The 144,179-nt window shown below is 42.4% G+C and overlaps 5 protein-coding genes and 1 pseudogene across 8 annotated transcripts; 3 read left to right on the top strand and 3 right to left on the bottom strand.

Moving 5' to 3' along the window:
* The first annotated feature begins 7,958 nt into the window (after window positions 1–7,958).
* Window positions 7,959–9,414, top strand: LOC311026673 (claudin-20 pseudogene; annotated as a pseudogene). Its single transcript, XR_014599343.1, has 2 exons — window positions 7,959–8,095; window positions 8,428–9,414. The product of XR_014599343.1 is annotated as a claudin-20 pseudogene (transcript).
* A 15,488-nt stretch (window positions 9,415–24,902) lies between these two features.
* gjd2b (gap junction protein delta 2b) lies at window positions 24,903–28,280 on the top strand. The gene is made up of 2 exons (XM_084030225.1): window positions 24,903–25,040; window positions 27,332–28,280. The coding sequence occupies exons 1-2, from the start codon at window positions 24,970–24,972 to the stop codon at window positions 28,155–28,157; spliced, it is 897 nt and encodes a 298-aa protein (XP_083886351.1). The 5' UTR covers window positions 24,903–24,969; the 3' UTR covers window positions 28,158–28,280.
* Window positions 28,281–62,153: 33,873 nt separating this feature from the next.
* stxbp6l (syntaxin binding protein 6 (amisyn), like) lies at window positions 62,154–72,738 on the bottom strand. 3 transcript variants are annotated; one of them, XM_084031109.1, is made up of 7 exons: window positions 72,598–72,738; window positions 71,928–72,095; window positions 65,523–65,653; window positions 65,156–65,450; window positions 64,993–65,085; window positions 62,511–62,668; window positions 62,154–62,394 (listed from the first exon to the last, which is right to left on the bottom strand). In XM_084031109.1, exons 1-7 carry the CDS (start codon window positions 72,683–72,685, stop codon window positions 62,371–62,373), a joined length of 957 nt encoding a protein of 318 aa, XP_083887235.1. In that variant the 5' UTR covers window positions 72,686–72,738; the 3' UTR covers window positions 62,154–62,370. The 3 variants fall into 3 exon arrangements, with proteins under 3 accessions (XP_083887235.1, XP_083887236.1, XP_083887237.1); XM_084031110.1 differs by having other exon boundaries at window positions 71,928–72,058; window positions 72,598–72,709; XM_084031111.1 differs by lacking the exon at window positions 71,928–72,095 and having other exon boundaries at window positions 72,598–72,733.
* A 3,699-nt stretch (window positions 72,739–76,437) lies between these two features.
* Window positions 76,438–104,392, bottom strand: ddhd1b (DDHD domain containing 1b). The gene is made up of 13 exons (XM_084031061.1): window positions 103,466–104,392; window positions 100,721–100,897; window positions 100,496–100,624; window positions 99,578–99,725; window positions 99,392–99,501; window positions 97,547–97,653; window positions 97,012–97,268; window positions 96,720–96,792; window positions 96,271–96,420; window positions 94,557–94,621; window positions 94,109–94,287; window positions 89,100–89,357; window positions 76,438–80,236 (listed from the first exon to the last, which is right to left on the bottom strand). The coding sequence occupies exons 1-13, from the start codon at window positions 104,124–104,126 to the stop codon at window positions 80,055–80,057; spliced, it is 2,496 nt and encodes an 831-aa protein (XP_083887187.1). The 5' UTR covers window positions 104,127–104,392; the 3' UTR covers window positions 76,438–80,054.
* Window positions 104,393–104,875: 483 nt separating this feature from the next.
* cgrrf1 (cell growth regulator with ring finger domain 1) lies at window positions 104,876–113,782 on the top strand. Its single transcript, XM_084030781.1, has 7 exons — window positions 104,876–105,051; window positions 106,764–106,900; window positions 107,876–108,053; window positions 110,405–110,552; window positions 110,701–110,808; window positions 112,528–113,243; window positions 113,456–113,782. The coding sequence occupies exons 1-6, from the start codon at window positions 104,948–104,950 to the stop codon at window positions 112,789–112,791; spliced, it is 939 nt and encodes a 312-aa protein (XP_083886907.1). The 5' UTR covers window positions 104,876–104,947; the 3' UTR covers window positions 112,792–113,243; window positions 113,456–113,782.
* A 3,625-nt stretch (window positions 113,783–117,407) lies between these two features.
* Window positions 117,408–140,180, bottom strand: psmc6 (proteasome 26S subunit, ATPase 6). The gene is made up of 14 exons (XM_084031097.1): window positions 140,059–140,180; window positions 139,417–139,496; window positions 136,637–136,676; window positions 132,146–132,198; window positions 131,028–131,095; window positions 127,500–127,614; window positions 127,276–127,363; window positions 126,140–126,201; window positions 125,919–126,042; window positions 119,283–119,344; window positions 118,417–118,537; window positions 118,258–118,338; window positions 117,840–117,911; window positions 117,408–117,758 (listed from the first exon to the last, which is right to left on the bottom strand). Exons 1-14 carry the CDS (start codon window positions 140,141–140,143, stop codon window positions 117,640–117,642), a joined length of 1,170 nt encoding a protein of 389 aa, XP_083887223.1. The 5' UTR covers window positions 140,144–140,180; the 3' UTR covers window positions 117,408–117,639.
* Window positions 140,181–144,179: the final 3,999 nt, after the last annotated feature.

The following is a 144,179-nucleotide window of genomic DNA, read 5'->3' as shown; positions in this document are numbered from 1 at the left end:
GTGACAACAGGACATAGTTGACAACAGGACGTAGGTGACAACAGGAAGTAGTTGACAACAGGACGTAGGTGACAACAGAACTAGGTGACAACAGGACGTAGTTGACAACAGGACGTAGGTGACAACAGGACGTAGGTGACAACAGGACGTAGTAGACAACAGGACGCAGGTGACAACAGGACTAGGTGACAACAGCATTAGGTGACAACAGGATTAGGTGACAACAGGACTGTAGACAACAGGACGTAGGTGACAACAGGACGTTGGTGACAACAGGACTAGGTGACAACGGGACGTAATTGACAACAGGACGTACGTGACAACAGGACTAGGTGAAAACAGGACATAGTCGACAACAGGACATAGGTGACAACAGGACTACAGGACATACATGGAGATAGGACGTAGGTAACTACAGGACATAGATGAAGATAGGACATAGGTAACGACAGGACAGAGATGAAGCTACAGGACATAGATGAAGATAGTACATACGTAACTACAGGACTTAAATGGAGATAAGACATAGGTAACTACAGGACATAGATGAAGATAGGACATAGGTAACTACAGGACATAGATGAAGATAAGACATAGGTAACTACAGGACATAGATTGAGATAGGACATAGGTAACTACAGGACATAGATGAAAATAGGATGTAGGTGACGAAAAGACAGATGAAGATAGGACGTAGGAAACTACAGGACAAAGATGAAGATAGGACGTAGGGAACAACAGGACAAAGATGAAGATAGGACGTAGGTGACAACAGGACGTAGTTGACAACAGTAAGTATAGACAACAGGACTAGGTGACAACAGGACGTATAGACAACAGGATGTAGGTGACAACAGGACATAGCTGACAACAGGATGTAGGTGACAACAGGACATAGTTGACAACAGGACGTATAGACAACAGGACTAGGTGACAACAGGACGTAGTTGACAACAGGACGTATAGACAACAGGACGTAGTTGACAACAGGACGTAGGTGACAACAGGACGTAATATAGAACAGGACTAGGTGACAACAGGACGTAGTTGACAACAGGATGTAGGTGACAACAGGACTAGGTGACAACAGGACGTAGTTGACAACAGGACGTATAGACAACAGGACGTAGGTGACAACAGGACGTATAGACAACAGGATGTAGGTAACAACAGGATGTAGGTAACAACAGGACGTAGGTGACAACAGGACGTAGTTGAAAACAGGACGTATGTGACAACAGGACGTAGTTGACAACAGGACGTAGGTGACAACAGGACTAGGTGACAACAGGACGTAGGTAACAACAGGACGTATAGACAACAGGATGTAGGTAACAACAGGACGTAGGTGACAACAGGACGTATGTGACAACAGGACGTAGGTTACAACAGGACGTAGTTGACAACAGGATGTAGGTGACAACAGGACGTAGTTGACAACAGGACGTAGGTGACAACAGGAAGTAGTTGACAACAGGACGTAGGTGACAACAAATTATCTTTTAAATTGACAAACATTATACGTTATTCATGGCACACTTCAAACAGGATTCACAAATATTTTTTCATTTTCATACCACATAATATCCTGTAGCCAGTTAATGTGATTGGCTGATGTGTCAATGTTTGACAATGACTGAATGATTATAAAACCAGAACATTCCAGTTACTTAATTCTTGCTCTCTTTAAAGATGGGGTATGTAATCCTGTTCAGAAGCACTTTTTGTTATACTGGGTGAAATGGCCCGTCTAATTTCAGAGGGATCAGAACATTATGTCATCAGGAAAAGGAACGGAATTAAACAGAGCTCTGTGGCCGCCGTGGGACTGAGAAAACAAACAACCAATCTGCGCCCCTCGCACCGAAGGCCGCGGATTGGTCGGAGTAAAAAAACAATCAGATGCCTTCATGTTCATCTTCACGTCTCGCTGATGCCGGAAGAATCAGCTTGGACGGACTCACTGACGGGAGGGGGGGAGGGGACTTAGAGGAGGCAGGAGGAGGTGCTATTTTCTTGCTAGCTCTCTTGCTAGCTTTCCAACATTACATACCCCAGCTTTAATGGTTATCAATACAGTTATTGGTTGGTGTAGTTCATTCAGTCATTGGGAACAATACATTTATGAAGTTCATAAGATTTCAGTTTTACAGTAAAACCATCTTTTATATGACTTTGCACTTAATAAATTACTGTTATTCTCAATTGTTTACACACAAATACTGGTACTTGAGACACAATGACCACAACATGTAACTCATGCACGAACCCCCTGAACTAACTCTAACTAACTAAACTGCAAGCACAATTCCTGCTTAACACTCAAATTGCAGTTCTAAAACACACTTTTTTCTAAACACTACACACAATTCTCTCCATTTGATACACATTTCCTTGAGGAAAATCTCTTGTTTTCACAAGGAACACACTGCCATTCAAAATTCTAAAGTTAATTTCCCTACTATGCACACTGACTCATCACATGGGCAAACACCTGCAACACAGTTTTACAATTTGCAATCAGAGCATTAGCATAAAAGGGCAACAGGTGAGCTCTTCTGTTTTGGAGCAATGGATGCCAACAATGGATGCCGTACAGTAAATTATTCTGGTTTTGTATGTAGACCACTGTATATGCAACTTTGTGTTGGTTAAGATGTACACTGTGTACATTACAGTATTCTTGTGGGAAAAATAAAATATATTTGTTACTGTTTATTTGTGTGTTTTGAGTATAGAAACAATATTCTAAAATATTTAAGAACACATTTATGTATGTACTGTCTGTAGTGAATGTAACACTGAACATAAAAAGGCCTAAGTCTTTATGATAAATGGAGAAGAAGTGTTTTCCATTCATCGTGTTTTACATTGAGCACATCAGTGTTCAACTGGTTCTTATAAATGTCTATTCATATGATGGTTTGTGTGTGTCATTTGAAAACAAAATACCATTTTGAGAAGAAATAAAATTGTTTTGAATGTAAAGTTTCATTTTGCAGGAGAATTGAGGGGTTTTGCCCATTGTGTGTGTGTTTGTTGATTTGTGTATAGAGTTCTGAGAGTACGATAACCCTAACCCTAACCCTAACCCATGCTTATACAATACTATTATCATTAATAATAATGTTAACAATACATAAATGTATTATGATTCTTATTACAATATTCATAATACATTTTTTATAATAATGATTATTATTCTAATTGTGATTTTGTGTGTGTGTGTGTGTGTGTGTGTGTGCATGTGTTCAGCTGAGATAAAGCAGTTCATTTATATTCCTGTCTGTGTGCTGATTGATGGTTGATGGCGTATTGGGGGTAGGTGGTGTGTGTGTGTGTGTGTGTGTGTGCGCGCGCGTGTGTGTGTGTGTGTGCGCGTGTGTGTGTGTGTGTGCGCGCGCGTGTGTGTGTGCGCGCGCGTGTGTGTGTGCGTGTGTTCCTACCAGATGGTTTGATTTGGCTCCAAACTATTATCACTGTGAATGTGGGGGTCAAAGGTTAAACTGTGCTTTAATGTGAAGCTAATTTCAGCCATATTGAATTAAAGGTGAAAGGAGAATGCCGACGACTGACTTCATAAATTTGTAAATTAAAACAAATTTCTTCTTCTTCTTCTTTAACATTTAATCTAAAATGACTAGAAATCCCTCGCATGTACACGTTTTTTGTTTTGTTTTTTGCCTAATTTTCAGATGTCAAACAGCTTCATTAAAAATGTATTTATAATTTTATTTTTCAATTATTAAATATGAATTAATATGAATTATTTAAATTATTTATAGATCACATTTAAAAACAACAGTTGATCAAAGTGCTGTGCCGATCATCTCAATGGACAAAGACATAAAAACTAAAAGCACAGTAAAATAACATAAGACCATAAATGCAAAAAATACAACAATACAACTATAAAAACATAAAAGCAAAGCCTTAATAGTTAAAAAATAAATGCGTTTTAAGAATGGATTTAATAGTAGGCAGTGTACGTGATGTGATTATTAACAATACAAAAAACAACAAACCCAAAATAAAAAAAAATAAAAAAATATTTCACAAAACAAACACAATTGGATATATCAAAAAATAAATGAAAGATTAAACAAACCGAAAAAATGACACAAATAAATTTAACACAGAATGAATGATTAAGCAAACCAAAAAGAAAGAATAAAAAAGTAAAAGCAAAATTAAACCAAAATAACATCAAAAGCATCAAAACAAACCTCCTTTCCACCAAATGTCATTAAATAAATACAAAAAATCAAACAGAAACCAAACATAAAAATAAACAGAATGCACCTCTGAGCCACATGGTGATACAGATATAAATGTTCTCCGTTTGTCCTCTGCAGCAGCGGACGCCTGCAGGCGTCGAATCAAACCTCCAGAGTCGGCTTGTAATAGACGTTTCACATCAGCAGCTGGATGTTAATACAAAGTGCTCAGTATGTGGAACAAACGTCTGACCAACATGAGTTATAATACACAAGACATAAAACACGCCACTGCTTTACAGTTTTTCTCAATTGTTTACACACAAATACTGGTACTTGAGACACAATGACCACAACATGTAACTCATGCACCAACACCCTGAACTAACTCTGCTAAACTGCAAGCACAATTCCTGCTTTACACTCAAATTGCAGTTTTAAAACACACTTTTTTCAAAACACTACACACAATTCTCTGCATTTGGCACAATTTTCATGAAGAAAATCTCTTGTTTTCACAAGGAACACACTGCTATTCAAAATTCTAAAGTTAATTTCCCTACTATGCACACTGACTCATCACATGGGAAAACACCTGCAACACAGTTCTACAATTTGCAATTAGAGCATTAGCATAAAAGTGCAACAGGTGAGCTCTTCTGTTTTGGAGCAATGGATGCCAACATTGTCAACAGAGGCAGAGCCAGAGGAGTGAGAGTACGAGGAGGAGCCTAGCATGGATTTGCCATGCTAGGCGATATTTCCCCCGCTGCTCGGCCATCGCTTGCATTGCCTGTGATGTGGATGAGGTGCTGTGGCCAGACCGAAACAGAAGAGAGGATGCGGGATAGTTGTTGTTGTTTTTTTGTTTTTTTTGTAACTATATACAGTAAATTCTTCTGGTTTTGTATGTAGACCACTGTATATGCAACTTTGTGTTGGTTTGGATGAACACTGTGTACATTACAGTATTCTTGTGGGAAAAATAAAATATATAAAAACAATATTCAAAAATATTTTACAACACATTTATGTATGTACTGTCTGTAGTGAGTGTAACACTGAACAAAAAAAGGCCTAAGTCATTATGGTAAATGGAGAAGAAGTGTTCATCGTGTTTTACATTGAGCACATCAGTGTTCAACTGGTTCTTATAAATGTCTATTCATATGATGGTTTGTGTGTGTCATTTGACAACAAAATACCATTTTGAGAAGGAATAACATTGATTTGAATGTAAAGTTTCATTTTGCAGGAGAATTGAGGGGTTTTGCCCATTGTGTGTGTGTTTTTTTTATTTGTGTGTAGATTTCTGAGAGTATGAGGCATGCTTTCAGAAAATGTGTGTAAACGATCGAGAAAAACTGTAATATACACCTGTCCCTGCAGATTAGAACTGGAATGATTACAGATTCTATAGGTGATTGTTGTTTCCAATCAGCTATCAAGCAACAAACAGCTTCTCTAATATCAGTTTTTCTATTTTCTGAAAATGTATAGACCAAAACTTCATCAAAAATGTATCAACAGAATAGATTAAATATAATTCTCAGAGCTGAGGATTTCCAAATCCATCAGACTTTACGTTGATTACTTCTAAGTAGCCGTCGTTTACTTAATAAAAATCAACCTCCATCCCAGAGCAGATTAATTCTTCTTTCAAAGGGACATTTGTTATTATTGTCATGATGCAGTAAAGAGCAGTGAGGGCTGCTGGGAAAACTCTCCCTGTTGGTGCATTCAAGGACACTCTGACATTTGAGGTTTAAGGAAGGGGTTTCTGAAACAAGGTATTAAATGGGCTTGTAGAAGTCAGGATAGGGCTGTAACAGATTAATAGTGATTTCTGCAATCATATCGTAATTTTAGCTGCCCTCATTTAGTGTTGTGAATTATTTTTCCTATTTTTTCTTAAATGGGTGAAGTATGTTTAAATATGAGGATTTTTTTTGTTTAGTTTTTATGTTGAGTATCTTTTAAAACTGAAAGTGTGCATTTTATTTAAAAATCATAACAAGCTTCAAAACAGAAAATCAATGAAAGATTAAACAAAAATGAAAGAAAAGACAAACAAATAAATAAAGAATGATATTTTCCATAAAATGACACAAAGCCTGAACAAAATTTTTTAAATTAAGCAAATCAAAAATAAAGCTTTTACAAAAGAAAACCAAAAATAGATTTTATTTGAAACATATTTTTACGTGGGAGATTTCAAACGACTGTAACATTAAGAAAAGAAAGTACTGCTTACTATCAATAATTGTCTTACAGAAAAATCTCACCAATCAGTTCAAAACATTTTGAAGTATATTGACCTTTTTATTTGTATCAATGTGCCACCAGAATAATTACTTTAACAATGAGCAATTGAAAAACAGATGCAAAATCATATCGTTTTTTAAAGATAGCATCCATCCCATCTGAGCTCTTGCTGCTGCTTGTGGGCTGAATGAAGCTGCTTTTAAATGCTAATTACATTAATTATTTTACAATTGTTTCTTTCAGAGTCAATCAAATTATTTATTAATTGAAAAGGTCTGTCATTTATTCTGGTAGCATTCTCCATACTTAATGTGTGATTTCTGTAATTTTAGGAAGTGAAGCATTTCATTCTTCATCTAAATATAAGACCTTTAATATCCTGGAAATCTGTTTGTTTTCATTTGTCATGTCCACACTAAAGTATACTATACATACTAACTATCCTGCTTCTCTTTAAGGGTCCACAAGCAGGAACAAAAAGTGTTGTTTTGACCACAGTACAGAACTCCACTAGAAATCTGCCAGATTAACGCTCCAGTTCCAACTCAGTGCTGTGCGTCTCTGGTGGGAAAACCCAGTCGTCTTCACTGTGCTCTTATTTGTTCTGAGTTACTGCATCAATACGACAACGTTAATTAAGCATTGTTGATGGCTGACATGATTCTCACAGGGACTTTAATGTGGTATTTTCCCACAGGGTGGCTGGTTGAGAAAACCTGTTTTTTGTTGTTTGCAGTGTGGTGGAAGCGGCTGGTGTGTGAGGCTGATAACACTGGAGGATTATGGTAATAACAGGCTGCCACTGACTGACTGCTGGGTCCCATCGCAGCCCAAACGGGTGGGCGGGCTGCTTATCACCACGATGCAGTGGGCGATCCTTCACACAGTCACATGATGGGTGACACCTTGATTCACACTGCAGCTGGACAAAGAACAGCTCAGCGGTTTTTATCACTAAACCAAGATGAAAATGACGACCGGATGGTGCATGTTGATTGTTTTAAAACCACAATCGTATGAACCGTGAGCGTTTTTCTAACTGAAGGACTCTAACCGGCAGATATTATCAGTAATGAGCTTTTACCTTCATTTTTAGGAGGTGGTACCGCATTTGCCAAGCGTTCGTAAAACTCTTTCTGTGACATCTCTCAAAAAAGAGAGAGGACAAAAAAAAATCTAACTGGTATCATCCAAAGAAAACCATCAAAAACAGGGTTTTGTGTAGTCAACGGCGACAAAGAGAACCATTTGTGCGGCGTTGCGTGGCTCTGTTGTACCCCGCCATCAACTCATCAGATAAGAACGCTGCTCTGCGGCTCCTTCAGAAGAGCCAGTGACCTTCAGGTAAGGAACAAAAACCTGGTTCCTGAAGCAGACTTTGTTCGTACGAAGGTTTCTTCCATTCAGAGTGAGCTTGCAGGGGGAAAAAACAAAAGAACGGACGCTTGGTGCATCTTTTCCACGATGCAGGATGAAATTGTATGTACAGTTGCCAAGGAGACAGCGGGCTGAGGGGTAGTTAGAGGCTGTTAACCCACACACCCTGTGCTTTCATTCACTCTGCTTCGTCCTCAGAAATCACTTGAGGAAACGCTACCAAAGACACAAGACAGGTAAGACCCCGGCTCTCAGAATCTTCACTCGAAAAGATAATTTCTCTCTCGTTGAAATGGAGAGATCACGGTTGAATAAATAACTTCACTCTGACAGCCTTTAGTTTTTCCTGCAGCTCAGAAAGAGTATGCCCAAGAGACTGCAGCTTTAAATGGACATAATTGAGTGTCAATGATCACCACATCAGCTGCAGAGTAACTAATGCAGGCAATCAGCGAGCTCACTCATGCTCGCCCCCCTAAACAAGAAACACATTCCCATCAGCAGCCTCAGCTGTGCGTCCGTCACACTCCCACGCTCACTTCAATTCTCATTTCTCTCCTGGTTGCAGCTCAACCCGTGCTGAGGAAATTATCTGCTGCCCCAGGACGCCATCGGGGACTGGCGCTGGACCATGCTGTCCGCTGCCATTCAGATCCTGGCGTTCGCCCTTGCGCTCCTGGGCGTCCTTGGCACCACCGTGGCCACCCTGCTACCCAACTGGAAGGTTAGCGACAATGTCTGGTCCAGCATCATGACCCCCATCTCACAGATGCAGGGCTTGTGGATGGACTGCGTCTGGTACAGCTCCGGCGTCTTCAGCTGCACCATGAAGAACTCGATGCTGTCGCTGCCGGCGTATCTGCAGACCACGCGGGCTGCCATGGTTCTGTCCTGCATGGTGGCATTGTTAGGACTCTGCCTCGCCTCCCTGGGGCTTAAATGTACCCGCTGGGGGGGCAGTCCCCGAGCGAAGGGGCACACAGCCATCGCTGCAGGGGGTTGCTTCATACTGGCCAGCTTCCTCTGCCTGGTCCCCGCGTCCTGGTTCACCCACGAAGTCATCACCGCCTTCCTGACCACAGACGTGCCAGACAACAGTAAATATCAGCCCGGAGGAGCTCTGTGCGTGACGTTTATCTCGGCTGGCTTCCTCCTGGCTGGAGGGGTCATTTTTTGTTTGTCCTGTCCGGGAAGAAGAACCGGACGCTCGGACTTTGTTTCCTCTGCTGACCCCGACAGACTAGAGCCATACCGAGGTGATCAGTGGAGACGAGAGCTGCACAGTGAGCCAAAAAACAGGCAAAGCAAGACAGTTCAGCTGCAGTTGAACAAAGTGAACCAGCACAAAACTCAGGAGAAACTGAAGCAGGATCAGGTCTACACGTCTCCCTCCAAACTCCCTCCAAAAGACATCAAGGACAGCTACAGCCTCCAGGAGTATGTTTAATCCTCACAGCTGAGCGGTGAAATGTGGAGTTTGCAGTCGAGGCATTCTGGTTGATAGTGAGGGGGAGGTGTGTTCGAAGGGCGAATAATTACCGAATGTTGGAAATGATAGATTGTGAATTCAGCCGAATGAAAGGCGGAGAGCAGGAGGAAAAGAGCTTAAAAAACTGCACAGGCACCAAACACTGTAAATCCTTTAAAAACTGCTGTAGCATTCCCATACCAAAGGTCTAGAAAAAAAAAGAGGTGCACCTGCTGATAATTTTTTTTTTATAAGTCTGAGATTTGCCTGAAATTGCAAAGCATCATTTCTGCCATCTCAAACAGGGCCGGTCCAAAGCTTTCTGAGGCCATGAGAAGGATTTAACCACCCAAATCAAATAAAAAACAAAACTTTGCCAAATTTAAACCTGTGAAAAAAATACCTGTATTGAAGAGATTTGTTATTTTATTATATATATTATATTTATTAAAAAAATACACGTTGGAAGTACAAAAAGTAAATAGACCTTCTGATATGTTTGTCGTTTTAGGGCTCTGGAAACTGAAACATTTTCAAAAACTCCAAAAATAGTTTTGAGCATGGAGGGAGCATTTGAGTTCATGCACTAACTGGTGCCATTACTGTAAACTGTTAATTCCATTTAATGAAAAGGCGACAGGATTTACAGTAGAAAAATATTCACCAGCTAGGATATTTAAATCTTCATTTGCCAGGTGTGTAAATGTTATGTACCCAACTACACTGACAAAAGTAATGTTAGCTTGCATAAAAGAGGCGGACAATACATCGAAAGTTACACTTGATCAAAGTGTAATGTAAAATTATGCTTTTTTCATTTGTACAACAATAAAATATACCTAAAATAACCAAAACCGCAGCTAATGTCATACCAAATGATTTTCTTTATAGAGCTATTTTCTGTTAGTAAACGTGAGATATTGTTGAGGGTGGAGCATGTGTGGAGGCAGAATAGTACTCTCCACCCTTTAGTTCACACTGGCTATCAAGTTTTGTTAGCTTCTTTTTTTATAATAGCTTTTATACACACTGCTTCTTGAGAAAGTTAAAGGTTGAGGAGGTGATTCTATTCAGAAACACTTTCTGTTATATTACTTGAAATCCTCATAAACTACCGATAGCAATGAAGAAATGAAATGCTCTGACATAAAATAATTGGACTGTCTGACAAGTAGTGTAGACCCAGTACTGCTGCTGGCCCCCTGCTAGGCTCATTTTCTTTAGCCACTGTAATGTTAGCATGGAAGCATGGTGAAATAAACAAGGTAGCTAGGAAAACACTTAAGTTTCATTTTAAATTCATATAAAAGCACATTTCTAAAGCCAGACAAGTGACAACGTTGTTCTGATTGTTTTCTTTAGCATTAAAGTACGGCAGAATAATGCCTTCTCATGTTTGCCTCCAGTGTTCAAATGTGACTTTCTTGATCGTATGCGTCATTCATGGCACAATTCAAATAGGATCAAAACATATTTGTCTTTCGCCGTTGACTACTGCACATATTTATTCTAAAATTAGGTCCCACGAAAAACACACGAAACACCATGACTTCGCCTCTGCAAAGCTGTCACAAGGATGTATGTAGATGTGTAAAAATGAAAAAAACATTATGAAACAGAAAAGTTTCTTCCTTTCTAAAAATGCTCTGCAAGACTTCTGTACAGTGCTGCTGAGCAGTGCAACAACAGTGTTAACAAAAAACAGAGAAGCCCAAGAACAGATGATGTTTGGTTTATGGCTGCTCGATATCTTGTTTCAGCATCGGCATTGCGATGTGCAAATGTGCAGTAGTCTATTGAGTGAGGAAAACTCCCCTGATTTCCACGTACATGACTAGTGATTCATGAGCTACAGTCTAGGTCAGCCTCCCAGTTTCATGATGAACTCCATATATTTTTACATATATTTTGACATATATTTTGTGTGGGAAGTGCAATGTCAGTTTTATCGTTATCGTGCAGCCCTCGTTGCCCTTGACCGCTGCTGCCTGAAGCAATGAAATATTTTTCACATAGGAGTCGAACATTAAAATGAGTCCAGATCCAAAGCGTCAAAGCGATGGCTCCACTCCGTCTTTTCTCAGCAGTTTGGGGTGCAGAGACGCATGGAGAGAGGTAATGATGCTCTTTGGTTTTTCCCATTATCTTCTCGCTACGGTTGGATGCACACACACCCCCCTCCACCACCCTCCTCCAGCTGTATGAAGAGGACATCCAGTCATCTGCAGGTTGTAACAGAAAGCCTGACGGAGAGCTGACAGTCCACAGTGGAGGTGGGCGGTTGTCCTCTAACCTGAGGTGATTTGTCATTCAAACTTGCTTCTTGGGAGAAAAAAGGAACAAAACCGCTGAGGTGAACGCCCACACTGCCTCTCAGGAAAAGCTTCCAACCTGCTTTAAAATTGCAAACCTGCAGCAACATTTTACTGTCAAACCAGATAGTGATGCATTCATGAAAATAACATTTTTGAAATCAAAGAATGACATGAGCCAAAAAAAAAAAAAAAAAATGCAATTTAAAAAAACATTTTTTTGGTTCTGTCGTTGCAGCTGAAATAACAGTTTAGTCTAGTGCAGGTGAGAGTTGGCAATGAAATACCAGTAGACATAATATCCAAATCTGAAGATCTTTTAATGCTGCAGGATGAGCCATTCCCCAGTGCGACGCAGGAATGACTGAAGAGTCACTGTTTCTGTTGGCACTTATAATGCAGTTGAATCTACATATAGGTCTGACATCCTGCAGCCCCCGTTCCAGGTGTCCCCAGATGTTGTGTTTGATCAAAGGGTCATTGTCTTATCCTGCATCAATGGGCTTGTCTGGCGACGCCCCTGGTGACAAATGGTCCTGCAATACGCATTGAGGACAGACAGCCATTTGCCCACAGAAATACATGATTAAATAGGAATTTCCCTCACATTCCTCCCTTTTGATTAATTTGTAAATCAAACAATTAAATCAACAATCAATAGGTACTGTCATAAAAGGATCACATTGGGGTTACAGGAATCTAAATCGTTACTAATATAAGATTTGTATTACGTGTTATACAATTTTATTTCTTTCGGTCAGGTGATACGATTGTTCAATGATCGGGATCCTGTTTTCTTCCTCTTCAAGAGTGTTCCTTCTTATCCCAAGCCGTGGTGCAGAGCTGAACGTACTGCTCAACTATCCTTCCTGCTTCGTCGGTGTTGTTATGCACATTGGAGCACAAATGCCGGTCTGCAGAAGTGTACAGAGCACCATCAAGACGGGTGGAAAACTGGACCACCACTGTTCCCCACGGACCAAATTGGTCACACAGCCATTGTTGTCCGTCGGCATCACAGCAGTCGCTCCTGTGGTTTTTTGCTGGGTCTTCTTCTTCTCGTCCTCGTAGGGTTGCAGGTCTGTTCCCCCCGTCCAGATCTCTACCTTGAGTGGTGGCTCCTTCCTGCAGTGGCTGGTGTGGACCCACGTGGCTCTCTCTGCTATCTTCACAGCCGTGTTGGTTATCAGGAGTACCAGAAATGGTCCTGTCCAGCGGGGTCTTCTCCAATGACGTCTCTTGCAGTCATTTATCACCACCCAGTCTCCAGGCTGTGGTGAATGCAATGGTCCTTGCAATGGGGTTGGTAGAGCTGCTCTGACCTGTGTGTGGATAGACTTTAACGAGTTGGAGAGCTTAATGCAGTAATCCAGCATAGCATAAATTGGCTGGATTCCTTGTCTTCTCCCGACATGGGTCGGAGGCACACTAAGCACTTTGGGAAGAGAAAACTTTAGAGCAAAATGTTTGTGAGTGGTTAGAGAAGTCCCGTGTACACTAGGAACTGTCAGCTGTTTCTATCTAGCCAGGCACTGATACAAACATATTTGCAAACCCAGGTTGCCCTTTGGAGGAGAGAGGAGGTGTTATTTGGGAAGAAAGGTTAGGCCTTTTCACATTTTACATTGTTATCTGAATGGGGTCGTGGTGAGCAGGTTTCCACAATTGCCACCATGCAGTCGTGTGGCTCACCACCCACTGCTGTAGACAAAAGGCTTGCTGGTTAAGTACAATGCATCAGGTTATAGTGACATTAGGGAGTGAGAGCAAAATATTATGGTAATGCATCATCTGTGCTGGAGTGAGGTGGCTCATTCTCCACTCCAGGAGGATGGATGCAACTACCTGAGGAACAAAAAAGATTAAGCGATGACATTCATTTTTTCTTTTTACAAACAGTCTGTGTCAAAAGGTTGGTCTGAGTCGGGTCAGCCCAAGGTCGGGGCGGCAGTCAGGGTTTGTAAAAGCTAAACAAAGCTGGCATGTCCGTCGTTGTCCAAGTCCGTGTGTTTGTCGGTCGATGTCCATGATCATGTGTCATGCTCTGCAGAGGCTGTGCCATCTCAGCATAATTTTAAAGATGGCTTGGATCCGATTATCGGTTAGTTTTTTTTAAAACCTTATGGGAAATAATGTGGCCTAGGAAGGTTACTTACTGTTTTACCCACTACAATTTTGAGAGGCTGACTTTGTGGCCTTGTGCTGCTAAAAACTTTAGCAGTGCCACTGTGTCAGCCTGGCATGCCTGTTCACTTTCTGAAAACCAAAGTGAATTGTTGACCTACTGGATAATTTTACTCTTGCAAGGATGTTTTAAGACCGTTTGTCTCAGTAGCCCATTGCGGCTCTGGTGTGTGTCCAAGAACGACCTGTGACATGATTGTGTGTGGATCAGAAACCAATGGAGCTCTGGCGTTGTTCTCTGCTCTCATATCCCAAACAAATTGCTAGACCGCTGGTTGTTTTTCTTGAGGTGCCTTTTTACTGGAAAGATAGGTGTGCAACAAGGTGAATCTGGACATGCGACAACTCCATGCTCCATAAGCAATCCAAATACTGGAGCTAACCCAAAATAAATGATCACCAGTTAACAAATCTGACTCATATCCTCTAAGCCATTGTTGGCCCTTTTCCACCGAGGCATTTTGACAAATACCAATGTGACTTAACATCTGTGTTCACAGCATCGTGGACACGTTTGTGATTAAACCGCTGTTCTCTGGTTTGTGTTTGTAGAGCTGTCGGACATCGGCGATATTGAACGGTCCAACCTGCAGATGACTAAACATCAAACACTCTGATCTATTGATCACACACTGTTCTACACTTTAAAAAATATTGTGATTTTAGTATTTTGTGTATTTTATTGTTATTGTATTATTTGCCAAAATAAACACTTTTTCTGAAGAGACATGTCTGCTATGCTTGAAATTAGCGCTGCGGGGAAACCTCAGACGTATACAGTGACGTAATGACGTGGCTCTCTGGGCTCTCTAGCCGGTGGAAACGCAAACAGGTTCTCAGAATGGGCACCGGCCCGGTTCCTGAACTAGGTTTGCATTGGTGGAAAAGGGGTATGGGTCTCAAAATCTTCATCAGCTGTGAGTGTGATGCATTCAGTGCAATGTTAATCTTCAATGTATTTGTGTGTAACCTCCCCCCCCCCCCTTTATGATTTGCATTGCAAAGGTTGTTAGCCCTTGAACAACAGAGTGAGGATGATCACACTTCAAATCCCATGTGTATTCATACAAAAGGAGGAGTCGGGTCAAAAATCACACCCTGAAAATGCCTATTTTCTCCGGTGTGTGTTTGTATGTGTGTTTTGCTCACCCTTGTCCAGTCCCTGTTCCGTCTCTCTGCCTAGTCACCAACCTCCTCTCCCATGTGTCCTTCTCCCTCTTGTTCCTGGATTTGTTACTATAACTCCTGTCCTCTGGTCGGAATTGCCATTCTTCTGAGTTTTTTTTTTTTTTTTTACAGCACTAATTGCTGCCTTAATTTATCTATCTGATTTAGACTGGAACTACCATTCGATGAAAAAACATATTTCTCCCAAACCTCCAGATAGTCACATGTTCCGTCTCCATGCTTGTCACACATGGTCTTTGCACACAGAAACAGAAAGTTCCTTCATATTAAAATGATATTGGTCCTTATTTTTACAGGCATTTCTTGGAGTGAGTCTCGATTCATGTCTCAGATAAAGAATGATCACTGTGTTTTTACCTGTCAACAAATAAAAACGGGTCCAAACTGAAACCTTTACTGGGCTCCTTCTTTATTACTTTTTTAAAAAGATGAACAGAATGTATCTTGTCCAAAAGAAATGATCAACCAAAATTATTGTTTGAGCAGTTGTTTGATACTCACATTTTGTTGCTTTGTACTGTGTTTTTTAAGATGAATACGATTTTGAAAGTATGATTTTTATATTTCACAATCATGAGTTTACATAGTATCAGTATTACTGCAAGTAGCTACACATAGCATTTTGCACGCACGTGGAAAGTCTACTTGTTTGGTTCATTCACCATCTCTGGTGGTTATTGTTCTTCCATAGCTTGACAGGCTCTCACACTCTAACATACGTCATCATTGCTGACAGACTGTAAAAGGGTCCTTTAACTCCAATGGGTGAACATGAACACAGATTATGACAGATTATATCACGCCGTAATCACCGAAAATATTTTTTCATAATCCACATCCAATCCAAACATTCGGGTACTAAAATGGGATTTTTCTGTAAAACCTTTGTGACCTTTCCTCCATGAGATCTGGCAACTAACATTGGCGAATGCCCTAGCTAACAAATTTTCTTCATGCTAAAAATGTCTGTTAGCTGTGATAATATCTAGGGGGGATCCCACCGAGATGCGTCACTAGAAACTCCTGACCTGATTCTGCTCCAGAACGCACCCGTGTCTTCTCTCATCGATAAACGGCATGGAGTACACAATACACAGAGGTAGGCTGGCTAACTTACTCATAGATAACTGCTAACGTCATTTAGCATATGCCTAGCTTGAGCCGTGTGCCTGTGATATTGTAACATGCGTGAGGGGGGAGGTGGGATCTGTGGCGTGTGCACGAACTGTGAATTGTGAACTGTGCTGAGACGGCAGGATGATACAGGCGCGGTGGATTTTTGCAAAACAAACCAGCTCTAGGTGCACGTACACTGTTAGAAACAAGGGTTCCAATAGGGTTCTTCTACAAGGGCTGAGGTTCTACCTGGAACCATTTGCTTCTGAAAAACCCTTTCCCGAAGAAAGGGTTTTTCAAGGGTTCTTGGTAACACTAACGGTTCGAGTAAGAACTATTTTGATCCAGAGAACCGTTTTTGGAAGAAAGAGTTCTTCAGAAAGCATGGGTATAAGGTAGGGCTGTAACGATACACCAAATTCACGATTCGGTTTGTATCACGATTTTTGACCCACGGTTCGATACAAATTTCGATATTATTTATTTTTTTTAATTAAACATTTGATTTATGTAAGATGCAGATTTGGCGTGGAGGGCGTGTCTATCTGATGGTCTGTTAACTGCACAGGTCCCTCACTCAACTTACTACAGAGAAATGTCCCACAAAGCAACGTTGCAGAACCAAACTAAGGTAACATAGTAACTGTAACTGTCTTTGGCAACGGGGAAACAAATACCGCAGCTGTACGTGGAGAAGCGTCCTTCCTCCCGCCCGTCCTACCGACTCCTCCTCACATTTCTGCCCGATAAACAGCGTCTGTCACCGGCAAAAAAAACTTTAACTCACCGAGTGTTTATGATGAAAACAAATCTCCGCGACGGTCAGCCCTCCGGTCCGAGACTTCAGTGAACTTTAGCCTCCGTCGGGTTTTGAGTGACAGGGAGACTCCAGGGAAACCCCTTGAAAACGCACACACGTCATCATCATGACGTGAACCGGGACGTCTCTTTGCGCTGCTTTCTGTGTGAATTACACAGCGGTTCGTCTTTACTCCAGCGGTGCTTCGCTCCGTGTGAACGAACAACGGCGGAGAATTAGCGAACGACCGCTGCGGTGTTAATGTGGTGTTACTTACAGCTCATAGTGCTGATCTGGACCGGAAGTTGTGTCGCGATTCTGCCTTCTCGTGGAGCCAGACAGGTTCGTGGATCTGAGTGTCGCGATTTCAGCTTTGATACGTGTATCGTTACAGCCCTAGTATAAGGTCTTGTGTCACCAGGGACATACTTCCTGATAACACTTACCAATAATGGTGCAAAATACAAATCATTGTGACTACTGATACAAATACTTTTCATATTCTTTTTTTGTTTATTTGTTTTTTTAAACCAAGCTCTTCTTCTCCAGGGGCCTCATTTATAAAGCTTGCATACGCACAAAACGGGGCTGGAAACGTGCGTACGCCACTTTCCACGCAAATGTTGTGATCTATAAAAACCAAACTTGACGGGAAAGTGTGCTACCCGTAAGCAAACTCTGAGGCATGCGTACCGGTACGCACATTCTGGAGACTGGAAGGGAATCAGCAGTAAACGTGAGAAGAACTATTTATTTTTGATGACTGGCACACATTTAATTATACTCCATATCATACGTTAGATCTGCGTTATCATGATGAACTCCAGCAATGTTTTTGAAGCTTTTAATGAGTGATAGTTTTTTTCATATTAACACCTTCTTTTAAAATCTGACTTGTATCTTAAATCAAAATAATTTTGAAATATTGAAACAGCGCTGTCACCGCAGGAGGAGACGGCCCAAATGCATGTAATACAGTATACAATAAATACCTTCCATTAGATCACTGTAGAACACAGCGGGAATAACTAAATATTCTCCTTATTTATGTGCATATATCATCAACTCACATACATACAGCCATTAAGCCATCGTATAATTGTTACACTTATCCTCGTTTTTAAACCAGGGCGCAGAGGAAATGCGCTATAATGAGTGGCACGCTCGTGCACGCTCAGTCGTGGAGCGTGGAGAGCGCAAATTTATCGATGACCCCGAGCCACGGCCCCCTGCCCGACTGGAGGGGTATCAACAGGGCGCAAGAATCCGTGAGGATGTTATGCGTTTGTAATATAAGGAAGACAACAATCAATGTTCATTGTAAATGTATTATTTTATTAATCACATTGCGCGTTTGCCGTAGCTCATCTGCAACGTTGTTGATGGCGGTGATTGTGTCTCGCTGAAGTTGCAGGACGGCATCAGTGAGCACCCGACCGCTTGATGTGCCATGCGTCCGGGGTGCGCTGCTGCTTTGCGCCGGACCCGGACGCTGTGCCGAGGGCCCGTCACGTCACCCTCCTCACATCACCCTCCTCATCGTCACCCTCCTCTACGCCACACGCTGCAGACTCTGGAAGGACAAAAACGATTTAACGTTTTGTTTTATATACAATAAAAGTTTAAAATCTGTTAAAATCCCTTATACCTCTGGTCTCAGTCGCGTCTGTGTCTCCCTCCTTTTCGGACACAATCCCCGTCAAAGTCACATCAAAATCAAACTTCCTCAAATACTCTAGCAATACATTAAATCCATGTTAGGAGCGGAAAGATGTCATTTACCTTCAGATCACCGTCCGCTCCGTCCCACTGACGCCGTTGACAGCAGCAGCAATGTGTTGCCACTCACACTGCGTCTTTTTATTCGTGATCGGAAATGATTGCATGCCGGCTCATTAATATAGTAAAATGTGGGCGTGTACAGGGCGGGATTCAGGTACGCACACTTGTAGGTGATCCTGTGATTTATAAAGGGAACATTGCGTACAGCTTCATTTTGGGCGTACATACACTTTTAGTAAGGATCCTACGCACAGTTTTATAAATGAGGCACCAGATCCTGTTGATCAAACTGTAACATAATTGCCCATTTTGGGATTTGAACACCTGCCACCCAGTCTGAAGTCACTAGCAGTAGTGACTGAGCTAACCAGCTAGCTATGTTGAGTCATCAGGTCGACTATACAAGTCTATTACCTTACACCTTCTGATCAGACATACAAATAATGGTAGTCCTATAACTGAAATGATCTGTTACCAATTTATTTTCACAACCATTAATTATAAGAAAGCAAGACCTTCATCAGCAAATCTTGTTGACCCAGGCAAAGATTAGCTGTGACTGGGATTTTAACCCCCACCCTCCAAATCTAAGTCTGTACCATTACCCACTGAACTATCCAGCAGAATGTTTAGATCAGGGACTCCTCTGACTAGCCACACTCACTCACACAGGTTGACAGCTCCTTGTCAGTGGTCAGACAGAGGGAGCTGCTCATGTGTCTGTTCAGCTTAGTCTGTACAATGTGTGACTTCTGCTTTTAGGTCACAGGTTCAATTCCCATGTTGACAGATATCATACCTTGCTTGCACTTCCAGACAATTAGCTCAGTTGGCTACCTCAAAAACTGTTTTTTTGTTGTTGTTTTGTTTTACAGGGGTTTCAAATCTGCCTGCACGACAGTGAATGGCTTACTCAATTTGTGAAGCCACAGTTGAGTTGCCACTTGCCAATTAGCTCAGTGCGATAGACAATGGTCTTTGGTTCTAAAAATTGTGGATTTCAGCCTCAACTGGTGCAAAATGAACAATGCAATGTCAACTGTCTTGCCTTCCTATTCTCCTGTTTGTTGCTCAGAATTGCCCAAATTTGCCAAAAATAGCCCGGACCCGACCCATCGCTGCGCAGCAGCTATAATTGTGTTTATTGTTTAAAAGTTTAGTTACACTACTCCCTTCTACAGGATGAAATGACACAAAGTAGCTGGGGGAATTGAACCCTGGGTCCCTGCAGCAAGGATATAACCCCTCATAACTGATGCAAAAATCATATTGTAATGCTGACTTTGGGGCTACCGCATCAGGGTTTGTTGATGCCGGGAATTGAACCTTTTTCTCCCAGGGGAAAGGCCGAGGTGTGTTGGGCCTAGGAGCTGGCCCCATGGTGGCTGTCATGTGTGAGTTAAGAGCTGGTTGCCCGATGGATTGCACCATATGGTCTGGTCTTCCCCCTCTACAAACCAGGTGTGACATACCAATAGTGATTACTGTCAACAGAACAAAGAAGAACAGAAGAGAGAGAGAACAGAAGAAACTTCAGAGAATCAAGGTGAGCTAAATATAATATTTAGCCAGAGTCTCAGCAGCCTGCAGTCCCTGCCCGGCCTCCCGAGCAACCCGGCCGGCTTGGTAGGCATCCTGCCTAGTCTCACTCTCCTGCCCAGACCCCCGAGTGGCCCAGCCCAATGGGGCGCCCTCCTGCCCGGTCTCGCCCTCCTGCCCAGCCCACTTGGTTGACCTCCTGCCCAGCATCCCGAGCAGCCCCGCCCACCTGATCGCCCTCCTGCCCGGCCTCCTGAGCGAACCCATCCGCCTGGTCGCCCTCCTGCCCGGCCTCCCGAGCGGTCCCATCCGCCTGGTCGGCCTCTCGAGCGGTCCCATACACTTGGTCGCCCTCCTGCCTGGCCTCCCGAGTTCCTCCTCCAGGTCCCCTTTTTCTGTCAGGACTGTGGGTTTTTGTAGTGTTGGTTTTCTGTTTTATTTTGTGGCTCCTTGGTTTCCCTCCTTTTTTAGTCTCCCAGCTGCGTCTAATTGTCTCATCAGCCTTGCCTCTCATTCTCCCCAATCCCCATAGCCTGCCCTTGTGTTTCCACACCTGTCTCATTGAACCTAATCAGCCCTGTGTATTTAGTCTGTGTGTTTCGTTTCTGTCTTTGCTCGGTCGTCTGTTGTATCCTTATATACCCACCACCTGATCTGTCCAGCCTGTGTCCAGAGGGGTATTCCACCAAACTCGCTAATTAAGGCTGCGCTTACCTGGTTAAGCCTGGTTAGAACTAATGCCAACTTCCACTTGCGGCTAAACCCATTCCATTAACGCATTTCAGCCGCGCCTTGTTAAGGCTAATTCAAGCCAGGTTAACGTTATCGTGTGTTACGCGCGTTCACTGGGTATAAAGCCAGCCCAGAACTGTGAATGTTGAATCATCGAGAAAATGGCCAAAAGCAATGCCTTTGTCATCGGGATCTATAACATGCTATTAATAATAACATCTTTATGCCTATCATGTTTTTGCAAGTTATATTTGGGTTCTGGGGAAATTGTATGACATATTTATCATAGTTATAGTAAAATGTTGGTCTAATTCTCTGATCTAAAGACAATAATGCAAGCAACAAAAAAAATACATGAGACGTCCTCGCCGGGTTGTGAACCCAGGCCGCCCGCGTTTGGGGGTAGGTGCATCACCACTCACCCAAGTGGGGGATGGACAACATCCATCCATTGTCTACCGCTTATCCTGTATTCAGGGTCGCGGGGGGGCTGGAGCCGATCCCAGCTGTCATTGGGCGAAGGCAGGGTACACCCTGGACAGGACGCCAGTCTATCACAGGGCCGACATGTAGAGACAAACAACCATTCACGCTCACATTCACACCTATGGGCAATTTAGAGTCATCAATGAACCTATCCCCATCCTGCATGTCTTTGGACTGTGGGAGGAAGCCAGAGAACCCGGAGAGAACCCACGGGGAGAACACGGGGAGAACATGCAAACTCCACACAGAAGGAACCCGGGCCGACCCGGGAATCGAACCCGGGATCCTCTCGCTGTGAGGCGACAGTGCTACCCACTACACCACCGTGCAGCGGGATGGACAACATGCGGAATACATATTTAGATAATAATATGGCCAGTCGGTGTTCAGGAAATAAACGATTCATTCATATATTTTTTAATTGCAAGCATGTATTCTTAGACCCTTGATAAAAATATAGTCTGTTTGTACTTCATATATGTAATCTTGGTCATTTTTGGTCTTTCACGTGACAAAATCACGAGGACTAGGCTTGGCGGAACCTTCTGCTGGTACAGTTGTTTCCAACAGATGGACTTCTCTGAAACCCCGCTCAAGTGATGGTTAGGGTGCAGTCGAATAGTCTTTTTTGCTTAGGAAGGTTCCTAACTGAAGAAGTGACCCGGAAGTAAACAAGTGGCCGCCATGATAAGAGCTGTTTGAATTCTCTAAATGCAAAGGAAAGGAGCTCCAATGCTTCCTTTCAGAGCTCCTTTAGCATAGGATGCAACGGACCTTCCTATGCGAAAGGAAAGGAGATTATGCCGACCCACAATTCTTTGCGAGAGCAACATTTAAAGTGCCGCACACCTCGGCCGTTCATGAAAACAAACGATATGCCTATTTGCATATTTAACAATTACTTTCATGCAGACATAGTAATTGGAATTGTGTTGATAAATGTGTGTGGACAGTGATAATAATTGAATGGTATTTTTTTATTTATTTCAATCATGTTACAAACTTGACAAAAACGAAACTAAAACCACAAATGAAACGTAAATACAGCAAACGGTGAAACAGGAAGGAGGAGCTGCTGGACTGAAGCCGGTCAGTGAACCAGCTGTTTATAAAACCAACATGGAGAGAAGTGGACGACGCGTTTTTTGTAGTCCATTATTGTAGTTTCTCCAGCGCAGATGCACGTCAATCGCCGGTGCCGATCATCAGCTGTCAATCATCCGCGGCCGCGTTATAATGATGTAGCTTAGTGAAAGTCCGGTCGGATTCTCTGAGCACCTCGGTCGACCTTTCCTAAATCCTTTTGAGTTCTCCTATCTCCTTTCCTTAACCCTGTGACGTTTTCCCCAGAGGTCAAGGAATAGGAGTTAGGAATAGGAGTTAGGACCTTATTTTTTGACTATTCGACTGCACCCTTAGCCTGCCCCGGAGCAGTTGAAGTCACGTTGAAGGAACGCAACTCTCACTAAAGGTAGCAAGGCTTATCGTAATTAGCCCGGCTTTGCGCTTAGCGAGTTTGATGGAATACCCCTGTTCTGGATTACTATTTGTGAGTTCTGTTGGATTATCTGCTTCTTTATTTTTTATAGTGTTTTTGCTATTGTGGCCTCCCTGAGTTTTTGCACTTTGTTTTTTGGTAGTTTATTATTTAAATAAAATGTTTTAACTGCATTTGGGTCCATACCTCCTTCATTCTTAGTATGCTTGTGACATATTATTGCCTCCCACCTGACCATCTCAGAATGTCCTGAAAAAAATCCAAGTACAAAGACACACTTGTTAATAGGACAAATCCAAAATATTAGGTATCTACTGTCAACAGTTTTCTCATGAAACATCATTGAATGAAGGGTAGTTTAGACGGTTTTTGGCATCATACTCTGAAAAGCCATTTTAAACAGCAATATCTGGAAAACTATCTCACCTGTGGCCTTCAAAATTTCTACAGTGTATGTTACTAATAGCCTCCAGACATGGAATATCAGGGGTGTAGCTCAATGATAACATAGTATGGTGTAATGTTTACTAGTAGGCTGTTAGAACATGCAGTACCAAAAACCAGCCACAAAACCCCACCAATATCAGGATTTTAAAAAAATCACTTCGACAAATTGAGGCAAAACACCCTCCCGGTTTTTTAATATGATTTTAACAAGAATATGATCTTTCAAAAAAAGTAAGTTTGGACCTGATACTAGTTTTTTGGAATATGACTCTGAAGTTGGGCAAAAATGTGTTTACTTCCATTTTTTAGCCTGTGAAACTAATCATCTGAGAGAAACCATATTTTGTAGAATGTTTAAGCTAACACCAGAGATAGAGGCAGAAGTATTTTATCTGCAAAAATGGGAGCTCAGCCACTCTTCAAATGTACTACTTTATTTCAACAAGCCACATTTTAAGTACCTACCATACTAGGTTATCATTGAGCTACACCACTGATATTTCATGTCTGGACATGAAATATCAAAACAGGAATATAGTAACAGATATACACTGTAGAAATTTTGAAGGCCACAGGTGAGATAGTTTTCCAGATATTGCTGTTTAAAAATGGCTTTTCAGAGCAGGATGCCAAAAACCGTCTAAACTACCCTTCATTCAATGATGTTTCATGAGAAGACTGTTGAGAGTAGAGACCTAATATTTTGGATTTGTCCTATTAACAAGTGTGTCTTTGTACTTGAATTTTTTCAGGACATTCTGAGATGGTCAGGTGGGAGGCATGTGAAATGACACGGAATGACCCATATTGATCTGCCTCAACGGACCAGCTGCTCATCACTAGAGTGAACTGTTGACAGACCAATACTACAGAATGACCTCTTAAATGGTTCTATACATGGAAACGAATTGAGGCAGTTCTGCTCTACAGAGAATTTCTTGGTTGCGTCACCTTTGCCACTCCCGTCACCTAGCAACCAGCTGACAACTAAGAGTATACGAGAGGTCACTAACGGTATACAATGGAGTTAAAGCGATTAGCATTAGAAATTAGCAGTGATTCACATGCTAACCGAAAGGGTCAGAACTACTCTTCACTATACTCCTCTCCACAGTCTGCAGGGACAGAGGTGGTGGTTTTAGAGGTAGAGTGAGGTTAGATGGTGACTCAAGCTGCCTCCATATAATCACCTGGCTCCAGATCAGCCCAATAACAAAGTAATTGCAATAGCCAGGTTTCAACCAGTAGAGGGCAGTCACTATGTATATTTATAACACAATATGTGTTTTAAAGTAGACTACTTAACGTAGTCTGCTTTAAGCTGGATTAGTGTTCAGCTGTGCTCCACTCAGTCACACTAACCCTGCCTCCATGTACAAAGGGCTCTCTACTAATCAGTGGCTGGTGAACAGAGAGAACAGGAGCTGCCCACAGAGGACAGCAGCATAGCAGGAGACACCCAAACACACGCATGCATGCATTCACAGGAGACGTTCGGAGCACTTGGAGACACAGCAGGGGAATAATAAGAGGCAGTTATCTTCTCCGAATGAGCAATCATGGGGCAGTGGACCATATTAGAGCGTCTCTTGGAGGCAGCTCTCCAGCAACACTCTACCATGATCGGAAGGTAAGAACTGGTCAAGGTTTTACAGTTGAGTTGAGGTCACAGTGTCAGTTGAGTACAGAGAGTTGGGTACAGCTGGAGGAATCAAGAAGACATTGACAAAAAGCTATGTTGGTTATTCAAACAAAATATAGCAAAACATGTCCAAGGTGTGGTGTTTTCATCTCTGAGGATGATGTTACTAGTGACAGTAGTTACAGTAGAGGTGCAATGCTGACCCCTATTTATTGGAGCTGCACATTGCACAAATGCATCCATTTTCTACTGCTTATCCTGTATTCAGGGTCGCGGGGGGCTGGAGCCGATCCCAGCTGTCATTGGGCGAAGGCAGGGTACACCCTGGACAGGTCGCCAGTCTATCACAGGGTCTATCACAATGGTTGTCTGTAGAGACAGACAACCATTCACGCTCACATTCACACCTACGTGCAATTTAGAGTCATCATTGAACCTATCCCCCTCCTGCATGTCTTTGACTGTGGGAGGAAGCCAGAGAACCCACACTTACACGGGGAGAACATGCAAACTCCATACAGAAGGAACCCGGGCCCGGGAATTGAACCAGGGACCCTCTCGCTGTGAGGCGACAATGCTACCCACTACACCACCATGCAGCCCACACATTGCACCTTTAACCTCAAAACAACCCATGACATAGTTCAGAAATATCACTATTTAATAATCGTTTATTTATAACATGAGTTTAAAACATTGTGTTCAAAGATCCTGGATCATTTTCTCACCAATCTACAATATTGCTGGAAAGTAGAAATCCTGAGCTTTCAAATGCACCTTAATGCAACTCACCTCGAAACACACACTGGCCACTGTCAATGGGAAATGATCATATTTAACCATTTTACCAGCACAGACATAAATATATTTTCATGTCAAATTATTTATTTCACAGAGAACTGTTATTTTGGCCACTTTTGCTGGAAGTAGTTTCACTTATGGTTCGTCATGCTTCAATACAGTCACCAGATGGAGACAGTCAGCATCGAATGTAGGCAAGGCAAGGCAAGGCAACTTTATTTTTTAGCACATTTCATACACAAGACAGACTCAAAGTGCTTCACATCATAACATGTCATACAATAAAGTGAAAAAAATAGAAGAATTAAAAGAAAATAAAAGCAAAATTAAAATGCATTACAGAAAGACAAGGAGAATAAACCTATTTACAATAATAATAATAATAATAATAATAATAATAATAATAAAAAGAGAGACCTGCAGATCAGGATCAAACTCAATCATACGCCGATGGTGCAGCATTAGTGGCAATTGGGGGTTCAGTATCTTGCCCAAGGTTACTTTGGCACAGACTGGAGGAGCTGGGGCTGCGGTGGAATAGTCTATTTTGCTTAGGAAGGTTCCTAACTGAAGAAGTGACCCGGAAGTAAACAAGTGGCCGCCATGATAAGAGCCGTTTGAATTCTCTAAATGCAAAGGAAAGGAGCTCCAATGCTTCCTTTCAGAGCTCCTTAAGCATAGGATACAACGGGCCTTCCTATACCAAAGGAAAGGAGATCACGCCGACCCACAATTCCTTGCGAGAGCAACATTTAAAGTTCCGTACACCTCAGCCGTTCATGAAAACGATATGCTTATTTGCATATTTAACAATTACTTTCATGAGGACATATAGTAAATTGGAATTGTGTTGATAAATGTGTGTGGACAGTGATAATAATTGAATGGTACATGTTACAAATGTTTAAAAAACAAAACTAATGTAAATAAATGTAAATAGTAAATTTATTGTAGTTTCTCCAGCGCAGACACACATCAATCGCCGGTGTGGATCATCAGCTGTCAATCATCATCAGCATTATAATGACGTAGCTTAGTGAAAGTCCGGTCAGATTCTCTGAGCAACACGGTCAACTTTCCTAAATCCTTTAGAGTTCTCCTTCCAACTTTCCTTAACCCTGTGACGTTTCACCCCGAGGTCAAGAAATAGGAGTTAAGGCCTAATAATTTATACTTTTCCACTACAGCCTGGGATTCGAACTGCCAATCTTCCAATTGGAAGAAGACTCGTTGTACCTCTGAGCCAGTAGCCGGTTACAGTTGAAGACAAAGCCGTGTTTTCTCTCAACTATGTTGTGCTGTAATGCTTGCTCCTTGGTAATGTTGGGACTGAAAATCATGATAATTTGGTCCTGCTCTATGTGGTCCTGTGATAACCTCTGTTATGATATGACACTATAAATAAAATTGAATTAAACTGAATTGGAGCTATAACACCTCTAACTTTGAATATATTTCTGTGGCTGATTTTCCCTCAGGATCCTACTGACTGTCGTGGTGATCTTCCGGATTCTGGTCATGGCCATAGTTGGAGAGACTGTGTACAACGACGAGCAGTCCATGTTTGTGTGTAACACCTTACAGCCGGGCTGCAACCAGGCCTGCTACGACAAGGCTTTCCCAGTCTCCCACATCAGGTACTGGGTGTTCCAGATCATTGTGGTGTGCTGCCCTAGTCTCTGCTTCATCACATACTCTGTGCACCAGTCCACCAAGCAGAGGGAGCAGCGCGATTCCACGGCGTACCTCTACTTGGACAAAGACATGGACTTAAAGAAGAGAGACAACAAGAAGATGAATGGAGTGCTGCAGAACACAGACGACACTAACAAGGAGGTAGAGCCTGACTGCTTCGAGGTCAAGGATGTCCCCCACTCAGCCCTGCCAACTATCAAGTCAAAAATGAGGAGGCAGGAAGGCATATCCAGATTCTACGTTATCCAGGTGGTGTTCAGAAATGGACTCGAGATAGGGTTTCTGGTGGGTCAATACTTCCTGTATGGATTCAGTGTCCCTGCGGTGTATGAGTGTGACCGATACCCTTGCATAAAAGATGTAGAGTGCTATATTTCAAGGCCAACAGAGAAGACAGTGTTTCTTGTCTTCATGTTTGCCGTCAGTGGAGTTTGTGTGGTGCTGAACTTAGCAGAGCTCAACCATCTTGGCTGGAGGAAGATCAAAACTGCTGTGAGAGGAGTGCAGGCTAGGAGGAAGTCCATTTATGAGATCCGGAACAAAGACTTGCCGAGGATGAGTATGCCTGGATTTGGGCATACTCAGTCCAGTGACTCTGCATATGTGTAACTGCCTGTGAGACCTACACGGGGAGGCTGCCGGACAGCTGTGTAGGAACATATTATTACGAACAATCATTGGTATTTCATTTTCAAATTAAATGAGAGAAACACTGAAACTCAGGGGTTTTCATTGAGACCAACATGTTTTAGAGATTTTCTGTATCGAGAAAATCTCTGAAACAACGAAAATGTTATAAGAGATTAATGTAGTTTTTCTCAACCTTTGCTTTGTTTTCCAAGAAATCTTATGTTACTGTAAGTGACTCATTCCTTAAAACTGGCAATTTGTATGAACCAGCTAACATCATGTTGTATTTGAAGGGTAACAATGTGATTTGTCTTTGATGCAGAGGATCTGATGTACCACACATTTGTTCATCTAAATAATGATGAAAAATTGTATTTGTGTTTCCTAAAAAGGCCATATTTGATAGTCAACACATTCTCATGGCTTTTTCTGTAACAGTCACAAAATTATGCTTTTGGTTTCATACTGAGTGAAACAAATGTAATTTTTTTGTTTTGTGTCACTATTGACAGCATGACTTTCAAACTAATGTAGGCACATTGTCATTGGAAGTATCATTGCTGCCTGCACCACATTTTTTTCTGTCAGTTGGGACGACGTTACCATACAAAACCAACGTTAGGTTTAGACAACAAAACCAGCATTAGGTTCAGACAACAAAACCAATGTTAGGTTTAGACAACAAAACCAACGTTAGGTTCAGACAACAAAACCAACATTAGGTTCAGACAACAAAACCAACGTTATGTTCAGACAACAAAACCAACGTTATGTTCAGAAAACAAAACCAACGTTAGGTTTAGACAACAAAACCAACGTTAGGTTTAGAACTTAAAACCAATGTTAGGTTTAGACAACAAAACCAATGTTAGGTTCAGACAACACAACCAAAGTTAGGTTCAGACAACAAAACCAACATTAGGTTTAGGAAACAAAACCAACGTTAGGTTCAGACAACAAAACCAACATTAAAACTGCGAGCAGTGTCATGACGGGCCCTCGCTCTTATGCGGTCGTGGACTGCCTGCGGTCACAGGGCAGTGTCGTGGACGCTGCCCTTGGCGCGGCCGCCTCTCGTGGCGCAAGTCGAGACACAAGCGATGGACACCGAAAGGCATCCGTCTCTCACGTGCGGTCGTGGAGTGCCTGCATTCACACGCGTGGCAGCTGCCTACTTGTGCAGCGGCCACCTCCTCGTGGCGCAAGTTTAGACACAAGCGATTGACATTCAAAGCCATCTGTCTGTCACATACACACATGTTCATGCCTTCCTGACATCTCTCCTCCTCCCCCTAGTGTGACCTCTCCTCCTCCCCCTGTGTCCTCCTTGCAAGCTGAAATGAGAGGAATTAGTTATAAAAAGAAAATCAGGTGTGGCTTTAACTGGGAAAAAGTCACAAAATCAATGACATTTCCTGTGGCCAGTAGGTGGCGCTCTGACTGTGAGTGAATATCAAAGTGCAGATGTGTTTAGGAAGGAACTCTTATCAAGTGTGGAAAGTTTGGAGCAGATCAGAGAACAAACACTGAAGTTATAATAGTTTGGATGTTTATGGCAGAGTTCAACTGACAGCTGTGTGAGTTGTATCTGAAGTTTGCCATCTCTCCTCCTCCTTCTGTGCCCAGGCTGAAATGACAGGAATTAGTTATAAAAAAAATCAGGTGTGGCTTTAACTTGGAAAAAGTGACTAAATCAATGACATTTCCTGTCACCAGTAGGTGGCGCTCTGACTGTGAGTGAATATCAAAGTGCAGATGTGTTCAGGAAGGAACTCTTATCAAGCGTGGAAAGTTTGGAGCAGATCAGAGAAGAAACACTGAAGTTATAATGTTTATGGCAGAGTTCAACTGACAGCTGTGTGACGTGCTTGTGAAGTGTGCCATCTCTCCTCCTCCCTTTGTGTCCAGGCTGAAATGAGAGGAATTTAAAAAAAGGAATTAAAAGTGGCGTGACTGTTGATCTGGTGTGAGGCAGACTGCAGCTGCATGTGAGATTCACAGTTCTCCATGTGTCACTGATAGATCTCTGACTCCATCTGGTGGTTGCTGTGCGCCTGTGTCTCTCCCCCCTATGTGTCCTGAGTGAGGATTGAGTGAAAACCTGGCTGATTTACACACTTGGCTAAAAACATTTTTTTGGGCTATCTAGGAAAAAATATTTCTTGCGTCTACGCTATCTAGGAAAAAATATTTCTTGCGTCTACGCCCTACCTAGAGGGGGGGCTGTTGCTCAGAAGATGGGCATAAAATCGGTCACATTTCATTTTGCCATTAGGTGGCGCTCTACCTGTCAGTTAAAATTGCAGTGCAGTTGTGTTCAGGACGTGACTCTTAACAAGCATGAATATTTTGGAGCAGATCGGAGAAGAAACGGTGAAGTTATAACATGTTTGTATGCTGCCTTCTTGGCCAGGACTCTCTTGAAAAAGAGATTTTGAATCTCAATGAGAATATTCCTGGAAAAATAAAGGTTAATAAAATAAAATAACAGCTTTAATGACAATGGCGAAGGTTGAAAATAGTAGCGCAGTCATGGCGTCGGCGTGGCCACGCCCCTAGACTTTTGGAGCGTCTTTGAGCAACTTTTTGTCCTTAAGGCCTTTCCAACCACATATCCAATTTTGGTATCAATCGGATCAACGGTATAGGACAAGTTCGATTTAGTACGACCCCTGTGAATGGCCAAAAACAGGCAAAAACGGCCAAAAATGGCACTTTTTGGAAATTTGTGGCAGCGCCAAACATTACCCAATTTTGATGAAACTTGACATGCATGTTCTTTGAAGCTATTGCAACATAGGTTTCGAGTTTCGTAGTTTTGGGGGCAAAGGTTATAGAGTTATGCTAATTGCATTTTGGTAGCCCCACCCTCTAATGTTCGTTGGCTGATATCTTCTGATAAAATGCATATTTTCGAAACGTTTTCGGACTATACCCTCAGCTAGGTCTAACGAGTATGCGTACCAAAGAAATTAAAATCCAAGATGGCGGAAAATTTCGGTAGGCGGACTTTGGTACTCCAAGAGGATTTTTTGTAGAGGACACTTGTTTGCACATGTGTGCAAAGTTTCATGTCAATTGGAGTTACGGTGCGGCGGGGCTGGCGATTCTCCACTCTAGGTGGCGCTAGCGAGCAACTTTTTTGTGGTTGAATGCGAAGACGCCAAATTCTCTAATTTTCGCCAGACCCTATAGACACTCCAATTTTCGTTAGTTTTTTTTCACGCTCAGGCCCCCAAAACGCAGGTCGAAGTGGTGAAAGAAATAATAAACATTCGAATAACAATAGGGCTTCGCAGCCCGACGTTGTCGGCGAGGTTTAGGAAACAAAAAAACAACGTTAGGTTTAGACAACAAAACCAACGTTAAGTTTAGAACTCAAAACCAACGTTAGGTTTAGACAACAAAACCAATGTTAGGTTTAGGAAACAAAACGAACGTTTGTTTCAGACAACAAAACCAACATTAGGTTTAGGAAACAAAACCAACGTTAGGTTCAGACAACAAAACCAACATTAGGTTCAGACAACAAAACCAATGTTAGGTTTAGACAACAAAACCAACATTATGTTCAGACAACAAAACCAACGTTAGGTTTAGAACTTAAAACCAATGTTAGGTTTAGACAACAAAACCAATGTTAGTTTCAAAACCAACATTAGGTTTAGGAAACAAAACCAACGTTAGGTTCAGACAACAAAACCAACATTAGGTTTAGGAAACAAAACCAACGTTAGGTTCAGACAACAAAACCAACATTAGGTTTAGGAAACAAAACCAACGTTAAGTTTAGAACTCAAAAGCAACGTTAGGTTTAGAACTCAAAAGCAACGTTAGGTTTAGAACTTAAAACCAACGTTAGGTTCAGACAACAAAACCAACATTAGGTTTAGGAAACAAAAAACCAACGCTAGGTTTAGACAACAAAACCAACGTTAAGTTTAGAACTCAAAACCAACATTAGGTTCAGACAACAAAACCAACATTAGGTTCAGACAACAAAACCAACGTTATGTTCAGACAACAAAACCAAAGTTATGTTCAGAAAACAAAACCAACGTTAGGGTTAGACAACAAAACCAACTTTAGGTTTAGACAACAAAACCAATGTTAAGTTTAGAACTCAAAAGCAACTCTAGGTTTAGAACTCAAAACCAACGCTAGGTTTAGACAACAAAACCAATGTTAGGTTTAGGAAACAAAACGAAAGTTTGGTTCAGACAACAAAACCAACATTAGGTTTAGGAAACAAAACCAACGTTAGGTTTAGACAACAAAACCAATGTTAAGTTTAGAACTCAAAACCAACGTTAAGTTTAGAACTTAAAAACAACGTTAGGTTGAGGAAAACCGTCACTAAGCCGTCACGTCACAAACACAAACACTTTGGGACACTTTGATGGACCCATACACCTCCCTACCTCCCACTATAAATATCCTTTCTCAATATTTAATAATGCATCACTAGCTGGACGTTGCATAGTTACATATGTGCAAATGTGTTTAATTCATGTGTCCATCATGAAAAAGGATCCTATCCTAATTAACTTCTCAATAGCATGATGCCTAACTGAATGTTGGGGTTTTTATTGCATTTTTTAATCACAATATCTGAAAACTGTGTAAAAGTACAAGCCACAGAAAAGCTTGCTGGTTTCATTCAGGATTGCCTCCATCGAGGTAGCCAGGAATGATTGAAATTCTATATTTTTTATAATACAAAGTTGTCACTCTCTGTTGTTATCTCTCTCTCACTCTCTCTCTCTCTCTATCTCTCTCTCATTAAATGGAAAATACATTTTCTAGACAGTTTGTGCCAAAATCACATTGCCGTAGAAAGATATAATTGATTATTCAGCATGTTTTATTATTATATTAGTTTATTATTCATGCAGAGGTCAAAAACACGTTGTGGAGGGAGTCAAATCTTGTGCTCTTGTCAATTGAAGAGATTGAACCTGATTGAAGGAACAATGTGGATTCCATCCTGGCCATGGAACAACGGACCAGCTCTTCACTCTCACAAGGATCCTGGAGGGAGCGCGGGCATTTTCCCATCTAGTCTGCATGTGTAGAAATACTGCGGGAGGTGCTGCGGGAGTATGGGGTGAGGGGGTCAATTCTTATGGCCATCCAATCTCTGCACTCCCAAAGCTGTGTTTGGGTACTTGGCAGTTAGTCGAATTTGGTGGGGGCTGGCCTCCGCATGGGCTGTGCTTTGTCACCAATCCTCTGTGATATTCATGGACAGGATATCGATGCATAGTCGGGGGGAGGAGGGTTTGCACTTCAGTGTGCTGAGGATCTCATTGCTGCTTTTTGCACATGATGTGGTCCTGCCAAGTGTGAAGCGGTCAAGATGAGCATCAGCACCTCTAAATCTGAGGGCATGGTGCTCAGCAGGAATCTGGTGGATTGCCTGCTTCGGGTAGGGAATGAGTCCTTACCTTCTTAAGTAAAGGAGTTCAAGTACCTCTGGGTCTTGTTTGCGAGTGAGGGGACAATGGAACGTGAAATTGGCCCAAGCGGGGATGGTAATGCTTTCGCTTACCGCACCGTTGTGATGAAAAGAGAGCTGCTTAAAGCATAGAGAGGCAGTGCATGTGTCTCTAGTGAGTACAGTGATGGAGAGAGATGAGTTGAGGCCTGAGGTGCCAAAATCCACCAATCCCGACAAACTCATTTTTGTGACCATCCCTCACCGTCCCAGAGAGCAGATGTAGCCGTGATGCAACAGTGTTTTGCTGATATGTTCTCCCTCCTGACTGGGCGCACAACTATCATACACCACCACATTGAAACTCACCCAGGCATGACAGCGCGTTCACAGCCCTTTAGATTAACTGAACATAAAAGAAAAGTGGTTCAGGAGGAATTGTAGTCTATGCTGGAGTTGGGGGCAATAGAAGAATCCAACAGTGCCTGGAGTAGCTCCGTAGTTCTTGTGCCAAAGAAGGATGGGTCTATTCGGTTCTGTGTGGATTATCTCTAGGGGCATGATTTTTCACAGTTTAATGCCTACCCAATCGCCTGGATTTAACCAAGGGCTACTGGCAGATTCCCTAGAGTCTAAGGAAAAATGGCCTTCTCCACTCCTTACGGTTTGTATCAATTGGTCACACTTCCATTCGGGTTGTTCGGTGCCCCAGCCATCTTTCAACGCCTCATGGACCGGGTGCTGCGTCCTCAAGCTGCATATGCTTCCACCTATCTGGATGATGTCATTACCCACAGCAAGAGTTGGGCGGAGCATATGCAGTGGATGGCCGTGGTGCTCTAGCCACTAAGACAGGCAGGGCTCATGACCAACCCAAAGAAAGAAATGTGCAGTTGGACAGAGGGAGGTGCGGTATCTGCAGACTGCCTGAGACCCAAGACCAAAAAGCAGGTGAGGCAGTTTCTGGGACTGGCCGGGTATTATCAATGGTTCATTCCAAACTTCACGGACCTGACCAGTCCCCTGACTGACCTCACTCGGAAAGGTGCCTCAGATCCGGTCCAGTGGATGGAGCGGTGCGAGCTGGCGTTTGAGAGGGTGAAACAAACCCTCTGTGGGGAGCCACTTCTGCATACATCTAACTTCTCTCTCCCTTTTGCAGACTGATGCATCGGACAGGGGTCTGGGGGCCATTTTGTCCTAGCAGGTACAGGGGGTCATTGCCCCGTCCTCTACATCACATCACGATACAGCACCATCGTGAAAGAGTGCTTGACTATCTGATGGGTGGTCGACACCCTGAGATATTCACCCTCTGTTCGGACCACACTCCTCCCCAGTGGCACCACCGCATGGATGCTCATGACAGATCACCTGTTGCTATCTGGCTTTACAGCTGTTAAAATTCAAGGTGATCCCTGCCCTACAAAGCCTAACTGCAGTAACTGCAAAAACGGAGAAAAACTGCTTTAAAAATGTTTTACGTTTTTTTAACAAGCCAGCCAAATGGGTTATAGGTAGGTCCCGTAAATCCTCTAATATAGGCAAGGCAAGGCAACTTTATTTGTATAGCACATTTCATACACAAGGCAGACTCAAAGTGCTTCACATCATAAAACAAAGTGAGAAGAAAAAAAAAGAAAAAAAAATAGAAGAATTAAAAGAAAATAATAAAAAATTTAAAAATGCATTACAGAAAGAAAATAGAATAAAAACATATTTGCAATAATTAAAAACAGTGCAGACATTAAAGGATTTAGCAGAAAGCTATGGTGAACATAAAAGTTTTCAGTCTAGTTTTAAAAGTGGTCAGAGTTGGGGCAAGTCTTACATCTTCAGGAAGTTTATTCCAGCCATTTGTTGCATAGTGACTAAATGATGCTCTCCCGTGATTGTTGTTTACTCTGGGAATCACTAACAGATTGGTCTCAGAAGATCTTAGTGGTCTAAAAGGCTTATGTAGTGGGAGCATATCAGTGATATACTTCGGTCCTAGACCATGTAGTGATTTATATGTGAGCAGGAGGATTTTGAAATCAATCCTCTGACATACAGGGAGCCAATGTAAGGATTTAAGAATTGGTGTAATGTGCTCACATTTTTTGGACTTTGTAAGAACTCTAGCAGCAGCGTTCTGAACAAGCTGTAGCTGCCTGACAGTTTTTTTCGGAAGACCTGCAAGGAGACCATTACAGTAGTCTAGCCTACTAGTAATAAAGGCATGTACAAGTTTTTCTAAGTCTTGAGCTGACATGAGCCCTTTAAGTCTTGCTACATTTTTTAGGTGATAGTAGGCTGATTTTGTTACTGATTTAACGTGACTGTCGAAATGTAAATCAGAATCCATAATAACCCCAAGATTTCTGGCTTTGTTTGAGGTTTTCAGGGACAGAGAGTGAAGGTGTTGAATTACTTTAAACCTTTCTTTTTTAGCACCAAAAACAATTATCTCAGTTTTGTCCTCATTTAGTTGTAGGAAGTTTTGGCACATCCAGTCTTTGACTTGCTCAATGCACTGGCACAGAAGATCTATGGGGCGATAGTCGTTTGGTGATAGTGCTACATAGATTTGGGTGTCATCGGCATAGCAATGGTGGTCAATGTTATTATTTTGCATGATTTGTCCTAGTGGGAGCATGTAGATGTTGAATAAAGTTGGCCCCAAGATTGAACCTTGGGGGACTCCACACGTTACATTGGTAGGTTCTGATACAAAGTCGCCAATGTAAACAAAATAGTTCCTATCTTGTAGATATGACTTGAACCAGTTTAAGACTGTGCCTGAGAGCCCCACCCAGTTTTCCAACCTGTCCAAGAGTATTGAGTGGTCGACAGTGTCAAATGCAGCACTGAGGTCTAATAGCATTAATATTGAAGTTTTGCCAGAGTCTGTGTTAAGACGGATGTCATTTACAACTTTAATAAGGGCCGTCTCGGTGCTATGAAAAGGTCGAAATCCTGACTGGAAGTTGTTGTGGCAGCCAGTTGAAGCCAGGAAGTGATTTAGTTGTTGGAGGACAACTTTCTCAATTATTTTACTTATGAAGGGTAGATTTGAAATTGGTCTGTAGTTGTTGATAATAGAGGCATCTAGGCTCCGCTTTTTTAGAAGAGGTTTAATGACTGCAGTTTTGAAGGCCTTTGGGAAATTGCCTGATTGAATGGAGTTATTAACTATTTGCAATACGTCTATTGATAGGCAGTCAAAAACATTCTTAAAAAAGTTGGTAGGTAAAGCATCAAGGCAGCAGGTGGATGATTTTAGATTTGTCACCGTTTCCACTAGAGTTTTAGAGTCTATGGCATTAAAGCTTGCCATCATTGCTGTGTTACTTTTGCCTGAACAGGGTGGTGATCCAACTTTTTTGTTTGAGATATTGATGGCGCGTCTGATGCCTTCAATTTTATTAGTATAAAAGAATGCAAACTCATTGCATTTCTGCGTGGAATGGAGTTTAGCTGGTATTTGTGTTGGGGGGTTGGTCAGTCTGTCAACAGTTGCGAATAGGGTTTTCGCCTTATTAGTGTTGTTGTTTATGATATTGGAGAAGTATGTTTCTCTCGCACTTTTTAAGACTAAATTGTAGGCCCGGAGGCTCTCTTTATAGATGTCATGGTGAATATGAAGTTTAGTACTCCGCCAGATTCGTTCAGCCTTCCTGCACTCTCTTCTCTGGGCTGTCACAACAGCAGCTTTTCTCCAGGGTGCCTTTTGCTTACCAGAAATTGTTTTAACCGTAGCAGGTGCAATGACATCTATGACATTCAGAATTTTGGAATTAAAGATGTTTACAAGATCATCAGCATGACATGGGTTTAGAGGTGGTAACGAGGAAATGGCATTTTTAAAGAGTACATTGGCATGTTCATTGATGTACCGCTTTTTGACCTTATTTGATTCTGTTTGTGTGTCAGGAATGAAATAAATATTAAAGAAAACACAGAAGTGATCAGACAATGAAGGATCAGTCACAAAAACATCAGAAACATGGAGACCTTTTGTGATAATCAGGTCCAGGGTGTGTCCCTTACAATGAGTAGCCTCTTTCACATGTTGAGAAAGGTCAAATGTGTCTAGAATATTAAAAAGTTCTTTTGCACCCTTGTCATTCAAATCATCAATATGAAAATTAAAGTCACCAGTTATAACTAGGCAGTCAAAATCAGTGGAGATGCTAGACAATAATTCAGTAAAATCATCGAAAAAATTTGACGAATATTTAGGTGGCCTGTAAATAATTAACAGGAGAACCCTGGGAGAGCATTTCAACACAGCACAAAGATATTCGAATGATGGAAAAACACCAAGGGACATCTGTTTCCCCTGAAATGTATTTTTAAATATAGCAGCAACCCCTCCACCTCTTTTCCCAGATCTACAAACATCAATAAAATTATAGTTGGGGGGTGCTGTCTCGATCAGAATGCTTGCACTGTTATTTTGTTCTAGCCATGTTTCAGTTAAAAACATAAAATCAAGTTTAGAAGTGGTAATAAAATCATTGACTAAAAATGATTTGTTATTAAGAGACCTTACATTTAGCAGACCCATCCTGATGGTGTTATTGACAGGCTTTGAGGTTGACTTTGATTTTGAGAGAACAGGAATGAGATTGTTTAGGTTAGCAGTGTGTTCAAGTTTCCCAATGTTTACTCTCTTAGTAGTCACAACAGGAATGCAGAAGGTGCCATGTTTTGATGTAGGCGACCTTGGGTCCAGCTGATAATGCGGTCTACTGCTGAACCCTTTTCTGTCTCAGTAATATTCAGGGCTGCTGTCAGGGTGGGGAGGGGGTGGCCATAAGGGAAGAGTTTTGGAGGAGGGGGTCTTGGATTTTGGTGACTTCGTTGCAGCTTTGGAAGAGGGGGTCTTGGGTTTTGGTGACTTAGTTGCAGCTTTGGAAGAGGGGGTCTTGGATTTTGGTGACTTCGTTGCAGCTTTGGAAGAGGGGGTCTTGAGTTTTGGTGACTTAGTTGCAGCCTTGGGAGAGGGGGTCTGAGTAGGGCGGGGGGTAGGTGGGGGTAGCTCCTGGAATTCCAAGGGGGAGGAGGGGAGAGAAAGGTTTATTGGAGGGAGGGAGAATGACGAGGACCTGGATTGGGATTTGGGAGGGGTGGGGGAGGGATCCACATTCAGTCCTCCTTCGACGTTGTTGATAATCTGAGAAGGGCGGGGGGTAGGTGGGGGTAGCTCTTGGAACTCCAAGGGGGAGGAGGGGAGAGAAAGGTTTATTGGAGGGAGGGAGAATGATGAAGACCTGGATGGAGATTTGGGGGGGGTGGGGGAGGGATCCACATTCAGTCCTCCTTCGACGTTTCTGATAATCTGTGTTTCGTCTTCCCTCTTTGTTGGTTCCTCTCGTCTCTTGTCCTTGGCGACAGATGGATGACGCAGGCAGTAAGACATGTTGGTGATGAATAGCTTTGCTCCCAGCTTATTTAGGCAAAGTCCGTTTGTCTTAAAAAGATGCCTGCGGTCCCAGAAAAAGCGGAAATTGTCAATAAAATGCATTGGGCGAGCAAGAGATGCAGTTGAGAGCCATTTGTTGAGTCAGAACAGTCTACTGAATGTCTCCGCTCCTCTCCCGGTCGGGGGCAGAGGGCCACTGATGAAAACCTCAGCATTCACAGAGCTGACTGTTTCAAAGAGTTTGGTGAAGTCCTCTCTCAACTCTGTTGATTGTTGTTTTTCAATGTCATTAAATCCAATGTGCAGAATGATATTTTTCACAGTTGGGTGTGCAGCCACAATTTCCAGGATTCTTTTTTCCAAATCAGACACCGTATCCTTCGGAAAGCAGAGTACTTTGATGTTATTACTGCTTTTCATATCTTTTACAGAAAAGTCACCCACAATCAGATTTTCAGGCCCTGTCGTTAGCTTTCTCTGTGGCTTTAAGTTAGCAGGTCTTACCCTGCTGCGTGGTGGTGGGGGGTTATCCAGGCAGTCAGAGGGGGATCCATGGTCCTGCAGCAGTGGAGCAAACCTGTTCTTTAGTTGAACAGTTGTTTGCTGGGGAGGTTTATTGGTAGCTCTCCTCTCCCCAGCTGTCCGCTACTGTGTCCTACGAGGCAGTGGGGTTGAGGAGGCGCTGTGCCTGGATGGAGATGGTAACGCAGGCCAGCCGGTCAGATCACAGATATCGGGGCGCTGGGTCCTGCCAGATATCCGTTCTCCCATGTCACAGGGAAATGGTCTTCTCTTTGGCTTCGCACCAAGTGTGTTCCAGGGAGGATTATCGCTGGTAGATTTATTACCGTGTACAGGATCCTCCCGTTTCTTCATAGCTTCATTATTGCTACTTAGCTGGGTTCTAGCATGCTCCTGTCCACTGTTTTGAGTCAGTGCTAGAGTGGTGTTGTTCCCACAAAGTCCATTCACTTCTACATTTACTTCTAACCGATTCATTTTTGTTTCCAGCAGTAAAATCTTCTGTAGGAGTTTATGGTAATCTTCCGTAGAGAAGGGAGGCATCTTCTGCTAATTACCTTTAGCAGGCTCAGGCTTATCTTGTTTGGTAGGCCTCCTCGCGTAGCGTTGAGGAAGTCGTAAAAATATTGAAAAATGCCCATTTTATCTCAAAGAAAATATAATCCCACTGGTTTTGTAAATATCCAGGAGCTGCTGCTCTTTGTTTCTTATTGAGGAGAAGCAGATAGCAAAAAAATAGCAGAAAATCGCAGGCAGGGGTGAGAGCAAAAGAGAGAGGAAAAGCGTCTGCACTGTAGCAAAGCCGGAAGCAACATATAGGCCCGGGCCTTTAATTACTCAAGCGCATCGCGGCCTAGGCCTTTAATGGAAGGAGGCCAGAATTAGAGACAGGCCCCTATTTCTATTTGAGCAAAACGGACTACCAGTAGAATTAATAAAAACAAGATTTTGTGTCTATTTGAACCTTTAAAATACTAGGTTAATTTATTGAAAAAGTCTCCTCTTCCGCTGCCATATTATGGTTAACAACGTTTACCGCTTGCCAGTATTGCACGCTTGGTGGGCTGAAACTAGGAGGATGATTGATACAATCTACAAACTTCATACAATCACTTCATGGCTGCACTTGATTGGACGATCGCTTTCACAGCTGTCCTGTCTGCTCCCGGATTTCAAACCGACCAATATGGCGGCTCGTTTGGAAACGTTCTCTTATTTTACGACAATAGTTCACCGAAATGTGTTTCTGAAAAAAATTTATGCAAGAAATAAGCTATGCAGTAGCTGAATCTGTCTTTATTTTAGATCGACAACGGTCAGTTTAAATTTTTTTCGAGAGCTTGCAGGAGGCGGCGGCGCACTGTCTCTCGACACTCGTCATGAGACGGATGCATTGCAGGGCCTCTTACATACCGTAAATCCTCTAATACAGCTTCAGCCAAAATATCCATGAAGCGAAGGCATTGCACGGCTGATAATGAATGGGAATCATGGAAATAACGCTGCCTGTGGACACATGCCCCGGCCTCCATTAGAGACCGGCCGTTTTTTACCTCTGCCGGCAGCGAGACCGGCCAATGTTAGAGACCAGCCGGTAATAGAAAACAGGCCAATATTAGAGGATTTTCGGTAAGTGATATGTATTGACAGTGAGTTGTTTTCAGTGAATAAAAGTGAACATTTTATTTTTTAGGGGGTTTAACAACTCTATTCAAATATTTGTGTATTTTAGACTTGATATTATAAAGTTATGTTATATTTTAGTCTTAATATAATTTGTTCTCACATTTTTACTTCACTACATGGTAAGTGAACCTACTGCTTTGGTTTTATGTTTAAATTCGTATATATATCAAAAGGAGACTGCTTTGATTTTGAGTTGGATTTTGTAGTTTCCTTACTGCCGATGACTTTGCAACTTACTTTACCAAGAAAGTAAATGACATCAGCTCCTCATTCACGCCTATTCCCTCCCAGAAGACATCTCCCCCAACTCTCAACTCGGATGGTCTTACCAGCTTTAGCCCCCTCACCTCTGAAGACGTTCACGCACTTGTTACATCTAACCGTGCCACCACCTGCTCCCTTGACCCGATTCCCTCCTCTCTTCTCCAGGACATCTCACACGACATCTTGCCATTCCTCACCACCCTGATCAACTCCTCCCTCAGCTCAGGTGTCATTCCAGCGGATTTTAAGACCGCTATCGTGAAGCCTCTCCTGAAAAAACCCACCCTTGACGCTACTGACATCCAAAGCTACAGACCTGTATCTCTTCTTTCATTCCTCTCTAAAACCTTGGAACGTGCTGCCTACAACCAACTGTCATCCTATCTCTTGCGGAAGAACCTCCTAGACCCTAACCAATCAGGATTCAGGACTGCCCACTCCACTGAGACGGCCCTCCTCACTGTGACCGAGTCCCTGCGAGACGCCAAAACATCATCCAACTCCTCCGTTCTCATTCTCCTTGACCTATCTGCTGCATTCGACACAGTCAACCACCAAATTCTCCTCTCCACTCTGGCTGAACTTGGCATAACCGACTCTGCTCTCACCTGGTTTACATCATACCTGACAAACCGCACCTTTCAGGTCACATGGAATGGCTCTATGTCCAAACCCTGCTCTCTGGACACGGGTGTCCCTCAAGGCTCAGTATTAGGACCGCTTCTGTTCTCACTATACACCAGATCACTAGGTTCTGTTATCACATCGCATGGATTCTCCTACCATTGCTACGCTGATGACACCCAGCTGTTCCTCTCTTTTCCCCCGTCCTCTGACGCTCACATTGCAACTCGCATCTCGGACTGTCTGGCTGACATCTCTGTCTGGACAACTGCACATCACCTCAAGCTTAACCTGAATAAAACCGAACTCCTCTTCATCCCAGGGAAAGACTGCCCTCACATGGACCTGTCGGTCACTGTTGAGGGCATCACAGTATTTCCTTCCTCAACTGCGAGGAACCTGGGTGTAATCCTCGATGACCAACTATCCTGCACCCCCAACATCACTGCTGTGGCCCGATCCTGCAGATTTGCCCTCTACAATATCCGCAGGATTCGGACCTTCCTCACAAAGGATGCAACGCAGCTCTTGGTCCAAGCACTGGTCATCTCCCGCCTTGACTACTGCAACTCTCTCCTGGCCGGACTCCCGGCCTATGCGATTAAACCATTGCAGCGTATCCAGAACGCTGCAGCACGCCTTATCTTCAATCTACCCAAATTCTCCCACGTGACCCCCCTCCTCCGTGACCTCCACTGGCTCCCTGTTGCAGCACGCATCCAATTCAAGACGATGACACTGGCCTTCAGGGCCATCAATGGAACGGCACCTGCCTACCTTCAAACACTGGTCAAACCTCATGCCCCGAAGCGAGCACTCCGCTCCTCTACTTCAGCTGGTCGGCTGGTACCACCATCGCTGAAATCAAACAAATGTCGCTCAGCAAAGTCCAGACTCTTCTCTGTTCTGGCGCCTCAGTGGTGGAACGAACTCCCGACCAATGTCAGGACAGCAGAGTCATTTGCCATCTTCCGAAAAAGGCTCAAGACTCACCTGTTCAGACTTCACCTCGACTCTACATAGCATGACCCACTAACACCCTCCCTCGACACCCCCCCCCCCCCCCCCCCCCCTCCCCGCAAAAAAAAAAAAAAAAAAACTCGGATCGTAGCACTGTTACTCTTGAAGTACTACTTTACTCAGATGAGGACCTAACACTTGTTCTATTTTTAGCTCTTCGGCAATGATACGTTGTGGTTTCTTTGTTTCCTTCTTTTGACAAATGTACTTATTGTAAGTCGCTTTGGACAAAAGCGTCTGCTAAATGACCTAAATGTAAATGTAAATGTAGTTTTTAATTTTTATATCATTATTTCTCAAAGGGCAAAATTGAGGCTTTTGAGGGCAGCATAGGTGCAGATAGTTGTGGCTGACTTCCTCTCTTGCTCCCAAGGGGAGGGAGGGGGAGAGTTGGTTCGGCTGGAGAAATCAGCTGGAGAATGTGTCCGAGTAATCCCTGGAGCTGTACAAACCCAGGTGGCAACAGTCGGTGAACATTGCACTATTTACTATTTTCAAACTTGACTAGATTGACTTATAGCTTACCAGGAATATATACAGTTTATTCTTCACATTATATACATAAATAGACCAAAGTGAACAAATTCAGACGAAATATCACTTTAAAGTCCAGTAGGATCACTAGGATTACTGCTAATATGTACTTTTTAAGAAGCTTTTGGTGTGTGAAGCATTTGGTTTTGTTTTATGGAGGAAGGAGCTTACGGCTCACTTCATTCAACTGATGGGAGAATGAAGTGTAGGAAGGTAAGGATAATACCTAATGGTACCTACGTAAACTGTGTATGTAAGGAAACTAAGGACGATATTAAAATATGTATATCAATGTATATTAATTAATTTCAATACCTGCTCTCGTAAAAGGGGCACCATCTGTTGGTCAGACAGAACTTTATAGAATTCACGTTAATGACTCTAATGACCACTTATTAATTAATTAACAATTAATCAATATAATTTAATAAATCAGTCTCATTTCCTTAGATCATAAGTTCTTGAAATAGGGATCTTTGTATTCTGCACAGAAGAAATATCCACGGACAACGACTTTATGCTATAAGGTTATTTATTGATTAACTAAGGATTAAATAAAAGTGAATAAAACAATAACAGATGTAATAAACAAAACACCAATACAACGCCAGACATATAACTGGAAATATGATTAACAGCTTATCTAGCACGTTTGGCGATAAAGGCGAGTGCGTTCTTCCTAAGAATTGGGACTCCTTAGTAAGAGGACTCCGGTGGAGTTAGCGGATAAAAAGAAAGCTAAAAATGCAAAATTGAAGAATCTAACGACGAACAAACTATTCTAATAAAAGTAGGAAAAATTGGGAACTAAGAAAAGGACGAAACTTGAAGAGGGCAAGAACAAAGGCAAAGGCCGGGTGGCCAGCACCAGGTGGGGCAAGAGCCGGGAGGCAAGAGCCGGAGCCGGGAGGCAAGAGCCGTGTCTGTAACACGCAGCTTTTATGCTGACCGAGGGGGCGTGTCCAGGAGGGACCCGTTCAGGTTACAGTCCAAAATCTTTGCGATTTAAACAAAACGAAATACAATCCTATGACTAGAACGTTTGAACACCATCTCGCCGTTATGGTCAAAGTTGGCACATTGCATATAGTTCTCACACAGAATGATAGGTCAAAACAAATGGAACATGAACTGTAAACATTTCTCTGTACAAATCATTTTTGGTAGAGTTGAAAGGAACTTTGATCCAACACATACAATGCAAACCTATCAAGCTAGCCCAAACAAGTTTGGTAACTTAGTAAGCATTTTGTCCTTGGTGATGCGGGCAGATTAATGAGCAAACATATTTTCGTCTGACTGCGTGAGTGCAGTAGTTATGTCCATTACAATGACAATGTTAATTTTTTGCATTTTTGGTAACTTCTCTGTTCTTTGGCGTAGAACGACGGGAAGTTCGCCAGTATGCTTATAATTCTTTAGTGATTATTATGGATGGTTTTAACCTAATGTTGAACACATATCTCATCCTTTTCTTGGATTGGTCGAAATGTGAACATGATTTCCTGCAGAGTTCATGTGACCTCTCTCTGCATGCCAGCAGACCAGGTCGTTAGTTTATGACACCAAGAGGGGAAGAAGGGGTCTTCAACATGACTTAGGAGCAAATGGTGAGGAACAGATAAAGCCTCGGTTATGCTTCCGCGTAGTGATCACGCAATGGCCACGCAGTTGCTTGGACGCAGTCGTGAGACCGTGATGGTTCTGCGTGGGGTTTACGTGTCGAAATGCAATTCAATGCCACACCGGTAAGCGACAATAAAACAAGGTGCAAACAATAAAAGTAGCCTATTAAAAGTTTAAATGGCAGTGTTTATGAGTGGAAACCGGAAAAGCGGTCTCCAGCGGATGTAGTTAGCGGACCAATCACAGCCAATGCCGCTGCGTTGGTGTTGCGTCGCCCTGACACACGTCTAGGGGAGGGGCACGTCAGGCCCTTGCGGTGGACGTAAGGGGGGTCCGCAAGGACGTAAGGGGTCCGTAAGCCCCCTTGCGTTGTGTCAATGCGGAAGCATAACTTGGGCTTAAGGTGTTATCCTTTATACTTCAATCGAGTGTCTCTGTCAACAAAGTTGTTAATCAGTCTCCAGCTGTTTTTAGGTGCCTCAAAGTCTGGTGACTCTGAAGGTCTGGTCCTCCTCGTTCGGGGGTGCGTGGAGAACTTGTAGATGCTCTGATTTAAGGGTTTGTAAATCCTCTAACCGAGCCATAAAGCGGCCTCAAATTTCCTCTAGGTCAGTCCAGTGATCTGAAGGAGAATGTTTACTCATCTGTTGCGAGGGGACCTTTGTCTGTTTATCTTTTAAGGGTGAATAGTTCATCTTTCGTTCGTTGAGTAGTCACATCTGAGAATCGTGGAGCTGTGGCTCCTACAGAAGACATAATGGAAGGAAGGCACTAGTGTATCTGTAACATCTGTTTGACCACTTTGTACTGAAGGTTACAGTTAAATTAGCCCTCATCCATTACAAACCCTATGCTACCAATAAACCCTACTAAGAAACCCTTTACTACTAATAACAAACCCTAATAATAAAAAAATGTAAAACCCTATGCAAATAGGGTTTCATTTTTTTTTCTGTGCTTTCACAGGGATGCACTCTTTTCACCTGACATGTATTAGTTAAAAAAAACCACTATATAGTGACTGATATATATTGATTTCTATTTTTACAGTGGATGTAACACGTTAACTTCTCTATCTGACATTTCAGCTGCTTGATTGGGTCATTGCTCTTTCATGCATCTGGTGATCAAAACTAACTAGCTGATTAACAAAGCATGGCTCAACATGCAAGTCCAAGCTTGTTATTGGTTCAAAGAGAGACATTTATATCACACATTATTAATACACTAAAATAGAAAAGCTTAGTTGGAATTATCAATCAGTAGCTGCTTTTACACTGCCTTTTCGTTAAGAGAGAAAGGGTTGTCAGAATAGTAACGACTGATCAGCAACAGAGGTCGTCACAGAGCCGCGACAGAGGAGGAACAAGGTGAGCCGGGGAGCCGGAACAGACACTCTGACTACCGAGCCAGAGATCAGCTGGTTCACAGCAGCGGGTGGTATGCTCCAAAATATTAAAAAAAACATTGTAATTTATTTGCAATACACGGATAAAGAGTAGCCTATGCCGAAGTAACAACAATTGGTAAAAAAGTCCAAAGTCATGGTTTGTTAAGTTTGTCCGTTAAAGATGGAGTCTACGATTTTTCACTTGAGCCAAACTTTAGCCAATAGTAGCCATCCGGTCCGCATGGCTAATGTTCCGATCCAATCCTCGCTCACTCTCCTGCTCCTGCTCACGTCTCGTCCGACTCACTACCGCGTTTGAAACGTTGTTGCCCTGAGCAGTTCAGGTATGGAGCAGGGCTCTCACATGATTTTGGCTGAGGCTGCAGCGTCAGTGGGGAGGGGAGGAGGGAGGGGGGGATTGTGGCGAGCGATCGCCGAGCAGTTTGGGATCGGGGACGTACTGCGGTCGGGGTGAGAGAGAAATCCGACCGGCACTCGCTGCATTTACACCGATAATGTTTCATAATTTGTGGCCGTAATAAACACTATTACTGCTTTGTACATGTTGTGGAAGTCCCGGACACACCAGGAAACTAAACGGCGTCCTGCCTGAGTTCATAGCGGAGGCAATGTTCCCATTCATTGTCTATGTAAGAAGCCGTGTAATGCCGGCGCGGAGCGGCAAGTTTCCAGAGACGGCGCCGCCCGCAAACTCTCGAAAATCTTTCAAACTGAGCGTTGTCGATCTAAAATAAAGACAGATTCAGCAACTGTATAGCTCATTTCTCGCCTAAAATGTTTTCAGAAACACATTTCGCGGAACTATTTTTGCAAAATAAGAGGGAGGCTGCAGAGGGAGAATGATAGAGCTCGGAGGAGCACAGAGGGGAGGGGTCTGTGTGTGTGTGTGTGCGTGTGGGGGGGGGGGAGGGGTCAAACCTTTCAAATCGTAGAATACAGCTTTAAGACACTACGCAAATAACTTTTAAAATGCTTGTTTTCTGAATGGCGTTCAGCTCGCTCAGAGCTAGGTTATGAACTGTAGCTGCTCAGTAAACACTGAATATAACGTTGTCTCAACATAAATACGGCAGCAACCTTGTTTGTACCACAGATAGTCTCTGGTTTGTACTAAGTATGATTCGGTCTCTGTATAAAACATAAGATACTATCTCAGAGTGCCGGGAGGCCACAGACCGCTACACTGTTTGTGTCATGGTTATAATGACGGTTATAATGAGAATGATAAAAATGTTAAAATGAATGATTGATCATCTGTTCTGTGTTCAACAGAGACAGTAACTACATGTATGGAAAAAATTGTTTATTATATATCAATTTTTGTTTACCTTTTACTTACCTTTCAAAATTCACTTGCATAAGTTATGTTTGGAAATGCAGTTGTATTTTTATTTTCTTTGTTAAGTCTGTGGCGAATGTGCTACTCAGCAATTGATTGTTGATGCCTGTGTTTTTCCGTGTTGCGAGAGAAGCATTCGGCGGATGAAAGAAAAGAAGAAAAAATACACTGATGAAGGCTGTTGTGCTCGTGTCGTTCTTCCCTTTTTAACTTTATCTTTTCCCCGGCAACAGGGCCTAACATTTGGAGGCACCGCTGGAATAGTGTGCAGCATGGTTAAACATCAACGTGTCCCTCGCCGTCACACATCCATCCATCCATTGTCTACCGCTTATCCTGTATTCAGGGTCGCGGGGGGGCTGGAGCCGATCCCAGCTGTCATTGGGCGAAGGCAGGGTACACCCTGGACAGGACGCAAGTCTATCACAGGGCCAACATGTAGAGACAGACAACCATTCACGCTCACATTCGCACCTATGGGCAATTTAGAGTTATAAATGAACCTACCCCCATTCTGCATGTCTTTGGACTGAAGGAAGCCAGAGAACCAGGAGAGAACCCGCGACCCTCTTGCTGTGAGGCACCAGTGCTACCCACTACACCACCGTGCAGCCCAGCTGTCACATCCGGGCTATCGTAGCAAGTGAGGAGTCGGCCATTGTGGGTCCGCGATCGTCTTCGGCGGCAAGTGATCTGAGGTATTGCTACATTGCTACGGAGAATAATCGATACCACTTTGCCGCCACTACTCACAGTCTGCTAGAAGGATGGCATCAACAGAGATAGCAAAACTACAACTCAAAGTTATCAGAGAACTGTATTTGCTGTCCAGAGAGAGTTTAGGTGAGCTGTGTGACTATTTCGTCCTCACTGGAGCGGAGTTCCAGCATGTTAGCAGCAAAGGACGAATGGCTCTCATCACGCTAATTTCAAGCTACATCCAGAGAGAAGAGCTAGAGGACCTTGAGGATGAAGGTATGGCTGACTTACTCCATATTCAAGACAAAACCTACGAGCTACAGGCTGTGTGTAATGCTAGCGCAGCAAAACAAGCAGAGGAGCAACAGAAAAAAACAAGAGGAAGAGGAGAAAAAACTAGTAAAGGAAATCGAAGCGTTGCAGCTCAGGCCAGCAAGCACACAGAATGAAACAGACAACAAGGAGAAAAGAGACACCAAAAACAACGGCCACAACAGACAGGTAACACAGAACATAGCCCATAATTCTCCACCTCATCACTGGCACAAAGACTTTAAAATTGCTGGACAAATTGGTGAGCCTGGTCAAAGAGACAAACTGACTTTTTCAAGCTTAGCAACACAAATTGAACATGGTCTAAGCAAGGGCTTTCCAGAACTAGAGTTTGTGGATGCAGTGATTAGAGCCATAGCGCCTGGAATGCAGCTTCGCAGCTATTTGGAGGGCAAAGTGAACTTAACCTTACCAACACTGAGACGAATTCTCCGCTCACATTATCAAGAGAAAATTGCAACCGATCTCTATACACAGTTGACTTCTGAGGTGCAGGGATTTAAAGACACCCCCCAGAACTTCCTCATCCGCACTCTCGACCTGAGACAAAATATCTTGTTTGCCTCACAGGAATCTGAGTCAGGCCTTCAATATGATCCTGGGCTAGTACAAAGAATGTTTCTTCACACTGTGTTAACTGGACTGCAGAATGACAACATAAAGCGGGATCTGATGAACTGTTGCTTGAGAGAATGAACACTGCATGTTCCTATGAGACAGATGAAAAAGAAAATGGCAGGGCAACAGAAAACTGTTACCGTTCACTCAGCACAGTCAAGTGATGTTCCTGCTGAAAAGAATGTAAAACCAGCTACTCACCAAAATCCTAAAGTTCCACCTGTCATTCTCTCCCAACTTGAGGAGATAAAATCTGAGATAGCTGTGCTGAAAGTCCTGAAAGTTGAAGTGTCTCAAATCAGGGAGTCCATACTACAGCCCCAGCACGTGCCCAGACCACAACCACCAGCAGGGGACGCAGATGGCACATCAGGGGCCCGTTTCACAAAGCAGGTTCAACAAACTCTGAACCTAACCCTGAACTCTAAATTGACCAACTCTGAGATGGGCAACTCTGAGTTTTCGGTTTCAGAACAGCAGTTTTGAATTAGTTCAGTCAACTCTGAGTATTTAACCCTGAGTTCCGCGCGTGCCTGCCGACTCTATAAAGCCATCATCAATGGAGCTCCGATACTACGATTCACCATGGCAACGGGGAGAGCGTTATTAGATATTACTGAGTGTTTATGTAGAAAACAAGCTCATCCTGAGAAAGCGGAGCAATGTAACTGCAGCAAAGTAGCGATAGTTGGCGTGGCAGACAATTATTGCCCGATCTAATGTGTATAACTGAATGAAACAGTCTATTGATCTAAAGGTAATAAGTCTTTATTTTTGGCCTTGCAGAGCAACACTGTGGTGTAATGGTTAGCAACGCCGCCCACGGTGCAGGCGACAGGGGTTCAACTCCTGTAGTTCACAAAGTAGCGCATCAAATAAATTATCGTTTTCATTGGGTGTAATCCCCCCAGGCACAGAAAGAAAGTGGTGTCAGTTGAAAATTAAGCATAAGAATATTGCACAAATACGTTGACTAAGGCATATGATTTTAATCATATTTCACATAATAAACAGTAAATATAAGCAGGTATTTCAACACAGAAATGTACCTAAACATTTCATAAATCTCCCGTTCGCAAAAACGCTAGCTCCGCAAAGAATCTGGTTGCGGATTATGTCCGCAATATGAAATGTTGAAAATGTCGGAGAATATTGTTTAGATAATATCTAATGGGATTGGAAGGAAAGGTAGGCTAATCAAAATTCTCTCCCGACACAAAGCTGCTAGAATCACTTTTATTTCCATATCGATTAGGTTGACGATGAAAAGACGGCACATTTTTTCAGAGTTGGTTCAGATTCCGGAAAAAGGCGGAGACATGTAGGGAGAAACTCACGGTTTGTTGAAGCAAACCTGCTAGCGAGCAGGTTAGGTTCACGGAGTATGTTACCCGGGTAACTGACTCAGATTTATGCTGAACTGGTTTTGTAAAACCGAAAAACCAGAGTTTCCCTCATCTCAGGGTTAACTAACTCAAGGTTTTCACTAAACCTGCTTTGTGAAACGGACCCCTGGACTGCAATTCACAGGTCAGCAGATGCAGGATTTGTCACAGAGCTACTGGTTCAATGCAGGCCGGGACACCGAGGTGGAACTGCCCAGTACCAGCAAAGATTTGCCCCACAGCGCAGCTTCCCTCCACCAAATCGTGGACAAATGAGGAGATGTTTCGGCTGTCAACAGAGTGGAGCTGAAAATTATTGCACACACTGTTACCGGTGTGGAAGCAGCGAGCACTTCCTTGCTGGATGTTGAGCAAGGGGACAGAGACAATTTGGAGGTGAGCCTTTAAATGGAGGAAGGTCACTCGCACAGGACAGGGAGTGACCAGTCACACAGCGAAGTCCCAGAAATGTGCCCACTGTAGACAGAGAGGAGAAGGGGTAATACTAAAACAGTGTGCATAAAAATGTGCTTTATTGTTCTAGACCATACCAAGTTGATAATTGGGCTGAACACAAAAACCACTGTACATCTCTGCTAACGCTACCTCAAAAAGAGAAAAACAGGCTAACGCCTGGTTCACACTGGACGCAGAAGCGCTGCGGTGCGGCACGCCGCCGAAGATTCGCGAGCGATCCGCGAGCGATCCGCGCACCCCCCGTTCAGACCAGACGCGTATTTCTCCGCGGCGGTCGACAAGCGCTTCTGCTCAGCTGTTGTTCATTCAGAGCTATTTTTTTCCATTAAACCCCGTACAATTAATACGCCATGTTTCTGTAACCAAGAAGTTTGTACACTTCTTGTATTTATCTGTTCTTGTGTTTATCCGTGAGAGAGAGAGAGAGAGAGGGACACACACACACAGACAGAGAGTGTGTATGGTAGTAGACAGTAGTAGTGCAGATATACCGTTGAAATACACATTTTTTTTTATCTACTCTTCACATTTATTAAATGTATTCTCTCTTCCTGTTTCCCAGTGCGAGTTGAGATACACAAATATGATCGCGTTTGTCAATCGCAGTATTTTATTTTGAAAATTGCTTTTATTTTGAAAACCGGATTGTTTCGTGTTTCTCTGTGTGATTTCCTGCCAGAATTGACGCGTTCACTCGCGGCACGCGCAAAAAATAGAGCAGACGCCGAAACGATCGCTTCACGGCGCGGGAGGGCCGCGCGTATTCGCGGCGCTCCGCGTCCAGTGTGAACGACACCATAGCTTAACAGGGGCGCCGAATGGAAGCGGGCTCCGCTACGCGTCTATTCGCGGCGCTTCCGCGTCCAGTGTGAACCAGGCGTAAGAGGGCCCCATTGATAGGAGAGAAACACATGGTTAGCTGCTTCATCCAAGGTCAAAGGGTTCAAGCTCTGTGGGACTCAGGCTCCCAAGTGACAATCACTGATGAGTTATGGAAAGAAGTGCACTTACCAGACACAAGACTGAGAGACATTTCTGAAATTTTGGACGTGACACCGGGCCTAGATATAAAAGGCAGAAAATGGGGAGAGCATGCCATATTACAGGTTGGGTTGAGATAGCTTTCAGGTTATCTTCCGGGGCTACATCCAAGACAGAATTGTTCCCACGCTGGTATTGAAGGGTGGTAAACTTGCTCAACCAATCATTGGCTCTAATTTGATTAAGATTATTATTGACAGTGAATCGAAACGATCAGAAATTACTCACAGGGAACAGCTGAGTGAGACAGTGAGGGCAGCATTTCCAGGCCACACAGATACTTTTATAATAATAATAATAATAATTCATTCACACACAGTCATACCGGTGGTAGTAAACTACGATAGTAGCCACAGCTGCCCTGGGGCAGACTGACGGAAGCGTGGCTGCCATTCAGCGCCTACGGCCCCTCCGACCCCCACCTCAAACACACAGCAGTCATACACATTCACAAGAGGCAAGCTGGGTGAAGTGTCTTGCCCAAGGACACAACGACCATGACACAGTGACAAGGGCGGGGATCGGACCGCCGACCCTCCGAACATTGGTCAACCCGCTCTACCAACTGAGCCACAGTCGCCCCAAAACAACTTTTGTAAAACAAGTAACTGCTGTTATTGAGCAAGACATGGTCAATCAAGCAAATGAGTATGTAGTCAAAACCAAAAGGGAGAGAATCAACATACCTAAACACCTGTCAGTCCAAGTTGAGTGCCACGTCCATATGGACTCCCCACATGAGGATGCAATACTAATCTTCGAGCCTGATGTGAATCCTCGCTGGACAGAGGGACTTGAACTGTGTGACATGCTTGTAGAGGTAAACAGAGGCACCAAAACCCACCTGTAAATCTGAGTCACCTCAGTGAGCCAGAGCAGGAGATAGCTTGCCAGATGTTAAGAGAGGAGTCTGCCTCATTTCAAGAACAGATGATGATATTGGCTGCTGTCATAGCCCTGGCTCATAGAGCAAGACAAAGTGGGAGACCACACACCTTTAAAGCAACTTTAACTGAACTTTATTTATAAATGCAACCCAAAACAACATAACAAAGAAGTCTGTAATCTGTAGAGTCAGTAATGTCTGCAGTGTTGTTTGTAATTGAGTGTGGTGATGATAACACAAAAGAACACACAAACCAAACAGGCAGCAAGTGGTCAGAGAGAGAGAAAATGTGAATGAGGAGCCAGCTAAATAACCTGGGCCTAGGCTGCCCAGGTGAATCTCGTCAGATCAGCAGCTCCACCCATCTACCTGAAATGAGCCTGCAAGAAAAACAAACAAAGGGACGACCAGGAGAGAGCAGTGTCGTGACACCCCCCCACTTAAGAGCGGAGACCCACTAGGTACTCTGCCAAAATATATCATAATAATTTACAAAATATAATGATAATAACAAAACAGAATGGACAATAACCACATTTTTCGCTTTACAGTATTGACAGAATTGACACGACCTTCCGCAGTTGGTTGGGAGTAACAAAACAATTCATACCTTCTACCGATCCCTCAGGACCATCTCACCCCCTCCGCAACCCAGGTACCTACAGGAGCATTTTTAAGAGAGCCGGACAGCCCAAAAGGAACACAGACAAATGGCAGAAATATGATGGCATTAACAATTACTCTTAACACAAACTAGAAGGCGCGAGAAAGGGCATCAGCCATTACACTTTCCCTGCCTTTTATATAGCGAATATCCAAATGATAAGGCTGCAAAAAATAATGCCCATCTCATCAACCTCTGGTTAGGATTTTGCAAAGAGCGCAAGAAGATAAGGGGATTATGGTCTGTGTACACTACAAGAGGGGTTCCTGAACTCGTATACACATCAAAATGCTGTAATCCCCAAATTAACGCCAGGGCCTCTTTCTCAATAACTGAGTAGTTCAACTGATATGTATTGAACTTTTTTGAGAAGAACCCAACTGGTCTCCCCCCCCAACATCAGCTTGTAACAGGACTGCACCAGAAAAATTGCAACTCTGCATATCTCTAAAAGACACTGATCCTGTACCTTCACACCAGCCGATCACATGGACGGATGAACATCAACTGATACTGGAGAGACTGGTTGACTGTCTGGTTGAGCCACCGATCCTTGGATTCCCGGACTTCAACAAATCATTCACCTTACACACAGACGCTTCACACCAAGGTTTAGGTGCTGTGTTATATCAAGAACAGGAGGGTAAGCTACGTGTAATAGCCTATGCATCACGCACTCTGACCAAAGCAGAAAAGAACTATCATCTTCATTCGGGGAAACTTGAATTTTTAGCTTTGAAGTGGGCTGTTACTGAACGTTTCAGAGACTGTTTGATTGGCGCCTCCTGTACTGTGTATACAGACAACAACCCACTAACCCAGGGATGCCAGGGTGAAATTGGACAGGGGGCCAGATTTTTTTCAAGTGAGACCTCAGGGGGCCGGATTACACTTTCGGACTGAAAAGGCCAAACATTGACTCAACACATGGATAGGTAGGCTATTTCAAATTATTCATGAAGGCCTACACATCAAAAAGAAATTGCATTGGCACCAAAATAGCCTCACAATGAGGCCTAAATTACATACATTACAAAGGAGGATGATTGACAGGCGCTCTCCTTCATACAATCACGTGCACACTTCATGGCTGCACCTGATTGGACGATCGCTTTCACAGCTGTCCTGTCTGCTCCGGGATTTCAAACCGACCAACATGGCGGCTCGTTTGGAAACTTTCTCTTATTTTACGACAATAGGTTGACAACCTGTTTCTGAAAACATTTTATGCGAGAAATAAGCTATGCAGTTGCTGAATCTGTCTTTATTTTAGATCGACAACATTCAGTTTAAAAGATTTTCGAGAGCTTGCGGGAGGCAGCGGCGCACCGTCTCCACACTCGCCGTGAGTCGAATGCATTGCAGGGCATACCGTAAATCAGGGATGCCAGGGTTTAAAAAAATATAAGGGGAGAATATTTTTTTTTTTATTATTTTATCTATTTTTTTTTCAAATATATACCGTAAATCCTCTAATACTGGCCTGTATTCTATTACCGGCCAGTCACATTGGCCGGGGCAAGTGTCGACAGGCAGCGTTATTTCCACCCTTCCCATTCATTGTCAGATTTTGGCTGAGGCTATATTAAAGGATTTACGGTATGCCCTGCAATGCATTTGACTCACGGCGAGTGTGGAGACGGTGCGCCGCTGCCTCCCGCAAGCTCTCGAAAATCTGCCTCCCCTGTCCATCCAAAGCTTGACAACTTTGCTGCCCCCCTCTCCCAGCTTGCTTGAGTCGCCACTCTGACTGGATGATCTTCCCTCTGTCCCATCAGATTAACCCAGTAATTGGCCAGCAACTGTTTTCTCCTTAACCAAAGTGGCATCTCTCCTGCTTCAACTTGCAAGGCACATACCGGGGATGTTCTCACAGCTCCTAAACATATCCTAAGTGCCTTAGCTTGAATTAGGTCCAACTCAGATAATACTGACTTGGATGCAGACCCATAGACCACACTTCCATACTCCATCCTAGATCTCATCAGACACACATATATTTGCTTTAATTAAGCAGCATTAGCCCCACAATCCATTCCAGATAGGCATCTCATAATATTCAGAACTTTTTTACACTTGTCTATAACTTTTGTTATATGCACCCTCCATGTCATGTCTCACTCTATGTTGTAGTTTTTGTCTCTGTCTGTTATTTTGGAGTATTCACCTGTCCTCTCGTTTCAGATCCTCTCTCCCTGCCCTTGTGGTTTCTCCTCCCTCAGTGATTGACTTCCCCCGCCCTGATTACCTTCACCTGTTTCCCATTACCTCCCCTCTGTGCATATATAGTCCCTGTGTTTTCCCTGTCCGTTGCCAGTTCGTCTTTTGTCCTTGTGCTAAGCGTTCCAGCCCTTTCCTCAGAGTTTCTAGTGTTTGACGTTTTTTTGACTTCTGCCTGTTTTCCCTCGACCCTGTATCTGCCTAACCCCTGCCGGATTTGTTTGCCTCCGCTGACTGACCTCCTGTGTACCGATCCTGTTTTAAGTAAAGACTTTATTACTTCATCCGTGCTGTGTCTAGTCGTGCTTTTGAGTCCATACAACTGTCGTCACCCAGTCGTGATACTCCAGGTAATTCTTTCATCAAAAATCACCCCCAGAAATGCAAAACTCTTAACCCTCTCCACATACTTATCATAAAGCCTCACCTTTATCTCTTCATCTACTTTCTTTCTCGTAAAGAACATAGTTTTGGTCTTCTCCTTGGAAAACCTAAATCCCCACTTTTCCCCCCACTCCTCCACTTGTGTTATTGATTCCTGCAGTTTCTTCACAATATGCTTTATATTCTTCCCTCTTTTCCATAAACTGCTATCATCTGCAAATAATGATTTACCAATTCCAGGCTGTACATTTGAAAAAATATCGTTGATCAAGATATTAAACAACAATGGACTTATCACACTGCCTTGAGGGGTTCCATTTTCTACAACCATCCTCTTAGACATTTCTGGGCCCATTTTTACCTGAATACTCCTATTGCTTAAAAAATCCAAAACCCAGTTAAACATATTTCCTTCAATCCCTAATGTGTGCATCTTGATTAAAATACCCTCAACCCATAACATATCATAAGCTTTCTCAACATCCAAAAATATTGCCACCACAGCCTCTTTGTTTACCTGAGCTTTCCTTATCTCATCCTCTAGACATATTATTGAATCTGTGGTGCTTCTCCCTTTCCTAAAACCACTTTGACAACTGGTCATCAGTCCCTTTTCTTCCATAAAGTGCATTAGCCTCCCATTGACAAACCTTTCCATTAGCTTACCTACATGGGATGTTAACGCTATTGGTCTATAACTTGTTGGCTTACTTGTATCTTTTCCTGGTTTCCTAATAGGAACAATCACTGCCTCCTTCCACCCTGAAGGAATCTTACCCTCTTCCCAAACTTTATTATATAGTCCCAGCAACTTCTGCAATCCCTCACCACTTAAGTGTTTTAACATAGTGTAGCAAATGCCATCCTTCCCGGGAGCTGACTTTTTACATTTAGCCAGTGCATTTTGTAATTCCCCTATTGTAAATGGAACATCATACTTATTCTCTGACCTTATTTTCCTTTGAATATCTCCATATATTCTTTTCGTTTCAGCTCTCCCCATTTTCTCTTCCTCTGATAAGTTATTGTAGCTATGTACTCTACTCAGTGTGTTCACCATCATCTCTGCCTTTTCTGAGTTGGTTATAGCCACCTGCTCCCCATCAGTCAAGACTGGATAATTCCATTCTCTTCTATTTCCCTCCATTTTCTTGATCATTCTCCAAACCTCATCTATAGTGGTCTTACTTCCAATTGAGCTACAAAACTCCCTCCAAGATTCCCTTTTTGTTTGTCTTATAGTTCTCCTCATTACTGCCTGTAATTGTTTATATTCAATCAAGTGTTGATAATTATGAGTATTCTTAAGTATTCTGAACGCTCTGTTTCTGTTCTTTACTGCCTTTTCACACTTATCATTCCATCATGGAACTGCCTTCCTTGCAAGTTTTGCTGAGCTTTTTGGAATTGAGTTTATTGCAGCTCTGTATATACTCTGTCGCACATTTGATTCATATCTCTCAACATCATTTGTTTCCTGGACCAACCTTAGATATGCATCACTTGTTTCCACAAACATTTCCCAATCTGCTTTTCTGAAGATCCACCTTTCGCTGCTATTCTCCGAATGCAGTATCATTTCAATATCTAGCCTACTCATAATTGGATAGTGATCACTCCCAATATTGCTGCCTCCATATACTTCCCACTCACACTTTGTGGCTAATAAAGATCTAATACTGACTCTTTACCGGTTCTGACATCTATCCGTGTCCTTCTGCCATCATTCACACACACCAAATTCTTATCATTCAGCACCTCCTCCATTACCTGACCATTATTATCTGTCTTTTCCCCACCCCACAAAGTATTATGAGCATTAAAGTCCCCACACCATACCACATTATCACTATCCTGACCTTCTATTTCCTCTAATTTATTTAAATCTAACTGTTTACAAGGGTTATTATCACTACTATTCTCTTATTACCTGCCCATGCTTCCACCACTACATATTCTTGTTCTTTCCCTATACCCAACACCTTATAAGGTACACCCTTCTTTACAAAGGTAGCACATCCCCCACCACTTCCTTGATCTCAGTCTCGTCGGATGACAATATAATCAGATATAACAAAATCAAATCTAGGCCTTAACCATGTTTCTTGTATGCACATTAAATCTGGTTTCATACTCCTGCTATCAACAAACTGTTTAAAATCTTGACCATTTGCCAACAGACTTCTTGCATTCCATTGCAAAATGATCATAATAAGTAAGCTCATCCTTTACCTGCTTCCTGGCTTGCCTGTACAACAAGACAATCCCTTATTTCTTCCCATTTTAAGTCCACCAAGCCCAAGTGTTGAGTTGCTGCCTTTGTAATAATTTGAATCCTTTCCGTTTTAGATTTAACCTCTGCTGTAGCATTAATTACCCCTGCAATGAAAATAACCAAGTTCCTCTTTTCTTCCAACTCCCTTTTCTCTCTCTCTCTGGACTGTTATTTTCTCTGTATCCATACATTTCCTGTTGCAATCTTCCCTCCATCTTTTCCTTCATTACCCCTTTTTACTTCCTCAACTCTTTTAACTGCTTCTGTGTAAGGAACTCTATCCTTCCTTTTCACACTTTGAATTTCAGTCTCTCTTCTCATCACTTCACACCCCCAGTAGGCTGCACTGTGCCCCCCTCCACAATTGCAACATTTAGGTCTTACCTCAATTCCACACTCCCCATAGTCATGCTCCCCACCACATTTAGCACACCTTTTAGTTCCTTTACATAGCTTGGCTATATGACCAAATTTCTGGCACTTGTAGCATCTTACTGGTTTATTTATGAACTCTCTTACTCTATACCTCAGAAATCCAAAGTCAAGCTCTGCAGGCAACTCTTTTGAACTGAAATGTATCAACACTGTCTCAGTTTCTTTCTTCTCAACTCACTTAGTTAGCCGCGTTGCACTCTGTACGGCCTCACATTTAATTTTTACATTTCTCACCAGCTCCTTCATATCAATTCCTAAGGGGATCCCATAGATCACTCCCTTATTTCCTTGTTCACCCACTTTCACAACTTTTACCACCGCTATTTTCCCCACATGTTGCATCTTTAATGCTTTCTCAATCTGCTCTTCAGAGTTACATCCAATTAGTAAATAGCCATCATTTAGAATTCTAGCGTATTTTACTTCACCAACCTGATTCTTAATTATTTTTGTCAGTTTTAATGGTTCCAACTTCTTTACCCCTGGCTCCTCAAACCTCACAATGACATTCAATTTCTCCTCACTTTCTTTCACTACCCTAACCCGCTTTGCTCTATGTTTCCTTCTTAGCTCCCAGTTCCCTTCATCTTGTGTCAGATCCTCCATACTACTACACCTATCCCCCTGCTCTGCCATGGCAGAGAACTTTTGCATGAGTATCGTTTACCGGACCTTTACAGGTCGTCGGCCGATACCCCCGCAAAATATTCTCCTCCCCTGGCTATCCCAATTTTCCGGCAATCCCCAAGTGTGTTGTTACTTTAGAAAGACAAAATCAAACAAAATAAACAAACAAAGCAAACTTTTAGTAAACGCTAAGCCCAAGCAAAACTTCGCCGACAGGACCCATCCACATCTGCTTTCCGTCGGAGATGACGTCAGTTCCATCTGTGGAGACGCCTACCAGTGAAGGAGAGCGCCTGTCAATCATCCTCCTTTGTAATGTATGTAATTTAGAGTCAATGTTTGGCCTTTTCAGTCCGAAAGTGTAATCCGGCCCCCTGAGGTCTCACTTGAAAAAAATCTGGCCCCCTGTCCAATTTCACCCTGGCATCCCTGCCGTAAAACCTTTAATATAGCCTCAGCCAAAATCTTCGCGACGCAAACCTGACAATGAATGGGAAGGGTGGAAATAACGCTACCTGTCGACACTTGCCCCGGCCAATGTGACTGGCCGGTAATAGAATACAGGCCAGTATTAGAGGATTTACGGTATATATTTTTTAAAAAATAGATAAAATAATAATTTAAAAAAATATTCTCCCCTTATCACCCGCGGGCCGGATGTGACGTACAGTCAGGCCGGGTCCGGCCCGTGGGCCGTAACCCTGGCATCCCTGCCTTAAACGCTCATGAATGGACTGATGGACAAGCAGAGTGGTGATTCATGTCACACCCTCCTGGATTTTGAATAAGCCAAGTGATTGTATACAGACTGCTGAATGATTGATTGGATGACATTACATACATAGCTAAATGGTGTAAATTTACTGCTGTTTGTTGAGATGTCAGGGACGACATCTGTGCTGTAGGGGAGTGTGTCATGGTTATAATGACGGTTATAATGAGAATGATAAAAATGTTAAAATGAATGATTGATCATCTGTTCTGTGTTCAACTGCTTTTGCCTGAAAATGACAACAGAGAAAGTAACTACATGTATGGAAAAAATTGTTTATTATATATCACTTTTTGTTTACAACCTTTTACTTACCTTTCAAAATTCACTTGCATAAGTTATGTTTGGAAATGCAATTGTATTTTTATTTTCTTTGTTAAGTCTGTGGCGAATCTGCTGCTCAGCAATTGATTGTTGATGCCTGTGTTTTGAGAGAAGCAGTCGGCGGATGAAAAAAAAAAGAAAAAATACACTGATGAAGGCTAACGTGTCGTGCTCGTGTTGTTCTTCCCTTTTTCACTTTACCAACGGGGCTAAACATTTGCCTCCATTACGGATTCACTGACGAGTGGGGAGAATCGCAACGCTGATTGATCAGAGCATTGCATCAACGCATAACGTCAACACCTTACGTCCAACATGCGATTCACACCGCAGAAAACTCGGCACATGAATATGCGGCAGGTCACATCTGTGCATTGACTTTACATGTAATTAGGTTGTGCAGAAAATTTGCGTCGCATTCGGTGTGAACTCCCCTTCAGGTGCACCACATAGGCTATAACAAGCTCAGAAGATTGATCTGGGAATTTACACTCCAATCGTTAGGATTAGTTTAGAATATGTTTTTAATCAGCAAGAAGTGATGCAGATATGAAGCATTTCAAGTAAAGTCAATACTTTCATGAAAAAAAAAACACTTAATGCACCTGATCAACCTGACCTTCTTAGTCCACCTGATCAACCTGACCTTCTTAGTCCACCTGATCAACCTGACCTTACTAGTCCACCTGATCAACCTGGCCTTCCTAGTCCACCTTCACTCAACCCTCGAAGACAAGACCTCTGACGCAGACAGTAACACACAGGATGTACACAGAGACAACACATAAAGTGACACAATTTTAACATGACACTGACATTAGCAACACAGAATGAGGGCAAAGAGTGGAGAGTAATGTCAAATCAAACACTTAGTTAATTAAGTCCAAACCATGTGGAGAACCAAAAACATCCTGATCACACAGATCTGAAGTATTCAGTACAGTAACTGTCACAGGAAGCTGTGTTTACATCTAAGTACACAAAAACAATGTTAAATCTACAAGTCCAGCTTTTTGTTTATTAAAGATAGCAGATTCAGAGCGGACACAGCTCAGACGATCCTCCGACTGAGTGAGATTAAAAGCACAAGGACATATATTTAGTCTTCTTTGATGACGATGAGCTGGTTGTATCTGCACGGCTCCGACTGTGTTGGTGTCCAAGTTACAACAACAGACTCTACTTTGAATACTTCTGTGCCAGCTGCACGGGGAATAAAACAAAGACAACAAAATACAAATACAGTAAAATAAACAAATCTGAACTATAATTTTCATTACATATATAATAAATGATGTATCTGTATATTTATATGTCACCTTGTGAGCAGTGTCTGCAAACTGCTGGGCTTTGTGCATCAGTTCCACAGTCTGATTTTCAGCACGAGTCAGTCTGTCTCCACGTTCCCCCAGAGCCACATTCACCCTGTGGACTACATTACCCATAATGCTCTCGGTGGCACGCTGCCCCGGCTGACCTGTTCACACACATAAATAAAATGAAATTTATTTATTTATTTATTCAGAGTAATCGTTTTCTCATTGCAGTTTATTATGTGCTCTTCCACTCAACAGGGTAAAATGTCAACATGCTAACATCAAATTGTTATATAAATACCATTACCTAAGCTAGTGTGTGTGTGTGTGTGTGTGTGTGTGTGTGTGTGTGTGTGTGTGTGTGTGTGTGTGTGTGTGTGTGTGTGTGTGTGTGTGTGAAAAATTGCTGGTGCAGCTTCAAATATACAGTTGGGGAAATAATGATTTGATCCACTGCTGATTTTGTTAGTTCACAAGATTACAAACAAAGAAGAAGTCTTTCATTTTATGGTACTTTTATTTGAACAAATAGAGATGCAATATCAACAAAAAATCCAGACAATATAATAAAACACACAATATAAAGTTATAAATTAATTTGCATTTGATTTAACAAAATTAGTGTTTGATCCCACAAACCAGCTACAATTCTGGCTCCCACAGACCGGTTCTATGAGGCACACAGATGAGTCCTGTCACTTTAAGAAAGTACTCCGAGTTTATGGGTATAAAGACACCTGTTAACAGAACCAATCTCTACAATTCTAACCCCTCCAGCACCAAGGAGCAAAGGACTTTCAAGGGACATCAGGGACAAGATTGTAGACCTGCACAAGGCTGAAATGGGCTACAAGACCATCAGCAAGGAGCTTGGTGAGAGGGAGACAACTGTTGGTGCAATTATTACAAAATGGAAGAAATATAAAATAACCATCAATCACACTCTGCCTGGAGCTCCATGCAAGATCTCCCCTCGTGGAGGGGATGATCATGAGAAGGGTGAGGGATCAGCCCAGAACTACTTGGGAGGAGCTTGGTCATGATCTCAAGACAGCTGGGACCACAGTCACCAAGAAAACCATTGGTAACACACTATGCTGTAATGGATTGAAATCCTGCAGTGCCAGCAAGTTCCCCCTGCTCAAGAACACACATATAGGCCCGTCTGAAGCCAATTAACACCTAAATCATTCAGAGAAGCCTTGGGAGAGGGTGATGGGGTCAGATGAAACCAAAATGTAACTCGTTGGCATAAACTCGACTCGTCATGTTTGGAGGGAGAGAAATGCTGACTACAATCCAAAGAATATCATCTGTCCAGCACAGAGGTGGAAACATTATGCTTTGTATCTGTTTCTCTGCTAAGTGACATGGAGGGTCTTCCAGCATGAAAATGACCTAAAACATGTGGCCAAGGCAACAAAGGAGTGGCTCAATAAGAAGCACATTAAGGTTATGGAGTAGCCCAGCCAGTCTCCAGAGCTGAAGCTTGGAGTTGCCAAGCGACAGCCTCGAAACCTTCAGGATTTGGAGAGGACCTGTAAAGAGCAGTGGACCAGAATCCCTCCTGAGATGTGTGCAAACCTGGTGACCAACTACAAGTAACAGCTGACTTCAATGCTTGCCAACAAGTGTTTCTCCACCAAGTAATAAGTTGTGTTTTGGTTGGGGATCAAATACTTATTTTCTTCGATCAAATGCAAATTAATTTATAACTTTATATTTTATAAGAACACAGGTGCACCTTTTTTTTGCAATTTAAGAACATGTCATGAATCAGATGTAGATTTTTCTGAGGAACTTTCAAATTTAAGAAAAAACGTAGGAAGATATTGGTGAATGAGGCCCCATGTTCATTAACTGCACAACTGATTCCATGTGAGTGTGATAGTGTCTTTACAATAGGTCAACTGAGGTTGAGCAGGAGGTGCTGTTGGTGTCTGGCTGCAGCCTGACACGTCTCCCACCATGACACTGTCCCTGTCCGCGGGTTCAATGCTCTCAAAGCCTCCTAAATGACCGCCTATTGTGTCAACCTCCCAGAAATAAACAATGTGTCCACTCATCTGACCGCCACATCACAGAGGCCTTTCTGCTGCAGCACAGTGAGGACAATGGACAAAAAGGAAAAGCCAGAGACAAGTTACCTCGCTAAGCCCAAATCCTGCTTCGTAGTACAGGCCCCAGGACCGGACTTGGGCACCCCTGATTTAGATGATGTCAGGGTCAGACCAGCCAATATCAGTCTGATAATGATCAGACAGCACACAAAAGCTGATAACAGCCTTAGTGTTGTCCTTGTCCCCTAGCTGTTATTTCTGTGTCAGAACATCAGGATCAGACTGGTTGTATGTTCACTCGTACTTGGCCAAGAGGTGATTGTGATTTTCTAAGACTTGACAAAGTTCCTACAGAGCCTCAGAACACATTCTACGTACCATCCACCACTAGTGAACCTACATTGTGACTTTAATGGGTGCCTTACCTCGAGCAGGTGATCGACTGTGGTCCATCAGGTTCTTCATGCGGCTGAAGAAGACTTTGCAGCGGTAGATGAGCAGGATCATGGTGCAGGCATCTAAAACAACATGTGAGAGCTGGAGTCATTCACGCAGGAACTGAATCATTTCCAGAGATGATCAGATTACCTCCGGTCAGTTTGGACTGACAGTTAATGAACTCTGTCTGTCTGGGAGGAACCAAGCCCTGCAGGGTTCTGGGTTCAGAGGCTGGTGAGTCACTGGGACCAGCTCCGTCCCCACACTGAGCACGCTGACTCGCTGTCCCCTGGTGTCCCACCTTGCCTCGACTTCCTGCTCTTACCCCCCAGTAGGTCTGGCAGGCATGGTACAGGATCTGAACAAAGATACACTTGTCTGCTGATGACCTAGCTGTCCACTGGTCCACAGCGTTGTCAAAGACCAGGTCGAACTCTGGGCAGTCCTGGAGAAGCGGAACACAGCTCAACATTTGTAGAATTTAGGATTAGAGACATGTTGGTGGAGCGCAGCAGACCTTGTTGGGGTTGATGCCGTTGACCTGTCGCAGCTGCTCAACCTTCCACTGTGTCCTCCTGTTGAAGGATGAGCAGCCGCCAAACTGCTTCACCTTGGTAATTAGGAGCTGATGTGGCCTCTGATTGGTCACTAAACAGAATGCATACAAAGTATGAAATCCTACTGAAAGCCATTGAAGTTTGTCAATGTAAAAGATAATTTTTCAAGTCCCCAATGTCAAAAATGTGTTGCATGTTTGTCACTGAAACAAGGTGGTTTTAGTCCTTCAGCAGTTTTAGGAAATGTTCATCCAGTTAAACGAGAGAATGATTCATTAAAATGACAAATCATCTATTTCACATGCTCAACACTCGTCTACTCTATTAGACACACAGAGAAGTTAATTAAACTCATCTACTGAGAACACCTGTAATTATTTCCAGGTGCAGGTCACCTTGCAACCTACATAGATAGCTTCTAAAGGTATTAGCACAACAGTTAATAATGGCAAACTGGGAGGACAACAATCTGTTGACACAAATCAGTTTGTTTTCAGACCGACATGTTGAACAGAGCTAGCTTACTGCTACCTACTCACAGTCGTCTCTCTACACCTCAACCAATCATTTGACGCTGACGTCCTGCTCTCCAGATTAACTCCATTTAATTCTTATTCATGAACAGGAGTCGGTAGAGGAGCAGGATTCAAGGTTATTCAAGTTGATTCAGGCTGTGTTGGAAATGCCAATACTAACGTCCTACTCATACTAAAGTGTGACATATATTTGAGTATGTAGTGCGTCTACATACAATATTATGTAAATTTGTGTATGCGAGAAATGCCCGGAAGTATACTGCATTGGCAAGAATTTATACAGTATACAGCGGACCTTGCTAGATAAATTCAACTTCCCCAAAATCCATTGCTGCTCTTCTGACTTCTGAAACTTTTCGATAAAAGCGGATGATTGCGGCGATCTTGGCAACAGCCAGCAACAAACCACGTACAAATGTAAGTATACTCTAACACGATTTGTATGTTTTTAGCTGACTTTTAAATCGTAACGTTACTTTATTGTTACAAATCGAAGATCCTGCTAGCCGGCTAGCCTACTGATGCTAATTTACCATAGAGGTTAGCGAGCATCAGCGAAGCGGCAAATGTGCCGTTTATGACGTTGCCTAAGAAGATAATGCTCATCTTAAAAGGTGGTTATAAAATTACTTATGGTGATTAGTAACGCCGTGCACCGTTCGTTAAAGGACCGATGCAGACACTGAGCGCCTCATTCGGTGGAGGGAACGATGAGGAGAAGTTCACTGGCAGGAGGAATGCTGCTATGAGAGGCTTCACGTAAGAAATGTTGTATTAAATATTGTAATTCTCATATGCAGGGCTCCGTTTAAGTTCTACTGTTGTGTATTTAGCTACTCAATGATATAAGGTTGAAAACCAGCGTATATAGATGGGAGATGTACTGCTCTCCTGAGATGTCTACCTGAAACGTTTCTGTTGAAGTGTCATTTTAATCGGCAAGAAATCATTGCAATGAGCTGTAACATTTTTCTACGTGCTGATCCCCTTCATATAGATTATATATTAAAGAACATGGGATGGAGGGAAGGTGGAGCCCAGATTGCTAAAGAAGAAGTAGGAGAACATGAAGCAGAAATACAAGGTGAGTTGGAAGCAGTTTAAAGTGTTGAACACTATAGCATAAAAAAAACGAAAGATGAAGTTGTCTTTCTTATAAATAACCAGGCAAAGACAGTGCTGGGTAATATCTACAATGTGTTAAAACATCAGAGTCCATTAAGCTGATCCCATGTGGAACAGTATTACAGTACATATTATAATATATCACTAGTGGTGAATAGTTGATCTAAACAATGATTATGAGAAGTGTTTGTATATGTTGTTTGTAGGAACTGAAGGTGTCAGCTCTGAGGGAGGAGAGGTCACTGCTGCACACTGGAAGTTTTTGTTGTCATGGATGAGGTGATGGAGAGAAGACCTGCTATTACCCCACTACACCCCAATCTCCTCAGCCATGATGCCTACCACTGCAGCAGGGTCTCTCCTCAAGAGCAAGAGGGAAATAGACCTGCAGGCCTAAAACAGAGTCAACAATAATATATATTCAGATATTTATTATTTAGCTTTGTACAGAACATCAGATATATTCATAAAACATTTAACAGGAAACATTTGACTGTAAGAACTTATACCATGTGGTATTACTTATAAACTCCACCACTGACAAATAAAACCTCAACAATAATCATGTTCCTGCAACACAGGGATCTGGACATTTGGAGTAGACACTGCACCTACGAGCCTCTGAGGATGTCCCAGGATTGCTGGAGCCTCTGAGGATGTCCCAGGACTGCTGGAGACTCTGAGGATGTCCCAGGACTGCTGGAGTGGCTCGTTGGCTTTGTCGCAGTCATCCCCATCACCACCGTGAAACTATGGACATGGAACCCATCTATGCTCCCCTCGTAAGCAGTGGAGAAGGTTCTCCTTGGAACAATGGAGATGGAACCCATCTATGCTCCCATAGTAAACAGTGGATGAGGTTCTCCGTGGAACTATGGACATGGAACCCATCTATGCTCCCCTAGTAAGCAGTGGATAAGGTTTTCCGTGGAACTATGGACATGGAACCCATCTATGCTCTCCTAGTAAGCAGTAGATAAGGTTCTCCCTGGAACTATGGACATGGAACCCATCTATGTTCCCCTATTAAGCAGTGGACAAGGTTCTCCATGGAACGCCTTGAAAGACGGAGGTCTTTCCTTAAATCCCGTTCCCCAAAGTAGAGGCCCAGCGGGGGAACATAAGGATTGACCTGCTGTACGGCCCTCTGGCACCAACCTGTAACAGAAAACTTAAGATATTACATTTATTCTGAATGTTTTCCTATTCATTTGTTGATAAACTACTTATTTCTTCTTATTGTACATGTATTGCAACCTGTATATATAACATGGATTATTTGTCTAATAAATGATTCACTAATAACCCACTACTTGTTTTTTTTTTTTATCCCACCAAACTCATACATGATATTATTAAAACAACTTAAATTAGCCTGTATGTCTGTTGATTTTGTTTATGCATGCATATGCCTGTCCATTGATGATCAAATAATAAAGGTACTTATGTGAACCAGACATATTACTTACTTCAGAGGGAAATCTAAATTCCATGTACATGTGAATAATGTAGCCGACGGGCCGATTGCCTCCGTCGTCTCCGCGGTGAAAGTGCTGGTGATCCGTGGTCAGACGATCTATGAACGGACGATTAATGATCGATAAAAGCTGCTTAATAGTCACGATCAATGGTGAGTGAAGCAGCTACTCAGGTAAGAGGAAGAAAGAGGGAAAGCGTGGGAGCACGCAAATATAATAAACTGTAGAAAACATTTAACAATGGTAATTTGACTTAAATTATATTTAGAAATATTTAATTAAGTAATAATAATCATGCTTTATATTTTGATAAGTAATTTCCATTAAACGGGAGCTAGAACTGCAAACGTAATCGATTCAGTTACGTGAGAGAAGATGAGGACGAGATGTCAAAGTTTAAAACAAAAAACTGTAGTATGAGATGTTTATACTAACAGTGTGAACAGTCTGAGGGTAAGTGCATACTCAAACATTGATTTAGTAGGCAGTATGCAGTACGCACACATTGAGTATGTAGTAGGCAGTACGTTAGTATGGCATTTCCAACGCAGCCTAACTCTGTTTTCAGTCCTGTGACGGTGGTTCACTTCTCACCAGGTAGATCACCATTGTAACTAATGTTGCACATCTAACCTGCTCTGGTTAAGTTCAAGATAAGAGATCAACTCATTTAAAAGCACATGGTCACACACACCTTCTGTTGCTGCAGCCAAACTAACTAACTAACCCTGAATGTTTGTGTGTTTCTCATTCAAATCAATTCCATGTATTAATATTACCCCAAATCACAAACCTGCCTCAATCTCTACAATCATACAAAGTCCTCTGTCCAGAAATATGGAAAACCAATCAAAATACTGTATGAAGAACAGACACTGAAGACGTGCCTGTCTAGAACTGCAGAATTTTAACTATCTTGGAATTGTTTTGGATAAACTCATAAAATGTTTTGTAGAAGTGTCAGTGGGCTAATCTTCAAACCTGTGGACCAATCAGATGCCATTTAATAGAGTGCCAATGTTTTTGCCTGTTTCCATTAAAACAACTTAGATCTCAAGGTTCTGGACAAGCAACCACTAAAACATCATCATAACAACATCCTAAAGATGTAGACTCTCATTTTGGAGCGTTTGATTAACGACTCCATACACTTCCATCTAAATGTGTCAAATTCATTACACTGCCACTAACAGTAATCGTAGTAAAGTGTATAAGAGGAAACTGTAAACTGGTTCTCAATTAGAGGCACAATCCTCTGGTTTTGTTTGTCTGTCTGAGTGTTTTTGTGTTGTCATGGATGGCTGTAATTATATGACATAAACTATCAAGAGTTGGATATTATCTTCATCTACATACAACATACAGAACACCCGACACTGCTGCTCTACTTGTCCCTCATATAAATAAAAATGAAAGGTTGAGAAGAGAGGTAAGGTGTTGGATTACTGATAAAGAGAAGTTAAGTTTCCTATTTGCTCTGTAGTTGATGGTTCACCCAAATCTGAATCTCTGTTGTTTCAAGTAAGTTTACCCAGCTGAATCATTGTCTCAATATGTGCAGTTCTTTCATCAAAATCGGATGCAAGAATGTCCTTCCTGTCTACTCGACCAACACTTACTACTATGCTGCCAATCAACTAAGCAACACTTTTAATACATTCCCATACAACTCAACTCAAATACACCCTCAATTACTTTTCCAGGGAAAACAATTTTTTTCTGGACCAACGGTTTGAGTTTGAAACATGTTACTAAACAAAACTAAGTGTGCTACAAAACTACATAGTTAGGTTTAGACATCACAACTACATAGTAAGGTTTAGACAACATAACTACATAGTTAGGTTTAGACAACACAACTACATAGTATGGTTTAGACATCACAACTACATAGTTAGGTTCATACATCACAGCTACATAGTTAGGTTTTGACAACATAACAACATAGTTAGGTTTAGACATCACAACTACATAGTTAGGCTTAGAAATCACAACTCCATGGCTTAGACATCACAACTACATAGTTAGGTTTAGACATCACAACTACAAAGTTAGGTTTAGACAACATACCTACATAGTTAGGCTTAGACAACATAACTGCATAGTTAAGTTTAGATACCACAACTACATAGTTAGGTTTAGACATCACAACTACATTGTTAGGCTTAGAAATCACAACTCCATGGCTTAGACATCACAACTACATAGTTAGGTTTAGACATCACAACTACAAAGTTAGGTTTAGACAACATAACTACATAGTTAGGCTTAGACAACATAACTGCATAGTTAAGTTTAGATACCACAACTACATAGTTAGGTTTAGACAACAACTACATAGGCTTAGACAATATAACTACATAGTTAGGCTTAGACATTACAACTGCATAGTTAGGTTTAGACAACATAACTACATAGTTAGGCTTAGACAACATAACTACATATTTCGGTTTAAACTCAAAAGCTACATGATTAGGTTTTGTAAAATGACTATGAATTAAAACACAACAAAACTACTTGTTTCTAATGGTGAAAGACTTGTGTTTTTCATCCAGACCTCCTCCCTACATGGACTTCCATGGATTAATTTGTGATATGTCAAGAGTGAACATAATCCACCACAAAATATTTTCACATAATTCACAATGTAGTTTAGTTACGTTTGAATGTAACGTCCTCTACACCGGTATCATGTCTCACAATTTGACGACGTTCAGCATGTTATCTCTAGTTTACTTCAGAACTCGTTCTCGCCATCCTCTGCCACAATAACGCTTGTAATTCCTTCCACATACGTTAGATTTATGACTAAATACCTTCATAGAGTACATGAATACTATGACAACCCACCCAGAGATTGAGTGTCTTTATCACACTATGAGAGCTCCTTGACTGGTAAACAGGAAACAAGTTTAGCTTAAGACTTTGTTGAATTATGTTGAATCATAATTATTCTTGTATATTCAATGCTATTAAAAAACAATGGTTACGGAAAGTTCTAAAATGATTATCATCTGTGAAAATAATTAATCATTCTGTCACTAGTCTTTCTTTAAATATACTACTGTACATTTAATTGCACATTTTTCTGTAATGAATGAAATGCAGCCAGCAATACAACCTCTTTCTTACAAGATAAAAACAATAAGTTCTGTTAATTATGTTTTTTTTTTTCTTTTATCATGGAGCTGCAGATGTTAATTTTGTTCTAAAAGTCAGACTGAACCTGAGACACAGATGAATGTGGCATAGTCTCCTTTGGCTCGTGCAGACAGGAAGGACATTCTCTTCCTTTTCCTCCTCCACACCTCCACCGCCACCAACATCCGCTCATCACGGGGGGTGAACACCTCTTTGCTGAGAGCAGACTGGATGTTCATGGTCTTCTTGAGACCTGCAGGTTGCTCAGGTCACATTCAACATTGATCAGAGGAACATTGTGATCACAGCCCTTACAATGTAGACACAGTCCAACAATGACTTCAAAAATGTTATATTACAACAAATTAATATGTGTGAAATATGAGATCAATTTAAACATGTGTAGAGCTGAAATTATTTGTCAATTCATACATTTTTCAATGGACAGAAATGTTGATCATTTATTTTTGAAGTAAACACAATGATTTTTCTCTCTTTTATATCAGCGAAGTCACCGTGATCATATGTTATACTACTTTCTGTTATTTCAGTGACTTAATCTGACAAATAATCGCAAGAGTGGTCTTTAGCCCAGCACTAAAATAAAAATATACAAATCTATGTGATTCCACACAGCGTTTCAACTGCCCAGAGCTCCATGAAATAAATGATATTTTATATGAAAACCATAGTTAAACAGCACTAAAGTAGATAATGACTGATGGTTCTGCTGTATTCCTCAAAGGTTAACCCACCTGTTCTTGTCCGTTTCTTCTCCAGTCGCCGACAGTCTGACTGTCGCTTTAGTTTAAATAAATTAAGTATTTCACGGGATTCCTTCATGAATGGACCAGTGCACCAAGCAGTGAGCCTTGCTATGAAGGCGCCAATAAACCAGAGTCCGTCCCTTTTCAAGAGGTTGACATGCACGTGGTGAAAGGCTGGATGACAGAGAACAGAGAACTGCTGTCTCATAGACGGAGGGGGGGTGGGGGGAGTTTGGGGACATAAATAGGGGTTACTATGGCAACAAAAGCCCTGTCTCTTTTATGTTTCCTCGAGGGAACAGACTATAACAGTAGAGATAAGCAGAGGTACATCAGCAACCCAGAGAGTAGGGAAGACATCACACACATGGTGAAAGATGAGCAGCCATGATTGGTTGGGGATAGGTCTCTGTCTCTCTGAGTCTAGAACCACCTGATCTGACATAGTGACCAACATACCGACACTAATACATTGGATGGAGTCTGACCCAGGAGTAAGACTGTCAAACATGGAGACAGCAGCAGTCCTTCTTGTGTGGTGTTCATGTTTTTTTTACTCAGCCACTTTCAACAGGTCTGGGGCCTCATTTATAAAACTGTGTGTTACTAAAAGTGTGCACTGATTCAATATTTAGAAATCATTTTGATTTAACATACGAGTTGAATTTTAAAAGAAAGTGTTTATGAAACAATTATCACTCAGTACAAACGAAAATAACACTGCTGGAGTTCATCTTCATGATAACGCGGATCTAACGTAATATATGGAGTGAAATGTGTGCGAGTCTTCAAAACTATAATAGTTCTTCTCACATTTACTTTCTACATTCTGACTTCAGTTCACCACAGATTCCCCTCCAGTCTCCAGAATGTGCGTATGCATGCCCCAGAGTTTGCTTCCATGTACGCACACGTTCCCATCAAGTTTGGTTTTTATAGTTCACAACCTTTGCTTGGAAAGTGGTGTACGCACATTTCCAGCCCTGTTTTGTGCATTTTCAAGATTTATAAATGAGGTCCCTGGTGGTTTTCTTGATCTCAATTACAACCAATATACAGTAGGTAGCATGTGTGGTCAATATTTGCAATTGATCTTGTTTTATCTGAAACAAATATAAAACATACCCTGCTTTATAGTCTATTTGACTCGGTACATTGTCTGTGGGTGATGAGACCAGTTTGGATTTGGCAACTTTACTTCTCTTCAGCAGGTGCATTGATTCATAAGTCACATCTCTGTTTGTGTTAGTTTTTTACAATTGCTATGACAATTTTTCCAATACTTTTAACAAGTTTCCTAAACTCTTAACACAGTTAGCACAACATCCATGTGTAAGCGATGCAATTAACACATTTCTTGTTGTTTGTCACAAAATGCATCCAGTTAACACAAATTTAAAATGCTTTAACTTCTTTTACACACAAGCTCAACCAAGACCAAAACCATGGATTTTTACTGCCACATTTAGATCCTCCAATCAGCTGCTACTGGTTGCCCCTAAAACAAAACTAAAAACCAAAGGTGACCGAGCCTTTGTGGCGGCGGCCCCTAGGCTCTGGAATAACTTGCCCTGCTCTGCCGGATCATTTGAGGTTTTTAAATCTTCCCTAAAAACACACTTTTTCTCCCTGGCTTTTAACCAAGTTTAAGTTACTTAGCATTTATCTTAATTTTTTGTAATAATGGCATTATATGTATTATATGTACGTTATATGTATTCACTTTGGTCAACCTCGGTTGTTTTTAAATGTGCTTTATAAATAAAGTTTGAGTTGAGTTGAGTTACAAATGCTTTGATACAGTGTAGATTGAAACAAATATGTTGCCTGTATTTTTTGGCCAATAGTGTTTGGTAGGTGTGTTTAGGAAAATTGTTAAAAGTATTGAAAACATTGATTTAGAGATAAAGCGTAAACAACTGTAATACAAACAACAGTTACTGGAATATAACTTCACTTCTGTGAGGACGTCTCCCTTTTACCAGCTACTGAGCTGATATGCAATAATGCAGCTGTTACACCCGGGGTTTGGACAAGAGAATGCAGGAGACCGTATGAGAGCAAGTTCAAAGTCTTTATTCCTCAAGCACAAAAACACACAAAATCCTACTCAAAAAACCAGAGGGCAGAGGCAGGTTGAGTGAGCAGGTGAAAAACTGGCAGAGCTCATGCAGGATGGGAAGAAAATCATCTGGCAGCATTGTGAAGTCATGACAGGGTTTAAGTGGAGGTGTGGTGATTGCTAGAGATGCTGGCCAGGTGTGTCTGATCTGAGTCTGGGAAACAAGCCACGCCTCCTGCCCGACCTGAAACAGAGAAAACAAAAGGGGAGGGGAAAAGCGGAGGAGCAACAAAAACCTAGACCATCGCAGCAGCATTACTCCTGTGAGATTGTTGTAAATAAATAAATATTATATCCAAAGGTATTAAAAGAAATGTGACAAATTTAAACAATATCATACAGTCAAATACATGAAACATAGAATGGTTTATGAACAAATGTAGTAGATGTAGATGTAGTATATTCTTTGTTTTAAATGATGTTTCATTCATAAAGTTTTGAATCGTCAAATGTGAAATCCAGTAGCATCATTTACACCAAACTGCACCTTGAAGAAGTAACGGCATCGTATATTAATAAAATAACCAACGCACAGTTCCACCGAGTAAAAACATTTAGAGTTTCATCAAACTTCACAGCGCCTCATTAATAATGATGGTCTATAGCAGGAAATAATATCTGACTAATGTACAGTTGAAGCAAACGTGTTGACTTTGCATTGTTCACTTTTGTTAAAATTACAGTTAATTTAAACATAGTGCCCTCGACGAATACTTTCCCTTAAAAATCCCAAATGACAACAAAGAAAAAACAACTAAATCAGTGTTAAAATACTGAATAAATTATGTCTTTGAATTGTGGACTATGTAAACATGTTGTGTTTATGGTTTATAATTCATAAGGGGGTTTTTACTGTTTAATCTGACCATATCAACGAATGGAGGCCACCGGGGAGACGTATGTCCTTTTATTTGAAAGACAACTCAGCGATCCATCAGAAACAGTACAAAGATGACTCCTCCAACAACTCCTTGATTCAACTGCAGTGTAACGTTCAACAAAACCAGATATTTAAAAAAAATGTAACGAGTGTACTGTCTTATCGAAGAATCACAGTCACTTATTATGTGACATTAAACCCTTATATCACCAATTGTGCTATGCAAAGCTTTTTTCTTTTTCTAGAGAAAGTTGTAATTTAATTCTCAGTGTAGTGAAAGGGAAGGACGTCCTAACAAGGCTTCTTTATTGTTGTATATATGCAGAGAGGCAACCGAGCTAGCCAGCGAAGCGAGCCAGCCAGCGAGTCAGCCAGCGGGGCACACTGACATGCACCAACATGCACTAAAAGGAACGTGTCCAGCCGGCTATGTCAACGAAGAGAGGAGACGCTCGGTTAAAAACATATAAAAATTGTTGAACATAATGTAAGGAAACATGGTTTGGAGTAAAATAATAAGCACTGTAAACATGTATTACATTGTTATGGTAAAAATATAACCTTCATGGCAAATGAGAGTTTTTCAATTTGTCATTAAAATCATTTAATGAAAACTTGTTGGTTTGCATGCCCATCATTCAATCAAAATAAAGAGCCTGTCATACAATTTATATGCACATGGCACATATTCATATCATGCTTGTTTGAGCCATTCATTCTTTAAAACAGTCGAAATGCTTCAAGATAAAAAACAAAACAAAAAAAAAACATTTAAAACCAATTTTTTACTTTATTTTTCATTTCAACTGTCAAACTGACTGGTCTGATCAGCTTCATGTTACCAGCTGAAAAAGCCTCTTGGCATCTCACAAGGATTTGGCACAGTTTTATTATCAACTAAATATTAGAAACAAAAGGTCAGCCCTGTGATTATCAAATATGACGATCAAGAATAGTAATGGTCCATTTACAACACTATTACAAACATGCACTGTAGCTGCAATGATGCTAACTCCACATGTTTCCACATGTAGTCCTGTACTCAGTATGCTTACTCAACAAACTAGTTTTACTGGTACTTAGGGAATCAAGAGAATCTTTCACTTTTTGGTTTGGCCATTCTGGAGTACTGTAGAAACATGGCAGTGCATCATGGTGGACTCAAAAGTACCTGCATACGATGTAGATGTGAGATGTGTCACAATACAGTGCCAATGTAGACCACAAAGGCCGAACTGAGCAGTCTCTGAAATACGACAGATTTCCTGTTTATGTCACAAGCTGTCTCTGCCCCTACCCTTTGCCTCTCCCATCGCCTAGCAACCAGCTGTGGTTGACAAGAAAGAGCATAGAAGAGGTGACTAGCATTATCTGATCAAAATGGCACCAGAGATCATATTTTATTCTTTTCATTTTTATATTGATGGATGCTTCATGATTTCAGGCCGAGAGCGTTTATTCTGCTGCATCTCCTGCTACTGATTCGCTTTAGATGCCATGTTGATTTAAATCCAGTCATCACTGCCGCGCAATGGATCTTGGGACACGTTGAGCCATGAAGGATCAGTTGGATCCTCTGAATCAGGAAAAAAGGCTGAATCTCTGGGCTGCAGTGGAATGAGTCCTTGAGATGGAAGAGCCTTGTCTCAGCCTCTGGGACTATTTCGGACTTCAGATGAAGCCTCCGAAGAGTGGACGCTGATCTGGGACACAGTATGAGGGCTCATTCTGAACTTACCAAAACACAATGGTTCTTTCTATTGAATTCTGAAAATGATTTTCTGCCAAATCCGACACTGTTCCTTTAAAACTTGTAGATCAGTGACATCTTCTGTCTTGGCTCATAACTCATAGTGGTCCATTCCTGCCACATGACATCAGGTTACTGGGGCAAATTGTCCTTTTCAGTTACTTATCAAACATCTCAAATCCTGCCGAATCCTACTTTGAACAATTACTCAATTAAAGTGCCTTTTTATGGAACTACAGAACTGCCAAGAATCACTTCAATCACTTTAATCTCTCATGTTGTTGGGCCTCAAACATCTGAAATCCATATTTTATTCTCGACCCATTGTTGCAAACTCCGTTTGCACCATCTATTCGACATCACTCTTTAAAACAGTTAAAGAGGGACATCTGCCCGTGAGTTTATTTGAGCTGCTGTTTCAATATGTTTTCTTAGAGGAAGCATCATGTAACATGCCCAATTACAATACCTAAGTGTTTCTCAACATGGATCCCAAATCACCTAAAGTGTGTTTTTGACACATGGCTCATGTCCTTTGTTTTAGTTTCACTGTCAGTCAGACTTTGGACTGAATTGGCAGCTCTGCTGTCAGACCAACACTGACGACTCATGTAAACCTGGTTACACCGATACAAGATTCTTGTTTACGTGTATGAAATCAAAAAAACGAAATTTCAAAACCAAAACCGACAACAGCCTAGTTACTGAAGTGCATGTAAACGCAGTCACCCCGAAGGCAGCATTGGAAAGACACACAACATGAACTGTGTAGAAACAGAAGCTGCTGCTGCTCTGCTCACATGCTGCTTGTTGATTCTAGTTGATGCTACACTCAGGCTCTGTTGCTCAAGTCTGTTTTGGAGTCTTTCTGCCCTCCAGTGGTCAAAATCACTAATTGCTGCATTCAGATTTAATGTCAGTGGTCGAAAAGTCCAAAAATGACGTCTTTTCCTTTCCTCTTGGCCTTGATGGAAAACGTCATGAGGTGAAGGAAAGATGAGAAGGAGAACTCGTACTGTAAGTATTGAGGAAAAGACGACTGCGGTGCTCAGAGATTCCCACTGGACATAGCTGATGATTGACAGCTGATGATTGATGTGGGTCTAGGTGGCAAAACTACAATGACGTCCACTTCTCCCCATGTTGTTGGTTCCATAAACAGCATCAATTATGCTGCTAGTAAACCACACAGACCAACAATGTTCATTCACACATGGCATACTGATTAAACTGTCTAATATCAATATTCCCTATGTGCAATAATGTGAATTTGACCGTTAAGTTATATGTTGCCATGTTTACCTGTTAATTGTTTATTGTGGGCCTATATTGCCTTTTTAACTTGTGCTTCTTGTTATTGAACTAATTCTCCCATTTCATGCTGGAACATGTAAATGCCCTGCCGTGGGACAAATAAAGGATTACCTCATGTTAAATGTGGACAGTCAGCTCACATATATTATTTATTTTCCGAGGTTGGAATTAACATTAAAATATGGAATCTAGGCTTTCAGTAACAAAAGAGTTTACATGATACATTAAGTTATTAAACGTTTGAGTTATGGAGAAGTGTTGGATCTATTTCCCTCCTTTTTGGAGATGTAATATTTGTTTATGTTGATGATGAATGTTGCTTATAAGAATACGTTTTTTGACAGTTTGCTGTAGTTACATTTCATTGTTTTGTTATTTTAGTTAAATGTTTTTATATTTGTAACATGATTGTAAAATAAATACAAATTTAATTAAATGGTTATTATCCCTGTCCACTAAAACAATTCCAATTACTTTATTGTATGGAAGATTGTCTGTTTTAATGAACGGCCAAATCGTGCGTCACTTTATATGTTGCTCTCGCAAGGAATTGTAGGGCGGCGTAATCTCCTTTCCTTTGGTAAAGGATGGTCCGCTGTTTCCTACGCTAAAGGAGACATTAAAGGCAGCACTGATGCACCTTCCCGAAGCAACTTAACCAGCTCTTATCATGGCTACCACTTAGAAACTAAGTGTCATTATTTCCGTGAGGAACCTTCCTAAGCAAAAAAGGCTTTTCGACCGCAGCCCTTCTCTGCAATGTAACCTAATCTTATTTGAGGGATGAGATTATGAGAAAATGTTTACACATACATACAGATATTTGACACAAACAAAGATTAGACCTGGATTAAGTACTGGGGTTGTCTCTATGGCGACAGGTTTAGCAACACATCCAACAGAGCTCTATCATCACACAAATAATGTTGGTTAGGACGTCAAAGCCGGACACAACTGACAGAAGGCCAGTACGTCTGGAGCAAAGGTCATATTCAGGTGAGTAAATTGTGGTTTGTGTGCTGGGTCAATTCATTGTTATCAACCATCTGTGGATGCAGGATGTCTGATCAGTTAAAATAATGAAACGCTTAAAACTATAGTGACAAATAAACATTGAAGTGTTGTGGGGTTTAGTGAACAATGCAGCCTTTAGATTTAAGCCAAACCAATCAAATCAAGAATGAATTCAACTTACAAATTTGTACATGTCCAAAACCTATACCTAATAATACATTAAATAATATATTTACATTAAATATTTCACAATTCAGTTGTTTTATCTGAATGAAGAATGAAGGAGGAGACTTCATTCTTTCACTTTCTATTTCCAAAGGTGATAACAGAAAGTGGTGTAAAGCATCCAGGTGTCAGTCTGACTCTCAGGTCTCTGGGTTGTCTTCTGCAGGTTCAACAGCCTCTTGTGGTCTGTACATGAAGGTCAAGAGGAACAGAGCCACATCATAAGAGCACCAATAGGCTGTGTGTGAGGTCACTGCTGACCAATAGCGACTCTCCACCAGGCCCTCCCGCAGCTCGAAGTCGATGCGTCTCTCCAGCTCCACTAGGACAAAGAAGACAACAGATTAGTGTCCCTTGAACCCTGGTGGACACCACTCACGTTGTTTGATTCGTTTGTGTATGTTTGACTGGCAGAATTTGCTGCTTAGATAAAATAAGATATGATATGTAGGAATTAGGGTCCACCCAGAATAGTCAACGCTTTGATCTAAGCAGCCTGAGTCAACAGACCATTTCACAGTCGAGTAGCCAATGACAGAAACGTGGTAATGAAAGAAAGGAATGTTCATGAATAAATATGTCTATTTTTAAATCAAAATGCTTACATGAATTAATTAAAGCACCCACAGGATGGAATCAACATGGGTCCTGCAGGATCTGAGGTTTGACTATCAGTCTCCCAGGTTTAACAATCAGTTAGAGTCTACATTCAGTATAAGCTCAACTCGCTCTACCTCTGAGCCACAGCCGCCCCTGTCGCAATGAGTCTCAAAGGCAATTAAATAGATGAAAATGTTACAAGTACAAATTCAACATTCAGTCAGAGTCTCTATGTAAACGTCTCTAGAGTCTCTAAGGTTCAATGATCAGCCTCTATGGTTTAACAATAGTCAATCTCTAAAGCCCTGATTATGCTTCCGCGTAGTGATCACGCAACGGCCACGCAGTTGCTGGGAGACCGTAATGGTTCTGCGTTGGGTTTACGTGTCGAAATGCAATTCAATGCCACACCGGTAAAGGGCGCTATGTTTTTTGTAAAGACTGACCGACCGACCGAGACTCTTGACGTATATCGTCGTTAGCCACGTTATAGCCTATTTGTTTACCTTCCGGCTTTAAACGTCCACAATTTTTCAGAACTTAGTGTTTTATTTCTTTGTGCAAAAGCGACAAGGTGCAAACAATAAAACGAGGTGAAAACAATAAAAGTAGTCTATTAAAAGTTTAAATGGCGGTGTTTATGAGTGGAAACCGGAAAGCGGTCTCCAGCGGATGTAGTTAGCGGACCAATCACAGCCAATGCCGCTGCGTTGGTGTTGTGTTGGTGTTGCGTCGCCTCGACGCGCGTCTAGGATTTTTGGGAGGTACACGTCAGGCCCTTGCGTTGGACGTAAGGGGGGTCCGCAAGGACGTAAGGGGTCCGCAAGCCCCCTTGCGTTGTGTCGACGCGGAAGCATAACTTGGGCTTAAGGTTCAGAATTGGTAAGGCAGATCACTGTGGCATCCTGCTGCCTATACAAAAAAAAGGCTCAAACAGGAAAAACCAGTTACTGGGGAAATTCACAAGTGGAACAATATGGCTGATAAAGTCCTACAGGACTACTTTGATTCAACTGACTGGCAGATGTTTGAGGAAGTATCTGATGGTGACATCGAGTACACAGGCTCTGTCATTGGTTAAAGCAGTAAATGTATTGATGACATTGTACCCATGACCTCCATCTGCACTTACCAAAAAACCCTGGAGTGTACTGTGGGCCTCGTCACCAACAACTAGATCGCCTAGAGATGAGGTGGAAACACTGGCCAGCTGGTGCCAGGAAAACAACCTCTCTCTGAACGTCAGCAAAACTAAAGACATGATAGTGGACTTCAGGAGACAGCAGAGCGACAGACACTCCCCCATCCACATTTCAAGGTTTCAAGGTGCTTTGTTTATACACATACAGTGTAGTGTATTCTGTTTCATATGCATTACATTATATATAATTTTATTTTATTCTCATATTTCTATGCCCTATTTTGTTGTTTTGTTTATAATAGGTGAGGTTATCATAAGCCCCTATGGATTTCATGCCTCTCCTTGCACTGTTTTGTCTCGTCTGTTTCTGTTTTGCATTTAAATTCTTAATTTTTTAATTCTGTCAGTGATTGAACTCAAGATTATCAATCAGTCAGAGTTTCTAAGGTTTAACAATCCGTCTCTAAAGTATAATAATAGTTCAGAGACATTAAGGTTTAATAATCCCTCTGTAAGGTCTAACGATCAGTTTAAAAGGCTTAACAATCAGTCAGTGCCTCTCCGTTTAAGATTATGCGTCAGAGTCTCAGGGCCCTAGTTTCGTGGCCCAGCGCAGGGTGGCGCAGGGTGGCGGAGCCAGTGCAATGCAAGTTTCGACCAGCCTTGCACCAAGATGGGTGTGGCGGAGCAGCAGGGGGAGGCGTCACAGATTCAGCTTGGCGCAGCGGAAGTTTCGTGGCAAAAAGCCTCGCAGAGACTGCACCAAAAGCCCGCCAGCTCCGACCTGGTCTACTCTTGGCGCAAGGCGAATTACAGCTGGCGGAGTGGCAGTTTGGCTCACCGGCGGGCAGTGCGCACATGTCACCAAGACCTCACAGGTTTCCACAGTTCCAGGCACATTTAAATGCAATAAATGATCACAACAAACACTATTTAATGCAACTAATTGAATCAACACGTGAATTTATATCTATACAGATTGTCCCGTCACATCTGACATCAGATCAAAGGCGGATGGCACGCGTAACGGAAACTCAGCCCAGCCAAAACATCAGTTTCATCCTGGGAAAAGTTTGGCCGTCTGGCGCTGCTGCTGCTGCTGTCTTCTGTCCATCACCGCCGCTAGCCATTTTGGTGCCCTAAGCAGAATTCCTTTATGATGCCCCCCCGACCCGAAAAACAGTGACCGACCCTGCTTGCATCCCGTCCGAAGGTCTTTTGCTGCATGTCACACCTACCTCTCTCTCTCCTGTTTTTCATATCTATCCACTGCTAATAAAATGTGTCTATGCCTGAAAAAATCTTTAAAAAAAAAATACAGCAGCTCGTGCCTGGTCTCCCGCCTTGGCAGCCTGTTGTCCTTGTCGTGGATAAACGCGCAACTTTGCCGTGAGCTGGAACCGGAGTTTGGGCTGCAGCTGGTCTGAGCGGCGTCCCGCCGTTCTGGTGTTGGACGGGGAATCCGGTGCAGCTGTGGAGCGCAGCCACCATTGTGTCTACTGCTGTGCACCCTGACCCTGTTTTGTGATAGACATGCCTAAAATGTGCGTTAAATTTCTATAGTGATATAATATCGGCATTATAATTATTATAACTATGATGATTTTTCATAATATTTTTGGTGTCCCCTCAGCACTTGGTGCCCTACGCACAGCGCGTGATGCGCGTGTTTGGAGCGGCGGCGCTGCTTCTGTCATTGGGTTGTCAAGTGACGAAACTTGAACTGCACCTCGCCTGGTGCATTAAAGGTGAGGAGAGGAGCTCATTTGATTGGTGAAGATCTGAATCGGCTGTGTTAATCCCACTCCACGCCTTGTCTCCTCCTCGTCTCCCACTCACGACTTCTTCTCCTCCCTCTTTCCCACTTGCGTGGGTGGGAGTGACGGGAGGAGTGCCTGCACCAGACTGCACCGTGCACGAAACTTGCAAAGTCCCGTTGGCGTGGCGCAGGTGCGCCCCGACTGCGCCTGGTCTACGAAACTAGGGCCCTTAAAGTTTGAACCATCAGTCTCTTGGGTTTAACAATCAGTCAGGGTCTCTAAGGTTTAACAAACAGAGCATCAGAATGTTGACATGGCCCTCCTATGAGATGACAATACCATCAACAGCCCTAAGCCAATTTGAGTTTGAGACCACTGATATAAGGTTTAAAAATTGGTCAGTTTCTCAAAGGTTTAACAATCCCTCTCTTTGGGTTAATAATTAGGTGGTCCCAAATTATAAACAATTAGTCTCCAAGGTTTATTAATCTGTCTCTAACGTTCAACAATCAGTCAGAGCATCTTTGGTTAAAACTAATCAGTCATTTTCTAAGGTTCAACAATCAGTCTCTAATGTTTAACCATCAGTCTCTATGGTTTTACAATCAGTCAGAGCTTCTGGCGTTTAAAAATAAAGGTTTGACAAGCATTCACAGCTTCTCAGGTTTAACAATCATTCAGAGCCTCCATTTCAGAACCCTGCCAGAAGCTTTACATTATACATTACATTACATTATCTTTGACATTATAGGGCTAGATCCATTATTTTTGGCGTTATTTAAGAAAAAAAATGTTTTTCAGCCCAGCTGTATGGACGTTTTTAGTTGGAAAATTCAGAGGCCCAGTGGACCCCTTAGATTTCAATAGAATTTAATAAAATGTATCATGGAAGTTGAATTTAGTTAGTGTAAAAACATTATTATAGGTACAGATTGATTTTCCAAAAAAATGAAAAAATTGGGGCAAATGATGCACCCTAATCTAGAGCCTTCAGCATCTCAGGTAGAACAGCTTCTTAACTACATCAGAGAGCTCTGACAGAAATATGGATGAGGCTTCCTTAAAACTGCATCCTACACAGATTATCGTGTTGGTGGGTTCATGAGTTTCCACCAACAGACGATATATACATATATGATTGAATCGCAAAACAAAACAAACATATAAATGATGATTTCTAAAAAGTCTGAAATCATTGTTAAATCTTCTGAATGGGAGTATGGAGTGTGCTAGGCTGTGCTAACATTGTAGCTGCTCCATCAACACTCAATATAAAGTTATCTAGACATAAATAAGGCATCAAAGTTGTTGTTTGTACCATAAAAGGTCTATAGTATATACACATACCTGTATACAAATAGTTTGGTCTCATCTCCGTCCTAATATGAGGTTCTATCACAGAGCTATTTGTTTCCTGATTCTAATTCAACAACATCAGGATGTCAGTGATAACATGAGGAGAATCTCGCTGCTAGGCTTCAGTGACAAGGTGTCACACAAATTTCTCACAAATTTTGCACCATTTGCAGAATTCATACCAGCTGGTGGCACCCAGTGGTGATTTGAGTCTATTCACATCTTTACATTGGCTTTGAAAGGAATTATGCTGTGTGAAATATTGGCTTCAAGCTTGGTGAGAACACAGCATGGTCTTTTGGAGGGGTCTGTTTCTTCCTAAACAAATATTGTATATTTGAACTACAGCCTATAGAAATGTCATTTTATTCTCATGTTTTACTTGACATCATCACATCATTATTGTTGGAAATCAAGGTTTGCGTCTATAATTCATAGATGAGGATTGAACTGTGTTCAGAACATCAATATGTGAGATTCTGCTATGTAAAACATACATTCCTTTGTCAGACATTCCAGCCACTCACTGCACAGGTGGGTCTGGCAGAGCTCTTCTCCTACCCCATTTTCCTTTTGGGGTGAAGGAGAATGCTTATAGTTGACATGTATCTGTGAACTCGAGACTCCAATTTTGATTCTCCAACTGGATTAGAACCCTCTGTCCCTTTTCAACAAAAGCATGCCAACACTGTGAGTCACCCTCTTGCTCTGAAAACCTCGACCTGGGAGCACCTTCTCTCTTTTCTGACAACTTCGACCTGAGAGCACCTCTCTTTTTCCTGCACCTTCTGGCCTGGAATGTGACCCCCTTCCAAGCAGCGAAGGCAAGGCAACGACCACTGAGGCCCATTCTGGCCTTCCACCTTAAGCCTTCTTCTCCCAGGACACACATTCATTTCCAGGCAACACGAGCCAGGACAAGGACAACAACCTTTCTTCATAAGGATCAACAAAGGATCCCCCTTTCCATGAGGACTGGTAACAATCTGGACATAGCTTAGGATAGAAATTCATAAACATGAGCACAGAACTAAATGTGTTAACATTAGTGCTGTCAAAATTAGCACGTTAATCTTTGCGTTAATTATGAAATATTTAATGCGTTAATTTTTTTTAATGAAATTAACACAGCTGTGTTTTGTTTACTTCCCGTGGCGGCTGACGTAAGACCTATGACGACGTGTGCCGCAAAGCTGTTAGCCATTAGTTTTTAATGGAGTTCAGCGTAAGATTTTGGCTGAGGCTGCGGCGTCAGCGGGGAGGGGGGGATCGTGGCGAGTGATCGCCGAGCAGTTTTTTAAAATTATCCCGGTAATTTGTCTGCGTGAGAAACACTAGATGTGGCGTGTGCTGCTTTGTCCTCTGACAATGTAAACAGACTGGTCTGTCTCAGTAACTGGCTGAATGTAAAGGAGGACTAAGCTGAATTGTTGTTCTATGGAGTGTGATGGGAATTTTTCATTTAGTAGTTCATTATAGTATAATTGGTAGTTTGAGTAGTTTTAACTCATACTATTCCAAGTGTCATGAGGTAACCTGTATTCTGCACTTATGTCATGTCATGTGTTACATGAGTTGTGAAATGCATCTTGTGACACCAGCACAGCTGGCAAGTCAATATGGATCTATGGACACTGATGAGTGGTTCAAACACCACATCCTGGACAAAGTCTTCCGTCTACACAAACAACGGAACAATGCTTCTCTGATGACATCACAAACAACTATAAAAAGCCCTTCTCAAGACTGAAGAATTGGTCAGACTCTTGAGGAGTCTGCCCCTATCTGGCCAGATAGTTTGCTCTGAAGCTGTATGTCGGTGATGCGGTCCGCTTGGACACCCTGTTTGCGAGGGCTTTGACTTATTAGACTTTGTCTGTTTACAGTCTGTCTGTAGCGACTGCTAGCCTGTTTTTGGACTCTTTATAGAATAAATTACTAAAAGCGCTGTTAGGAGTTGTATTCTTATTTCTCATCAGGTGATCATAAACTGATTTCCACCACAAACTTGGCGACGAGGATGGGATTGGACGTGTGATCTGGACTCCGTCGGATGGACAGGAGGCCGTATTCCTCCCCAAGGGGTGAGAAGCTGCCCTCCAGCGGAGCCCCGATTGCCGATCCAATCCAGTTGAAAGGACAACAGAAAACGCGGTGAGAAATTTTTAAATTGTCTAAAACAGCCTACAGAGTCAGAGCGAAAGAATGTTGAATACGTATTTCTCACAACCACTGAGAGTTGTTGACAGACATGTCATAGTTAAACCTGTATTTATTCGTTAGTATACGCCAGTGAATCCTGGTAATTCATTGACGTGCACAGCTGGTAATAATGAGACAGATAACTAGGGATGGGCAACCGTTGTTGTAAGGGGAGACAAGCGCGAAGAATGAAACGGGGAGCCGTGGTTGCAGCGTTGTCTTGGCCTTATAGATTTCAGACCGGTTGCTGCAAGGGATCCTAGGGGGGAATATAGCGCTAGCTGTAAAGTGTTGAAAGCCGCAGGAATGAGAACAGTACTGTAAAGAACAGCAGAGCTCTTGGAGGTACATGAACAGCACGGATTTGTATTCACTGATATCAGTGGATAGAAAACGCTGCTCTGTCCCAGGTTCCTCCGTCACTATGGGCCACTCATAAATATGATGTGGGACTCATGAAAGGCGCCGCACTATTGATAGTGCACCCCAAATTTTATTATAGGCCGTGCCTTAAACGATACCCACTCAAACAAGAAGCCATCGATGGTATAAAAATTATATTGGAACCTTTATTAAAATTAGGCATTATTGTTCCATGTGTGTGCACACCTATTTTCCTAGTTAAAAGATTTGTGACAAAAACCAAATTGACACAGTAGCGCTACTGACAAATTTAGACACAAGGCTAGCCTGGAGAAAACTCCAAATTGTAAAAGAAGTAATCTATTTGGGACATGTGATCACAAGAGGGGCAAATCCCTCCCTCCCAAATGTATTGCAGCAATTCAATCCATGCTGAAAACAATTGATGACGTCATACTTTAGGTAGTGGATCCCAAAATGACTTAGAAAGAGGTAAAACTCTTAGCGCGCATGACAAACTGACTTGGACTCTCGAAGCTTAAAAGTTTTTGACGGCTTAAACTTTGACTTCTTTATCTCAGGCCCCGACTTTTGGCCTGTCTAGACTAGACTTATCGTTCACTCAGTTTATAGACCAGAAGTTTATTATATTTTACATTTAAATATCCATTATAACATACTTTATTCTTAAGAAGAAACAAAGCGATTAATTGCGATTAATTATGGCAAATTGTGCAGTGATTGACAGCACTAGTTAACATTAATGCTTCAATGTGATTTTGTTTGATGTGTTGTTTTGTTAAGATGTTGTATATCTACACTACCAGTTCAGTTGGTAGATTATATAGATGTATTTAGACTTAGTGTTTTACTGTTTAATAAACCTTTTTGAACAGACTGTTGTCTTTTAATAATATTGCATAATAAATGCATGCTATCAACCTCTGCTCTGCAAATAATTCCAAATTTCTACAGACGTAATAGCTATTAAAAGGTAACTTTATTAAAAATCATTAATTCATTATTAATCAAAGTTCCAAATAGCCATAGTAGATAGTCAGCATATTCAATGAGACTAAATTCAATTGTGAATTTGCTATTTTCCCCTTTCTAAAAGGGTGGTGCCCCAAGAATGATTTGATATAAATCATATCATCATCTTATTATTATTAGTTATTTTAATAAAAAACATATTCCAAGTGTCACCCTCTGCTGGCCCCAACATAATTGGTGTCCCGTGTTATCATCATCATTGGTTATCTTCCTGGTCAAGTTTGCCATAAGTAAACTCTGTTCTTGTATGGATGTCATTAGTATTGAGCCACTGGTTCCTACACATTGTGTCGGAATCACACCCTCTTCACTTCAGCAAGGCCAAGCAGGGCATTGGAACAGAATCAGAGAGATTTTTGAATGAACTTAATGAAAAGTGACTTCAGGAAACAGTCGTTGGGTTTGACCCTGACATACAGCTGCAGGTGTGCAAAATAAATGTGGAGGGACAATTTAACGGGGGGTCTGGGGGTGCTTCCCCGGAACATTTTAAACAGCATAAAAAGTTACAAGGGACTGAGCTGTTCCACTGAAATTAATGATTCACAACTGAAAGTGAAACTGACAGACAGATGCGCTGACATTGGACACTGTATAAGTGGGGGTCCAAAGTAATAATTTAAAAAAATTGAGGACTTGTCCCGCCCTCATACATTGGGTCCGACACCCATGGCTGCAGGTACGTTTCTGACCAAAAGCAGTGTACTTACAGGAGGCACTGTCCATAATGGCTGAGGTGGACTGGGACATGACGGGCTCCACCTCCGGCCTCTCCTCCTCTATGTCTTTGTCCTTCTCTTCGCTCTCTGCGACGGTCGCTCCTTTCTCTCCTGATTCCACAGGTTCAACTTCAGAGGCTCCACCCTCAGAGTCAGACGGCTCCTCCTCTACTCCACCAACCTGGCCGCTAGAGCGGGAAAAGCGGGAAAACAGGATTCCTCCGATTCCTTTTCCAAGACTGGCAGCACCTGAGGGGATTCATGCTCAAGATTTATGCTTCATATACTTCTCTCATTTCAGTTATCAATACAGACTCACGCCAGTATTCATGTTAGATGATGTGCGGACTGATCACTAGGCCGTACAGTCATTAATGTACCCTGACAAGAAACACCACCTACCTGAAAAGACTAACTAAACCCTACAATGTATCTGTGTATTCAGTAGTGTTGTTAATTGGGTCCAAATCTGGACATTTTAAGTATGTGAATTCTATATATAGTGTTTTGAATATAGTGACTTGAATTCAGCAAGTAACCAGGTTACTTTTATGGAGGCAGCTTTAGTCACCAACAAAAACAGACAAACAAGTATTTAAAATGATTCAGTTCAGAATCGATGCATCATCTGATCAGCTCTTCTGATCAGAAATAGAGATACCACCAATCAATCTGTATCACCAATCCATATCAGCTGATCAGTGGCTGTATGTGCACCCATAACCTAATCAAGATTCGACAACTTCAGCAAAAAAAAACAAAAAAAAAACACATTTACAACACAAAGTTGCCCTGTGGCTGAGTAAGTCTGTAAGGGGCCGTTCGGTATTTATGGAAAGAACCACTGGAGGAAAAGGGGGGGGGGGGGGGGGGGGGGTGTTCCTTATAATAGTCTTTGTTGAGGGGTGGGTCACCTAACATTTTTTAGTCGGTTTGGGGGAGAGAGAGAGTTCCTTAACTTTTGTCATGAAAAACCTTTCAAAGTGCTATCAGGATTAGGAGGTTTCCTAATCCTGATAAGAGATCAATGCGTAGAAAAGCACCGCCTACTGACCAATCAGCTCTCTTGAAGATGGCATCAGCATTTGTAAAAGATCTTGTGGAGTTCGGCAAAAAAAGAAGATGCTAGGTGGATCTGGGATCGGGTCTCTTAGGAGAACTAGACTGTTCAGAGACTGATGTTTTATATGAGAGATACAGATTCTCATCGGAGGGCATGACTTTTCTGTGTCAGCGTACAGCCTACTGACCACTTTGAATTATGTTTTTAGATTTATTTTATTTGCTCCCAAGTCAATTTAACACCGCCGGGATTGAAGTTGTAAGAATGAAGCTGATACTGTCAAACACCACGTTATAAGAATACATCCAAGCAACACATTCATTTGTTTAAAGTTATATTAATGGCCTTTTATTGCGGGAGGACAGCGTGAGAGTTAAAGGGAAGAGAGAGAGCAACAAAGGACAGCAGGGTGGATTCAAACCCAGGATCGTTGCAGGGAGCCTCGGTACATGGGGCACTAACTCTACCACTGAGCTATCAGCACAGTTAACATGTTGATTTAATCAGTCAGCTCTAGTAATCCCCTTATGATGGGGCAGTCATATTATAATACTATTAACTTACGGAGCATATGTTCGTCACACGATGCTGTTGATGTGAAATATTAATAACTGACCATTCGTCACTCAATATTTGTGATGTGACATTGATAAATTGTCCGGGGATCATATTAATTCTGCCATGTCGATTGCAGGGTCATGTCAAACTAAATGATATCGCTGGGAGGATTATGCATAAAGTGATCAGAGGTCCGAAAATTCCTGGGTCTTAAAATAAATAACGTACAGTCCCTAAGTAAGTCAGTGATCAAAGTGGCACCATGGGTCAGTCCAGTGTCGCCTACTACGTTTTTAAGCGGTGAGCACAGTCATCTCATATCGCATTCAAAACTCGAAGCGGACACACGGCCATCACTGCTGCAGTCCAGTCGAGCGTGACGACTTCAATCATCTGACACAGTGATGGACGGGACGATTCAGGCAAGGGACGACCGCCGACGTGGCGGTGGCCGGGGAAGACGCGTGCCGTGGCGGTGGCCGGGGACGACTCACGCCGTGGAGGTGGCCGTGGAGGTGGCCGGGGACGACCCGCGCCGTGGCGGTGGCCGGGGACGACAGGCGCCAGCCGTGGCAGTGGCCGGGGACGACCCGCGCCGTGGCGGTGGCCGGGGACGACAGGCGCCAGCCGTGGCAGTGACCGGGGACGACCGGGGACGACTGAAAGTTTTATTAATATTGACCACTCAGGGGCGCTACAGTAATTCAGACATTTTTGGCCATTTTAGCCAATTGTAGGCTTTGTATTTTAACGAACTCCTCCTACAGCGTTGATCCGATTCATGCCAAACTCGCTGAGACTGTTCTAGAGGCCTCAACGATGCAAAATCATCGAAAGGTCTTACATAAGTCAAAGGGCGTGGCCAGGACGGCGTCCTGAACTTGGACGAAATTCATGCTTCGACCACAAAAATCTAAACTGTTATACCTTCAATGTACATTGTCTGATATGATCAAAACTTCATATGTTTGTCAAGAATCCAACCCTAAACACATCCCAACTGCAATATTGACTCACAATGAGAGCGCCACCTACTGGCAATAGAAAGTTTTAAGTTTTATACTTCAGCGAACTCAACCCAGCAGCTTTATCAGATTCACCTCAAACTTGGTCATCATGTACTCAAGTCTTCAATGATGAAGAATCATCAAAAGGTCTTGCATAAGTCAAAGGGCGTGGCAGGTACGTGACGTTTTTGCCAGTGTACAGGAAGTTGTTGTAACTTCAAGATACAACGTCCAATCTTCTTGAAACTTGCAGGTTATGTTGACATCTCCTAACCTGAAAGTTATATCAAAATTGACCACTCGGGGGCGCTACAGTTAATCACCCATTTTAGGCCATTTTTCCCATTTTACCAATTGTAGGGATTGTATTTTAACGAACTCCTCTTACAGCGTTCATCCGATTCCTGCCAAACTCGCTGAGACTGTTCTACAGGCCTCAACGATGCAAAATCATCGAAAGGTCTTACAAAAGTCAAAGGGCGTGGCCAGGGCAGCGCCATGAACATGGACGAATTTCATGCTTCGCCACAATACTCTAAACTGTTATAACTTCAGTGTCCATCATCCAATCTGGTTCAAACTTCTCACGTTTGATGAGAGTCCCACCCTGAACACGTGTGCACTGCAATATTGACATGAGTTCAGAGCGCCACCTGATGGTACCTGGAACTATCATGTTTTTACACTTTTACCGCTCCTCTGAAGAGAAAGATCACCTTTAGCTTTGACGTACCCGCATGAAACTTTGTAGGTACGTAGAACATGTAGAGATGTACAAAAAAGCCTCTTGGACCCATAGCCTAAAATGTACAGGAAGCCAGCCATTTTGAATTTAATGTGAAATTTTAACCGATCTTTCGCCTTTTGTATGCAGTATTTCAACGAACTCCTCCTAGACCGTTTATCTGATTCCTACCAAACTTTGTGAGACTGTTCTAGATGCCGCAATGATTAAAAATCATCAAAAGGTCTTACATAAGTCAAAGGGCGTGGCCAGGACGGTGTCCTGAACATGGACGAATTTCATGCTTCGACCACAAAAATGTAAACTGTTATAACTTCAGTGTCCATTGTCCGATCTTTTTCAAACTTCTCACGTTTGATGAGAGTCCCACCCTGAACACGTCAGCACTGCAATATTGACTCACAATCAGAGCGCCACCTATTGGCGACATGAAATGTCATGTTTTTACACTGTATAAGGTCCCAGTGTCGTGGAACTTTGCGCCCCAGTCGAACGTGATGACTTCAATCATCTGACACAGTGATGGACAGGACGATTCAGGCAAGCGACGACCAGCGCCGTGGCGGTGGCCGCGGACGACCCACGGCGTGGAGGTGGCCGGGGACGACCCACGCCTTGGCGGTGGCCGGGGACGACAGGCGCCAGCCGTGGCGGTGGCCGGGGACGACTGGGGACGACTGGCAACGTGGCGGTGGCCGGGGACGACCCGCCCTGTGGCGGTGGCCAGGCCAGGCGGTCCGACACGTCAGGCGGCCGTAGCACTAACCGAGTTACGTGCCATGCGAGGGCCCGTTATCACTGCTCGCAGTTTTAATTATTATTACTATTATTGGTTGTTGTTATTAATTCACTGTACGGTGTCCTTGCGGGCTCAGCAAGGCGCCTATAAATAAAATGTATTATTATTATTACTATTTGGTGAATGAGGTCTTATGACCACACACAGTCAGAGGTGGGTTATAACCTGTTACATTTATTCCGTTACATTTACTTCAGTAGCTTTTTGGATAAATTGTACTTAAGAGTAGTTTAAATGCAACTTACTTTTTTACTTATAGTCAAGTACATTTGTGAAGAAGAAACACTACTTTTACTCACATTGGGCTACGTTCCCCAATTATTTTGCACAAACATGTCAGCACGCAAACGTGTGATTTGTTCTTACCCAAGAACAAATCCCAAATAAGAAAACCTTGGTGAATACCAGAATCTTTGTGAAACTGCATAAACGGGGTTTAGGAACAAAATCTTGTTTAAAAATAAAATTCCTCCTAAGAACGCTTGGTGAATGAGGCCCCTGTTTCTGAATACCCAGGTATACCGTAATACTGTAATACCTCCCAAGCCTAGTAATCTCTAACATGACACTAACATGTCTGTATGTCTTCCATCAGCTTCCAGCGGCCTATAATGTTTAGTCTCCACACGACATCTGATGTATAAAGGAAGAGTAACATTATGCTGTCAGACCTGGAGAATAATGGCTTCTATCCATTTGTTGAGACTGTCAGCTGCTGGCCTTGCTCCTGTTTTCTCAGCTCAGATCAGGTACACAGTGCGGGTTGAAAGTGCTGATTTAATACAGGAAAGAATATGACTCTACTTGTACTACTTCCTGTGTGCTCACCCATGATGCTGGCTTTGCCGAGGCTGGTGATGGACTCTCCGTAGTGTCGTCGGGCTTGAGGCGGGGAGGTGCAAGGGCTGGGGATGCTGTCTGAGTCTGACACCGATGCAGTCTCCTTCGGGGGGTTGAGCAGCGTGAACCGGATCTGATCATACGGCGTTGGGCTGGTGGTGTTGTACCTGCACATCACATCCACATCAAGCTCAGGTCACTGAAAGATGTCATCCTCATTCTGTCTGCAGCTGTTCTTTTCATTAAATCACCCAAAGACTGCAACATGATACTTATTATACCACTCAACTTATATTCTACATTCTATTGAGCAACACAACTATTTCACAAATAACAGATCAACAAAGAGAGAGAGAGACAAAACAATCCATTAGATCATCACATTCACTGCTGTGGTTCATTAACAAGCAGAATATTATCATGTCATTTTTCTCACCAGTGGATTTGAACAGGTACAATGTTACTATAGTGCTTTAAGATCAGAGGCTCCAATCTGTACGCCTGAAACAAATAAACAAAAGTTATTTTTACACATTTTATTTGAACGCATTTGTCACTCTGTCATATCATGTTTATTGTTTTGTTGTGCATAATAATAGAGCATCCATTGAAAGGTTTTGATTCTGTTTGTTATTCATCAGGCTACGAACACACTGAGACACGTCCTTGGTACGGTGCGTCGTCGACCAGCTGATGATAAAAAGGAGAAAAAGAGCATAAAAACATACATGGAGCTGGAAGCAACCATTTCTCTAATCGATCCTGCCATGTAATGTATCCAGTATGAGAACTGACATCCTAACATTAGCCAACACTCCCTTGCAGACGGCGTGTCAGTGAGGCCTTACTGTCAGGAGCCCTGTGTTCTGAGCTGTTTCTGGGGCTGTGAGGTCCAGGCCCTGCAGGGGGCGCTGCAGGGCACTGCCAGAGCTTCCAGTATCCTTCACAGTCATTATATAATGTGCATCTTAAAATCACCTGCTCTGACTTGCCTTTATTATATTTAATCATGGATTTTCTTTAATGATCTGCCTACGGTACTTTTGTTTTGGTTTTCTATCTCTAAGCATACAGAAAGCCACTTAGTGAATCTTTTACTATTAATTAAGGAGAGGGTGTATGTCATACATAGTCACAGGAATACTGCTTTTCATACTAAGGTGTCGGGCATACTAATAAATGTCAGTGTTGTGGTGACTAAATATCATGTTGGTGAGGATTTTCAGGTGCAGCCAGTGGCTGAGGGTTGGCTAATGCTATTCAAAATGCTAAGCTAACCAAGACCATTATCACAGTAAACAGCCAAATTACCTCCAATAACAACGCATGCAACGAGCTGATTAATCACGTAAACATGTTGATGAAGTTTCACTTAGAGTTTTGCTGTCTATTAGGGGGTGAAGTTAGATTGTTTAGACGTTGCAGCTGCTTTGCAGCTATGGCTGCTGTGATAAAGGTAGCTACAGCTGCTGTGATAGGGATATACTGTTTCACTTTCTTCCAACAAATGTACTTATTGTAAGTCGCTTTGGATAAAAGCGTCTACTAAATGTCCGAAGTGTAAATAACTTTAGCTATGAATGTGACTGTTTCTGCTGCTCTGACGACTGAGCGCTTCATGACCAACGGGTGCAACTTCATCAGTCAGTTACTACTTACTTACTCACTTACTTACTCACTTACTTACTTACTTACAACCTTCCTTCTATACTTACTCACTTACTTACATCCTTCCTTCCTTGCTTACTTACGTCCTTCCTTACTTACTTCCTTACTTACTTCCTTACTCACTCACTTACTTACTTACTTACTTACTTACTTACTTACTTACTTACTTACTTACTCACTTACTTACTGACTTACTCAGCTGCAGAGCCTGCTGGCCCTCTACGGCGCAGCCAAAAATATATAGTTCATCTTAATTTAAAAACACTAATATCAATCTTTCATTGTCTGTTCCTACTATAACTACCGACATCAAAACAGGTAGGAAGTGGTTTAGCAGTAAAGCCCGCCTCTTGCTAGATGTGATTGGCTGCCAGGGCCAAGTGTGACAGTGACGTTTCTAGCCACGCATCTTGGTGTGATCCATGCCTTACTCATCTCTGAACATCATAAAGTGGATGATGGTTGTAATCTATGCAGCTCACCACGGGGTCAGTGGGATGGAATATGTTAAAGAGACGTTTGCAGATAGATGTGGGGAGGATGTGGCCCTGCACACCATTGTTTCCAGGTCGGATTCCTCGCAACGCCAAGAAAACAGCCAGAGGAGAGCCCATGCAGAAGAAATTTTCTACCTGCAGCACAAAGAACAGGAGGAATTCAACATGAGAGAATAAGAGACAGCCCTACCTGCTGCTACAGAGCTACTCATTGGCGAGTTACATGTGGCTGTACTGAGTCATACTAACCGATCAGTCTTTTAGTACGACAGTTTGAATCAATCAGTTAGAAGTATGAATCAGATCAGAGTTGTAGAAGATTTGTAGTTTGACTCAGATGGTTTGTAGTTGTAACATATCTAGGACACATTCTGAGCAGGAGATTAATGTTGACAGTTGACAGATAAGGACAGTCAAATATTGATTAACTTTACCTTAAATTTCAAGGCCTGCACTGCACAAGACAAGGTCCGCAGACCCTGGAACTGATGCTCCAAGTCCCTCAGCCTGAATGATGGACAGTAGATAGAGGTGAGAATGACTGATAGTTGGGCAGTGTTATTCCACATTCAAACTATGGTATGGTACTAGTAAATATTACCTCAGCTTATGCAATACAAAAGTGGACACAAACTGGCAGTATCACTGAAGTATTGGCATCTTTAGGTCCATTTCATACCAAATGCATGTCCTCACCTATTCCGGACCAAACAGCGTGTGCAGTACCTGAGGCGTGTGAGTCTCAGCTGTTCCTGAAGGTGGCGCTCCTCATCACTCAGCCAGCGGACCTTTGTCTCCTCTGCGTCTGGCGCTTCTTGATGATGAAAGTGCACTGGGTCCCAGCCTGTCATGATGTCGAAGGTGATGACGCAGCCCAGCGAGTGCGATACAATGGACACCTTCCCATTTTTCTCAAAGTCTGGATTTCGCGAGCAGAAGAGTGAGTAAAGACGATTCAGCTCGAGAGTCAAACCCCTGGTTATCTACATGCAGACACAGACACACACAAAGACATTTGATTGAAATAGATCTGGTTATGTTTGATGAGTCTTGATTCATCATCTATTCGTTCATAGTCAGGCAGTAAATCATATGATTTATATATGGTGCTCTAGCCATGGATTTAGTTGTGGCTGAGGGAGTTGATTTGTGCTCAGGGGACTAACAGTCCAGCAGGGGTCAAAGTGCAGCTGTGAGGAGGCACAGCGATGCTTAACTTAAAAGGCTGGATGTGAGTTGCGTATATTCCAGTCAGCCTCACCTCGTCTCTGTACAGAGGGCTTGTGTAGTACATGATGTCCATGGCACTGCTGTTCAGCATGTCTCTAAGACCTCGCACTTTATCTGGGGTGATGGAGTCCACGGTATCTGCAGAGACAACACACAGAAATGTACTTACTGTATCAAACATACATATAGAGAGGTCCTCGATGTGTACCCCATTATTTTAGAATAAATATGCACGGTAGTCAATGGGGAGACAAATAGTACTTTGATCCCATTTTAATTGTACCATGAATTACAAAATTCAAAGTACAAATTATATTTTACAAGTCCAGAAAGTTCCAGTTTGTCTTCGTATCATTTAGTTTAGTGTGAAACCGTCAGTGAACTTCATCTCTGTGGTGGAAATCAGTTTATGATCACCTGATGAGAAATCAGAAATACAACTCCTAACAGAGCTTTTAGTAATTTATTCTATAAAGATTCCAAAAACAGGCTAGCAGTCGCTACAGACAGACTGTAAACAGACAAAGTCTAATAAGTCAAAGCCCTCGCAAACAGGGTATCCAAGCGGACCGCATCACCGACATACAGCTTCAGAGCAAACTATTATTCTGGCCAGATAGGGGCAGACTCCTTAAGAGTCTGACCAATTCTTCAGTCTTGAGAAGGGGTTTTTATACAGTTGTTTGTGATGTCATCAGAGAAACATTGTTCCGTTGTTTGTGTAGACGGAGAACTTTGTCCAGAATGTGGTGTTTGAACCACTCATCAGTGTCCATAGATCCATATTGACTTGCCAGCTGTGCTGGTGTCACAAGATGCATTTTACAACTCATGTAACACATGACATGACATAAGTGCAGAATACAGGTTACCTCATGACACTTGGAATAGTATGAGTTAAAACTACTCAAATTACTAATTATACTATAATGAACTATTAAATGAAAAATTCCCATCACAATCTCTGGTCTCACACAACGTACCTCACCAACACGCCCGTCAGCTTGTCTTGCTAGCTAGCTAGCTAACTTAGCTAAATTCCATCACTAAAGTAATGTTTTCTAGGTAACTCAGCTACCTTCCACCAGTGAGACCAGTTTGATCCCCAACTGAAACATGTATTTAGTAGGCAAAGAAAAAAAATGGCTTCGTTCATTAGCGTAGCACTGAAGACAGTTTTTCTTCTGTCCACTGTTATTTGCTGTGCACATGACACGACAACAGTAGTGGAGAAGCGAGTGCGTGCCATCTTTAATTAATGGGTACAACAAAAGTGAGAAACCCAAATTGGTATTGATCCTATTGACGTGAGAATTGATCTTCAAAATTGAGATGTGGTATCAGTAGTATCGATATTTGGTGGTCGATCGGCCCACACCTACTCACTAGCATGAGTTATGACTTAGAAGGGAAGTGAGTAGAGGGACTCGCCCTTCAGTCTGTTTATGTTTCGTTCAGGTAATTAATAAACGCATTCAGGTGATGCCGTCGCCCAGTTTAACACGTATCACATACAGTTTGACACAAAGTGTGAGCTGATTACCTGGCTAACCACGCTAAACCAACTAGCATGCTACAGCTGACAACATCTGGTGCATTGACAAAGCATTGTGGATAAAACTCCTGGTGTGTAAAACAAACATCCGGGTGCACCGGGAGGATTTTCGCGTAGGCAACATCCTGTCGCGAAGATTTCTGGTATGAAAAAATGTACTGTATCACCCCTAATCAGGGATGATTGTAAATGTTTTTAATTCATTTAAGTTAACTGCAGGTGGAGAAGGGGGTCGATAAATAGAATCGTGTAACACATTAAGGACCCTTTGCTGTACCAAAGCAGTGATCCTGTGTAGAGATGAGCTGAGCTGCAGCATACCTCCATCCAGAGCCAGCTTTGACCTCCACTCCACAGGAAGGAACTCTACGTGCTCTGTGGCGCGATCAGAGAAGTGCTTCTCCTCCATCTTTCTGGCAGCATCTCTCATCCTACAACACAAAATAATAACTTGCTTTTTTACTTTATTCCCATTCCTTGTTCACTTGTCTGTTCTCGCTATCTCACATGCTGGTGTTCCTGATGATGCGGCCCTGGTCCATCTTCTGGCCGATGCCGTGCACCACGAAGACAATGTGTGTAGTTTCAGGTGGGGTGTCCTCAGGTGCTGCCTCTTCCACGTATCCCCGATGGAGACGCGTCCCACTGCTGGAGGCTGACAACATGAGAGGGAACATTACTACCTGATAGGGGTGGGAATCACAATACAACAGTATAACGATGCTTAAGTCCCAATACCATCTTATTGTGTACTACTATACTACTACCAACACCAAATGCAGTTGGAACCCAAGGGCCTGGGCTGTACCAGATTTCTGCCTAAAAGCCTATTAAGGCAGTTTTTTCTCGCCACTGTCGCTGTAACACTTGACCCTGGATGACTTTGGGACTTTGAAAATGTATTGACTCTGACAATCATTAGTGTGTTCTAGTCCTGCTCAATGTGTTAAGTGTCCTGAGATGACTTCTGTTGTGATATGACACCATAAATAAAATTACATTGAATTGAATTAAATTATTGCCATTTTAAACATTTTGCAATTTGCAAAATACTGTATGTATTGATTAAATGGGAGTATTGCTGTAACATTTATTGTGATTATTTAACTTCTTTCAACTGCAAATGTTCATCTGACTTTGATATTTTTTATTGCAGCATAATTAGTCTGTCAGTAGAGCAGACAGACTGACCAACATTCCATCTTTGTTTTGACCAACTTCCTGTCGATCAGCTGATTTACCCATGTAAATTCCAGCACCATCTAATGAACTGTTGAATAATTGTTGCCAAAAAATTGAACTTGTATTTGCAATATTAATAGTTTATATAATAAAAGATCGATATTGCTACCAAGGACAAATTCGTCAGGAGGTCACTTTGAACTGAATGACTAAACAAGATATTGTTGTCATTTGTCCTTGTACCTTTGGAGAAGCCCAGTTTCTGAGTGACGGTACGTGCGATCTTGGAGGTGGTGGCGTCGCTGTACAGGTACACCTCGTCCACACTGTGCCAGTCCACATGACTCCTGCTCAGCTTCAAACTGTGGATGGCTGGGAGGCAGTCACACAGGGATTAACGGCAAGTGACACAATTCATCAAGCGAAACACACACACACAAACACATCTTTTGTGTCTATCATCCGTACCATCCTTGCTGTCCACTGTGGTGGTCATCACCTCCATCTCATAGGTGTCCTTCATCTGCTGCCCCCTGAAACGGGCAAGGTGCTCCATCTCAATGAGGTCGCTCTCGTCCTCCTCCAGGGGAAGCCATGTTCCATCGATGAACCACTGACCCCTCATCACAGGAATACGGTCTTGTTCTGAGGGATGATTACCACAACAGCCTCTGCTTTATTCATTCACTTCCTGTCTAACCAAGAGACACTTTAAATTAAAGAGGGAGCACAAAGCAATATGAAGACAGAAAGTGGTGAAAGGTTTACAATTAAGGGAACTGCAACTGACATGCTGATTACATTATTTATATGTCATCTTGATAAGTAATGTATCATAAGTAATGTATCATTTACAATCAATCAATAGGTTTTTGAAAAGTATTTGAATAAATAATCCATTCGTTGTTTAAATCATTTATCAAACAAAAATGCAAAAAGTCATATATAAGATCAGACATTGTTTGATGTGTATTTTTCACAATTTCCTGACAATGATTAAACTATTGATGGAAATAAAACAAATGAATCGATGATAAGAGATGGCAGAGCCAGTAACTTGACAATTGACAAATGGTCTAATTTTAGCAGGAAGATGTTAGACGCTACAGCGATGGCAGAAACAGGAGCGGAGCTAACAGTCATGCTAACAGCAGGCTTACATGGTGTGATAGTAATAATACTGGTGGTGTTACTGTAACAGTTAATGTAATAGTAATAATACTGGTGGTGTTACTGTAGCAACTAATGTGATAGTAATAATACTGGTGGTGTTACTGTAGCAGTTAATGTGATAGTAATAATACTGGTGGTGTTACTGTAGCAACTAATGTGATAGTAATAATACTGGTGGTGTTACTGTAGCAGTTAATGTGATACTAATAATACTGGTGGTATTACTGTAACAGTTAATGTGATAGTAATATTACAGGTGGTGTTACTGTAACAGTTAATGTGATACTAATAATACTGGTGGTATTACTGTAACAGTTAATGTGATAGTAATATTACTGGTGGTGTTACTGTAACAGTTAATGTGATAATACTGGTAGTGTTACTGTATCAGTTAATGTGATTGTAATAATACTGGTGGTGTTACTGTAACAGTTAATGTGATTGTAATAATACTGGTGGTGTTACTGTAACAGTTAATGTGATAATACTGGTAGTGTTAAGGCTTGATTATGCTTCCGCGTAGTGATAACGCAACGGCAACGCAACGGCCACGCAGTTGCTTGGAGACCGTGATGGTTCTGCGTTGGGTTTACGTGTCGAAATGCAATTCAATGCCACACCGGTAAAGGGCGCTATGTTTTTTGTAAAGACTGACCGACCGACCGAGACTCTTGGCGTATATCGTCGTAGCTTCGTTATAGCGTATTTGTTTACTTTCCGGCTTTAAACATCCACAATTTTTCAGAACTTGGTGTTTTATTTCTTTGTGCAAAAGCGAGAAGGTGCAAACAATAAAACGAGGTGAAAACAATAAAAGTAGCCTTTTAAAAGTTTAAATGGCGGTGTTTATGAGTGGAAACCGGATAGCGGTCTCCAGCGGATGTAGTTAGCGGACCAATCACAGCCGATGCCGCTGCGTTGGTGTTGCGTTGCTGTTGCGTCGCCTCGACGCGCGTCGAGGATTTTTGGGAGGCACACGTCAGGCCCTTGCGTTGACGTTAGGGGGGTCCGCAAGGACGCAAGGGGTCCGCAAGCCCCCTTGCGTTGTGTCGACGCGGAAGCATAATCCAGCCTTTACTGTATCAGTTAATGTGATTGTAATAATACTGGTGGTGTTACTGTAACAGTTAATGTGATAGTACTGGTGGCATTACTGTAGCAGTTAATGTGATAGTAATACTACTGGTGGTGTTACTGTAACAGTTAATGTGATAGTACTGGTGGTGTTACTGTAACAGTTACTGTGATAGTAATAAAACTGGTGGTGTTACTGTAGCAGTTAATGTGATAGTAATCATACTGGTGGTGTTACTGTAACAGTTAATGTGATAGTAATAATACTGGTGGTGTTACTGTAACAGTTAATGTGATAGTAATAATACTGGTGGTGTTACTGTAACAACGAATGTGATAGTTATAATACTGGTGGTGTTACTGTAGCAGTTAATGTGTTAGTACTGGTGGTGTTACTGTAGCAGTTAATGTGTTAGTACTGGTGGTGTTACTGTAGCAGTTAATGTGATAGTACTGGTGGTGTTACTGTAACAACTAATGTGATAGTAATAATACTGGTGGTGTTACTGTAACAACTAATGTGATAGTAATAATACTGGTGGTGTTACTGTAGCAGTTAATGTGACAGTAATAAAACTAGTGGTGTTACTTTAACAGTTATGTTGATAGTAATACAACTGGTGGTGTTACTGTAGCAGTTAATGTGATAGTAATAAAACTAGTGGTGTTACTGTAACAGTTAATGTGATAGTAATAAAACTAGTGGTGTTACTGTAACAGTTAATGTGATAGTAATAAAACTGGTGGTGTTACTGTAGCAGTTAATGTGATAGTAATAATACTGGTGGTGTTACTGTAACAGTTACTGTGATAGTAATAAAACTGGTGGTGTTACTGTAGCAGTTAATGTGATAGTAATAATACTGGTGGTGTTACTGTAACAGTTAATGCAGCAGTACCTTTAGTAGCTGCTACTAGTACTAATATTGTAACAGTGTTATGGTTATAAATCATGAACATACTCACGGTTCCAGTAAACAGGGTAGCATTCCTTCTCCTTGATGTCCACTTCGTAGAGTCCCCCTCGGACACACACTGCCTCCACACTGATGTAGTCCTGGTCCGTCAACTCGTCTGACACCGCCTCGCTGCCCGGCTGGATCTCGTCGGACTTGGCTGCCTCCTTCCCGTCGGCCTCATCTGGATCTACTTTGTCAGGGTTCTGCTCACTGAATCTCCTATAGACGACCTCGATTTTTAGAGAGTCGTGTCCGATGAAGGGTTTCCACGTCCGCTTGTCTTCTTTGTAAAACCACCGCACCTCCTCCGGTCCAAGCTCCGTAACGATCTCACCGCGGTGCCTGGAGCTATTGGACCGTATGCGCTTCTTGGTTGTGACATTCCCGTCACTTTCGGTGTAGTTCGGATCAATTTCCAGATACGATGAAGCCGGATACTGCTCCCCAGCCAGGCCCAGCATCATGCCGTCCTGGGGTAACAGCGGCAGGTGTCTGTCCAAGCCGGGCTGCCCCGGGTCTCTGTCCCTGGCAACGACACCGTCTCCGACCGGATTGTCGTCGTAGCCGGACACGAACACATCGTTTGCCATATCCCATTCACTACTGCTAACAGAGTTATTCTCCGAGCTCTGTTTGCGAATCGGCGCTTGATCCTTCATACTGCTCATGGTTTGGCCTCAATGCATGGAAATCATTAGAAATAACAATAATGTCCCTCCCGTCAAACTACCACACCAATTGTTTCTGTAACATCTGTATCCCGAACCGTTCCCTCCTCGACAATCGTTCTTAACATTATAGCAACAGATTAGATCGGATTGACCCGGACTCTTTAAACCAAACACGTACCTCCTGCTTTCCTGCCTTTTTCACGTTTTTTTCTTGATAACTGCTGGAATAATCAGTGAACGGTCCTAGCTCGGATGGTAATCTCAGTCGCTCCATATTGTCAAGTTAATGACCACAAACTACATTTCCTGTTCAAACATTCAAAATAAACTTCATATCCACGCACAACAATACGCTGCTTCTAAAAGTCTAATAATGAAATACATCAGAAGATTAATGAAAATACAACTCTATACATGTAAAATAATACAATCACTGTCATTTCCAAACATAGCTCTCAGTCAGCTCCGGCAAACTTATTTGTATCTGCTTTTAATTTGAAACTAAAGATGTTACGTAGATTTGCTGTAGCTTTCACTGACTTGACTCATTTCGGTTATTAGTTTAAACAAGATGACCTGAGAATGCATCTAAAACTAAGCCTTAACCTCTTCAACATAGGTGTTTAAAATAAACGTTAAACGTTAAAATAAATATTAATGTTAAAATAAATATTCTTACATTTTTTGTAATAAGCCTGTTCTATACCTTATGAACCTTCTAGGCTACCGTAGTTCTATCTGAGGCGTTCCTGTCATGGCCGACATGGGAAGTGTTAACCAGAGGATTTTGTAATCATTTGGCGTATAAATCACATGGAATGGCAGCGGTTTTCCTTGTTACCCTGTTTGAGTACTCCCCGTTGTTTTACATCAGTGTGGTTTCTTTGTGTTTCGTTGTTACCGCCGCCATGGTGCTGGGCTGGTAAGTCATGTTAGCTCAACGTTAGCCTAACGTTAGCCACAAACCTGGCAACAACAACAGTGGCCCCGCAGGTCTCCTCGGATCTGGTCCATTTAGGGAATGTGTTTAACCTTTACCAGTGGAGGACATTATCACCTCGACAATACTACTGTTGTTGATCGATCCGGGTCCATATCTTGACATTTGTGTGCAGAGCATTTGAATTCTACATATTGCGTTCGAAGACATAGTGACTGCCCTATACTGGTAAAACACGGTTATTGATATTGAATGTTGCTATTAGCTGATCTGGAGTCAGGTGTTGTGGAAGCAGCTTTAGTCACCAAACGTCACTAACGAACTCCCAGATGTTATAAGGGCCTGTGATTGTAATGATGCACTGTTTATATATACAGCTAAAAAATGAAGGGGTCACTAACATGTAATGATCATCTAACACCAAGTCAGTTCCACTTCAGGGAAATCAATCCTAATCATTCTTTAGGAAGCACAAGTGAATCACTTTTAGCTGCTTTGGTGCAAATTAAAGTGGCAACAGGTGCAATGGAGAGGCAACAGCCAGACCTCCAGTGGGACCTGGGCTGCGGTCGAATAGTCTTTGGCCAAATCCCAAAGTCCCCCCTAAGGTCTAAGCCTGAACCCTCTTAAGACTTAACTGAAGTCACCTGGTAGATGGTTGAGTGTCATTGTCTAATAATTTATTTACTTCAGTAAGCTAAATCAAAAGAACTGGTTGATGATTAAACCAGGTGTGTAATATAATAATAATAATAATAATTATAAACTAGGTGTGTAGCCTATGATGACATTCCTATGATTTCAAGTGTATTATGCTACATGTTAAATCTTAATGTTTCTGTGTAAATGATATATTACGGAGAGTTGGCATAAAGGGCTCTAAAAGTCTGTGAGCGAGTCCTCACACACTTCACGATTTGACAGTGGGACAGCCCTAAGCCCTCGGCACTTAACGGGAACACACATCGAAGTGACACGGAAGTAAACAAGTGGCCGCCATGATAAGAGCTGTTTGAATTCTCTAAATTTGAAGGAAAGGAGCTCCAATGTTTCCTTTCTGATCTCCTTTTGCATAGGATATAATGGACCTTCCTATACCAAAGGAAAGGAGATCACGCCGACCCACAGTTCTTTGCGAGAGCAACATTTAAAGCGCACACACCTCAGCCGTTCATGAAAACAAACAATATGCTTATTTGCATATTTAACAATGACTTTCATGCAGACATACGGTATAGTAATTGGAATTGTGTTGATAAATGTCTGGACAGTGATAATTATTTAATGATATTTTTATTTATTTCAATCATGTTACAAATCGAACTGAACTAAAACCACAAATGAATTGTCAAACAGGAAGGAGGAGCTGCTGGAACTGAAGCCGGTCAGTGAACCAGCTGTTTATAAAACCAACAACATGGGGAGAAGTGGACGATGCGTTTTTTGTAGTCCATTATTGTAGTTTCTCCAGCGCAGACCCATGTCAATCACCGGTGCCGATCATCAGCTGTCAATCATCAGCAGCATTATAATGACGTAGCTTAGTGAAAGTCCGGTCGGATTCTCTGAGTCTTTTTTCATCTTTTCCTGAATACTTTTGAGTTCTCCTGTTGTTTTGTTTTCTCCAACTGATTTTTCAGTTGTTTGTTTCTTTGTTTGGAGACTAAGTGTCCACGCTTCCTCCTGCCCTCCAGGTTTGGCTTTGATGTCCCAGTGATCCTTCGTAGCTCTGAGGAGACCGACTCCCTCCTCCCAACCCCTGAGAAGCAAATGGTTCAGATGACCAATCCCTTCATCCTGGAGCTGGGCTTTGGGCCGGCATGTGTCACCGGTGAGAAGAGTCCTACAGACTGGAGATAACATCCTCAGACACTTTAAATTCAACTGACAATTTTCCAAAACTCTTAACACACCAACACACCTACCACACACTATTGGCAAAACGGTTAATTTCATACTCAAAATCACACATTGTAAACATTACTTTTCAAAATACAATAATACACGAACACAATACGCTATGTCTACCGAACACTAAAACATGTTCTCTTCAGTAAACATCAGATGGAATTACAGAAACGGCATTATTGTTTGTGTCAGGTCTGCCCTCCTACAATAGACAGTATATTGTAGAGATCATCATCTTTGAAGCATCTCTACATTTGTGTTTTGTTGGGTTTAGTAAATGCATGCAAAATGAATGACCCATCTCAGAGAAGCTTTATAGAACGTACGGTTTATGAAAAAGAAAAGGTAGAGACAGAACTACTGCAGTAAAGGTTGATTTGGACCAGGACATACTGCAAGATAACATGGTACTCGTCTTCCCTTGTCCTGCTACTCATCTTCCTCTCCTTGTCCTGGAACTAGTCTTACTTTCATTGTGTTCCTCTATATTGTTCCTTTTCCACACAGATCAGCCCAAAGAGGTTCTCTTCTACTGGATACCATATGGTCATGTGATTGAAAGAACCTCAACACCTGAGTGTGTTTCCTAGATAGGATTCTCTGTGATTGATCTATTTGCATAACTTCAATCAGCTGTTTCTCAGTAGCAATGGAAAAAAACTACATGCCATATACATGCATGTTTCAATCTAGAATATAAATAGCTGTTCACTTTGACTTAGCCTATAAATTGTTTAGATTTGAAGTACATAGACAATGAATTGCAATTGCAAATACAAAAATTCCTGTTTTATGTCTGTTGTGGAGCTGGAAGCAACCATTTCTCTAGTCGATCCTGCCTTGTAATGTATCCAGTATGAGAACTGACATCCTAACATTAGCCAACACTCCCTTGCAGACGGCGTGTCAGTGAGGCCTTACTGTCTGGAGCCCTGTGTTCTGAGCTGTTTCTGGGGCTGTGAGGTCCAGGCCCTGCAGGGGGCGCTGCAGGCCTACCAGACCGGCCCGAGGCTCAGCACCCCCCAATACTTCCAGGAGGCCCTGCACTTCTGCTACCACCACTGCCAGAGCTTCCAGTATCCTTCACAGTCATTATATAATGTGCAGCTTAAAGTGGCAGTCCGTAACATTTTCATTTAATTGTCTTATAAGTTAATATCTATCAAAGAGTGAGTTAAAACAATGGTGATTGATGTGACCCACTAATGAAAGTGCTTGTACTTGCTGCTTGTCCAAGGTCTAAAGTGTTTGACCAGGTACATTTCATTACTGCTGACTCACAATGGAGGATCAAAAGAGAAAGAAGACCATTCAACTTCCAGTCCCAAGGAAAAGATCAACAAACTAATGGAAGTGAAGAAGGAAAGTCATCAAGAAGCAAAGTGACCGCCAACGAGGGAAAACCACGGACCTCCTTTCAGTGTGGAACATTTGAAGGCATTACGCATATGAGAGACAGTCCACACTGTTGGGTGAGGGAGATGAGTCCCAGAGGCTCGCCTGCAGTTCCATCTACCGCCACAGAGGCCGCTAAAAGCAACCCATTTCCAATCTTACGGACTGCCACTTTAAAATCACCTGCTCTGATTTGCACCAAACATGGTGTTTTTAGTGTGATGGTCTGGGGCTGTTTCAGGACCTGGACAACTTGTGATCATTGACGGAACCATGATATCTTCTCTACCAGCCCTGAAGCCCGAGTGCAGTTGGGTTCTGCAGCAGGATCATGATTGAAAGCACACAAGCACGTCCACCTCTGGATGGCTCAAAAAAACTCAAATGAAGGTTTTGGAGTGGCCTCATCAAAGTCCCAACATAAATCTCACTGAGATGCTGTGACATGACCTAAATAGGCAGTACTGTCCAATGTGGCTGAATTAAAACTATTCTAAGAGGAATGGGCCAACATTCGAATTGTACCCGGGACCCTCTCGCTGTGAGGCGACAGTGCTACTACACCACCGTGCAAATCAGAAAGGGGAAAATACTTTTTCAGGGCACTGTATAATATATCATTTTTATCAAGTAGATTAGTAAGTAGATTATTAGTGTTGGCAGATTCGCTCAAGGTACACAGAGACCACACAGAAACTGTCGCCGTCAATCTGTTGACCTTCGTACTTTGGGACGCTGAAAGGACACTGGAAGGCTGCTGGAAGGACGCTGGAAGGCTGTTGGAAGGACGCTGGAAGGATGTTGGAAGGACGCTGGAAGGACGCTGGAAGGACGCTGGAAGGACGCTGGAAGGATGTTGGAAGGACGCTGGAAGGCTGTTGGAAGGACGCTGGAAGGCTGTTGGAAGGACGCTGGAAGGATGTTGGAAGGACGCTGGAAGGCTGTTGGAAGGACGCTGGAAGGATGTTGGAAGGACGCTGGAAGGATGTTGGAAGGACGCGGGAAGGATGTTGGAAGGACGCTGGAAGGCTGTTGGAAGGACGCTGGAAGGATGTTGGAAGGACGCTGGAAGGATGTTGGAAGGACGCTGGAAGGATGTTGGAAGGACGCTGGAAGGATGTTGGAAGGACGCTGGAAGGCTGTTGGAAGGACGCTGGAAGGATGTTGGAAGGACGCTGGAAGGCTGCTGGAAGGACGCTGGAAGGCTGTTGGAAGGACGCTGGAAGGATGTTGGAAGGACGCTGGAAGGATGTTGGAAGGATGTTGGAAGGCTGTTGGAAGGACGCTGGAAGGACGCTGGAAGGATGTTGGAAGGACGCTGGAAGGATGTTGGAAGGACGCTGGAAGGCTGTTGGAAGGACGCTGGAAGGACGCTGGAAGGATGTTGGAAGGACGCTGGAAGGCTGTTGGAAGGACGCTGGAAGGATGTTGGAAGGACGCTGGAAGGATGTTGGAAGGACGCTGGAAGGACGCTGGAAGGACGCTGGAAGGATGTTGGAATGACGCTGGAAGGCTGTTGGAAGGACGCTGGAAGGATGCTGGAAGGACGCTGGAAGGATGCTGGAAGGATGTTGGAAGGACGCTGGACTTTTTCTATTGTCACATACATGTTCAGAGACCTCTGCATTGAACCATCCTCAGCTTCAGCAGCAGTGATCCGCTGTGACTACAATGTCACAGGTCTTGGCAGGTTGGACTTAAGTGATGCATATTTTAGGATGTGTGTGACATTGTCAGAATAGCTATTGCCTCTACAGTCTCAAGGACACTTGGACAGTTGCAGCCAGAGGATTGACCAACAATCTTGTGGTTAAGGGTTGACCTAATCTGATTTCTGATCTAATCTCTCTTTCTTCACTCTAGCTGTATATCCTCTGAGATGATATCCTGTTATTGTTTACTAAATACACCAACCGGGTGTCCACTTCCTGTTAGTCAGTGGATGCTCCCTTTCTAATGTCGTTGTACTTTATCATGGTAACATAATACCCATCAACTCCTGATGTTGGCCTCTTTGACCCCGCCCTCCCAGTATTGCCAGTGAAGACAGAGTGGAGCGCCACACACAGATTCCTGCTGACCGCGGCATCGCAGACTTTGGGCCGTTGCCAAGGGAACGCTACCCTCTTGTGGCATTGCTGACGTTGGCCGAACCAGAAGCCAGAGACGCAAATGACATTGTGAGTCCATCTCACATTGAGACATTTTGTGTAATCAGATCACCAAACTAAAGTAGTCAACAGACAACACCGAGGCTCTCTAGAGAGAGAAGAGGGACTCTCAGCATAGAAAGGAGACATTCAATAATACAAACGTTTCGTCTTTCAGGTGGCCAGTTTGACAGTCATTCATGTTCCTGACAACAAGTACAGCCTTTCTGCTCGGGTTCTCTTCCAGTACCTTCTCACCTCACAAGGGAACATGTATGAGTTAAAGGTACGTTTCCAAAATTATTATCATTAAGATTCACTTAATTGGTGCTTAGCTCATTTATCAAGCAAAAAACCGGGGCGGGGCCATTTAGTGATAAGATAAACAAACTACTATTAAATCCTCTAAATCTTAGTCCACTATAAAGGGTCATGCAAGACCTGCAGTTATAAATCAGTCAGTATGTCGTTAATAAATGTAAGTAGTCAAAGAATCCATCTGCCTGATGAATTAAGGTATGATGCTTCAATACTTTTAACAAGTTTCCTAAACTCTTAACACAGTTAGCACAACATCCGTGTGTGTAAGCGATACAATTAACAACACGTCTTGTTGTTTGACACAAAATGCATCCAGTTAACACAAATTTAAAATGCTTGAACTTCTTTTACACACAAGCTCAACCGAGACCAAAACAATGGATTTTTACTGCCACATTTACAAATGTGTTGTGTTTTACATTGCACATTCTGCTTGTTGCACTGTTGGTTAGACGCTAACAGCATTTATTTCAGTGTAGTACTCTGTACAATGACAATAAAGCTGAATCTAATCTAAACAATGTAAAGGCTAAAGTCAAAGTGAACAGTTGTTCTTGTTGTAGATTGAAAAATAAATGTATTGCATGTATTGTCTTTCCATACCTGCTGAGAAACAGCTGATTGGAGTTATGTAAATAGATCAATCACAGAGAATCCCAGCGAGGTGTTCTTTCACATGACCATATGGTATCCAGTAAAAGAGGACCTGTTTGGGCTGATCTGTGTGGAAAAGGAACAGTGTAGAGCAACACAATTGTTTAAGAGATGGTAAAGAAAACTGTAAGATAAGATTGGTTCACTGAAGAATCAGATGGATAAATGGACTTATTCTTTCAAAGGGAAGTTTGGTAACATGAGGAACATTTTAATGTGATAACATTATATTACATAATATAATATATTTGTATATATCATTTAAATACGACATAGTAATATACATGTAATATATAGATGTATTTAAATCATAATTTGCATTATATATATATATATATATACAGATTCTCTCATGTGAACTACAGATTTCCAAAGAAACCATCAAGGCCATCAAAATTAACTGTCAGCTTGAAAAAGGCATATTTCTTATATGCACTAACAGAACATTTCAAAAAGGTCCGCAATAGAACATGCAAATATGGAAAAAAGAACAAGGAAACATTCTGCTGTGAAGTCAGAATGATAAATCCTTTTCACTCCATAGAACAACAATTCAGCTTAGTCCTCCTTTACATTCAGCCCGTTACTGAGACAGACCAGTCTGTTTACATTGTCAGAGGACAAAGCAGCACACGCCACATCTAGTGTTTCTCATGCCGACAAATTACCGGGATAATTTTAAAAAACTGCTTGGCAATCGAGTATTTTTCCATTTGTTGTTGTATTTGCCGTTTCTGTGCGTACATTGAAATTGAATCCTGGCGGCGCCACTGTATATATATATATATATTGTTTTCCAGCGAGAGCAGGATTTAAAGAAAAATATGTGCAGCAGAGGCCAATATAGAGTTACTTTTACTCCCTAGTCTACTGGATCCTACATTTCCCATAATACAACTGGGACATCTTTTCGTCAGAGTCCGTCTGATTTTAAAGGTCCCACTGTGAGGCAGGTCTGACCTGAGAGAACCTTACCAGGAGGAGGTCCCTGTGGACAGTTAACATGATCTCCTTGTCCCTGTCCCTGCAGTCTCTCTTCATGTCAGCTGAGCCTCCTGACTCAGAGAGGAGTACCGGACCCAGCAGACCCAGCGGCGAGGCCGGTCCAGCGCTGGAGGAGGAGGGCTGGTCTGAGGGGACAGCCAGAGACTGTGTGGTCTGTCAGAATGCAGCAGTCAACAAGGTGCTGCTGCCCTGCAGACACGCCTGTGTGTGTGACAGCTGTGTGTTCCACTTCCAGCACTGTCCCATCTGCAGGGCCTTCGTCCAAGAGTCCTTCACTCTGACGCAATGACTCCATAGTGAACCAGCAAGACCGCTATCATCTGGTCTTTAATCCCCGACACCAAATCTTGATTGAAGAGAGCTTGACTGTTTGCAGAGTCCTTCAGATGGACGAGACGTTCTAAAAGGTGGAAGAGAACCTGAAATGTTTCAGCAGTAAGAACGGTGCTCATGGGAAAGTGCAGCTTACGCTTTAAATCTATCCATCACAATGTTATCTCTAATAAGCAGCCGGAATGTTCTCTTATGTTATTGGAACTATGTTGTGTGAAAACATGAAAAAAAGACCTCATTCTTTTATGTTCGGATTAATGAAGCAAATCCTTAAAGCGAGGTAGCAAATAGTGATGATCACTAAGAAGACAACAGATGTATACAAATGTTTCAGCATTAAAAATGCCCAAAGACAGTGAGAATGAAGTACAAAACACTGGCTTCACACTAACGTGTGTGTGTGTCAGTGTGTGTGTGTGTGTGTGTGTGTGTGTGTCAGAGTCAGAGTCAGAATGGTTAATGTCAATCCTGACCTTAAATCAGTTGATATTCTGCGACGTGACGTGAAGAGCCGTTCCTGGTTGATATTCCTGCTGGACTGGAAATGAGATCCACACATGCGTTTGGTTATGAAAACCAAGAGAAACCACGCTTTCCTTCCAACATGAACGTTGAAGCAGCCACGAACACACTGAATGTGATGGTGGAAGCTTGGGAAACATGAAATAGAAGCAATGCCCGCTGGTTTTAGTAGATTTAGTTTGTTATGAACTCACAGAATGAAAGCAGCATTATTAGCTGAAGTTGTTTCCACATTTGCAATGTCTAGAGATATAAAACTCATGTACAGATTATTTATGTTTACTGCATTTACTTTTTAGAATATGATGCTTTGACTTTTTCTGCAGTATTTATTGACCAAAGCCAGTCATTTGCACCGCTTTAATGTGACTGTAAATGAAGGTGACTTTACTATGAACTGTAAAGAAATTTCAATTAAAAAGATTGATTTGACATGTGCCTGGTTTTTAAAAGATGAGGAAACACCAAACCCTGTGGAGTTAACTGCTCAAAATGAAAAAAAGAAGAGCAGATCCTGAGCAAATATTCAAGTTGAAAATATTTCCGGATATGTACGTTGTATATCATTTGTGTTATGGCCGAGGAGCCGTCAGTGTTTGTTGTTGCTAGCAGGTGCTGAGTGAGTTTTATTTGTTTTTCCAATGTGTTATTCCCCACAACTCCCGAGCCTCTGGGGGCTCGTCCGGAATTCTTTTCAACCGGTAAATGTATTTTTGTAGAGTATTGTGTTTGTAGTACCTGGCCTGGTTATCTTGGTGAGTACTGATGGTCTTGATGTCCATTGTCTAGCCTTGAGTGTTAGCAACATCCTCAGGTAAGGTAGGAGGGTCCAGTTGGGTTTGAACCACCTTTCCATCGGGCACTCATTTATTATTTTTGCCTTTCAGGAGCAAATATTCACAAAGCTGGATGGATGAGCTGGATGAGGCCTTGGTCTCCATGATTGTGGGAGACACCCAGCCCTTTCATATTGTGGAGGATCAGGGATTTCGAGTGTTTGTAGCCAAATTGGATCCAACCTATGTAATCCCAACAAGGAAGGTGTCATGATCTGTGTTTTTGTTATGATCTGTGTTTTCTTGGTTTTGATTTCCTGTTTTATTTTGTAATTTTGCCCTCAGTGTGATTTCCTGTCTCGTACTTCTTGGTCCTTGTTGTTTCCGCTGTCTTGACTCCCCCACCCTCTCGTGTTGATTACCATGCCTGCCCTACTGTGTTTCACTTGTTCCTGGTCAGCTCCCTGCCTCCCTGTGTATATAGTCTGTGTGTTTCCCCTGTCTCGTTGTTGGTTCATTGTCGCTGTTTGTCACTCCCTTCCTGCTGCACCACGTCATGTCCTTGGATTTATTCGTTCCTGCCTCCCGTGTCCCTTTTGTGTTCTGTTTTTTTTTTTCGTAAGTGTTTCTTTGATCGTTTTTGCCCTTGTGTTTTTTTTGGTTTGATACTTTGTTTTTTGTCTTAGTTTTGTATTTAGTGTATTATTTAAATATTTTTTTAACTGCATTTGGGTCCTCACCTCCTGTTTCCGAGTCCACACGTGACAGAAGGTGTGTTTGGTGACAAAGTTTGACAGTAGTGTTAGCCTACATGTCAAAATGTAACCAACTGTACTCGGAGTACTACATTTCCCAGGCAGACAGCTTTAAATTTGATACGTGTAAAATTTTTTCGTCAGAGTCCGTCTGATTTTAAAGGTCCCACTGTGAGGCAGGTCTGACCTGAGAGAACCTTACCAGGAGGAGGTCCCTGTGGACAGTTAACATGATCTCCTTGTCCCTGTCCCTGCAGTCTCTCTTCATGTCAGCTGAGCCTCCGTGTAAAACATCCCTCATGGAGGAATTGGGCATCAAATCGAAGGTGGCCTGTCTCGTCACTGATGGTGCAGCCAACGTGATTGCCTGTGACAAGGCACTGAGCGTGCACCATGCCATCTGCATTGCGCACACTTTAAATTACATTGTAAAGAAGGCTCTTGATGTGACCCCTGTGCTGTCCTCTATCCGTGCAAAGGCAAGGAGGCTGGTGGGGTATGTGGGTTCACTGACATTAGTTGGGCTTATTGGGACTTGATAAGTATAAAAAACTAAGCATCATCTTTTGGCATGATGTCGTTTTTGTAAGTGTCCTTGAATGTGGACATCCCCCGTTAAGCAGAATAAACTATTATGAGTATAAAAACGACCCAAAATGTGATGTTCATGCATGTGGACGCCAAGTCTAAGGAGGTTAGGAGAAGCTTGCACTTGTTCAGGAGCAGACGGGTAAACCTAAACTGAAGCTGATCCAGGAGGTGGAAACAAGATGGAACAGCACCTTTCAAACAATGAAGAGACTTACAGACCTAAGGGGGGGCTGTGGGGGCAGCGTTGGCTGGCTTGGATAGTGACATCCCTGTACTGACCTCTGAGGAGGATATTAATGTTACTGGATGTCTGTCTATCCTATCACCATTTTATGAAGCCACTGTGGAGCTCCACAAAAAAAGTATCCGCTCAAACTAAATTTTGTCTGAAGAAAGGAAGCTCTCTCCGGGTTCTCTGGCTTCCTCCCACAGTCCAAAGACATGCAGGATGGGGATAGGTTGATTGATGACTCTAAATGAATGTGAATTTGAGGGTGAATGGTTGGTTGTCTCTACATGTCGGCCCTGCGATGGACTGGCGACCTGTCCAGGGTGTACCCTGCCTTCTCCCAATGACAGCTGGGATCGGCTCCAGCCCGCCCACAACCCTGAATACAGGATAAGCGGTAGAACATGGATGGATGGATGGAAAGGAAGGAAGCTGCTTTGTATCTTGTTGGTAAGTCAAACTAATTGTAGATTTGGGTTTAGGCATTCTGTGAGTAGAGCTAGTTGTAACATTTAGTCTCGTCTAGATAGCTTGTTGTTTAAATTCTTGTGAAGCTGTTCATACTGAGCAGGCAATTACCTAGTTTCGGCCACCTCAGCTGTAGTGAATAGACACCTACCCCGATCTGCACTTGAATTCCACGGCGTCTCTGTCACCATTCCTTTCAAGCTCAACATCATAGTGATCTATCGCCCACCCGGTCCTTTCTGTGACCTTTTAGATGATATGGATGCCCTCCTAAGCTGCTCCCGATGATGGCACACCACTCGTCGTCCTCGGTGACTTCAACATCCACCCGGGAATGCTGCACTCATCTGAATTCATTGACTTCTTCTCCGCATTTGACCTTACACTCTCCCCCTCTCCACCCACCCACCGGGCCGGGAACCCTTGTCTTCACAAGATCCTGTGGCATCTCAGCACTCTGTTACCCCGCTCACCGTATCCGACCACCACTTTGTGACTGTGGAATATTTAGGAGCGTGGACATTTCCCGACTGGACTTGTTGCACAGGTGGCATCCTATCACAGTACCACACTGGAATTCACTGAGCTCCTGAGAGTGACCCATTCTTTCACACGTTTGTAGAAACAGTCTGCATGCCTAGGTGCTTGCTTTTATACACCTGTGGCCACGGAAGAGATTGGAACACCCGATTTTAATTATTTGGATGGGTGAGTGAATACTTTTGTCAATTTAGTATATTAAACATTATGGTTTGTTTAACACTTACTACATAATTCCATAGGTGTTCCTTCATAGTTTTGACATCTTCAATATGAATCTACAACGTAGAAAATAATGAAACACCACTGAATGAGAAGGTGACTGGTACTGTACATGACTATCATCTTCCTGGTGAGACCACGCTTTACTGCTCCTACTTAAATCATTAAAAAGATGGGATTTGTAATTTTGTATTATAATTTGGCAACATATTCATCTGTGATGTGGATTATCCCGAGTAACCGGCTTATGGTTTCTGTAAAACACATTGCTGTTGACTTTTTCTAATGTATTTTCATCTAGTCCCATTATGTTGGAGAGCAGACATGTCTCTATGGCTCATATCTTCAAAACAAGATAACTGGCACCAAGCCATGAGGACTGATGAACAGATGTTTGTGTCCCTTTAATCAGTGAGATGCCAAGTATCCATAACGATCACGTCAAGGTAATGAGAGAGAAGACTTTCAGTACATGAAGTCATTTTATTGACAGAATAATCAGATTGATGCACTGATTAAAAAAGGCAGGTCTGACTACCAAGTGAAGACAGGACTGAGTGAAAGTCAACAGTGAGGACCAGGTACTTTTTCTAATAAAGACATCAACTAACGGTTAGTCCTGGTCTTGAAGCATGAAAAAAAAAAAGAAGAAGAAAAAAAAAAAAAAAACATGAAATCAATGAAACACATGAGGAGAGGGTTTATACAGGCTTGTAGTCCAGCTTAGACTCCAGCTTCTTTGAGTCGGCCACCTTCCTCACAGCTTTCATGAAGTCCTCCTGAGTGACGTACTCGCGGTCAGAGCGGATGGCGAACAAACCTGCGAGAGCAAACCGGTCCAGTCATTAGTCAACGACGTGGACTGAGTGAATTAAACTGATGGTGATGGTGAATGACCAACCTGCTTCTGTGCACACATTTCTCAGATCAGCTCCATTGAAACCGTCTGACAGCTTCACAATGGCTTCAAAGTCTGAAAACCACCAAAGACAGCAACTCTGTAAGGTGTTCCTCTGACAAGGTTCACATGCTGGATGGTGTCCACCGTTGCTAGGCATTCAAAGTTATGAATATATAGTTATAGAGGTTTTTAGTATGAAGTCAAACCCTTGAGTATTATATTTCTGTGCATTCATCAATGTTTTCTGCAATTTTTTTAAACAAGATTTAAAACAAAAACAAAAAAAACATTTTTGAAAATGATAAGTTAGGAGCTTTAGAAGTACAAATCCAAAGTCCTGTGGGAGTGAGAATAACTGACAAAGGAAGCGAGAGTCATCCAGGAGCAGATGAGACGGGATGCAGCTCTGTTCACTGACCTATTTCTCCGTGCTTGGTGATGGGACTGGAGTGGATCTTGAGGATGTCCAGACGAGCCTGTTCATTGGGCAGCTCGATGTCTGGAGAACAGAAGAGGACATTGGTTTTGCTGTGTGTGGTCACAGAGAGCACACATCATTAACAGGAAGAATGCTTACGGATTTTACGGTCCAGTCTGCCGGGCCGCAGCAGGGCGGGGTCCAGGGTGTCGGGTCTGTTGGTGGCCATGATCATCTTGACTCTGTGCAGCGTGTCGAAGCCGTCCATCTGGTTCAGCAGCTGACAGGACGATCAATCACTGCTGTTAATCAGCTGTTCACTGGACACGCTAACTTCTGGACACGCTAACTTCAATCCGACAATAATGAAAGATCTTCTGCATATAATGCTAATAAAGTTCAATGAATGAGTCAAACTCATGTCCTATGGCAAAGCAGTACTGTGCTTTTAGCCGGTCTGCTGCTCTATGTGACGTTTAACAAGTTGAAAACCTTTCCTCAGTGAAACAAGAGGACACGATAGCAGGAGAGCAGGAATACATTCAGGATGCCCAAGAAGCATTAGAAGATCTGAGGTTTGTAGATGTGCATCCTTTTCTTGTTGATTGGTAAACAAAGGCACATTCCACGCACATGAGGCTGCATGATACATCATCATCTTCCCTTCACATCAACATTGAGATTGCATTATGAGGAAGTCTAATAACCAGTTGCAGAGTGAGATACTGAAGTCCAGTGTCATGGGGAAGATAGTGTTGAATGTTGAGCTGAAATCAACAATCTCAGTTCAAAGTATTATTTTGTGTGTGAGTGCTGGTTGGAGGACCGGAGATCTCCAAGGAAGGAAATGCTTGGGCAGATTCAAAGATGGTGAGTCTAATTGTATCACTTCATTTAGTCTGTCATTAGAGTGGCAGGGTCCCTCGTTTTTGCATGGTGGTGATGAAAATCAAAAATGTTAAAATAATGACAAATCTCAATTGCCGCATATCAGAAAAGACATGACAATTGAGTGACTCGGTTACCTCCATTAGAGTCCTCTGGATCTCCCTGTCAGCAGAAGTTCCCTCAGAGAAACGGCGGCCACCTGCAAGGAACACCACACTCACATGAAGAATATACAGAAGAACGAACACAGAGCCACACGAGTCTGAAACACGGATTCACGTGAAGATGCTCATTTGGAATGATGAAATCAATCTTGGCGAGCGATCGCCGAGCAGTTTTTTTTAAATTATCCCGGTAATTTGTCGGCATGAGAAACACTAGATGTGGCGTGTGCTGCTTTGTCCTCTGACAATGTAAACAGACTGGTCTGTCTCAGTAACGGGCTGAATGTAAAGGAGGACTAAGCTGAATTGTTGTTCTATGGAGTGAAAAGGATTTATCATTCTGACTTCACAGCAGAATATTTCCTTGTTCTTTTTTCCATATTTGCATGTTCTATTGTGGACCTTTTTGAAATGTTCTGTTAGTGCATATAAGAAATATGCCTTTTTCAAGCTGACAGTTAATTTTGATGGCCTTGATGGTTTCTTTGGAAATCTGTAGTTCACATGAGAGAATCTGTGCTTTAAGTTAAAAAAGCTGCTATTTATCAATAGTATTTGAATTTTAATACTTCCTTTGTGTTGATTCTACATGAATTCCATCATTTTACATTTAAATATCCATTATAACATACTTAATTCTTAAGAAAGAAAGCGATTAATTGCGGCAAATTGTGCGATTAATTCGTTAATTTTTTTTATCGATTGACAGCACTAATACTATATATATATATATATATATATAAATATATATATATATATATATATATATATATATATATATATATAAATATATATATATATGTGTGTATATACAGGGCTGCTTGAAAGTATGTGAACCCCTTGCGCTGTTTAGATGTTTGTTGTTTTACCATGATTTTCTTATTTTCTCATCACCAGTTTTTATGTATGAAATGTCAGATATATGTTTATCAATTGCATGTACTTGCTTAGTGGGACTTGTTTAAGTAGCCCAAAAACTACATGAAACATGGAATTAGTGTATGTGCAAAAGTAAGTGAACCCCCAGCTGCATTGGTTAAGTCAAGCAGGTAACTCAGGTGAAACACATTTGGGTGCTTAGTTAATCATTTAAGCAGACCAATGAAATGAGACATCCTTGGGAAAGGGTTTGGCCTGCACTAATTAAAAGAGAGAGGAAACCAACCAAACCACTGTGGTCCCATACAAATCAACAATGCCGAGAGCAAAGGAGATATCCGAGGACATGAAGAAGAGGGTAGTGACAGCCCATCAGTCTGGGGAGGGCTATAAGACCATCTCCAAAAGATTCCAGCTCCATCCATCCACTGTAAGACAAATAATTTACAAATGGAGGGCCTTCAACATGACAGCAACTCTGCCTAGAAGTGGACGCCCATCTATCACCCAGAAGCACCAGAAAAATAATAAATCAGGTAAAGGTCAACCCACACATCACCTCTAGAGAGTTGCAGACCTCTCTAGCAGCTCTAGGGACAAATGTGCATGCGTCTACAATCAGACGAAAATTGAACAGCCATGGCATTCATGGGAGGGTTGCTAGAAGGAAGCCTCTACTCTCAAAAAAGAACAAAGCCGCCCGTTTCAACTTTGCCAGAGAGCACTTGGACAAACCAGAGGCCTTCTGGAAGTCCATTCTCTGGACAGATGAGTCCAAAATAGAATTATTTAGTCACAATCAAAACCACCATGTTTGGAGAAAAGCCAACACTGCATATGAAGAAAAGAACCTCCTCCCAACAGTGAAGCATGGTGGTGGAAATGTGAAGGTCTGGGGCTGCTTTTCTGCTTCTGGACCTGGACAACTCCATATTATCCAAGGAACCATGAATTCTCTGGCATATCAACAAATTATTGACCAGAATCTCCTGCCATCAGTCGGGGAGTTGAAGCTGGGACGAAAATGGATCATGCAACAAGACAATGACCCAAAGCATTCCAGCAAAACTACAAAGGAATGGCTTCAGAGAACGAGGATTCATACTCTGGATTGGCCCAGTCAAAGTCCGGACCTTAATCCAATAGAAATGTTGTGGCGAGACCTGAAGAAGTTGGTACATGCCAGATGTCCCTCCAACCTCTCTCAGCTGGCTGAGTTCTGCAAGGAGGAGTGGGCAAAAATCCCCATAAGCAGATGCGAGAGACTGGTTAGTGGTTACAGAAGACGTTTGGTTGAAGTAATGGCTGCAAAAGGAGGAGCCACAAGCTACTAATCCAAGGGTTCATATACTTTTGCACATGTTAAATTTTCAGTTTTTGTGAAATAAACCACTTTTGTTGAATTAAACAATGAAAATATATCTCTTTTTGTGTGTGTGTCCATTATTTGGAAGGTGTGCTTTACAAATTGGGATTTGGATGTATATGTAATAAGGTTATTTTAATGTTTTTTACAAAAACAGTGACCATGTCTGGAGGGTTCACAAACTTTCAAGCGGCACTGTATATATGTGTGTATATATATATATATATATATATATATATATATATGTATATTATATGTATATTTCCCCTACCATTGTACAGGCCAAGGAGACCTGCCGCCAGGCCAACAAAAAAAAATCAATACACCAAAAATAAGCTACCTATCAATTAATTCATAAATCAATAATCATTTACATTAGGAGCGCCTCCGCGCAGCACAGTAGACTTGCTCCGCAAGACGCGCGGCCGCAACAATCCTCGCCGCGCGCTCCTGCTACGTTCTTCTTCGTGTACTTTACGCGCTTGATGTTGTTCTGATGCCGTTCCGCCTCGTTAAACCACCACGATGTCGCTTTCTACTTTGAAAACACGGAAAGTTGACACTGTATTTTGATAAGCTGTTGCACTCTTTAGACTCGTGGTGTGAGCGGAACTTATACAGCGGCATTTATAAGAAAAATGCCGCTGTGTGTCTCCGTCCAAAATCCGCTTTCCTCGCGCTGCCTGCTCGCACAGATCCGCTCGTGCGCACATTCAAGCGTTGTCGAGAAATATATGCAGAGACGGCGCTCCTTAAAAACAACATCAAGCCATGCGTGTGTAGTATTAGGACGTGATGACGTACAACCGGCTAACGGGCCAAAGCCCGTTTGGGCTGGAGCAGTGTGAATGCAAAGCCGCGGGGGACCCCTGTGGGGGGGCAATCGTGCCGAGGCACGCTACTGATCGCGCCCTTAGGCAGCCTATGTTAATAAAATAAGGATTGTTTTTTTACTTGATAAAATAAGACAATATATGCACTCATATGTCGTTATAGTGTTTTACAGTATCTGTAGCTATTAATGTGATGCTCCTCATTTTCCAGCCATATTTTTCCGGCCCCTAATTTTGGATCATTTCCATCAAACGGCACCTTAATAAGTCACTCTCCCCTTGAATCCTTGAAAACCTTGAATACACTCCGGTTGAACAAAAATGTTGAATGCAAATATAATAATTGCAGAATTGCAGACTGCTTGCTGTGCCACCTGACGTGATCCAACTGCACCAATACACCATCCCACACGTCTCGTCTGTATAGGGTTTTTTCGGTGGGTACCACCGGGCCTGAAAAAAATTCTAAGGGGAAAAAAATTCTAGGGGAAACACTATATATATATATATATATATATATATATATAGTGTTTCCGCCGGGTAAGGATGGGGAAAAGGGAGTGTGGGCAAGTGGTTGATGGTGTGTACATCGCGCCCTGGCATGCGAAAGCAGTGGGGCATTTTGAATGCTCTCCCTCCGCAGAGAACCAGATGAGGCGTTCCGATGAGGGAAGCGGTCTCACCTGTGCGGCGAAGGCACAGCTGGGGAGAGTCGGCATAATGAGAGGGGCGGAGATAAAAGCAGGAAGAGATGCCCAGAATCGCTGGAGTAGCTACGGCGAAACATCGGAGAGGTGAATGTGGAGAGTAAGAGAGAGACAGATTCAAGCGCTGTGTATGACCCCCTTAGGACGGAGAACCCTGCTGGCTGCCCGACCCCCGGATCGTCTGAGAACCCCCCTGTGTACCGACCCCCGCCTGCCTGACCGCCATTCCCCCTGCCGAACCCTGGACCGTAGGACTACCCAAGCCCGGACACCGAACCCCGCACTCGCCCAAAGACGCCGCCTCATCTGCCCCCGCCCCCGGATCTTCGCGCCCCTCCCGACGGCGCCGCCCGTGCGCAACCACCACGCCGACGGCCACGAGGACCTTACGGCGGCCCCCACGCTGCACAGCTCCAGCCCTGTTCCCGTAATAAAATTGCAAAAAGCTGATTCTAGTGTGGACAGTGGTTTTTCTATTGGGATTGGTCACGTGGCATCCCTCCCCACACCTGAGGGTGCCACAATATATATATATATATTTATTAGGGGTGGGACGATACGGGTAACTCACGATTCGATACTGTGACGATATTTGGCCCACGATAATGATAATATCACGATACACGATACAAGAAATTTCATCAACTATATATCACGATATGTGACTGAAAAAGAAAAAAATATGCATAAAAAATAAATTCCAAAACTTCGTACAATGTACAAATGAATAAACACTGTCCAGCTGGACACATTAAAGTGCATGAACATTAATAACATGTCTTATGTAAACCAGGACAGTGCTTTCTGATACTGAAAAGTCAGTAGCAACTTGTTTTATGTAAACTTGGGCCCGTTTTAGTTTAACAATAGCTAAACAAGATAAGAATAACATCAAAATTTAATGAAATATTGGGCACATTTCAGTATGCAACCAATTATGTGCAGAGTTATGTTCACCCATCCAGTACCTGGGAAGTCGGGCCTCAAACCGCTTGGAGCTCACAGCAACACCGGGCAGCACACGGCGTCGCGGATCCACACATGCGGACCCTCCGGCGGACGGTAAACACGTGCCGCCCGGAATCCTGCCCGTAAATAGGCAATCGAGCCCGGCCGAAAAGTGGGTCCTCATGCCCTCAATGCTGTGTGAAAAGCGCTTGAAGCTCACAACAGCACCGGCCAGCACACGGCCACGCTTATGCGGCGTTCACACCGGACGCGATAGACGCGAATACAATCGCGTGAGACGCGCGCCGCTTGATCATTTTGGACTATTCGCTTCATTCGCGCATGACGCTCATTTTTGAACCGGTGCTGCTCTAGCGGGGGAAACAAGGGCAGCGCCGGCGGGGAGCCGGCGGGTCACGTCGGCGGACCCTGCTCCTCCGCCTCGGGGTACCCGATGCCAGAGTCCGTGAGTCCGTGAGCCTCTAAACGCTCGGAATCCTGTCCGTAAATAGGCAATCAGACCGGGCAGCGGGCGGCCCCCGCGGATCCACTCCGGAGAACCGTAAACTCTTAGACGCACCGACGGGAGTCTAAAAAAACCCGTAGACCCAAAATATCGATATTTGCCGTCAGTGTATCGATTAATTTATTGCGACAGAGAGCACAACAATATATTGCAATATCGATTTTTTTCCCCAACCATTAGGGATGCAAACAATTAATCGATTATCGATTAATTGTCGCTAAGAAATTACTCGATTAAAATAAATTAATTGCAATTAATTGCGTTTTGAACACGTAATTCCCCGCCAGTCCGCGTGAGGGCGCTCTTGAAGCCAGGCGTACTTGACGCACATGCGCACAACACAAGCGAAGCAGGGCTCTGACGACAACAACAAGACAAACGGGTAGAAGTGTTTCCCACACATTATGGCGCACAGCCATCTAATTTCGGCCGCCATAGTCTCGATGTTCGCCCAAAATTATTTCATCAAGGCAAATGGACTTAACTAGCGGCTCTAATGATAGGCCTAAACAGGAGGGCAGCAGCGCTTATTATAAGGGGAAATCCTCGCGCCTGGTTTGGCTCATCAACGTTCTGTTTTCCCCCGTCGCCATGGCAAGGCATCCCCCGCGCCGACCCCCCCCCTCAGCTGGCCAGGTTGATGGCGCGTATAGCCCCGTTCACATACGTCGCTACTCACCCGTCACTCGCTTTCTCACTGAATTCTACTCGCTGGCAAAAAAAATAAAATAACTGCCGCCGTCGGCTAGTTCAAGCCGCAAATCTCTGTGGAACTCTCTGTTGACGTCAACTGTCAATCATCTCTATTCTACATTCCGATTGGTACTCGCTTGGTACGCGCATCGCAGAAAGTTAAACTTATTTTATCTCCGTCCCTGCCCACATCGCATCGCCTGTCCTGACCACATTCCGCTAGAACACATTCTGGTGCTGGTAGAGGAGGGACTGCCTCAGATGGTTAACAGGTTGGTGCTGTGACCTGACTTTGTGTGAACGGCTCTGTGTGCCTCAACCTAACTTGACGTGGCTCCAACTATTCCAGCCACATTATTAGTCCGGCACAGTGCAAAACATGGAAGGAACGATGTTCTATCGACTGTGTCTTATGTTGTTTCTATTGAGAAAAAGTAATATTGTTTCATATTGTTTTCATGGCCCAGCACTACTGATACTACTCTACTCACTACTCATTTTGTGTGTTTTTGGTTTAAAACAAATTTGAAGTTCCATGTTCTGTCATCTATTATTCCCTTCCTTTCCTTTTTAGATGTATGCCATGGTATCGGTAATGAGATATTTAGACAGGGTGTTAAAGTCCTAACACCAAACCAGATGATTAGTGACACTCACCGATGGCATCAATCTCATCCATAAAGATGATGCAAGGCTGGTGGTCCCTGGCATAGTTGAACATCTCTCTGATCAGCCTGGCGCTTTCACCGATGTACTTGTCCACGATGGAGCTGGACACCACCTTAACACACACACACACACACAAACACACACACACTTTAGAATACAGCTGTTGTCAGTGCACTGACTGCACTGTGGTCGTCTGCTCTGACACTCACCTTGAGGAAGTTACAGTCCAGCTGACTGGCTACTGCTCTGGCAAGAAGAGTCTTCCCAGTGCCTGTTACAGAAGGAATCTCTCATCAACAGCAGTGACAAGTCCAAAACTTCTAAGATTAGATTTGTATCATAAATTTTAAACATTGAACAGTAAAACATAGAAATCTTGCGCAAATTAAATAATAGTAAAAAAAAAAGTTATGCTGTGTTCCTACCAAACGTAAAGCACATGTATCACTAAAGTGTATCAGCGTTGAGATTCTCCTCCCGTCGTCCTGACATTACTGAATCACAAATGGAGGGAAACTAATGTCTCCTGGGTCTGTGATCCCCCAGAGGTCTAGATAGTAGCTCACATTAGTCCAGGGACCAGACCAGACTATGTGGAGAAGCAAGAAGGTCCCTGCTGTATTCATATCTAGATGACCTTATTTGGAGTGTTGATGGAGCAGCTGCAATGTAAGCGTAGCACCCATCAATCCAGACTCCATTCAGAAAACAAGCATTTTAAAAGTAGTTAGCTTGTGGTCTTGCAGACAGACCGAATAAAGTTTGACTTCAGACTTTTAACAAATCACCATCATTATGGGATGTTGTTTCAGCATCTCTTTTATCAGTTTATGAAAATCACAGCCATTGTTTATTTTGGGTTCACCAGCCGACGTGCGTCTTGCTTGATCCAGTGAATCCAGCTTAGTGAAATTTTCTGAGCACGTTGTCATGCTAACCATGACCGAATTTAGTTTCCAGATGTATCTGGGACTTCCACAGCATGTAAGAAGCAGCAACAGTGGTAATCAGCCTTGATGGATGATAGCACGTCAGTGTCATCCTGGAGGTAAGCTCCACCTCCGCTCTGGTGCAACCAGTGAAAGCAAAAAAAAAAAAAAAAAAGCCACATTCTCCTGTGGTCAAACTCACGAGTAACACCAAGCAGACAGTTACTTTGCTTTTGGTATACACGCACCATTAGTGTCTGAGAAACAAATACCTGCTTAAATAGGATGTTGTACTAATATGTGATAAGTGTGTGTGTGTGTGTGTGTGTGTGTGTGTGTGTGTGTGTGTGTGTGTGTGTGTGTGTGTGTGTGTGTGTCTTTTATAAGGATGTGTGTATTTTCCATGAACTACTGGCCTGGAGGCCCGTACAGCAAGCAGCCTTTAGGGGGGATGATCCCCACTCTCTGGAAGAGCTCGGGGTTGGTCAGAGGCAGCTCAATCACCTGCAACCAAATAAAAGCAGCATCGTTTGAGACTCAATGAACTGGAAATAGAAACTAGATGTATCAACTGATACAGAGCCCCTTCAATCAAATGTTATCTCATAAAATCTAATTGCTGATTAATTGGCTTTTGTACCTCTCTCAGCTCACGGATCTGTTCAGACAGGCCTCCAATCTCAGAGTAGGAGACGCTGCCAGGATCCTCGTGGGACATGTTGTACACCAGAGGGTCCACCTCTCTGGGCAGGTACCTTTGTCAGAACAGGAAACACATACTGAGCAATATCTACACAAAATCTAATACTATAATGTACACAATAACTGCAATTTTGACAAATCAATCGCCACAGCTGTGTTCGTGTTTTTTCTCTTTTTAATTATTTGCAATCGGAGCGCTCATATTTGCACCAGCAGCAGCGTTTATTCTGCATTTTCCTCCCCCACAATGGAGGAGTGGAGGGACAAACCCGAGTTGGACGAACCACCCCATCCTACACAGTGTTTCCCCTACAACGATAAAGGCATGACGGTGCACTCATTCAATGGAACGCCCCACCAGGCCCAGGGCTCAACGCTAAGGTTTTTTTCCACTTGCCCGGTCGGGCCAGTGGGTCTGAATTCTACTTGCCCGAAGTAAATTTTCACTGGCCCCAAATATAAATAGTTGCTTGAAAAGTTCGCTTACGCTTGAGCTCGTACGCAGCCATCTCCTAGTTCTTCATCAACCGACTGCGGCGGGAGTCGAATAGTAGCGAAACTCCCGCCGCGAAACTCCCGCTACCTAGCGGTCCCGCCGCGAAACTCGAGATCGCGAAACTCCCGGAGTAGCGGGAGTTTCGCGATCTTGATTTTGATTGGCCAAAACCACATTTAAAAAAAATCTAATAGTACGGCAAGCATTACAAGCATTATCCGACGAGGGCAAGGGGAGGGGGCAACATCATAACTTTATCGATGATGATCGTTTTTTTTTTGTTTTTTTTTGCTTCGAGTCCTCCACTTGCCCGAACGGGCAAGCGGGTTGTCATAGTTACTTGCCCGACGTGGCGTTTTACTTGCCCTGGGACGTCGGGCAATCCTTATTGTTGAGCCCTGAGGCCAAACGTTTAAACTGCCGTTATTATAAATGGCTGTTTAATTTATATTCATTTGTTTTGTATCGTTTTCCTCCAGATATTTTAGGGCTGTCAAACGATTTTCAATCATTTTAATCCCCATTCGTAAACAACAATTACCCATTTTCTCTGTATATTGTTGTGGGAACGGAAAGATAAATGATGGGTATTGATTTTGATCTTCTGAATGCAACAATATTCTACAAAACCTTTGATAACTTTTGATGAGCTTGGTGTAGTGGTGATCCACAGAAAATTTGGTAGGAACTGGATCGACTGCAGGAGGAGTTCGCAAGAAACTTTTTTTCTCACAAAATCCCAAATGGCGTAAAGTTTTGGGAGGTGAACTTTAGTCCTCCAAGAGGCTTTTTTTTTTTTTTTTTAAGAGTATACAGATCTGCATATATGTGCCAAATTTCATGTCAAACAGAGTAATGTGGTCAGTGACATGGCCTGCCCAAAAAAGTGTGCAGGTGGCGCTAGCGAGCCATTTTTATCACGTTCACTAAAACAAAACATGAGTTTTACGTCCAAAAAAGTCCAAAAAAGTTTTACAAAGAGAGAAAAAACAACCCAAGCCTAGGTTAAACCTAGGAGGGCTGTGTGGTCAATGTGCTTCATTGCAGAATCACATGACATGGTTACGCTACATTTGAGTAAAAAGTTACAATTTTAAACTTTGTAGTGTGATTTGAAAGATCTTATAATGAAGCAAATTACATTTATTATATGGTGTTCATTCATAGGTCAGTATTTTATATTGATTATATAAAGTAAAAGATATAAGCCCATAAACTTGATAGCTATCCTCTTTTTCTGGTAGCCAACCATACTACTTTACCCTACTTTACTCTGTATGTAAAAACAATGATTTCTATTGTAAAAAATAAGTCTAAACTTTCAACTTCAACATTGTTTTCATTTCAATAATCGCCACACAAAATAAAAATCTCTCTTGACTGAAAGTCTCTACAACCTGCAGCCTGTCGGTCAGTCACCAGGGCAACACTGTTGTGAACGAAGCACACGTCATTTCTTTCCTGTTGTGATTGCACCACTGCATTAGCACCGCTGTACGTCATACTGTGATATTTCCCCGTTAATAGTCTGCAGTTTACGAATACTGATTTCATACTAAGGTGTCAGACATACTCATAAATGTCAGTATTGTGCTGACTAAATATATTGTTGAGGAGTTTCAGCTGAGTGTTGGCTAATGCTAGTAAAAATGCTAAGCCAACCAAGACCGTGACCACAGTAAACAGCCCTGGGCCCGGTTTCCCGAAGCCTTCTTAAATCCTTAACGCTACGTCATTCGTAACCCCTACTTAGAGTTCCTACTTAACCTTTCGCGTGTTTCCCGAAACGTTCTTTGCTACGAATCTCTTTCGTACGTCATACGTTGTTAAGGCTACATTAACCCAGAAATCCTCGTTGCGCATGGAACTGCACATTGCCAGTGTTGTGTTCTTACCAATGGTTTTAAGTCATTCATGAAGAAAATAAAAATAAAATGTGCATGCATTTCATCACAAGGCTAAGCTTTATCTCAACCTCAGAAGTAGCCTAGGTATATTACAGTGTCATTTAATTAGCCCATTAGGCCTAGTCAATGTCAAGGCATGTCATAAATGGACGCCGGTGACGGTTGTGAACGGTGGCAAAACTATGGCAGCGATTCAACGCATCATTGTGCTGAACCAAAGACGTCGCCGTCCTCGGAGCCGTTTAGTTGGAATACATAATTTCATAAGGATCAACTTCAATCCCGTGGATATATTGACTGACGCGGCTATATTGCATACGTTTCGACTACAACGGCAACAAATACGCATGTAATTGGCTCAATCTCCTCCATTTTAATAGCGCATTTTAATCTGATCGGTTAACCGGTTTCAACCGGTTAATGAGGCTCGGTGGTCGGTCAAAAATATTTTTAGTTTTGGCCATCCCTAGTTTCTATATTTTTATAGTTTTTATATTCTTTTTTTAAATCAGTATAGGCTATGGTAGTATGTTCGACCATGGTAAATAAATGTTTAGGCCTAGAAGGATTTCTAGCAATGTTTTATTCGCAAACACTGCAATAGTCTACATTTTATTATATAGTGCTGTCATGCTCCTGTGCATGAAATGCTGCATGAAATGGAAAATCGAACTCTGAGCAATCGATTTCAGCACTTTCTTTCTGGACAGCGCTGTGTACGAACGACGAAAGGAGTGTTTCTTAAGAAGACTCCTAAGAGACGGTTCGGGAACCCACGACTATAGAGGTAAACAACTTTGGTAAGTCATAACGTAGGAGTCTCTGTAGCGCGCTAAGAGTGGACGTTATCGGGAAACCGGGCCCAGTTAACTCCAACAACAACGTATAGAGTTTTGCTGTCTATTAGGTGTGAAGTTAGATTGTACAGGTGCTGCAGGCGTGCTAAAGCTAGCTTCCGCTGCTGTGCTTAAGCCGTATGTCCAGCTGTGGCCAGTAGAAACATACATTCTGCTTGGCCTCGTTTACGTATTTATTAGCCTGTGATTCTGTACATCCAGCCTACCTCATTATAGTGAGTGTAGTCATGTCCAAAGCCACTCTGGTGCCTGGTTTCAGCTGTGACTTGTCCAACTGCCATAAAAAACATCTTAGATTAGTATTCACATTATTAATTGTCAGGTCAGAAATGAGTGAGATTCCATGGGTACATTCCAAAATCATAACTATGAAATTACATGAAGCAGCCATGCTCATTAACAACACTGCCCACAGTGGACACATCCAACCAGAGACAACAAAGCAGACAGCATGAGTAGCACAGTAGCACTTTTTTAGATTCTTTAAAAACAGCTGTTTTATATATGCACATATTGACCAGTTTATGTGCCTGTATATTGGCCAATTAATTCAGCCAACCGATACATTGGTTCCTCCTGCTTCCCTGAAGTCTTAATTTTGTCTTCCTCATGAGTTGTGTAAATAATGAACGCTGACAGAAGAACTACAGTTTGAAGGCTATCGAAGATTTAGAGACGTCAGCAACCAGTGCAGCGAAGAAAACTGTACTCAGTCAACTGTTTGGTGATTTCAGCTGTGGTTGTCTTCTGAAAGTTGATTGCGTGTCTACATGGCCTTTTACAGTAAAACATAGGTGCCGTGAGGGACTTCATGGGGCCATACATTTAAAACCAAGCAAGTAGCAGACGACAAATCGCCATACATTCCCCTTCCTTGTGACATCACTTGACATGTATCAGACACAGCTTCCTATGACAAACTAAAGGTTTCATACTACTTTTGTTTACATATTGGCCCTTAGGTGCTTTAGGCCCCGGACACATCAAGACGCATCTTAACAGCGGCTTCAAAAACCTGGAAAGAGACTTTTGAAGTGTTCAATTGATCCATTTTTCGAATTTCAATTTCAATGCACCTTTGTCATGTCTCATGATTAATAGATCAAAAGAAAGCAGGTCAATTTAAATATTTGCCTGATCCGTCCATTTCCACTGATCCAAATGTTTTGCAAAGCTTGAGACAGTTTCTAAACCTTTAAGTCCAAACATAAATGTAAGCAGGTAAGTTTGCAATATATTCATATTTCAGTCTCCTCAAGGTGAAAAAAACCCCCACCACAATCAAATCGCCATGACATCTGGCAACACAGTGTTCAGCACCTACCTGTCTGCGGCATCCAACCACATATCTCGGGCCATTGGTGGCCTTGACAATGACTGGAATTAAACAAAAACACATCAGCATTACTGTCTGAGCTAATCACGGTTTGACAAGCATCACAGTCACAGGTTGTTTTTACTTAGTTTTCATTGGCTGCCAAGCTTCAACAGGGCGGCATTTTGAAATACAACACCGGAGGGGTATTCCACCAAACTCGCTAATTAAGGAGTAACATGTTCTAATATAATACTGACAACGAATTCTCGAACATGAGGATAGTGTAGAGGTAACGCGCTGGCTTTGCACGCGGCCGGCCACGGTTCAATTCCCGACTAGGGAACTTTGTGGAACTTCTTTCTTTGGCCGGAACTCTCTCTCTCGTTCTCTCTTTTTTTTTTAGATAGGCCTAGTAAATGCATCTACATTGACCAACTCATTTATCTCAACAATTCAATGAACACATTCAACGAACCTATTAATGAACTCACCTGAAAGGAATTTATGTGGCTGAAAATTGCATGCAGCAATGCCTTTGTCATTGGGATCTATATCATGCTATTAATAGTAACATCTTTATGCCTATCATGTTTTTGCAAGTTATATTTGGGTTCTGGGGAAATTGTATGACATATTTATCATAGTTAAGGTAAAATGTTGGTCTAATTCTCTGATCTAAAGACAATTATACAGGCAAAAAAAACACACATGAGATGTCCTCGCCGGGATGTGAACCTGGGATGCCCACGTTCAGGGGCAGGAGTATCACCACTCAGCCAACTGGGGGCTTTAGGTAATGATATGGCCAGTCGGTCTTAAACAAAATCAACGATTTATTCATATTTTTTTAATTGCAAGCATGTATTTTTAGACGCTTGATTAAAATATAGTCTGTTTGTACTTCATATATGTAATTTGGGTAATTTTTGGTCTTTCACGTGACGAAATCACGAGGACTAGGCTTGGCGGAACCTTCTGCTGGTGCAGTTGTTTCCGACAGACGGACTTCTCTGAAACACCCGCTAAAGTAAGCCTGATGGTTAGCCTGCCCCGGAGCAGGCTAGTTTGGTCGGATAAATTCCCATGGTTACTTAGCGGAGAGTGCCTCAAGTCACGTTGATGGAACGCAACTCTCGCTAAAGGTAGCGAGGCTTATCGAAATTAGCCCGGCTTTGCGCTTAGCGAGTTTGATGGAATACCCCTCTGGTTCACATTGGACACGGAAACGCAACACTTTTCAGTAGGGCTGCACGATATATCGTTTGAGCATCTTCAACAAAATGTACGTGTGAGCGATAGTCACATCGCAGAGCCTGCGATGTAGGAGGCAAATGAACTCATCTAATTTCAAGGGTAGCTAACTGACTTACAATGCATGTAGACTCTGCATGTAGACTCTGCGTGCCGACGCAGAACACGCGTTCTGCGTCGGCAGCGCCTTTCATCCGTTACAACGAGCGGTAACACAACTTGTTTGACCATTTACATCGGCACCACACAGCTCAGTATGACGAACGCAAAGCCAGATCTGAATGTCGTCCTAAGGCAGCTGGCAATATGCAAATATTTTTTATATAGTTTTGTTGAAATCGTGTTTACTTCTTTTCTACTAGATTCTGCTCTTATTTATTTGTATAATTTTTGATTAAAAAAGAAAGATGTTCAGTAATTCAGTTGTTGAATAAAAGGTTGAAACATGTTTATCACTCATTGTTAGTTTCTTAATGTAATTATGAAGCTGGAATGTTCCATTTTAATATAATATAATAATACATGATACAACAAAACATGTCCTCAAGTCCCAGCACAATAAAAGCAAGCAAAAAAATATCTAAAAACAGACAGAAGCCATTCTACTAACATTTACAAAAAGAGGTAAGTTCAGTGCAGGTTAATTGTCCACAAGATTTCAGCAGTGCTCAAGTGCTATTCAGGTCATCTGGTGAAAATTCCTGTATTTTTTTTAACATCGCAATATATATCGCAGGGTTGAAAAAAAATTGCAATGTTAGTTTTTTCCAATATCGTGCAGCCCTACTTTTCAGCAAAGTACTGTCCTTTCTGCACCCATGTTAACCAACTGGTCTGTTCTCACAAAAAGCTCCGCAGTTGCTTTGGCTCATTGTGTAGCTGCAGTGTTTCCCACAGGTTTGAAATATACTCGTAGTGGTAGCCGATGTGTCATTAAGCAGGGGTCTGGGGACTATAGTGGAAATGTCTTTATGTAACGAAAAAGTGTAACGGTGTTCTTGCATGGTGTTGAAGGGAATCATGGTGCCAATGGTTTATTCTGCGAGGTCATCATCACACATCAACAACATCAACTACACAAACTGCAATTAGAGAGGGAGGAGAGGGAGCATGTATGCTTGACAGGTAATGCAGCATCATTGTCGCTTGCTTTCATAGAACTCAAGCTAATAAGACAGAAAACAATTACACAATAAATATATATTTAGTTAATATATTCACAATATATTGCACGTTTACGAGGTCCCAGCAGGACGGTGACAGCAAACAGTCCCCAACAACGCCTACATAGTGACAGCAGACGGTCCCGAACAACGCCTATAGTGGCAGCAGACGGTCCCGAACAACGCCTATAGTGGCAGCAGACGGTCCCAAACAACGCCTATAGTGACAGCAGACGTTCCCTAACAACACCTATAGTGACAGCAGACGGTCCTTAACAACACCTATAGTGACAGCAGACGTCCCGAACAACGCCTATATAGTGACAGCTAGGGATGTCGGTTACCAGTGTAGCGGCGACGCCAAAAATGTTGATGATAACCATTACAGTTTTCATTTCAAATAAAATTATTATCTCTTTGGATTAGTGCGGTGTGGAAACCGTGTGTTTAAACTTTCCCAGCTTCATCCGAGTCAGCTGAAGTTGTCGCGCAGGCGCAGTGTGTAGCCTGCGCGTGTATCAACAACAACTACTACAACAACTTTCTTTAAAGTGATGGTTCGGAGTAAAATGCACCCGAGGTCATTTCCACCATGACATCCAGCCAAATACCCCGTCGGAAGCATTTTTAGTGATGGTCAGCATTGGTCAAGATAGCCGCTATCAGCCGAATGGCTTAGTACTAGCACTATGGTACAGGGGGTATATCTCGTAAATTACCCCAGTAATAATGCATGGACTTCCGTGTTTACCCAGCCGATGTCGTGACGCGAGTTTCACGCGAGAGTATGAAAAAGTTTTGCTGAGTTTTTATAAATGCTTGTATTATCAGGTCAACACATTTTTTATAAATGCTTGTATTATCAGGTCAATAAATGTTGACCTGATAATACAAGCATTTATAAACATTTAGCGAAACTTTTTCATACTCGTGTGAAACTCGCGTCACGGCATCGGCTGGGTAAACACGGAAGTGTCGTCTACACTGCGGTAGCATAGCAGCCGAGAATAGAAGCTATCAGGCAAGTGTTCTTTTAAATAAACTCCTGATGTACTTACAAACTTTCAAATGCCTCGTTTTGTGAGTACAGACCCTATGTGTACTACTGCAGAAGTTTGGTAACATTCCATGCATTATTAGTGGGGTAATTCACGAGATATACCCCCTGTACCATAGCGCATTTCACTCCGAACCATCGCTTTAAATTGGAATTATGGCAGAAGGAGGAGACGACAGCACTCAGGTAAGTTAACGTTTTAGCTGAAATGCATGGTGTGTTGACTTCAAGAATGCAATTATCCGTCTGTCCAATGTATTAACTTGTCAATACTTCTCATGTTAACAGAAGCCAGAATGCAGCGCCCACCACCAGCGACGATGCATCTAGCAGCTAATATTCAAAGCTAAATGGCTAGGCTAAACTTTCATTCACGATGAGACAGCGAAACGTTAGTCAACACTACTAAGGAAAGAAAAGGCATGCTTTTAATCAGCAATGTCATAAACGTTTGCCGAAATAAATTACATGGTACCAGAAGCATTCAACCTAAAATCCACGTACGTTCAGTGGTGGATTGGCACTAAACGGGACACTTTCTCTTAAGCTTGGCTGCTAGCCTAGGAGTTAGACGGAGGCTCACTAGCGAAGTTGGATTACTTTAATTTACTAAGACACACAGTGATGGTCTGAACCATGTGTCTTTGAAAACACGAAACATGAGTATTTGCCCTGTAAGATTATGAATTATGAACATAAACAGCGATCGGCAAAATTGTATGTACATTGATATGAAATGTAGCCTAATAATAATTAACAACATGATATATCCTTTTTTTTTTTTTTTACACAGAAAGGACATGCAGTGGGGCCACGAAGTACTGCTACTGGTTCATCAGTGACACAGACTGACAAAATTTCAAATTCACCCAGTTCATATACCGTCTTTGTCTTGCTGTTACACAGTTAATGCCTGAAAAGTCAGCTTGCCCAAATAATTCACTCTGCATTCAAATGAAAATACATTGCAGGGACATGTGCTGCAACACCTGTAGATTTAAAAAAAAAATCTTCCAATGAACTTACATTTCTCCTCAGTCAGCTGTTTGAGCACTTCTCCAACAATCTGCAGGGAGAGAGGCACAGATGTGGTTAGTAAGACATAATAAAATCAGTAGGGATGGGACGAAATATCGTTTGGCGAAATATCGCGATACAAAACGTGACGATACGCATCGAGTTTGACAAAAATGGATCGCGAAATGAAGACTAGATGGCACTGCCACATGATTTGTGTAGTATATAAATAATTTAGTGTGTGTGTGTATATGTGTGCGGCAGGCATACAGTCTATGGTGGCAGGCTGGCAGCACCATCTGCTGGTTAAGCAGCGGAAAACTAGATGAAAAAGAAATTACATCCGAGGAACGGTGCAGGTCACAGTCAGGTAACAGCGCATGCTGCAACAACAGTACAACACTGTACAGCAAGCTAACAAACATTAGCACCAACTACCTTGCCCTCAAACCGCCGAACAATGGAGTCGAATGAGGTCGAAATTGAGGACGCTCCGCTGGATACAGGTCATTTGTCTGGCAGTATTTTCTCATTAAAAAATAATTGGTTACTCTTCTCCTAGACAGGTAAGTTGAGCTTGGCTAACTAAGTTAGCATCATAGCTTGACGGGGATGGACATTTCGAATACTTTGAACTGTCGAGTAACAACGTTATTCATTTCGATCATAGAAACAAACGTTAGCAGCACAGCTAACTAGGGCTGTAGCGATACACTAATCTCACGATACGATACTCGATATTCAGTCAACGATACGATTCGATTCGATATAATTCAATACACTTACATCATTTTCTGAAAGATTTAAAAGGTACAGTGTGATTTTGGTGACATCTTGTGAGTGTTCCATTTACTTGGATTGAATTAATATCAACTGAAAGAATCAATTACACAATATATGGCTCTGACTGGACAGAGAGTCTCCAGCTTGCAAATGCTGGACAAAATAAATCAAATATGTGGTGAGAAAATAAGTTACATTTATTTAAGTGCAAACTGTAACTTACAAAGCACACACACACAGTGGGGCCGCCAGCCGGAATCCTGTACGCACTGTGCGTAATTTTTTTGAAGGTGGGCTAGATATTTAAATTTCAGCGGGTGACACCAAACAACGTCTGCCCAAGCAAGTCAGAGCTTTTCTTTCGCTCACACAGTGACCTGGAGAGACGCAGCCGCATTTGAGAGGACGATCGCGCGTGTGTGCGTAATAGCGCATAGCGTGTGTTGGTCCCTCTCCACTACACAATACAGCTCGGCTCTACTCTCGTCACCTCTCTGCTGCTGAGCACTGTGGGCCGAGCCGATGCAGCTTATTAATTTCATGAGGTTATTTACTTACCCACGATGAAAGAAAATAGCTGTGAATGAATAACAGCTGAGCAGAAGCACTTGCCGACCGTCGCGGAGAAATACGCATCTGGTCTGAACTGGGGGGCAACGGATCATGTGTGATTTTCGTTGCCGTGACGCTTTGCAGCAGCTCGTGTGAACCTGGCGTCATGCCGGCGTGAACTGGGCGGCCACTGAAGCACCGCGAACGAAGCACGCTTCCTTTCGGCGCCTTTGTTAACCGGTTCAGACCAGACGCGAAGCGCGGCGATCCTGCGCGGCCGTCTCTCGGCGCAGCGAGCAGAGTGCCAGGGGGATTTGAATGGGACTTAATGTATCGATACTCGTGGCTAAAAAATCAATACTTTCTGTGGAAACAAAATATCGATTTATATCGCAGAATCGATAAAATCACTCAGCCCTACAGCTAACGTTAGCAGCATTAGCACTGTCCTGTTACGGGCATCCGGCTGTCCAGCCGGCCGGACATCGGCTGGACGCTAGTAGCATTAGCACTGTCCTGTTACGAGCTGTGCTGCTAACGTTTGTTTCTACGATCGAAATGAGTAACGTTGTTACTCCACTGTCCGGCCGCCTTCGGCGCGTTTGGATACGCCAACAGCTCCGGCAACCTTGAGTCTGGAGGGGAGGGGGTGGAGGGGGAGACGGATACGACTCGCCGCAGTGTTTTGAATTTGAGTGTAGTATCGTTTTTGGCCACATTCTTACATATGGCGCCTTTAAGAGAGGCTGAGATAACTTAAACTAGGGTTAGAGCACTAAGGGAGTGTTCTTGTTTGTGTTTGAACTGTTGGGCCGTGTGTTTCCTTGTGTGCAACTGAAACAAAAATAAATAAGTTGTAATTACGCAGTAATATTTTGTTTTGTTAGTTTGTTATTTTGTTTTTTGATATCGTATCGTGACATATCGTTTCGTGACCCTGGCATATCGAGGTGCATCGTATCGTGAGTTTAAGTGTATCGTCCCATCCCTAAAAATCAGCCTCTGATCTGAAGGATTTAAACAACCCATTATGGATAATCTTTGTAAGGCAGGTATAACTTAAAGATGCTGGTCAAATCATTTTTGATAGTGAAACAGCTGTCCGTCAGCAGAAAAATATACTCCAAAAATGGAATAGTTGTAGGTTAAAGTATTCCGAATGTAATCCTCCACCTACTATGAAAAAGCCTACGTGACATCAACCATGCTGGTGAAAATCGATTCTTCCGCTTCAAATTTCCAACTTCATACATGTATTTAACAATACTCGTGGAATTAGCAAAATGTTAATTGTGTAGTACAGTGACAATTGAAACTCCCACATTAGGGAAATTCAATTTAGAAATGTGGATCGACAAAAATGTACTTCACTCAAATGTTGCAGTCACTTTAATTAATGCAGGACTGAGATCCAAAACAGTAAAAAGTAAACTAGTTAATGACAACATTCTTACCTGACCAACACTTTGCAGAGCCTTGAGATCGTTTTCTGATTTCTCGTACTGTTTAGTTTGTTCCCTCAGCTGTTCTCTCACTGGAACACAATCAGAATCACAATACTTTATGGATCCCTCAAGTAATTATACATACACGCGGGACACCCTGAATGTGTTGGTTCGACGAATCGTTATGAAACACAAAAACACAGGCAAGAATAAAACTGTAATAGTTTAGCTCATACTGTCAAACAAACAGGCTTGTATATGCTATGTCAAATTCAAGTTAGCTGGTCTCAGTTAGCTTGACATTAAATTATTGAGAAGTTAAAGTGTAAAGTGACATGACAAAAATACAATGTGTGCATCGACGTAATGGCTTCACAGGCTAACGATAACTGAATGTTAGAAATTATTATTCTAACCTTACTGTTCAACATAGCACGTACGTTACAATTGTTTTCTACTATCAGTAACATAGCACGGCTAGCGTTAGCCGGTTTAGCATTACTTCCATTCATTTCTATGAGAATGCTAACTGCATGACAAAGCACTAGCTAGCAGGAAAGCTAGCTGATGCTGGGTACACAATCATATTTATCTAATCAAAACAATAACATATTTCTCCAACACCACAAACGTTAAAAAAATGTCTCTTACGTTCTTTTAACCGTCCGTCAATTTCTTTGTGTTCGAGTAATTTTTTCCTGTAGTCTTGTAGCGCTTTCTCCCTGGTGTCCGCCATGATGCCTCAGTAAATCCTGCTTCGTCTTCTTCAGCTTTTAGTTTATGGCGGGTTACCTTTAAGTGCATTCCGCCACCTACTGTACCGGAGTATTATCCCTGGACTACTTAGCCTCATCAGGCTACAATTAAATAGATAAAGAAAAACAAAACAAAAATGGAGTTTTATTTAATCCTGCGTGGTCAAATTTCTTCATTATTTGTTTCTTGGGCATCGCCTTAGCTTCTCCTCTACCAAAATATATTATTATTATTATTAATAATTATATATATATAGGATTCTAATTAATATTGTAAAATAATACATTGATAAAAACATAAATAAATAACTTAAATAAATATTTATATATTATATACTGTAGACCTAACACTTGTTTCTATTTTTTCGCTCTTACTTTATTGGAAATGATATGTTGTGGTTTCTTTCTTTTGACAGATGTACTTATTGTAAGTCGCTTTGGACAAAAGTGTCTACTAAATGCCCTGAATGTAAATGTATATATATTCTCGTAAGATACTGAAACAAAAAAGAACAACACTTGTCCCCAGGGGCCTTTACTACTCAGTGAGTTCAACATACCAGGGGTCCGTTTCACAAAGCAGGTTCAACAAACTCTGAGTCTAACCCTGAACTCTGAGTTGATCTACTCTGAGTTAGGAAACTCTGAGTTTTCGGTTCCAGAACAGCTGATTTAAGTTAGTTTGATCAACTCGGAGTAGTTTCACCCGGAGTTAAGCTCGTGCACCACAAGTATAAAAAGACAGCATCAATGGAGCCCCATTTCGACGATTCACCATGGCAACGGAGAAGAGGAGGGCTACATTTTTCACTCCGCTGGAATTAGAAATACTAATGCGCTCATACGGTGAGTTTGAGCACATTTTAAGGAGAAAGTGTAACACCGCTGCAGCAGCAAAACAGAGAGAGGCGGCGTGGGAGAACATTGCTTCACGGGTCAATGCGTAAGTTTAAATGTAGTCCTTTGCAATCAAAATAATATTACAGGGGGAAACTGCTTGGTAGCCTATTAATTTATTTCATTTAGGTGCAATCCTGCGGGGGAGAAGCGCACTTGGCAGCGGCTTAAAATGAAACATAACAGGTAAGACCTCGGCATAATCTCATGGGGGTGCCTCATTTTGATCATGTTTTACATTGTACTGTAAATATTAAGTGGCTGTTTGACTGTACAGTTGTTTTATCCCCTACATAATGCTGTTTTCACACACATAAATGTCTTCTCATCTATATCATGTTCTGTTAAATAATTAAGCCTATTTAAACTAACACAAACTTCTACTCAGCCAACAGAAAGAAAGCAGATGCCCGTAAAACGGGTGGTGGCCCAGCACCACCACCTCTGACGGAGGCAGAGGAGCTGGCCCTAAGCCAGACTTTAGGAAGGCCAGTGGCTGAGGGAATCCCTGGAGGGAGCTCATCCTCTGAGCTCATCCCCCATATTACATTTTATAAAGTGCTTTTATAAAATGTAATATGCCTAGACTTTTTTTTAAACTTTTGTCCCAACAGATTCTGATGGTGCAATCTGCCTGTTGGAGCCCCCTCACGCCACAACAGACCTTGTAACTGTAAGTAGGCAATACTCCAAAGATTATGTCAAATGGTAGTTTAAATTATACTGAAACGTATCACTCATCTAGGATGAAGAGTACGAGGAAACAGTATCTGCTGCCTTTACAGAGGGGGATCCAGAAAGCCCTATAGAGGTAACATCTTGCTATGTTAGCGATAGTTCTCTTCCCATTTACATTTCTTAACATTCTGGTGGAATATAGAGTGACATTTAGCCTACACTTAAGTATTAACACATTCTCATCCTTTTTAACAGGGCATGGCTGGGCAGCAGCAGGATGGTCCCTCAACTTCCACTGCACAGATTGACACAGTGAGATGGATGTTCAGTAAACACGAGAGATTCATTCTGTGGAATTCATGTGCAACTGTATAATGTCCTCCTTGTATGTATTCCCAGTTAACAGTCAAAGAGATTTACAAAATTCACCTGCTGAAATTTTTTTTTAAAACAGACAAAGAAATGCAGTACTTGGACCGCCAGATTAGGAGGGCTGACCTAGAAATTGAGATACTGGAGCACAAGTTAGAGGTAGGTGCATGGTCACAGGTGAATTATGTTAATCATGTTAACTATTGGAACACTCAGTTAGAAACTCGCTCTTGTATTTGCAGGAAATAAAGAAGACCAAATGAAATGTGTTTTGTGTCTTTATTTGACTGCTGTGGTGGAGGTGGTGGTGATGATGATGATGACGGGGACTCAATCACTAAAGTGATGACGGCAAATGGTGTCTCTGACGGCTCTGCCGTCCTGCATAGCTGGCAGGTGGATGGGGTCGTCATCATCAGGGTCTTCAATTTGTAGGGCAGGGTGTTGCTCTCCTCTAATAGTGGCAATAACATGAAGAACAACACATGCCACAATAATATTACAGGCCCTCTCAGGGGTCACCCTGAGGTGACGTAGGCACTGGAAACGGGCTTTCAGCAGGCCTATGGTCATCTCAAACCGGGCTCTCGTCCTGCAGTGAGCCCGGTTGAAGTTCTGTTGGGGGCCTGGTTCAGGGTCAGGGTAAGGGGTCAGCAGCCTGGGCTGGCATGGGCAACCCCTGTCACCCTACTGAAACAGTAGTCAACCCACATGTACCTGCACATTTATGCTGTGAGTGGACTTCCTATTTACATAATCTCCTTCATTATGTGACGGAGCCGTGATGGGGATTTGTGTGCCATCTATGCAGCCAATCACACTGCAGGCATGCAAACTGGTTAGGGGTGAAAAAGGTGACAAGGTAACATGGACACACTGCATGCGCGGAAAAGTGCTTTATTATAATAGCATCCTTCACTCCTAAATCTCTCATCCTGAAATCAGAACATATAAGACGCATTAAGTTGCAAATTATACAAAATATAAATTATAAAATATACAGTATGTCCCATTTGCATTAAGCAGAGAACAGCTGTACAGCATAAAATATGAATTTACAGGTACAGTATCAATTCCATTCACTTTACTATTATGTGTTTGATATATATATATATATATATATATATATATATATATATATATATATATATATATATAGAGAGAGAGAGAGAGAGAGAGAGAGAGAGAGAGAGATTATATATATAATCAAAAATCACAGGTCTTCAAAAGCATTAACTGTAGTGATCATAACTTTATTTACATTCAACTAAAGCAATTAGTCCCATGGTACGGTGGCCCAGAGGTGTCAGGCCAAATACAAAAGCTACAACACAAATACAAAAGCCACAACACAAATACAAAAGCCACAACACAAATACAAAAGCCGCAACACAAATACAAAAGCCACAACACAAATACAAAAGCCGCAACACAAATACAAAAGCCGCAACACAAATACAAAAGCCACAACACAAATACAAAAGCTACAGCACAAATACAAAAGCCACAACGGAAGTGACCTAAAACACGGATAAACTCAACTTCCCAAAATGCATTGCGGCTCGTCTGACTTCTGAAAAGTTTTGGATAATGGCGGACGATTGCGGTGATTCTGGCAACAGTCAGCAACAAACCGCGTACACATGTAAGTATACTGTAACATGACTTTTATGTTTCCAGCTGACTTTTAAATCGTATTGATAATGAACGTTACTTTATTGTTGTTGGAATTGTACGTTAACGTTACGAATCGAAGGTCCTGCTAGCCGGCTAGCCCACTGACGCTAATTTACCATAGAGGTTAGTGAGCTTAAGCGAAGCAGCAAATGTGCCGTTTTTACCGACGTTAACTAAAAAGATAGTGCTCATGTTAAAACGTGGTGATATATTAACTAACGGTGGTAAATAACAAAGTGCATCATTGTTCGTTAAAGGGAGGGATGCAGACACCGAGCGCCTCATCCGGTGGAGGGAACGATAAGGAGAAGTTCACCGGCAGGCGGAATGCTGCTCTGAGACGCTTCACTTAAGAAAATGTGGTATTAAATGTTATAATTCTCATATGCAGGG

The sequence above is a fragment of the Eutrigla gurnardus genome, assembly GCF_963514095.1.
Source record: "Eutrigla gurnardus genome assembly, chromosome: 16".
Classification (NCBI taxonomy): domain Eukaryota; kingdom Metazoa; phylum Chordata; class Actinopteri; order Perciformes; family Triglidae; genus Eutrigla; species Eutrigla gurnardus.
This window is presented reverse-complemented; position numbering and strand designations above follow the sequence as displayed.

Excerpts from the sequence above, each read along its gene's own strand:
- gjd2b (XM_084030225.1), top strand. The coding sequence starts at position 24,970 with ATGGGGCAGTGGACCATATTAGAGCGTCTCTTGGAGGCAGCTCTCCAG. Across the intron at positions 25,041-27,331 it reads CACTCTACCATGATCGGAAG|GATCCTACTGACTGTCGTGG; the intron begins GTAAGAACTGGT and ends ATTTTCCCTCAG.
- stxbp6l (XM_084031109.1), bottom strand. The coding sequence starts at position 72,685 with ATGAAGGAATCCCGTGAAATACTTAATTTATTTAAACTAAAGCGACAG. Across the intron at positions 72,096-72,597 it reads GAAGAAACGGACAAGAACAG|GTCTCAAGAAGACCATGAAC; the intron begins GTGGGTTAACCT and ends AGCAACCTGCAG. Across the intron at positions 62,395-62,510 it reads TTGCAGACACTGCTCACAAG|CTGGCACAGAAGTATTCAAA; the intron begins GTGACATATAAA and ends TTCCCCGTGCAG.
- ddhd1b (XM_084031061.1), bottom strand. The coding sequence starts at position 104,126 with ATGAGCAGTATGAAGGATCAAGCGCCGATTCGCAAACAGAGCTCGGAG. Across the intron at positions 97,654-99,391 it reads AAAGCTGGCTCTGGATGGAG|ATACCGTGGACTCCATCACC; the intron begins GTATGCTGCAGC and ends TTGTCTCTGCAG. Across the intron at positions 89,358-94,108 it reads CGGCAAAGCCAGCATCATGG|GTGCTGCCAGTCTTGGAAAA; the intron begins GTGAGCACACAG and ends GAATCCCCTCAG.
- cgrrf1 (XM_084030781.1), top strand. The coding sequence starts at position 104,948 with ATGGCAGCGGTTTTCCTTGTTACCCTGTTTGAGTACTCCCCGTTGTTT. Across the intron at positions 106,901-107,875 it reads TGGGCCGGCATGTGTCACCG|ACGGCGTGTCAGTGAGGCCT; the intron begins GTGAGAAGAGTC and ends ACTCCCTTGCAG. Across the intron at positions 110,809-112,527 it reads GGAACATGTATGAGTTAAAG|TCTCTCTTCATGTCAGCTGA; the intron begins GTACGTTTCCAA and ends CTGTCCCTGCAG.
- psmc6 (XM_084031097.1), bottom strand. The coding sequence starts at position 140,143 with ATGGCGGACACCAGGGAGAAAGCGCTACAAGACTACAGGAAAAAATTA. Across the intron at positions 126,202-127,275 it reads CTTGCTGTACGGGCCTCCAG|GCACTGGGAAGACTCTTCTT; the intron begins GCCAGTAGTTCA and ends CTTCTGTAACAG. Across the intron at positions 126,043-126,139 it reads TGGACTGTAACTTCCTCAAG|GTGGTGTCCAGCTCCATCGT; the intron begins GTGAGTGTCAGA and ends GTGTGTGTTAAG.